At 41.7% G+C, this 130,808-nt stretch overlaps 2 protein-coding genes across 3 annotated transcripts in view; both read right to left on the bottom strand.

The window, feature by feature from the left end:
• Positions 1–41,221: 41,221 nt before the first annotated feature.
• On the bottom strand, positions 41,222–98,887 carry LOC115915495 (neuronal acetylcholine receptor subunit alpha-7-like). The gene is made up of 10 exons (XM_030968952.1): positions 98,758–98,887; positions 82,660–82,799; positions 69,330–69,374; positions 67,565–67,674; positions 65,138–65,217; positions 63,767–63,934; positions 61,900–62,094; positions 60,519–60,605; positions 47,505–47,614; positions 41,222–42,240 (listed from the first exon to the last, which is right to left on the bottom strand). Exons 1-10 carry the CDS (start codon positions 98,834–98,836, stop codon positions 41,719–41,721), a joined length of 1,536 nt encoding a protein of 511 aa, XP_030824812.1. The 5' UTR covers positions 98,837–98,887; the 3' UTR covers positions 41,222–41,718.
• Positions 98,888–114,027: 15,140 nt separating this feature from the next.
• SLC49A3 (solute carrier family 49 member 3) overlaps positions 114,028–130,808 on the bottom strand; it is a 24,824-nt gene continuing 8,043 nt past the window's right edge. The window contains exons 2-10 of one of the 2 annotated variants that reach the window (XM_030968598.1): positions 129,349–129,507; positions 128,254–128,473; positions 122,442–122,518; positions 122,187–122,324; positions 121,511–121,627; positions 119,811–119,963; positions 118,465–118,622; positions 117,354–117,466; positions 114,028–115,940 (exon numbers count right to left, since the gene is read on the bottom strand). In XM_030968598.1, the coding sequence (XP_030824458.1) occupies positions 115,786–115,940; positions 117,354–117,466; positions 118,465–118,622; positions 119,811–119,963; positions 121,511–121,627; positions 122,187–122,324; positions 122,442–122,518; positions 128,254–128,473; positions 129,349–129,507 (1,290 nt within the window). In that variant the 3' untranslated portion in view covers positions 114,028–115,785. The remainder of the gene's footprint in view (positions 115,941–117,353; positions 117,467–118,464; positions 118,623–119,810; positions 119,964–121,510; positions 121,628–122,186; positions 122,325–122,441; positions 122,519–128,253; positions 128,474–129,348; positions 129,508–130,808) is intronic. The other variant, XM_030968599.1, reaches the window with a different exon arrangement.

The following is a 130,808-nucleotide window of genomic DNA, read 5'->3' as shown; positions in this document are numbered from 1 at the left end:
TTGTAGCCTGGTATATGGCAAAGTTTTAAAAATTATTGCCAGTATCTTTTCTAATGTGATGTTCAATCACATCCATATAGTCTGGCATTACAATTTATTTTAGACTATATTTGTAGTATATTACCACTCAGGCAACTTACTGGCAGTGATAGAAAGAAAACCTATCCACATTTAATTCACATCTTGGCTTAGCCCTGACAGTTCAACTGAACAACTCCAGAATTGTAAACTGGCTTTTATTATCAATACTTTTGTCTGCAATGCAACCATCCTTTTTCTCACAAAGTATATTCCCTCTATAATCCAAATAGCAGTTACCTATCCCTAAAAACATGTGGATATAAAATAAACAAAGATGACATTTTGAGGAACCCAAAGAACACAGATAAAAAGAAATGGCAGCGCACAACAGCTGCCTTTATGGAACTAATAAAATTATTCATTGGGTAGCTTCTCAAAATTTGGCAATTCCTCTTGCCCCATGTAATTTTTTTTTCTTTTGTCAACCCTGATGGCAAAATATTAAATTGTAGCAGTGAAGAAAAACTACCTGTTTATTTGCTTTTCCTTTTTTTACATATTACATTTTTTTGTTTTCCTTTCAAAGTTTTACCTCTTTGGACTTTCCTGAAAGTCTAATGTCTTTTTGAAGTGTGATTTGTTTGTAATTGGTAAATCATAGAAGACAGTTAAGATACCTGGGGTAGTAAAATCTCTTGCCTTGATTCATTTAGACCTCAAACAAGACAATATAAAAAATACTGAAGAGGTTTGGTTGTCTTGAGACTATCTATGATTTAGAGTGATGGTTAAAAATTACTTGCCTGATTTAAATACTTTCCTGCTCTTTGAGACTCCATACAAAATGCCATGAAAATATTTCTTTCCTTCCTATCTGTCCTTAACTCACTCTTTCTTTATTACCAACCCCGTTTTCATGTTTAGTGGATTTTGTGGGGTGGGGTTTTTTGGTGGTTTTTTTTCAGTTGGTTGGTTGGGGGCTTTTTGTTTGGTTGTTTTTTTTTTTTTTTTGGGGGATTGTTTGTTTGTTTGAAGGTTGTTTTTTTTTTGAGGGTGTTTGATTAGTTGGTTTTTTACTGACTCAACAGGGTTTTCACTGATGTTTCACAGCATAAGGATGCAACTAAAACTATTATCTAGATGTCTGCAGCATGACTAGATCTGTAGGATGGTGTTCCTTTGATCTAACACTATATCCTATTGCATAATGAAAACCTCAGAGGTTACACAAAATTAAACAACAAAACAACAATGAAGCTTGTGTTCCTTGTTTCAAGTGAACAGTTTTGAGACAAAAAATGTGAGTATTTGCCAGGTAAAGAGAAGTGAGCCAGCAGAAATCTCATGAGGGGTTAATAAGACCAAATTCAGGGTGCTGCGTCAGTGTTAGGGCATCAGCACAGGCTGGGGATGAACAGACAGAGAGCAGCCTAGTGAGAAGGACTTGGGTATCCTGGTGGGTGAGAGGCTGGACATGACCCAGCCATGGGCACTCCCAGCCCAGAGAGCCAAACGTGTTCTGGGCTTCATCCAAAGCAGTGTGGGCAGCAGGGGAGGGAGGGGATTCTGCCCCTCTGCTCTGCTCTGACGAAGGATGGATCATCTCTTCTGTGAGGAAAGGCTAAGAAAATAGAGATTGTTCAGCCTTGAGAAGAGAATGCATCAGGGTGACCTAGTTGCAGCATCCAGATCCCCCTGGATGGCGTCCTGTCCTCCAGGAGTGTCAACCGCACCACTCAGCTTGGTGTCATCTGCAGATTCATTGAGGGTGCACTCAATCCCTTCATCTCTGTCACTAATAAAGACATTAAGTAACATTGGTCCCAATATGGGCCCCTGGGGTACACCAATTATTACTGATGTCCATTGAGACTCTAAGCCATTAACCAACCACCCTCTGGATGCAATTATCCGACTGTTTTTCAGTCTGCTCATCAAATCCATCTCTCTGCAGTTTAGAGAGAGGAATGGTGTGGGGGACTGTGTCAAAGGTTTGGCAGAAGTTCAGATAAGTAGCAGATGGTCCACTGGTGGAGTCACTCCATCAGAGAAGACCACTGTAGGCTGATTAGGAAGGACTTGCCCTCAGTGAAGCCATGCTGGCTGTCACAAATCACACCCCGGTCCTCCATGTGCCTTTACATTTAGCAGGAAAATTAATTTTCAGCACTTACTATGAAATGACTGGAAATAACTGTATTAATAAAAGAGTGTTCTGTCCAGCTGTGGTCTCAGACTGTCAAAAAGCAAGTTTCCCATTGTGAATAGTCTGAACTACATATAACACTGTAATAACTGCAGCTCATGAGGTCTAAATACTTAAGAGGACCTGCTAAAAATTCTGAAAATAAAATGATAAGTGGAAGTTTGATCTGTTTATCACAGAAGTAGCTGATCTGTTTTTCAGCAGAGCAAGATGCTAATGCTTGGGAGCTGTTAATAGTAATGTGTTTGTAGCTGCAATGGCAAGGATTTGACAGTGCAACTTCTCCAGCAGCAATTTTGTCTGAAAAGATCCCAGCTTCCTGTCAGCTCTTTCTTATTGTAATATATGCTATTTCTTCCTTAGTACCTGTTTGTGGAACTGCAGAGTGAGGTCATTCAGCCCTTTCTAACAAAAGCAATAAAAAAACCCCCATTAAAATATACTTTTTTTTTAAGCCTGCTTTCAAAGAGACAGTTTGCATCTTAATTGTAATGGCTGAAATGAATTTATTCCCCCTTCAGCAAGATTTCTTGGATAGACAAGTGAGGTCCCATGGTAGTTCAAGAGTTAGCAGATATACATGTACGATACCAATAACAGGGAGCACTAATTATTCTCCCTGCCTCTTTGCAGGTCCCAGTGGAGGGTAAATTACACACAACATTTTGATCATTCAGCTCCAAGGAACAAAGGGGAAAAGAATCAGTCACTGACACCATTTGTTTTACACAAAACTCCAGCCCTGAATGAATTTTTTAAAACAATGAATTTCATCAAAACAATTGTGCTTAAAAGCAATTTAAGCCAGATAATTTTCATTAAAAAGAGCAGATCACTTAACTCTTTATCAGAAGAGGTTTCAGAGGCAACCACCTTTCCCAGTGATGCTTCTGCTCTTCTCTGACAAGCAAAGGTTTTATTGTGTTTTGTTTAACTTCTGGGAGCGGAAACTTAGGACTTTTTAGGAATTCCTTTCTACCTAGTCCCCGAAGATATCTCATTGTAGAGGTAGGAAAAATTCATTTGGCATGCAAGTAAGCCAGGATATGTTTATGAGATAAGAGGTGACAATAACTGAAATATTCCGCCTGCATTGTGAGAATGATTTGACAGAAAATGAGGCATGAAACATAATTTAATTGTAATTAGAATAAGTTGATTGCCTATTGTAACCTATATTGAAAGATGAAAGGGTGGAACTTTTAATGAGCTGAAAAACTAAACTGACACTGAAGATAATCTGTGGTAACCTGAAACTGAAGGAGACAGTTGTAATTTACTGAGAATGTCTCCCATACTGAGTGCTGGGACCAGGAGCTCCAGCAGCTGGACAGACAGTCACAGGTTGGCTTGACTTGGGATTGCAGTTTAACCACAGATGCTGCATAGCTTTGTATCCCTGGCTTGGATACACAATACAGAGCACATCCTTCTCAGGAGCTCTGCTTTGTCTAAAACAAAAATCAATGTAGGAGGCTACCTGTCCATATTACTACCTTCATGAGAAGTGGTTATCTATGGAGATTATTTGTATAAAAAGCAGTTGTTTTTTTCAGCTTCTCAGGTCTTCTCTACAATCAGAAGGGTTTCACTGACCATCCTTCTATTCAAGTATTTCCAAATCTCTTCTTATTTGTGGCCTAAAGTCCCTTTTATGGACATCTGAAAGTTTTCATGCCTTTGTTTTTTTGGCTTCTATCAGGACCTTTTCATGCTGAAGGTGATCCATGAACCATACCCACGTACTATGAAAGATGCTATGGGTCTTTCTGACTCCATGACTTAGGGACATAAAATGGAAACTGTGAAGAATGCATTTGGAATTTTTGTGGATTTGAAGGAGTGGTCATGGATTTTTTTGGTCCTTTTTAGTAGTTTGCAATGCTTTTCAAATTTTTTTTAATCTATCTTCCATAGGTTTTATTATGTGAGTATTTATGCCATTAATACCAATTTTTGTGGTCACTCTGTCAGTTTTCAGTGTTGCAAGTGGTAATCAAATGTATGTACAGTCTTACTTGTAGATTGCAATACAGATGTTCTTGAAAGATATAAATATTCTTCATTTTGTGGAATCCTGTAATATATTTGAAAAGGAAGGATTAGATAGGCAACTATCAGACCTAAAGCAAGAGAAGTAGAAATACCAGATTGAAATATACAGACAACATTTTGCATAGAAATCAAGATACTTGTTTTGAAAGAAGGAAAAGAGAGATTTTAGTCAGTACCTTTTATTAATCTTTTATTTCTTTCATTTGAACAGAGAAGGATATCACATTTGCTCTATAACTGAAAAAACTGCTGTGTAGCATTTCTGATTAATACAGTGGTGTGTCAGGTCGTGATAGAATATTGATAGCCTGCTTTTAGTGAAAGTCAGTGGGTAAATAAGTATTTCAGAAAGGTGACCTAAGTTCATAGTCAAAACTGAATTATTTTCTAGCATCATCAGAGGAATGATTACTAATCAGTTGGAAAGGCTGAAGCTTAATGTTGCAGCCAATTTAACTTACTTTACCTTGTAGAAATATTGTTCTTAGTTGAAGGAGAAAGAGAAATAAGAAGGTCCAAATATATATCTTTTCACATGGCAATACAAAAGGAGAAAAAGAGAAAAAAAGACAAAGGGATGTCCTTAAAATCAAATACATTTTTATATATCTCTGAGTACTTTTGTATATAAATGTAGGCAAATACTTTGTAAGAAGGTGCAGACAAAATAAGCTAACCTTTAAGTGAGCAATAACATCATCATCTTCGTCCTTAATGTTGTACTATAGTCAGTGTTTTACTTTTCTGATTATTCTTTTTCAGGGCCTAATATTTCAAGAGTACCAAGCAGGCCTCATACCTAAACCACTTGAAATTCTTCAAAAATACTGGCTACTGTCAATAGCTTAACCAAATGAAAAGTTCAGGGACTTTTGAGCTCTTCTTAATGGCCCTTTGGGAACAAACTACTCATTGTGTAACACTCATTGTGTAACAAACAAGACCAGAGAAACTGTCTAAAAAAGTAGGAGGAAAACCCCCCAAAAACTGCTTTTCATAGAGAACAGTTCTCAGTTTGTGAGGTAATGGGAAACAAGGAACTCAAGATAATTATCTCTGCCTAATAACCCCAAAGGGTAAATCTGTTAATCTAAGACATATTTCCTGGTTCTCTGAACATAAAATGCTTTATTATAAAAAAATACATATGATGGGGAAAAATGAGAAAACGGCAGAACTTAAGACTGTGATTCTGGAAAATGTCTTGGTGGAAAGACATTAATTTTAAGACAAAATAGCAGTGCTGTTTGATTTTAATTACTGATGGCAACCCCCACAGACAAGACTACAGTGAGAGAAAAAGATAACAAAGATTCTTGATACCTTCTAAGGACAAAGATGCAGAGGAAGAGAAACTGCAGAAACCAGATCTATGAAAGCCTAAAAAGAAAAGCTTTGGAGGAAGCAGTAAGTGTACTGTCATATGGTAGAGATAATTCATGCTATATATATGTATAAAATACTGTAAAATCTAAGGTATGTCTCTGACCACCCTGGCTGGGAGCAGAGTCTTGTGTTTATTCAGTTAGTTCTCGGACAACATTAAGATAATATCAAGCCTGTTAACATATGAAGGAAACCTTCCTGGGCCATGATTGCTAGCTTCCTTGGAATGCCTAAGCCACTCACGAGGACCTGCACCTGGGAAGATTGCATCTACCATACTCAAGCACGGGCGCCAGGCTGCTACATGCAAATACAGGCTCTTCCGAAGTGCTCAGACATCCTTCTGGACACCTGGACTTACCTTTGTCTAACTCTGCACATGTATGGCCCCAGTTCTACATGTGATGAGACACAAAGGAACATTCGGTCATCTCTGCCCCAGGCAGAATAAACTGTATATAAGCTAGCGGTGTGAAGCAGTCGGGGTGAACCACCGGGGAGACGCTGACGCTTTGTCTGATCCAGGTTCACCCAGTACCGAAACCCAGGGTTGACGTTGCCCGAGGCTGTGGTGGTGTTTTTTCTGAAATTCTATTTTTGTTAATGATCTAATAAATCATTGTTAAATTTTATCATAAATTTGGCTAGTGATTTGATAATTTATAACATGGCATATCTGGAGAGAAACAGTACACAGTGGCACCCCTTTCCTGTTGTTGGACAGGCTACAGAGAATTCACACTTTCCTGCCTACCCAGCAGGTGGCATCCAGAAGACACAAATCACACCAAAATTCTAGTTTCTTCCTGTAAACCATAGCTAAGAAACTTCTTCTTGGATGTTTTTTCTTCACCTTCTTCCCTGGAGAGAGATGAAAACAATTTTGTGACCAGAACTTTTGATTGCCTAATGCGTGACCTCTCCCCATATCACAGCACTCAGTAAAAAGAAATAAATCCTCTTTGAACTAAGATTGACATTGTATAAATGAGCATCCTAATCTAGTAACTTGAACAGGTAGTACTATAGCAGAAAAGTGATTCCTCCCAAAGTGCTGTTGGGGTCAAACATGTAGAGTATTGCCCAGAGACTTCAAAACCATAATTGTATAGGATACAAGAATACTTTGTTATGGCTACCCAGGATGGTTTGCCTTTACTATCCAAGTAGTCTTCAGAAGAATAGTTTCTGCACTTTTTGAAACACAAAAAAGAGTTTTGGGTCAACCATGCTAAAATGTTTGATGAGGTAATTTCCATATCTGAGTGCCATAATCCCCTATTTATTCCATTAAATCTATTTTACTCAGATAATTAAAATCTACTGGAAAGCAGTTTCTATCATGAAGTTTACTCTCTGAAATCCATTGTATGTGAAGATTTCACAGGCCATTTATGCTGAACTCTAGTCCATAAGACACTTCTTAATTTTTAACTCTGAAAATTGTTGCTTGTTGCTGTTTCTATGCCATTGCTATAATTGATTGTCAATGCTGTGTATTTCTAATTTTTTTAATGGAATTGTGACTGCTTTTTAATATTATAGTTAATGCTGTGTATTTCTATTTTTTAATGGAATTGTGAAAATTTTTTAATTTTATAGTTAATGCCATGTCATTTTTAGCACAATGGGCATATTTATTGTTTACATGTGAAGGGTGCTGGTTGCCAGGCTGTTCTGTAGTTGAGGTCCTTTGGTAAGAGGGGCCAGCTAAGAGAGGAAGAGCTCAGAGGCAGCCAAGAAACATGGCAGTTTGCAGAGCAGGCAGCACAGAATAGGGCTCGGCAGCTTGGCTTAGAAAGGCATGCGTGTCCTCAGCAGCGGTGTCACTGCGCCACAGAGCAGCCCTCAACAGCCCTGTGGCCCTTGAGCTGTTATCCTGTCAGAGCTCTGGGGGGTGGATGCTGCCTTCCAGGAGAGCCTCAGGCCTCTTGCTGGGAATGGAGCAGTGGGCAAAGGCTCCCTATGCTGCAGGAAGTGTGCCTGTGCAGAGAAATGGTGCTGCCAACTGAAGAAGCTGTGGGAAAAGGTCCGCAGACTGTGCAGCAGCAGAGATGATGGAGAAAAGATTAATCATATCTTTTCCAAGGTTCTGTCTTCAAGAACTTGAACTTAAAAGTGTACTGAAGGCAGCACAGGTAGAGTGTGGTATGAGAGAGGGACACTGCCATTGTGGCAAGTGTTGGAAGTTTGTACATTCGGGCATTAGGAGAATGGCTTCTGCTCTGTCTGTAGAATTGCTAATAAGGAGTGGATGCAGTGCTTTTTTAGCTGTCAAGGGTTGACAGCTCTGTCAAATGAAGCCTCTACTTGGACTGAGCTTGAGCCCTGAAACAGCACCAGGTTGAAGCAGCAGGTTATGGAAGTGTAAGACTCTCCACAGTGATCCCTTTATGACACTTAAGAGGTGAATAAACAGAAAAATATCTGTTTTAGTTTTATTGAGGTAAAGTGAGACTTTCTGAAGTCTTGAATTGAAGAAAAGGAAAACAAGGATCACAAGTTTCAGGGCAACCAAGAGAAATACAAATCTTCCCTAATGATGAAGTGCATCTGTGGAAAATCAGAGCTTGAAGATCAAAGGATTCAAATCACTGTGGGCACCAATTCTGCCAAAAAAAAGTACAAAAATCTGGGCCATTGAAGACAAAACTCTCAGAAAGATTCTCATGGAAACACTCTGAACAATGAAGAAATCATTGACCTACTGCAGCAATCAAATGCAGGAGACATGCTTGCAGTTCCTGGGCAAAAAATCAGAATAAATTATTGATGTGATGATTTTTGGTTTTGTGTTTCTCCAGGATGGGATTATTTCTACAGAGGAAGTGTTGCTCTCTGTACCACATCAAGGACTTGCTGGAGTGGATGGAGTTCTGCCCTGGGATGGATGAGGAGCCAAGTGAGAGGTCATGGATCTGGATTGAAGGCAGGGCAGGGACAAGGTGACATTATAGCAGGGCCTCACTACAGGCTGCCTGACCAGGAACATTGAGCAGATGAGTCCCTCTGTAGACAGACAGGAGCAGCCTCATGTTCACAAGCTAGGTCCACAGAGGGGAGTTGAACTGCCCTGAGTGCAATTCAAGGGAGAAAACAGCAGGACATAAGCAATCTGGGAGGTTTCTGGAATGCAGTGATGACAGTTTCCTTCTCCAAGTGACAGAGAAGCCAAGAGGGAAAGGTGCTATCCTGGACCTTGTTTTCACCAGAAGTAGAGGCCAGTGGGGAATGGGAAGCCCAAGGGCAGCCTGGGCTACAGTGACCATGAAATGGTAGAATTTGAGATCTTTGGGGCAGTGAGGAAGGCACATCGCAAGTTCACTACTATGGATTTCAGAGGAGCACACTTTGGCCTCCTCAGGGATTTGCTCAATTGAATACCGTGGGATAACTCCCTGAAGGATGAGAGGCCATAGAAAGCTGGTTGATATTCGAGGATCACCTTCTCCAAGCTCAGGAATGATGCACCCCAGTAAGGAGGAAGTCAGGCAAAAATATCAAGAGGCCTATGTGGATGAATGAAGAACTCCTGGACAAACTCAAACATGAAAAGGAAGTGCACAGAGGTGGAAGCAAGGACAGCAGCCTGGGAAAAATGCAAAGATCCTGTCTGAGCAGCCAGGGATAAGGTTAGGAAAGCTAAAGTCCTGATTGAATTAAAACTTGCCAAGGACATCAAGGGCAACAAGAAAATTTACTGTAGGTACATTGGTGATTAAAAGAAGACTAGGGACAATATGGGCCCTCTCTGGAAGGGAGCAGGAGACCTGCTTACCAGAAACATGGGGAAGACTGAAGCACTCCATGAATTTTTTGACTCAGTCTCCCCTCTAAGTGTTTCAGCTACACTGCCCAAATTGCAGAAGTCACAGAAAGTAAAGGGACTGGAAAAACACCTGCTATAGGAGAAGATCAGTTCTGAGACCATCTAAGAAACCTGAAGGTGCACAAGTCCATGGCACTTGGTGGGATTCACCCATGGATCCTGAAGGAACTGGCAAAGGAAGTGACTAAGACACTGTCCAGCATATTTGAGAAGTTGTGGCAGTTTGGTGATGTCCCCATTGCCTGGAAAAGGGAAAATACAACCCACATTTTAAAAAGGGTATGTAGGGATGGAATGGGGAACTACAGGCCAGTAAGTCTCACCTGTGTTTCTGGACCCATCACAGCTCAGATGCTCCTGGAAAATATGGAAATGCACAAGAAAAACAGTTAGGTAATTGTTGATGACCAATCAGCAATGTGCCTTCACCAAGTAGATAATGCCTGATGAATTGGTGGCCTTCTCCACTGGGGTGACAGGATGAAGGGAAATGGCTTTAAACTGAGACAGAGTAGGTTTAGATTAGATACCAGGGAGAAATTCTTTAATGTAAGGGTGGTGAGTCACTGGCAGAGGTTGCCCAAAGGAGCTGTGGATACCTGGAAGCTGCCCTCCCAAGGCCAGGTTGGATGTAGCTTTGATGGGCCTGACGTAGCAGAAGGTATTCCTGGCTGTGGCAGGGGGTTGGATCTAGGTGATCTTTAAGGTCCCTTCCAACCCAGGCCATTCTATGATTCTTTAAATAGGGGAGCCTTAAGGAATTGGGTACGTTTCCCTTTCTCAGAGAACAACTTCTATTTGCACATATTCCTTATAGATTTCTACTTAAAAAACATTCCTCAACTTCTATGGTGTGGCATAATTTAATTGACATTTTGAGTAGGCTGTCCGTCTGTAGCTGAAAACAGCTTTGATATCTCCACCCTGCCCAGAAAGCAGAGCTGAGAAGTTACTTTGTTGAAGTAAAGGTTGTCAACTGATTACTTTTAAAACCTTCAGAGCATGTTACATAATTTTTTCTTCTTCAGAATTTTTGATCAGGAAGTCAGTTTACGCGATCTGCTGGCACAGTGCCTGTAGAATAAATATTAGTTACTACCTTTTCTTGGTATTAACTTCTGCAGCTCTAAAGCCACCAAATGCTGCAGAGTCCTCTGGGTTTTAAGTTTACTTCAGTATTTTAGAAGTGTACAGTACCCAATATAGAAATAATCCTTTGTCCTGAGTTTCTGCCTTTGGTGAACAGAAGAGAGAGAAATTTAAGTGGACTCAGGTCTCCTTCAGCATGATTTAACATTTACATACCAAATGTGCTTTGACAAACTCTCCCTGTAACCACTTCAGCCTTGGGAGATGAAAGTTTCCTCCAGCGTTCCCTTCCTAGTTACAGAGAACATGCAAAAATATTGCGGGGAAATGTATTTCTTTTACATTACTACAAGACTGAAGGAGGCAGAAGAAATGTTACAGAAAAAAGAGCACCACTCATGAGAAATACTCAGTTGTCACCACACTGTCATGCATTTTGCAGTGGCAACTCTACCAGAGACAGATCCTGTGTATCAGTTTTTCTTTGAAGTGTTTTTAGTAGATTTGTTTAGAATATCTTTTAAGAAAATAGCATTTTGCATTACCCATGTTTTAAATACTCCAAGATAGCATCTTATTTAATTGCACTAAAATTTCCACACTTAGAAACTAGAATATATGTAGAAAAAGAAAAGTTTAAAATATTTCCTAGAAGATGGGATTAGCGTGGACTTTATGAATTTACCCTAAAATGTAGGCCAGAATTCTTTATTCCATACCTCCGGTAAGCATTCATTCTATTTGCATGTACATTATGAGAAACTAATGAGGTCATTGAAGTTGTAAAAATGCTCATGCTTTACTTCCAGTGCATATTCTATATTAAGTCTTAGTTTAAGTGACAAATAAAATTTCTTTCTCTTTCAAAGCATATATAAATATATGCATGCATACATATATGTAAGCTTCTTTTTAAGGTTAAGATGCTTAAATAAATCTTATGAAATGCTCTTGGACCTAGAGTGCTCATCCCCTTCTGTTCCAAAGTTGGGTTTGAGATGCCTAGATCTCTATAAGCATTTGCTTAAGCTGCCATTAGCAAACTCCACTGACAGAAATTCTGCAAGTTCCTCTTACCATCTTTTGCCATGACTGATTACTATTCATCATCTTTCGAAATCAGGTCATTTTTACTGTGAGGTAGATGAATTTAAGCTACGTATCAAGCAACATTGGACTAAGTCAACATTCTTCAAGGTCACATAAGAACTCTTTAAAGGGACCAGGTTCTTCTATTCTTGTTTTCCCTAATATTTCACTTTTTCCCTCTCTGGTTTGTTACCATCAAAACAAAAATAAGAATATGCTGCCTTGCAGGTGTCCCCATTTTAAAACAAACTAATTTTCTTGTCATCTTGCCTCCCTAGTGCTCCTGTTTGCCATCTAATACACTGCTATTTCTAGAGAAAAAATAAGGGAGTCACTAGTGAGAACTGAGAGTCTATGACATCTTTAGTTTAAACTGTGATCTAGTACATGAAATCAAGAGTAATGCTTTCAGATAATCTAATGAATTACTCCAGGATTTGGCTGTAATTAAGTTACTGAGCTCATCTAAAGCTAATCTGTTCTTCTTTCAACTATTTAGTAAAACTGTTAAGGCTTTTGAAGGGAATGATAATCTGGAGAGTCTCTTCCTAATACATTTTAGTCAAACTCTCCACACAATATGCACCCATGTTATTGAGGTATTTCTGAGCTTCTGACCAAGTCCTGTCTAGCTTTGGGCTGTGTCTTGAAACCCTACAGCAAAGAGGAGGATTTAGAGATGTGGAATGGAATTCTGCCTCCAGGGGCCTTCTGACTTGGGTTTGGTACCTTGCTACAGGCTTGGGTTAAGGACACCCATCAAAGATTAGACATCTGAGGTTTACAGTGGTATTTATAGACAAAGGAGAAAGATAGTTTTCAAGAGTTTAGACTTAAAAAAATTTATATGTAGGATCACAAATAATATTTTTCCAAGATAAAGTATCCTCTAAACCATGCATGATTTTAAGTTACTCGCCATTTGCATGCCTGAGTCCAGAAAAGTATACTCAATATTTCAACATACAAGTGGAACTTAAGAACATATTTCTAGGCATGCTTAAATGCAGCTTCTCCTTCAGTTGAAAAGCTGTCTTAAGGAATGTGTTCAAATCACTTTTAGAAATACAACATTATTCATAATTCTGTTTGTTTTATAGGCTTGTATTTTTCCCTAGTGAAAGTGATACACTTCCTAAACTTTTATTTGTAATTCTCTTTATTCGATTTTCACTGAGTATTCTCTCTACTCAAGAGCAATGCCTTGTTAAACTGGATTTGCCATGGCTTGAAGACACTGTGTGATTTATGTGGCATGACTGATATGAAGTGCACAGAAAGAAATTCAAAAGGATGGGATTGGTAGTCCTATCTTCATTAAATTAGGTAACAAAAGAAACTGGATATATTTGAAAGATACTTCTGTGGTTTTCAACCCATTGTTTTAAAAGTATATTTTTCATGGTGACAGTGTCTCATGTCATTGGATGTATTTTTGAACAATTTCAAAGACAACAGCTCAGCTCTGTCTGTAAGTAGCTTTCTATAGCCCATTTCTCTGTTTCCTACGCCTTCAAAAAAGGATCTTGCCACACACCTCAATTGGGCAGTTCAAAATTCCTCTTCCACCTCCACAGAAACAATGCAAAAGAGTTCATGGAGTACTTCTCCCCTCTTCCCACACTTACCTGTTCCTTGTCCCAAACCCAGACCATGTCAGTGTTTGTGCCCTTGTTTGATGACGCAGGCTGTACTAACCTCTACACATACAAAACATTCTCTCTAGCAGTAAGACGGGCATGGCTGTCAGTCTGAAAATGATCTATTTGTTACCACAGATTCACTGAAGTTAGACGAGATGCAAGAGATTACCTAGCTCAATCCTCCCGCCCAGAGAAGACCCAAAGAATTATTTACTGATTTTTATGCAGTATGTGTCTTCTATTCTGTTTTAATCCTTGTAGTGTGTTCCCAGTGAATGTAATAAAATGTGTGTTCACTTTGAAGTTCCAAGGGCTTTTATCTTAGAAGCATAAAAAATCTGTTTCTTTTATCTGTATCATATTTATGACCTAGATATGAGATTATTGATACAGTATGGACTAGACAATCATGGCATAGGAAATGGTAGTTCCATATGTAAATTTCTTTGGAATTCATGTTCATCCAGAATGGGGAAATGATGATTAGGAACCTTTTCCTATGGAGCAACAGGAGGAAGAAAGAAATAAGAAAGTGACAAAAACTTCCTGAGACTCAAGACTGATCAGGTTTTAGAAATTAATTGTGGTAAAGTTCTTTATAGCAGAAAAGTTATGGTTCCTTTTGAATTCTACCTGTCCCAAACTCCAGTACTTCTCTGAGAAAGGAAAAATGAAATATGAGTCCTGAGAGAGTGAGGGCATGGCTCTCTACGAGCCAGTTCAAGCTGGGTTTAAGGTAAATCCAGACTAGCTTGTAGATTTGTAGCTGTTATGGAGGAACATAGATCTGAAAGGTAGTTTCTGTCTGTTCTTCCTGCTTTTTAGAGGCTTTTTACAGCCGTACAGTGCCATTTACAGTCTCTATTTGCGAATGCAGTGGGAACAGTGGCTTCAGTAAGACTACTTGGAGAGACTGCTCTTTTGTAGTTCCTCCCTGTGACACGGAGCAGGTCCAGCTTCTAGAAGCAGACCTCAATTTCTTGAAGCATTGACAGTTCCAGGTAATATTATTTGAATTAGTAGGTTGAAGAGAGCTCTTTCTTTTGCTTGTGGATATACTGAGGCAGTTGTTTCTAGACATGAGAAATTTTTAAATTAGTATCCCAAATGACTGGGTTTTTTTAATTCTTAATCATTTTTCTCTTTGTATAATGATGAAAAAATAGGATACATATGATTTTGGTGGGTATTGTTGAAGAAGCAACGGATTTGCTGCTAAGATACAGTTTGTTTTGCTAATATTTTCTGCATTTATGTAGAGCTGTATCATTATTTCCTCTGATCACCTCTGCACTTGCAGAGTTTCGAATAGCGCACCTTGGAAAACAATTCACAGAGAATCTTCAGACTGGATTTCGACCTCTGCATAAAGACAAATCTTTCTCAGCTGCATTGGTGATTGTCTTGAGCACATGTCCTGACCCAATTGAAGCTTCTGAGCAATTTCACAAAAAAGCAGGGATTTTTAGAAACGCATTGATTACACTGTTTGCATATGCTGTCAGGCTGATTTTTACAAATGTCAATATATATATTGACATTTGTAAAATGATATATATTTCTATACACTTCATGTATATTATGTAGTTCTTCACCTTTATAAGAACAGCAGCAGGTGTTTTGTGTCTAAAGTAATATGGAACAACTAAATGCCTAATAATGCCTTGATTTCTGGTTTTTAAGCCACTACCGCCAAAATGATGTGCTCACAGATTTGGTGGCGTTTAGCTCTTCAGAAAATTAAGTCATTTTCATTTTAGGTCTGAAAATTAGACAGAAAACCCTGATTTCAACAGTTAAGCTCCAGAGTTTTCAAAATGCAAATCCCAAAGCTTCAGTTATTTCAAAAGTGACCAGATACATAATTGTACTTACTATGAACACTCTTGCTTAAAGCTTTTGCTTTATTGCAGGGTGGAGTAAATTTTGCTGGGATAAAGCCAAGGCTCTGTTGCAGAAAAACATCCTCCTATTGCATGTAGGATGCAATAAAACAAATGGAATACTTCTGGTAAACTGCTAAGTCAGCTTTACATGGGAGTTTGCTCTATAAGAGCTTGTAAAATGTTTAACCCAGCCAAGTATGTAATTTTCATTAGAGCACATTTTCACAAAGTTAATGTCAGATCAGAATTGTACTCTTGTAATTCTCACTTACAGTTTAGGATAAATGGAAATATGCTCTATGATTTAAAAGTTGCTATTTGCTGTACTGTTATGCAAAATGTAACCTACACTATAGTGGCCTTCAGGACACTCCCATTTTTTATGGCTTTTTGAGGTGTACCACATTACTTACATGTGGTTCTTTTATGAAAGAATGAATGACAATCCACTGGAAAACTGTACACTTACCCAGTTTTAAAGCCTGAGAGATGAATTTAGAAAGGTCTATCTAACCTATGGCAAGCCATCATTTTTTGCTGCATCTATTCTTCAACCACCACCATATGCTCATTTTTACAGCTCTCACAATTTCACTTTGCTTAGATATCCATAGTCTCTGATTTCTTTGTTATTAATTTCATTGGTCTTGCACTTTTTTTTTAATAGGTAGCAGTGATTCTGAAAGGGATGTCAGTAGTCAAGCCATGGCAATACAATTATATGCAAAAAAATTGTTTTTGCTATGATATGGTTGCAGAAACAACACATAATTACTGCCTTTGCAATTTTCAATAATTATTTTCTGCCTTCAGTTTTAATTCTTAACTGTTATCTCCCATAAGTTTTCTGTGGGTTTTGTGCTTTTGTTCATTCTTCTGAACCTCCAACCAATTCCAAACTCCCCAATTCCAAGAAGAGTTCCTAAATGCAATTAGAAAATTGTTTATTTTGTCCCCCAAATCACACATATAGGAATTAGCAAATATTACTCATTTTAATTAGCTTTGTGACACCATGTTATTTAAAACTTGGGTTAGTGCACTAAGCCAAAGTTAACAAGAGAACAAGCTGTTCACATGTACTGGTTTTGGTTGGGATACAGTTAATTTTTGTCACAGTAACAAGTATGGGCTGTGTTTTGGGTTTGTGTTGGAAACAGTGCTGATAACAGAGATGTTTTCACTGCTGCTGAGCAGCCTTTACACAGAGCCAAGGCCTTTTTTGTCTCTTACACCATCCCACTGTACGTGAGCTGGGGGTACACGAGGAATTGTGAGGGGACACAGCCAGGAGAGCTGATCCCAGTTAACCAAAGGGATGTCCCAAAACACACGGCCTCATGCTCAGCCAGTCACAGCTGGGGGAGAGCAGGGGAGGACATTTGGCATGATGGTGTTTGTCTATCCAAGTCACCATTTCTTGTGATGGGGCCCTGCTGTCCTGGAGATGGCTGGACACCTGCCTGCCCATGGGAAGTGATGAATGAATTCCTTGCTTTTCTTTCTTGTGTGTGTAGCTTTTGTTAGCCCCATTAGACTGTCTTTACCTCAACCCACAAGTTTTCCAGCTTTTACCCCTCTGATTCTCTGTCCTAAACCCACCAAGGGGACAGTGACTGAGTGGCTGTGTGTGGTGCTTAGTTAACAGCTGGGGTTAAGTTGCAACAACTACTTGTTTTTCAGGAATTTCTGTTCATGAGAACTTCCATTTCCATTTAAGCTCTCTTCTTTGTAAAACGTGTCCTGTCCCTGTGCTGCCAAATACTGCCAATGAAATGTGCTCAGAAAATACAAAGCAAAATAAAAACCATTTCCTTATAGAATCTCTCAGATAAAATATTTCTGTTGTTTTCTAAAAAATATATTTGTGGATGTTGGTTTTACACACTGATGTATTTGTCTTTAGTTATCTTCCTTTATGTTTTAAGACACACCTTATTTATGACTACGTGAAATGGGATGAGCTGTCATCACTGGAGGTACTTAAGAATATCAAGTTCCGACAAGTCACGACATATTGCAATTTTAGTCCTCGTGTATAGTGGTGGTACATGTAGATACAAGTACTAAGCAAGTACCTATATCAAGTCTCAGGAATGGAAATGTAGGTTCTGAGGAAACACAGAATAAACTCCAATCTTCCCTTGCTTTTTAAAAACATGTGATGTGTTTGACTCAAAATTCCAGAGAGGCAGTTGCAAAAAAAAGATCATAAATAGATCTTTCCCAGTGATAGCAGAAGCCAGAAGGGGAAATCTCTAGTTAAATAAATTAGCAAATAACAGAATGATTATGACAGAAAGCATAAATTGAAATTTGCATTTTCAGTTGTGGTGGATGAACTTTAAGTAATTCCCAACCAAAACCTCTCTATTCTGTCTTAAATTGTAGTATTGGTGGAAGTGATGTGGATACAACACCTGATATATTTGAGAGTTACAAGTAACAAGAGCAGAGTAGCATTGACCTCAAAAATGTAGACCCTTGCAAGGGTGAAAAAAGTGTACTACTCACTCAAGTGTGAATAGACCAGTTCAAATTGCCTTCGTATCTGCAGTTCAGTTTGTGGCAAATGTGACTGCAATTTTTAAAAAGGATTCAAGATACATTCTTGGAAGCTGCACAACAGTCTTTGTTGAGACTGAGAAAATTTGAAAAACTATGAATCATAGAATCATAGAATTTACTACTCTTTCTATGATTCATTCTATGAGTCAATTTATTCTCAGAAATGTCATTACCCATTTTTCCTAAAACAAGTACTCTTGGGAAGCATCACAGAGCAAGGGAATTCCATTATGTAAAGTGAAGTCAGGCCCCATGGATCAGTTGCAGGTCTTTGAAAGAATTAAAGATGCAAACCAGTTGTAATGCTGGTAAAACTCTTGGCATTCAAAGTACTCAGCAAAGTCTCCAATGAATGAGTAGTAAACCACTGAATAAGAAGGAGTGTCTGTACTTGTTTAAACACAAAAACCAAAACCAGAGGATATAGCACTCATAATGGTGCAAGCAATTAGTAAAAACCCATGAACCTCCTTGCTAAGATCACTTGTGTTCATTACAACTGTAACTGCCTGTTAAGAGGGGATGATCAATGAAGTGGCATTATTGAAGATATACAGAGAAGTAAAAGCAAAAGCAAACTGAAGAGCTACTGAAGAATCTCACGCAGTAAAATGAATAATAAAGTGGCAGATGTATAGATAAACTTTAAATAATGCATGTGGGAAAAGAATCCTAATTCTTCCTACAAGGCAATCTGAGCAGTTCTATGAAAACCTAACAGCAGCAGTCAGGAAAGGGCAAAAAAGTGGAAGGAAAGTAATAGAGAGGAGCACAATTCTGTACTACACCTCTGTAAAAATCATGTTGGTCCCACTGAGTCCTGTGTGCTATTCCGGTCATCCCCTGTCAAAAGCTGCATAAATAATAATAAAAAAAATATTAGAAAAGAGCAATTAGAGCAATAAGCATCATCAATCATCACAGCTGTAAAACTTTGGGGTTTAAAAAAAATTTTAAGGTTTTTTAATGAGGAACAATTAAATAGAATAGAAACCTTCATCCTGGAAAAGAAGTGAATGAGAAAGAAATAACAGAGCTTTATATTGAGGAGATCAAAAGAGTGTAGAAGAGAAATAGCAGTGTACTTTCAAAGAGGAGGATGGGCATCAAATTACTTCATTAGTTAGCAAATCCTACTATATGAAATCTAAAAAGAAAGAAAGCACCCCTAGACTAGGAAAGCATGGGCACCCCACAAATCAAGGGTACCTAGAAGAGGTTCTGAGAAATGAATATTCTATGATATCTCTGATTTTACATTCTCTCTTCATACTTCCTGAACTTGCTTACCTTTGCAACCCTCATCTCTTTAATCAAGCTGCTGGCTCTCCTGCCTGGCCATTCTCTCTGCCCGTTAGGAAAGGGAACTGCTGCTTGAAAATGGGATATTATAATAGCTAAACAGGGCCATTAAATTGTAATAGGATGTACTCAGTCAACTTTCAGCTAATTTATAGCATGGTTATGCCCATCTCTGCAAGACCATTTATTTTACATCTTTTTCTGCTCTAAATCTCTTCTTTCCTACATTCAAATGTAGCAAAATTTTGATGCCACTTTTTATATAATCAGTGTGTTTATCTGACTAAAGCTAAAACCTATTGCAGATAAATCTATTTCATTCAGAAAATGGAAATCCAGTTTCCATGTTGCTAGAGTCCATCTGTTAACTTCACAGCACCATACAAAAATGGAAAGAAAATTTATAGTTACTGTTTTTTCTTTTAATTCATATAGCTAATGAACCTGCAAAAGGACTTCATGCAGACAGATGGCCAGCATTCACAGAAATGACAGCTACATTTTTTAAAAAAATATATCTTTTGCAAATGCAGAGAAAAATATTTTTTTGCATTTGTGGGGCTTTTCTTTTTTTTTTTTTTTTCCTGGTGCTGTTAGCCAGGTATGTCTGAAGGTACTGAAGCACATAGGAAGAGATAGTTATTAAAACAATTATTTTGTGTTATGTATTTAGGATTTTTTCTTTAAGGAGAGTTTCACAATTGTAGTAGTATTTTCTGCAGATTTTATATAGTGGCTATCTCAAAAGAAAGCAGTGCAGTATTTATTTCTCTACTGTGAAGCATCTCATCAATCATATTAGTTGTGATTCTGCAGAAAAGTCTGCACAAGGTTACTACTTAAAACTAGCTTATAAAATTACAAGACACAGGAAGAAAACACAAAAAGAAAAAGTAATCTCTGTGTTTCAAAGCAGTTAAATTAATAAACTACATGTGTGAAGTATAAGATCATAGACTGGGAGTGGACACATGGATATATATGCCTCCATTTTTAGTCTCTTTTCATCCTGATTTTTGGAAGTGTTTTTAAATAAAAATACTATTAATGTTCCTTTACTGATTTTGCAGTAAGCCAATATTTATCCCATTTTCCACTACAGCCAACAGTAGTTTACTTGGTACCAATGTTATAAATTTTATTTAGCTTCATCTCAAAGTGGCAGGAATTTCTTTTTTATCAGTTGTCATAGATACAACTTCGTATTTCTTCGGTCATGCAATGAAACCTTGCCAAGCTATGTGTTCTAAGACTACATATGCATATTAAAGAGCCATTGGTTTCAGCTTAAATCCTGTTTTCACAACATTTCCCATTATTTATCTCACTGCATTAAAGATTTCAAAAGCTGAGAGCAAAAATCTGTTTCCTTTTTATATTTTAAAAATATTTTCTCCAGAAAATTACTGCTGTAACTTAAAAAGAAAAAGAAAACGCTTGCATGACCATTTTCATTCATTCCACTTAGGAACAAATATGAAAGAATCTGTGTAAAAAAAACATACATCTGTAAAAAAAATCCCTTTACAGATCTATATTTTTAATACAGGTATATGGATATGTACATATATATTTTTTATACAGGTGTATATATTTTATTTTACAAAGGTGATTAGAAGCTGGGGAAAAAATATTAAAAATTATGCAAACTAGTTTTAGAGTCTAAACCAGGAGATCAGCATTCAAGTAGAGATTAGAATTCAAAGGGCTGTTTAAGCAATTTTTCCAGAGTTGAATTGACAGCTTCAGCTTTTCCAAGAGCTAATGCAGTGGCAATTCAGAGGAATTTTCCTGAGCACTAGTGCTTTCAGCCATAGCATCAGAGAGGTGGTCAGATACACCTCTTTGAGCCCTAGGGGACAAGGTGTGGTCCATGCTCTGGTCACGGCGCGTTTCTAGAACTGCACAAAAAAAACCCACTCCACACAACAACTGCATTTTGCTTTAAACACATAAGGAGAGGAAAACATGTGCGTCTCTTGTTTGGAACATCTGTGGTGAATTTGATGAGGGTGATACTTTCCTGAAGCCATTGTTGTCGGGCAGGCAGGGGCCGTGGGCTGCCCTGCCTGGGATAACAAGCAGAGCAGTTGTACTGCGGCTGTCTGCTCCTGGCGCTTGTCAGGGAAGAACAGCTCTGCAGAAGGCAGCTTATGTAACGTGGCCCAGAGCTGACACCACCAACTGGCTGCCAGATGAAGCTGTAAAGCATTTGCCGAAGCCAAAGATGTTTTTCTTGTTAAGACAGCTTGTCATGGCAAACTAAAGGTAGGGTGAATGCTGGTTATTGACAGGCAGAAGTATTTTGCTTAATTGTGGCATAAAGCTAATAGGTCTATTCTCTGAGCTGTCTCTAGTATCCCTTACAAAAGCAAGGAGAAGGAGGTGAAGGAGGAAAAACACATACAGTGTAGACACAGCATATTCCATCTGTTTAACATGTTTATTCCATCTGTTTTAGATACTTTTCCTGATTTATTGTGACCTTAGTGAGGTGCGCTTTTCGTTCCGTTGACTGGGGAGGGTTCAAGATAGCAGGCTGACAGAAAGGCACTGTTCTTTCTGAAGGCTAAAATTAGGTGGGCTGAACTCCACATATTCTCTAAAACTGAAGCACCCAGTGAAACAGAGGATATAGTAACTGAAGTCCAGGATCTGTGATCATATTGTGATCTCAGACTCAGATTAATGATTCAAAACTGGTGCCTTTGAAATATTCTTAATATAACTCAGAGGTTTTGATTTTTAAAACCTCTTTTTCTTTTTTTCTCAGAAAGATGATGAACTTTCTAACTTAAAGACTCCACATATAGTCCTATACATAGAATAGTTAAATATTCTTACATGCTGCCTGTCAAGTCATAGGTAATCTTCTTGAAGTCTCCTATCCAAAAATAAGTATATAAAAAGCCCCTAAATTTCTCATATTAACAAAGACCATTTACCTTTTCCAAGATGAAAAGCAAATTTCCAGTTTTTATCTTCTAACACAAAATGCAATGTCATTTCCTCACAGTAAGGAGCTTTCATAACTCGCTATTTTCAGTCACAGTCAGTCTTTGGCTTATGCAACTGCTTCACTGCTGTCCGCTTTGAACTCTACCATTATCTTGTCTGCTGAGTGCGTTAGCCATTACCCAGCTGATTATCTCTTTCTTGCTTTCACAGAAAGAGCATCCACAGAGAGAACCTTCATGCCTTTGCAGAGCAGAGAGCAGCTGTATGCTCTCACCCTCTGCAGCAGGAGCAATCCACAATTGCTTGACTTCATACCTTCATGACATTTGCAAAGAAATACTGTCTGCTTATTTTTGTGCCTGAAGTTTTCCCTTCAAGGCTGACCAGGCATCCGTTCAATGTATTGAGGGAATCAGTGGACAGATTTAGACAATTTATTTCTGGTACCACAGGTTACTGAACAGGGCATTCACAACACTGCAGTGTCTTCTGCAAGGTTATTACAGTTTTTCACTCTTACAAATACCTCTCTTATATTCTGCTCTAGAACTGGTGATGTATTACCCATTAGTCTTTATACCTGGTACTAAATTCAGGCTGCTTAAGACGCATCATTACTGCCCCAACTTCCACTGGAGTCATAGCTTCCACCTATGATAGCAATGGTAAAAGAACCAAGGTAACTGTGTGTAATATGACAGAGAAAAATGGCTGCAAAGATGAGGCAGAGCCTCTATACAAATGTCTCCTTTCTGTTGAAGTATGAAAGTGCTTTCTTTGCCCAATACTATATATTTGATATAGTCACCTTCTCCATGCATTAGAAGATACAAATCAAAAACTGGGCATACTGTTCTGAACTCTTTTGCAAAGCTTAAGTCAAAGACCCTTATGTATTTGTTGAAATAAGTGTTTTCAAGCATCCCTCCTAAGCAAAATCCATTTTGATCTGCAGCATGCAGCCCACTATGAGTTTCAAAAGATTAGTTCTTTGGCATAAGAAAGTAAATGCTTGTTTAGGTTACAGAATTTGTTTGGACTACAATCATGTAATCACAGAAAGGTTTGGATTAGAATGGTCCTTAAAGATCATCTGTTTCCAACACTCCTCACCATGGGAAGGGACACCTTTCACAGCACCAGGTTACTCAGAATTTTATCCAACTTGGTCTTAAACACTTCCAGTAATGGGCCACCTACTGCTTCTCTGGATCTTCCCCAGTGCCTCACACCCTCACAGTAAATATTTCTACCATCTTTCTGCCATATAACTGACCCTCTTTCCATTCAAAGCCATTCCCCCTAATCCTGCCACTATGTGCCCTTGGAAAAAGTCCTTGTACAGATCTCTAGTAGCCCCCTCCAGGCACTGGAATGTGCCCTAAGGTCCTCTGGAGTCTTCTCTTTTCCAAACTGAACAATCCCAACTCTCTCAGCCTGTCTCTGTAGAAAAGGTGCTCCAGCCCTCTGATGTGCTTTGTGGACCTCCAATGGACTTGCTCCAACAGGTCCATGTCCTTCCTCAGGGATCTCAGGATAGCTGGACACAGCTCTCCAGGCAGGATCACACACAAACAGAGAGGAGGATTAGTCTCCCTCCCGCTGCTGGCCACCTCCTTGCACGCAGCCCAGGATGCAGCTGGCTTTCTGTGGTGCAAGTCACATCACCAGGTCATGTCAAGCTCCTTGTCCAACAGCACTCCCGAGTACTTCTCCTCAGGATTTCTTTCTATTCATTCCCCACTGACCCTGATTTTGTGCTTGGGATTGCCCCAGCCAAGCTGTAGGATCTGCACTTCACTAAACTCTATGAGCTTTGCACAGACCCACCGGCCTAGAGTGTCAAGGTCTCTCTGTGTGACATCCCTTCCCTCCAGTGTGTTGACTGGCCCCCACAGCTCAGTTTCAGTGGCAAGCTTGCCCTTGATCCCACCATCTGTGGGGCAAAAAAGGTGTTGAACGGTGCCAGCCCCAGCACTGAACCCTGAGCATACCACTGGCCACTGCTTGGACACTGAGCCATTGACCACAACCCTTTGAGCGTGACTTCCAGCCAATTCCAATTCCTCATCCACCTAGTTCTCCATCTGGCAAATACACATCTCTCCAGTTTAGAGACAAGGATGTTGTGTGGGACAGTGGCAAATACCTCGCACAAGTCCAGATAAGCTCATTCACTTTCATCCACCAATTTTGTAACACTGACATAAGCAGCCCTCACATTGCCTTTGAAACTGTTTTACTATATTAGAGAGAACATATACATTAATATTTAATTAGTCTAATGATTCTTGTGCAGAATTAATCATCTCTATTCAAATATTTTTTCTTTGTTGCCTTTTATTTTCTTCCTTCCTCTTATGAAATATGAAAATGCAACTGTATTGCTTTGGTATTATGTAGCCTTGACTCCTAAATTATTCTAGAGAAAAAAGATTTTTTTTCTAGCTTTTACCCAAGGATTTCATAGAAATGTGTCATTCATGAGAATATCAACTCTGATAATCTGGTGTTCCATAAATTGCCAGACCCTTAAAAATGGGAAAACTATCAATGACAGGGAAAAGAAGTGTGGAAACGTAAAACCACAAGGTAACTCAGAATTAGATTCTCAGATACAGATGTATCAGCCCTTGAAGACAAACTCTGCAAAACAGCTCCATGTTCCACACAGACCATATAAGGATTTCTTTTTTATTCTTCTTCTAGCAGTTTTCTTGAAACAAAAATTAATTCTATTACATTTAAAACACACAGCATTTCTTTAGCCTTCTCATATTCACTTTATTAACCTTTACTTCTTGTTTACTGTATCACAAGTGTTTGCCCTTTGAGATAAAAGTCAGAGCACATAATAATACCTGACATAATTTTTCTTGTTCCCTTGAGAATGTTTCCACTTTTCATTTGACAAGCCAAATGAAAATGCATTTTGTGTCTCTCAGAGAGTCTCTTTGTGTGCCCATGTGTAATCAAACAGTACTGATACCAATTTAGTTTTAGAAGGTTTGCCTGTCTAGGAAGTTTCATTTATCTCTTACCAAGAAACTAGTATTTCCATATAGAATTAGAAACCATTTCAATCCTTATATGAAATTAAGACAAAAATAGTTCATGCATATAGATGATCCCACTAAAGATCATAATTTGAAGTTGCAAATGAAGAAATTAAAAATAAATGTTTGTTTTGCACATGCATCAATTCTGTTTATATAGGAAATTGTGCACATATACAAATAGATGACCCAAATTAGCTGTTTGTTCACATGGGTGATGAGGCAAATAAAGGCCATAAAGCATAAATATGCAGCTGCAACCATGACCATATTCAAATCAGGTATACAGTTGCTTATGTATTTTGTCCAATAGTCAACATTTACATCATTTTTACTGCTTGACACACATCCTTTATAGTACTACCAGTATTGCTTTATACTTTGACGACCGAAAAGAACTGATTCTGATATGAGGGCACTTCCACTTTTGTGTATATGACAATAAAAAAACCTCTTAGATCAATCAGAATACTCAGAATATTTAGAAATATAAAATAATATTTCTTTGTGCATTTTTATGTTCAGCAGAAATCTCTCAATACTGCATCTAAAACTGCCTCAGTCTTTATAAAGCCTTGAAGATACTTTTTTGCTGGCACATTGAAACATGACAAATATACAGAGTCATGTACATATATTCCGAGGAAAGGAGGAAAATATTTCAGTTATCTGACAATCTGAGTAGAATAATTTATTCAGACTCAGGTATTATATTTGTACTCCATGAATGTGAATAGTTGAGTGTTTTTCTACCTGTTTTATCTGATACAGAGAAGCAAATAATCTTTATCCAAAATCAAGCTCACTCAATGCATCCAAGCAATATGCTAAAATTCAGTCATAGTCTTCACAGGTGTTTATATAGAAAACTGCTATTTTCTATGGTGAATTATTGCTGATGTCCCTCATTTCCAATATGCAAAGCTTTCTGATCAGCAGGCAGAGTTGCAGGGAGGCATTCTTGGCCTAGACATGGCGTTAGCAATATTCTATCTAGCAGCAGATCTGGCACTAGCAACGTTCTGTCATGAATCTTTCTTGTAGATTATTTAAGCATTACTTTATTAGCATTATCTGTAAGTACATAAACTGACCTCATGGTTTTATTTAATTCCTTCTTCACGTCAGAGAGCAGAAGAGTAACAAATAAACACTCTCCCTTTCAGTGACCACCTTCCGATGATTCATTTGGCCCACTTTAGCTGTGTGATTTAATTTTTAATGCTCAAGCTTGAAACAGATGTTGGGATTTCTAAGTCTTTTTTAGTTATCTGTGTGTTGTCTGCAGAACAGTTGGGGGATGCGTGTGACAGAGTGTCAACTTTCAGATTGTCCTCCATAGTCAAGACAGAGTATTCCAGAATAATATCTGGGTTTTTTAATGGGAGCAAACTCCTCAGTTTCAGGGTTCAACTTGAGGATATCAAAAACTGATACTGATCTGTCACACCTATGTAAAAGTTTGCCATCTGTGTCTTCCCACTGATATTTTCTTATGGTGAATTACATATATCTTCAGATACTTCGAGGAAAATGCTTGGTTTATTTTGATAACATATGTATAGGCTGATTTCTAATTTTACCTATTTAATTAACAAGAAAATACTTTATATGGATGTCATAAATAAATGGATGTTTCTGCAATGAGAGTGTACTTTGCTCAGTGCGTGGCAATTGCTGAGACTTTAAAGAATACATTGAAACCTTCTTTTGAGTTTAGATGCAGGATTCCTTAAAATGCCCAGAAATGCCAACCTAATGTTTCAAGTTTGTGGATTTTTCTTAAATACATTTCTAAAATAGTTTTGTTAAATGAATTCTACTTTGTAGATTAAAGGGAGAATTTGATTTAATGATCACAGTTTGTTAAGCAGAAATAATGAGAAATGGCTGTACTACTTGTTAGATCTGACTTTTCTTGCATAACAGAGGATTCTTGGATGTTCTCTTCAGCCCCTTTCCTATCAACTCAGGTTTTAATAAATAACTTCTTAATATTTATACACTTTATGTTCTACGCTAGCATATATATTTTCCGTGGCTTTGTGTAAATCAATCACTTTTTGTGGGATAGTGGTTTTATACTTTCTGATTTCACAAAGGAGCACTTTGAAGGAATATTAAAAAGCTATTCATATTCAAGTTCTCAATATTATATTTTTTAAATCCTGTTCATTTTTCCTACGGGTACCCGAGTAATCCTCTAAAATCTTCTTAAGCAGGACATTTATAGCAACTGAATCAAAGTAATATTATATGCTTAGAAACACAGAGGATAAGAATTCTGAGCCCTTAAATACAAACTAATGGGTGCATAAACAAGAAGGAAAAAAATTCTAGTTTATGCTTAAGGTTTTTGGGTAGAATTGCAGACATTTTGTATAATTCTTAATTGTACTACAGAACCCCTGGGTAAGTAATTTCATCTCTTTTTGTCTTTGTTTCTGCTCATCACAAGAGTTGATAAGATATGCTTTCTTCCAATACTTGTATTTAATAATGACCACCCTTGACTGTAGAAACACTGTTATGTTCGCCTTGTATCATTCTGAGTAACCTGAACTGTAAATCATAATTCTGCCATTTATCTGTCAGTTTCTACAGGATTTCTAATTATTTAAATTCCTATTCTAAATTCATTAGGCAACAAAACACATACCAGTCCTTTTGGGAAGATGGTATCAACTTCAGGTTTTAGGAGCAGTTTTTGAACCAAATCAATGTATGGGTCTCATAGCTCTCTATTTGGGGGGAAAAAAGCTCCAGTATGTGTCCATAAATTAAAATTAGTTATGCCAACTAGGCTTCTGTAGCAATAAGGTGAATTACTAGCAAAATAAAGGAGAACCCTTCCCATAGAAAATAGGAAAGATAAATAACACAATATTTAATAAACTTTGTTCCTATGGGCTTTCAGCAAGGATTTTATAACATCTAGAACTAAGATAATGAAGTACAATCATTAAAATTTTAACTCATTTCCTCATATTTGAGGTCTCATTTAGTAATATATGTAAGGAGTTTAATGGTCAAATTAGAAACATACTGAGAAGAATAAGCTTCTTCATGCAGAAATCAGTGAAAATTGTCTTTAGAATGATCAGCTTCAAGTATTAATAAACACTTTAATCTGATTGTAAGCATCTCTTTTGAATCTAAATATTATTCATAGTCTGCAATTCAATGGACTAGAATGGTGCAGAATTTAAAAAAATGCAGTATATTTCTGGGTATGAAATTTAGGAAGTGCATTTTTCCTGTGTAGGTATTCTTCTCCTAAATAGCTGAGAAAGTTGGTGCATAACTAGGAAGTTGGTGCAGAATACCAATACTAAGTAAGTTCTGGAGTAATGTAAATAGGATAATAATCCCAAATATTCCATGGAAATATGTCCTCTGAACAAAGAAAAAAAGAAGAAAAGAAAAGTTCTCTAAAGGATACCTATTTTTTTCTTCTTTCTCTTCCCTCTACAGCATAAAGACATAAATACTCTAATTGTAATAATTCTTGAGTTGCAGCCATGAACAAAAGCACAGAGATCAGGAAAAAACAGAGATGAGATTGTTCAAGCACGTGCTAGAACCATGTTGTCCAAACTTCCTGGTATGACAGGTTCACTTTCATCCTTATTGGTGCTGCTGCTCTATATTGTGAATATTGTTGACTGAAAAAAATGAAAATGGGTTTTCTCTTCAATAAACTTACTCCTAACAAAAGTGCACTTATGGTGATCCTGATCTTACTCACCGAAATAGTACCTATACTTATAGCATAAAGGTTGAATCTTCTAATACTCAAATTTTTTTTTGAACTTTGAACGTTAAAAGGAGAAAATATTTTAATCATAAATCATGGTTAATCAATGGAAGTTGTTATATAAAACATCATTGAGTATGAATTCTCATTTGTGCTTTGAACATCTTCACAACGATTTTTTGACTAGTGAATATAAAGCATGTATTATTAAGCAAAACACTTTTTTTTCTTTTAAGCTAAAGTGTTCTTTTGCTAAGTATAGACAGGTGCTACACAGGATAAATATTGGGAGTTGTAACTCAAGTGCTTAAAGAAATAAGACCCCAAACAGTAAACAATGTTTAGACTGATGCTAAAAAACATTCTGCAGGGACAAATTGCAGAGTTAGCAGCCTCTTGCCAGGTGGCCCACACTGGCCAGTGCTGCAAACCACTGTATCTGAAGAGATGTCAGAGCAGGTGGGTGGGATAAACCATTTAAATAATTAGATTAAACTGTGTTGGCTCCTGCTGCCTTGCTGCCCTCGCAGGTGCAGCACAGAACACTTTGTCACCAACACATCACAACTCAGAAAAGCAGCAGGATAGAATCCCAGGTTGTGGTAATTTCAGCTGGTGAAGCACCTACTTTTAGGATTTCCTCAGTTTCCCTAATCAGAAAAAAAACCTCTCGCACTTCAGAAAATGTTTCTTAGAAAAATGAAGTGCATGAAGATTGAGTTCAACCTGGGTTCAGCTCCTCCTCTAGCTGATCTCTTCCCATTTCTTCAGTTTTCTAGAAGCTACTCTTTGATGGGCCCACCAACTGTATGGGAACAGGGAAAGGGGACCAGACTCCTGGGGTCAGAGCAAGCAATGGATATTTTGTGGTAAAATACTGAAAATCCCAGGGATGGATTCAGACAAGCCAGTGGAACTATTCTCACCAAGTTCACTGAGACTGGATGGCGACAAAGAGCAGCCCTCTTCAATACATCAGTGTAAATCAAGGCAGGCAAATCTTTTCACTGGCCCCTCTTATGGGTGATCATATGTGAGATTTATGCAATTTAGGTGACGTGAGTGTTAAAATTTTCTATCAGAAAATAAAATGTGATAAGATGTAAGAAATGTGAAATATAAGATGTTCACTAGAAACATAGTATTCTCCCTAATGGAACAAAAGTTGCATATTGTTGCTATGATACCTCATCAGGAAAATTAATTTCAGCAGTTGAGATGATTTTTCTAATCACTTAAGACGTCCAAATCCTTTTAGAAATACTGCTTTATGTTTCCAAATAGGCATTGCAGTAATATTGTGCACTTGATACATAAGCAAGGCCAATACACTCACTCTCGTGTCATGTTTTTCTCAAAAATGCTTGCCCCTGTTTGCCTATAGGAATACTATTATTGGTAAGATCATAATTCTGAGGGCATTAAATTTGTTTCTGTTTTGTAGTATGTTTGAAAGGCTGTTATCTAAACATTGTTTTTTGCTTAAAACATGATGTGACTAATATTTTGTAAAACACATTATGACTAATAATTCTTAGACTGCACTCTTCCCAGCTACCCTTAATCACACAGTTAATAATTTTCATTAAATCTTTATGTTAGAAATGTTTACTACATTGTAATGAAAATCTTAATTGCCCTGAAGTGTATTATGTTTCTTTTCTTTAAGAGATGCCTCTGAATATTTAGGACATCTGTTATTATGCTCTGAAATAGCTGAAAAGCAAAATGGAAAGTGGAAGTTACATTTGTATAACCCTGCTATTTACGCAAATCTTTCTGTTGCTTATAATTTGAAATCATTGTCTTAGCAACTTATATGTCCATCATACACCAAGAGTTCTTTCACCCAGTCCACATAACAAGTGCAGGAAGAGTTCAGTCTACTGCTTTCATGCTACACAAATCCTTTAGCTTGTACTTTGCAGTGAATCACCAAATGTTCCAAGTTAATTTTAGAAAGGTGAGCTTGCATGGGGTCCATAAGTTGTTGCTGAAAATGCAAGATGAGTGTTTCCATACAAAACTATGAATGAGTCCCAGCATATTTTATGGAGGTCAAAGCACTTGCACCATTAGTTTATGTCTGTGGAAAGCAAAGGTTCTGAAGATGACTCAAAGCAATGACAATATGCATTAAGATGCTGAGGTGTGAATGTAGACAGCTAACTCAAAGCTCTCAATCACCCTTCAGATGACCTTGATAAAGGAAAGCAGGAATCCACATTTCACTAAAAATATGATTATGCTCTGGTATCTAGACCTCCTCAATCTCAAACCTACTTTAGCAAACCTGCTTGCAAGCAACAAAACCATCGGTATTTCATTACATCCATGCTACTGGTTAGAAGTGTAGAGAAGATATGCTGTTAATGTTTCTTAGAATAGAGCAGTTCAGCTCCTGCACTGCAGTCAGAAAAGCATATGTGTGCTCTGCTGCTTCTCTCTATGTTGTGGAGAGAATAATTCCCTGACATCTAACACTAGTATTCCCTGACATCTACCACTAGTATTCACTAGCCTTACTTCTGAGACTATTTCAAAAACTCAGAGAACATCTATAAACGATGACTGAATCGAAGAACAGATTTAACTTCAAATAATCACTTTTTAAACATATATAATTTCTTGCTGGATTTTCATATCAGGACACTTTAGTCTGTACTCCTGGGAACTTTTACAGATACTTGGTGATATTGGTGTTGAACTTGGTTATGAATAAACTCTGACTTAGGCAAGGGTGCTTGTCCCTCTTGATGGGCGCTGTGTTTTATGAGCGCAGTGAACCACTGCTAAATATTCAGTAGATGTGCCCTGCACTTCAAATGTTCACTGTGCAATGGATAACTACTTCTGTGCCAGGTGTTAGCCACAATTTTATATCCAGCCTCAAGGTACCACGGGGCTCTGACTGGGATTTCCTCCGGATGCAGAGGAAAATGTTAGCAGGGATTCTTATTGTAAGGATGTTTAGATGTTGCACTTCTGGGAAGGGACAGTAAAATATTTGCCTTCTGTCTGTTAAAAGTGGGGAATATCATGGCAAAACTCTGCCAGTGTTGAAGACTAAACCCTGAATGGCTGTTTCTGCCACTGGACAAACCCCCTGTTTCCTTCGTCACATTTTTCTGTTAGGGACCTCCATGACACAGACTTCAGCTGTGCCACATGGAAAACCCTGTCTCAGTGGGGAAGTACTCCACAGCCTGTCTGAGAGTAGAACTGATTGTCATCTTGCTAAGAAGAGACTACTAGCATGTGGTAGAAAATATGATCCCTGAGCTACAAAAAGCTGGAACTATTTTTGATGGTTGGTCAATGAGATAAAAGGAAAGTTCTTTAGTTGTGTACATGGAATGACAAAAGCTCCTATACTATAGTATTTTTACATCAAAATCTGTCTAAAATGACATTCTTATTGCTGTCTAACCATAAACAGTACCTCTGTTGTAATCTATTAACAGCCATGGAAGAATAGCATGGACACATGTGTGGTTTATTTTTTGCCTTATCCAGATTTGGAAGATCAGCTGGTCTTTATGTCAGATGGTCTTCATGCATCCCCAGGAACTGTGGAAAAGACACTTCTCCTTATGAACATGTCTCTTTCTCTCAGCACTGAATTCTGACAATTTCATAGGTATCTTTAGTGTTTTGCAGATGCTTGTCATTGACCCTTCCAAAAGCCCACATTTTCACTTGGCCATCTTACCCATGGTATAAATCTGACTGCTTTTTGCTATTGAACAACTCCCTCAAATATCAAACGCTGAGATTGTTATATTGTTGAATACAAAACATGGTATTTTCCTGTGGAAGCAATCATTACAAAAACACAACTGAGAATAAGGGACAAGTGATCCAATTCTGATTTTGTGACAATGCTTTTAAGTCTTGTTTTTTGAACTCAGAAGGAACTCTCAAAAAAGGTAATGCTGGGGTTTTTTTGACTGTGTCAGAAGAAATGGAGAACATCTGTGGCAGGTTTCTAAATAATCAGGTTTCTGCTCTGTCAGCCAATGCAGCATATCCTCTGAAGCCTTAGGAAGCTTTGTACAAGATTCACCTCAGGATAGCCATTCTAGATGGCACATGCTGAACCTGACCTTTCTCAGCTTTAACTAGGAGACCTGTCCAGAGATATTAAAGAAAAGGCTGGCCCAAATTTGCATTGTATTCCTTTCTCTGAAGGTAAATTGGAATTAAAATCTAAAATTCACACAGCTGACTGAAAGTCTGTAAGTCAAGTCTTTTCCTGGACATCTGGTTGCAGTCTGCTGCTATTCTTCAAGACAAAAACTTCTGGGCAGTAGAGAGAAAATGCTGAAACACAGTCCTTGTGGAATATGTGGTAGTCAGCACCTCCACAGCTTGAGCCTTCCAGGTCATTGCACTGCATCAGTCTCTGAGATAGGGTCATTCCCTTCATCTGTCTGATCTCTCTGGAGCTATTGTTTCCCGTTCCACTTTGAATATTGTGTGCTTAATGCCATTTTCCCAGGTGTGTGGTCTAGAATGTTTCTGGCAGCAGTATTCCAATTAAGGCTGAGGACATCTAACATAATTAGAGCTAAGTCACTAGGTATCCTCCTCATTACCACAAACACGACTTGCCTTTAAAAAAACTCCTGCTGAGAACCTGAATCTCTGGCAGTCTTTTCTGCTGACCTTATATCTGTTTGTGGAGAGTATGCTGGGACACTTAATCCCAGGGCATGTTCATTTTAAATTCAGCAGCAGCAGGAATTGAGTGGAGAGGTTTGCTAGAGTGGTAGTGTTCAGTGGACACATCTTCAAAGAACACCCAAGGGACTTTAACAAATAGGACATGGCAAATTTGATGTTTGGAGTTGAGCTAGTGCTTGAGATTATGTATTTAGCACAGTCCTAAACCTTCAATTTCTCCTGTTCAGAATCTTATGCATCCAATAACTACTGCAGAAGATTCTTTTTTTGTCACTTCCACTTCCTTCTGCTTATTATTGTATATCTATGCTGTGTAAGAATCACACAATTTTGCAATGGGATTTTGACATCTGGTTGCACAGAATTATATAATTGGAAACTTTCTGAACTAGCAAAAAGGTGTGCTTCAACTCTGACTTGTGAAGTCAAGGTATCTCAGCATTCAGAGTGCTGAAAAAATGCATTATTTAAATCCTCAGGTCATATGTGGAGATGTTCACATTAACCATAAACATGTTTTATATTTCAGTTCTTCTTAACACATAATATGTGGTCTTTTATTTCCTTGTTATCTGCAAAGCTGTAGAAACTTATTTCCATTTAGGAAGGCATAATCAGGTCATGGAAATTTTTGGTCCTCTTAGTTGGACACTGTACTAGAAGGACATGTCATCACCACTATGCATAATTTAATTGTGCTTCAGATGGGCTGAACTTAGCTATGAATTCCAAGTGGAGTTTAAGTGTGCAGTGTTAAAACTAGCAAATTACATTCATTAAATACTCTGAGTTTGTAGTGTCATGGTCAAAAAAGTCACCAAGACTCTCTCTGTTCCCGGCTTTTGCTTTTCCACTGGGATTTTTTACAGGGTATAAAAACCTCACTAACAATCCAAAAGTAAAACCAAATCAAAACAACAATAAAAAACAATGAAACAGTCAAACAAAAACTCCATACAACAACAACAACACCACCTCCAAACTAACCTAACAAAAATCAATACTCTAAATGGAAATACATTTGTTTGCCACAGAGTTCCAGAACATGGATGCTAGTTGCTCATATGTCAGCCTGTCTCCCTTTTGTTTCCCTTAGATAAAAGGAAAAAGGGAGGTATCACCTGCAATTTTGGATAGTCCTCACGGCCTGACAGACTCTATGGAGATGCAAAGGTTAATTATGCATCACTCTTCTATTAACTATAAAGTGCAAAAACTTGATTTTTTCTTAGCAGTAATTTTTCTTTATACAATCAAACTGACAGTGCTACCCAAATAAAAATGCACTCTTAACTACTAATCATATGCTTTCTCATAAGATCATAAAAACTAGGGGAAGTTTTTCATCAGAATTATTTCTAACTAAAATGAAATTCAGGATAATATTGGTACATCTATTTTTAGAGTTCTCTGTGACTTTGACCTTATCTCTTCCTTCATGAACTTCAATATTTTATGCTGAGTGGATTCTGGGTTCTGGTTGGTTTTCCTTGTCTGTGACATTTTAATGATTGTTTTCACTTTTTGATGTTCTTTTTAGTGTCTGTGTCCTGAGGATATTCTGAGGATATTGGTTTATGGGATGCTTTTGACTGCAAGTCCTTGGGATAATGACAGCACTGTGTGCTGGTTTTGGATGGGGTAGGGTTAGTTTTTTTCACGCTGTCAGGTATGGTGCTGTGTTTTGGATTTGTGCTGAATATGGGGTTGATGACATAGAAATATTTTTGTTATTTCTGAGCAGGGCTTAAACAGAGCCAAGACCTTTTCTGCTTTATCCTAATGCCAAGCTGGTGAGGAAGCTGAGAGTACATGGGAGGCTGGGGAGAGACCCAAGCTGACCAAAGGGACATTCCAGACCCTCTGACATCCTGCTCAGTATTTCAAGCTGTGTGCAAGAAGGAGGAAGGGGGGGACGTTTGGGATGATGGTATTTGTCCTCCCAAGTCCCTGTGAAGCCTGAGGGGGCCCTGCTGTCCTGGAGATGGCAAACACCTGCCCGCCCATTGGAAATGGTGAATGAGTTCTTCAGGATTTTTTGCTTGTGTATGTGGTTTCTGCATTCCCTATGCAACTGAATTATTCTCCACCTTTGAGTTTTCCAGCATTTACCCTTCCAGTTCTCTGCCCAGTCCATCCTGCTGGTGGGGCATTAAGCCAGAATGGCTGTGTGTGGCACTGGGTTGCTGGCTGGGGTTAAACCACAACTCACAGCCACAGAAGATTCCTCATCTGCACAAATGGATCTATTGGTCCCAGAGACTTACTTGGAACTGCAAAGGAAATGTGAAGCTGATCTGCAAGTATAACATTCAGCACTTCATAAACAGAGCAGGTACCTGCCAATGACAGATAAGGATTTCTTTGAAATTCCATTTTTCTGTTCAAAACCTTAATTTGTTTGAGCTGGAAAGTGAACATTTGAATGCATGGAAGATGAAATCTAAGCCTTTGCTGAGTGAAAAGGTTACATCAGTGTGTGCTGACGTAGGATCATTGAACCACAGAATCATAGAATTATAGAATGTTTGAGGTTGGAAGGGACCTTAAAGATCATCCAGCTCCAACCTCCCTGCACTAAACCAGGTTGCTCAGAGCACCATCCGAACTGGCCTTGAACACTTTCAGGGATAGGGCATCCACAAGTTCTCTCAGAAACCTGTTCCAGTGTCTCACCACCTTTACAGCAAAGAATTTCTTTCCAACATCTAATTTAACTCTCCTTTTGTAGTTTAAAACCCTTCCCCCTTTTTCTACCACAATCTGTCCCATTATAATGCTGTACTTCATAGATTTCAGAAATCTCTACCTGAAACACCATCAAGACTATTTCTTCTCCCCCACAATTTCAAAAAACATTATAAGGAAGCTTTTTTGCATTTTCTTATGCTTTTTATGCTTTTTTTTCTCAATGAGAAAAGTTTTTCCATTCCCTTTTTTGACATGAAATTTCTGTTTTAAAAAACTCCCAGTCCTATTTATTTGCAAAAATTGCCAAATGTACAGCTTTAACCTTGAGGGGTGCAGACAATTAGAGGATATTGAGATTTCTAACGATGCCGTCCTGTTTTTTATGTTCTATCATTGAATGTTAATAATGAAAATTTTTGGAATGCAACATCATGTGCCTGAAAGCCAAGAGTGTCACAGCTATGATCTTTAAATTTATTTTTATTAGAACTCACTGTACCGTGTCATGCATACTTCCCCTTTCTGAATATTGTATATGTTGTATAACCATGCAAATTATTTCACCAAAAATAATTTTCTATAGAGGAAATGGATACTCCTGAAGGCACAGTACCATATTCCTGTCATTGGTCTGGAATTTAGACTCTGTTTTCTCTCATAAATGGTTGCAAAAATCCAAGAGGATATAATGTCTGTATGAGTTAAGCATGTGTTCTGAAAATCAAATTGTTGAATTTTCTCTTTTTTTCAATAATATCTCTTTTTAGAGCTTTCTATCATAATGAATGAATGTTTTTTACTAGCATTCAATTATTTTTCCCCTGCATTTTAATTGTATTTGAGTTTTGGGGGTTTGTTTTGTTTTATTGGGTTTTTTTGTTCAACACATTTTTTCCTTCAGTCAGACAAGTCTGTCTGGTCTGTGTCAAACCTATGTTTTACTTGGTAAAACATAGGTCTTCATCAGTTCCTTCCATTAAATGAAAATCTACAGGGGCAGTGTGTTGACAGCCTGTGTAACAACTCAGAGGCTTCTGTTCACAAAATAAATTCTCTATGTGTTGAAGAACTAGTAAACTTTCTTTTCCAAAATTGTGTCTGTTACATGATCAAGGTATTCCCAATATTAAAATAACTGTGCCATGATTAGGACTTTGATTGCTAATAATGATCATGATTATCACCATAAAGATTCTTTTTATTCGTACTTAATCAGCTAACAATCCTGACATTTGCTTTGTCACATGAAAGGTCGGGTTTTCAAGTGGTTGCGATTACTAGATTCATTTATATGCTAGATATTAACAAGGAGTAATAAATATGCGAATAATTTCTTAGGGAAACTGAATTCTCTGTCATTGGGAGTTCAGATTAAGCACCTTTTGAAAGCACTTGAGACACAGCCACTCTTGCTCCCATATTTGGACAGGAGAAAAGTTGTGTGAATTATTTGTGTGACTAACAGACTTGACAAGGAGTCTGAGTCAGAGATTTGAAGACCATCTGAAATGGTGTCAGGAAGCAGTTGTGATGGAGCTTAGCTTTAACAGCTGCCGTATCAAACATAAACTCAAGATGCTCTTCTACTGTGGCCAGTGCAGAGCCCTTTCTATTCTCTAGATCATTCAGCAAGAAAGAAAAGGAGACAACATTCTGAGCACATGCTTTCTTACCTACATTGAAACTTGGATTTTCATATGTTGCATGTCCTTTCTCCCTTGATCTCTTTGACATCAAGAAAAGAAAAAAAAAACCTAGAAATCCTTGTTTAGCATCTAATTCCAAACTGGGTATGTAATTGTGGAAAGCCTTTCAGCCAGAAGATCACTGTTCAGCCAATCTCAACCCAGATGTAACCTCACCAAGCGTTTAACAGAGTTCTAAATTTTTGTTCCAAATTCTGCCAAGAGGAGCCTCACAAAAGGGAAGACATTTAAGCCTTCAAACCCTAAATGTTTTGCCTTTATTTACTTCTGTAGGGGTTTCACAGTATTTGGGGATTTCTCAGTATTTGACATTCTTATTGTCTAAAATCCCAGATTAGTCCTGTTCTTCATTAACTTTCTTCTGATTTATAGCATCCTCTTTTCCTAGGCACTTGGTAATTCAGAATAATGGATTTAGATAATGATCCCCTACTTCTTTATTGTCATCAATACTGAAAAGTTCATTTCAAATGAAAGAGATATGCAACCTTACTGTAATATAGAAATACTTGACATTGACTGTTGGAAGTTACACAGCTGTATTTCTCATGGTGGCAGATAAATTAGAAATCTTGCAAGACAAAAATTATCTACCGAAACCAAAGAAACCACAGACTTTCATGTGTGTATCTAGATCTGTTAACGTATGAGTCAGAAGTAAAGATTATGTTTGATTATATGAACTGTTCTTTATGTTTGATAAATAAGCAGGGGCAGATTCTCATTTTATTATGCTGAATAGCTTTAGAGCAGAAACCTATCTTGCCTTCTGAGAAATAAGGTGCTCCTCAGCAAGGTAAAGGGCACAAGGACCTTTACTATCATGTTCTGTATTACCAGGGGACAGTAAGGTCATCACTCCTTGTGTAACATTTCTGCAAGTGCTGGGATTTTGTGGGTTAGTTTCTTGTTGCCATTCAACTTTTGCAATCAATTTGGGATTTTTTCCTTCTCTTGGAATTAAATCCATCATGACATTGACTGGTGATGCCACAAAGAGCTGTGAATCAATATGTATCAATCTTCCTAAGAGTACTATAATTTTCAGGAAAATCTTAGATTGGCTCACACTTTATTCTGCAATGTTCTCTATGTACAGTAACGGTTTTTCTGTGCTATTTTACACTGGTTTTTCTACAAACTTTGTGTAACAATGTTGTTGCCTTTCAGAAGGCCAAGTGATAAGTGGATAGCAAAAGGATCTGCCTCGTATGCAATTTGAAAAAGTAATCAGCAAGTAGTTTAAGTCCAGTGTAAAGAGTTGTAAATTTCAATTTGAGTTTTAGGGCATGTCTATAAGGCACAATCTAACAGTACAAAGTCATGGCCTATAAATGGAATTTTTTTATTTGTATCAATTTTTATATATGAAAAAGAGTTATTTAAACTAATTTTTCACTGTTGTTTTCAGACAGTTTCCATCCTCATTCTGATCCTAAGGTCTATGCATCTAGTTAAAAATACTCTTATACAACAATTCATTTAATGTAAGGGAGCAATGCTTTGCATGAGGATGCTAAGTTATTTTGATTGTGTGCTTTAACATTAGTTTTTACCCTTTTTATCCTATCACTGAAAATTACTTCCAAAAATGCTTTTCAAGCAAAAATATTAGTGGTGCTTGAACAAGTGCTCCAAAGTTCATTTAGCATCCTTCACCACAAGTTGCAGAAATAATGGGATATTTAGACTTTTAACTAACAGAAAAATGAAATTAGTATTTCAGCTGCTGTCCAAGAGAAGAGCCTGGTATAACAAACCCAAACCCCCAGAATAATTCTGCTCTTCACTGAGGTTTTTCTGTTAGGAAAAACCCCCCTGAATTACATTCTGTACCTCAGCAAGGACAATTTTGTTAACAGAAGCAGCAAAATGCACAGAAGAAATAACCAGGTATCAGGAGTTTTCTCCTGCAGGCTTAGAAAGAGTTACTTTGAGCACAGTGCTCCTATGAAGAGGAAGAGATCTCTCTGAAATATGGATAGAATTTTCAGTAGGGAATTTTACCATTTTTACCACTTGGAGTTGCACCTGGAGCTGAAGTAACCAGGAAAACTGTGAGAAATATAAAACAGGTCACTGTAGTCAGAACCTTCTTAGGTTGACCTTCTCAGGTGCTTTTTTGAACACAACTCCAAGAAGTATGATAAATCCATGGTTGTGATGATCTAATCTTATTGCTGCAGAGGTTTAACATTCAAAACAGTGAAGTCTCCGTTTAAAGCCAGGTATCACCACCTAATAAAGGCCATAGTGGAAAAGCTGAGGGACTTTCCTTTAAGAAATAGTAGCATATTGCTTCAATCCATAGAACTACCAGCTTCTCCATCCATTTTAGATGAAAGTACTTCCCGTTGAGTAAAATCACGATCATATTCTTTCTCTCTAACGATGATGGTGTGAAGGATCCCATCACGCAGATAGGGGAAATGTTAATTTTTTACTAACCCTGAAAGAACAGGAAGTTGAAAGTCAGCCAGAGAAGAAAATAGATTGTTTTTTTCTTCTAGTAAACATTCAGAAAAATATTGTGTTACTCCAAAGGGGAAAGGTGTCTACAACAGATCATGTTCTTTTGTAGATCTGCTGTGATCAGTAGGGAAAATAAAATCACGCAACAAAGGTGTCACTCCCACCCACAGTACTGGGTAGAAAAAAGCTGCTATTAAGAATAGCGCCTTTTCCCCCCTATATTCCGGGAAGTGGCATAATTCAATTATGTTTTATTAACATATAGACATTATATTAGAGAATATTTAGGGACAGAAAATTTATAATAAGCATTGATACATTAAAGTTGAGCAAAATAAAATTAGTCTTTTATACACTCCTTTTAACAAAGCCTAGTGACCACATAGAAAGGAAACTGTACTAATAGAATTTTCAAAAAAATACTACTTCAGTGGTATAGACTGGATAGGAAATCTGAGCCAAATTAAATCTGTGGACCATTTCCTAGATATTATGGAGCCACAAGATTCTGTCTTAATTGAACAGAGTTAGTTAGTATTAGGCTGGCAACTGTGTTCCAAGAAAGCAGTGATATTTTAAAATAAGTAGACTTTCAAGGTGACAGAAACAGTTAAGCAAGCATTGTAAATTACATAGATGATTGTCAGCAAGGAAAAAGAATTTTCTTTCCAATGTCAAAACCAATATTTACTAATTAAAATTAAAAAAAAAAGCCAAAGTGATTTTCTGGGAAAGATACAGCCTTAACAAATTTACCAAGAAAGCATTCCAGTCATTGAGCTAGCTTGAGCTAATATGATGATGGTTTATTTTCATAAATACAATATACAGCATTATGAGACTGGAAATATGTCTTTCAAATTAGAGAAGTGCATGTCACAGTCACACCAAACAATAATTATAAAACACAGATATACTGAAAACAATAAAATGATGCAAAAAATTACTGTCTTCAATGATCATTTAAATTAACGATATCCAAAAGTTCACAAATTCAAAGTAACACATTGATACTAGTGTTAACTTGTAATAAATATATTATAGTGTTGTAATGTATTGAATTCTTGCCTATCACTTATCACAGATCATGACGTAATTACATGTGGCACTAGTCTATGAAATAAGTAACGAAGTTCAATACATTTACTATTCAGTAACTACAATCACTAACATCAGGAATAATTATGTCCTGAAATTATTTTAATCCCCTTCTGTGTATGTTAGCACATATAAGTACACTTCTCTATTTGAGTTAAATTATCTAGTAAAATTACTGGCAATATTCACTTTTTGATTATCATGCTCATCTTTGAAAACCTTATGTAAAATCCTTTGAAACAGCTTCTATAAAATTTGGAGCAGACATGAGTATTGTAAATGTGCAAATGATGGCAAAAAGGGTAAATGCAACCAGACATAATCTGTCTATGACAGCAGCTGCAAACTTCCACTCACTGCAGATCTCTTCACCCTCATCTTGTTTCCTGAACCGCATCGCTATGAACTGGACTTCCTCCAGGATCTTCACCATCACTGGAAGAGTGTCCATTAAAGCATTCTTTTGCACAAGCTCAATATCTTCTGCTAAGGGGCACGTCATCTTCCCACCTTTGCTGCCCAGGTCATTCTGCTGCGGGCAGCACGGGCTCTCCATGGCGTGGTAGCTGTAGATGGTGTTGCCATTGCTGGACTGGTGCCCGGGAAGGACATTCACTTCCATGCTGTTCACACTCAGCTGCTGCTTGGAATAGCTGTACTTGCAAGAGAGGGGCTTTATGTTTTCCCCAGGTTTTTTCATTCGTAAAAACCAAGCACACCAATTCAGCAGGATGACACGGACCTGAAAGAGAATTACCGTGGCAGAAATATAGGAGACTCTTCAGCATTTTAAAAGTTTTTGTGACTATTATAGTTAATCTGCACAGTTTCTTAGAAATACTGATGGATTTCTGTGTTCCCCAGCTATCTGCTTTCAAAATGTTTATTTGAGGGTCTAGCCCTCTACTAAGGATAGCCCTTTTTTGGATCTGTCTTGAACATAGGGATGTTCAATGCCCACTTAGCTTATAAAGAAAAAGAGATGTAAAATCCTACTTTACAAAATGGTCCTTGGAGACCCATCTTTATTAAACACTTTGAGATGTCTGCAATTGAGCAGACAGCCCAAAATTGGCTGCATGGTTTTCAAACATTTCTCAGATTGTAAGGAAAGAGATACAGTTAAATATTTTTGGGTGTCAATGTTTAGATTTTGCTGAAAAAAATCACTATATGACAGATTCTAGAACATTTCCCATCCCCATTGCTACTGTTTACATCTAAATAAAAGACCTTGGTTGGGTTTTCATTGATTTTTTGAAAGCTATTTTATATTTCTTTGAGGAGTTCAATCACATATTACAGCAGCCTTTTTTTTCAAAAGAATAAATCAATTACATTTAGCAGTTCAAAATCTAATGACAGCCACTATTAACTGCTGTCATTTTCCTATGTGCTGGTGCATCACGAGATGCTCTAACATGCACATGGCAGATTGTGCCTCATATGCTTCTTGTCAAGGTCATTAGGTGAGCTAACTCCGGAGAGTGCTTCCAGAAATTTTTTCCAATGAACTGACCTTCAGATGTTTAGTCTGACCCTGAGCCTGCTAGAATTCCTATTGGAAATTCTAGCAGGAAAAAGGTTGTGGATTCAGTAATGTCTTGTGTGAAGAGCAGCAAACTAAATTAGCAAAATCTTGTAATTATAAGATCCTCCAGGTGTTATGCATACAAAAAGGGCATTTACAATGTGCTTGAGAGGGACCCTCCATGCATACAGGCCTTTTTGATGACTTTATTATCCTGGTTGCAAGCCAAATAATCTGACATCAAGGAGGAAACAGATGTGGCCTCTGGTTTTTCCTTTGAGCCTTGACTCCCAAGGACCCCCTGTATAATCCTGCTTACTTTGGTCATGTTTGACTTGGGACCACACTTTGACTGCAAAGATGTTTTAGATGCAGGAAAAGTTGACTCCTGTGTTTGCATGGTACAGATACAGGAATGGGTAAATTACAGCTAGCACTAGGAGCTACGTCTGTAATGACAAGCATAATTTCAGAAAGGAGGAAGCCTAAGTAATCACAGATAGGAACAATCATAATAATAGCCAAAACCAATGACCAGTGAAAGGCAGTTACACAATTTTTTAATTCTGCGATGTGAGCTCTTCTATGTCACAGTTGTGTACCATTTTCTGTGAGCCACTTCACTTCTCTCCCACTAGTGAATGTTTTGTTCTTCATCATTGTCATGGTTTTAGCTGGAATAGAGTTAATTTTTTACCTAGTAGCTGGAACAGCATGGTGTTTTAGATTCAGTATGAGAATAATGTTGATGAAACACTGATGTTTTGGTTGTTGGAAAGTAGTGCTTACCCTGAATCAAGGACTTTTCAATTTCCTGTGCTCTACCAGTGAGCACGTGCATACAGTGACATGAGGAAGCGTGGCCAGGACAGCTGACCTGAACTAGCCAGAGGGATCTTCCAAAAGGATATAAAATGTGGGGAGTTGGTTGGAGGCTGTCAATTGCTTCACAAAAACAGACTGTGCATCAGTCAGCAGGTGGTGAGCAATTGTATAGTGCATCACTTGTTTCTCTTGCACTTTATTACTCTCTCTCATCATTGCAGTTATTATTTTTTATTATTGTTACTCATCATTATAAATAATATTATTCATATTATTATATTGTATTCGGTTTCAATTATTGAACTGTTCTTCTCTCAACCCACAAAGTGGTGGAGTTTTATTCTCACCATCACAAGGGAAGGGACCTGGGATGTGAGCAAGTGGCTGTCTGGTACTTAAATGCCAGCTAGATTTAAACTATGAAAGTCCTGAAAGACTGTTTTCCATTATTCATATTATTTTGCTTTAAATATTTCATTATTTTCTCCATAGTCACCACAAACAAATAGTAACCCAGAGTGTTGCAGCCTAAAAAACTAATTCTGCCTTTAATTGGACTTACTTAATTATAATGTGCTCAGACTGTTCATGGACATAAAATGGGACAACATGGAACAAAATAAAGGTCTTCATTTCTAGCAATGTGTCAACAGTGTCAGTTGCAAAGGGGAGAGAGAAGTTAATTCTCTAGGAGTGTGAAATTCCAAAACACTTAGTCAGACAAACTTTCTTATTAGAAAATGTTAATATGTCTGCCTTAACTCTGAAAGGATACATGAGGTGAAAAAGCACTTTTATATAGGAATGCTGCTTTTTCCTTCAAGACAGAGTTTTTTATTCCTTAGGGAAATTACTTTTATAACTACAGTCAAACCCATTTCCCATAGAAAAATAAATACCCAGAAGACAGTAACACAGCTTTTAATTAGCTTGGATTTCAAATGCCCTATTTCCTTGAAAACACAGACACTCAGGCATCAATCTGTTCTCATCATACCAATTAATTCAAGAGACCGCTGAAGTATACAGGTTTTTAGATTACAGCTGAGTATGAAAATATGAATGTACACTTTCACCTGCATTGTCATATATGGAATTCTATGAAGGAAGTACACAGGTACAGCTGTCTTTACAGGTCAACAACCCCTCTGTGAGCCTCTCCTATCTATAATACAGCTATACCACTAGCTTCCATCACAGCCACCAGCCTGGCCTAGCCCAGAGCAGACAGTCTCCAGTTAAAGCTCTCTTGATAACGGACATCTGCACCTAGAAGAACTGCGCATGTCCAAGTTTGAACCACATCAACAGAGAAGCCTGAAATACAACAAACTTGCTTTAAGCACAACAAAGAGCCAGAATTCTCTTGCCTTTTCCCACAAAACCCCTTCTTCCCTCAGTACTTGGTCTCTCTATATCTCTTTACCATGAAACAGTCTTGGCCGTCAGTAGAGAAAGGTCAGTTGAGCTGTAGTCCATACCTGATGTTATCCACTCCCAAATAGCTCCTCAGCTGGGCCTTCTTTAGTGTTTTTTTCCATGCTAGCTCAGCAGACATTATCAAAAGCGTTCATCAGCCAGCAGCTCTCATTTCTCAACTGAGTAGCCAACAAATGCCCTGACTGAACACCTTGGATTTAAATTCCTGTCTTGGAAAAAGCTGGTTTGCAAGTCATCAAAGATTAATAGAAAGGAAGACACAATTCTAACCAATGGAATAAGGAAAGTGAACACCTACAGAGAGGATAAACACTAACAGGCACTTTCCTCCCTCTTCTATTGCAAAGTGCAAGCACAGACCCCTTGAGAGACAGGCAGGAAAAAAAACCGCTCAACTGTAAATGGTTTTGAAAGCAGCTGTGTTTAGGAAATGCATCCATTCAAATCTTCTGGGTCTGCAGAAGCTCCCACACGTCCCAAATTGTCCAATGCCTCCCTGACTGACCTCCAACTGACTCCAGCAGACAAATCCATTTAAGCAGGAGGTGAGAACAATCCTGTAACAGTATTCAATTAATCAGGGTTAGAGTTTGCAATAAGCTGATGCCTGGCCTTGGCATGAAGAGAACATTGTGGGAAGTAAGTAAATGGTAAGGGCAGCAGCTGGTACTGGAAATGCAGAAAAATGTAATGCAAAAATTCTTCTTCTTTCTTAAGTTACTTCTTCACTTCAGATTTTTTTTTACTGAGCAAAAGTCATTCAAGGTGTCTGTAAGAAACACCTGACATAGGTGGACAGGCAAAATTGAAAAAAAAAAAACCAAAAAAAACCCCCAAAACAACAACAAAAAGAATAGAGATTAATACGAATTCTAACAATTGAGCCTTGGCCATGGCTTGTAGAGTAAAAGTGCCTACTTTTATGGGTCAGCCTCTTCCCTACACACCTGGCACTCACTCTTTTCCTCCTGAGATCCCTCAGCCCTGTCAACTTGTCTGGTCTACACCTTTTACAGTCTATCATCTGCACTTCCCAGTTATGCTTTCCACAGTTTTTGCTTCCTGATGGCATGTTGTGTAATGTGTATGCCAGTTCAGCTGTCAGGCCACTGAACAAGGTTTCTCCTGAAGGAGAATTTGCCATGCATTGTGTTTCCAGACAAGAAAACATGAGACTGGTAGAGAGCAAGAGCTGACTTGCAGGGCCTGTGAGGAGGACTGACATGAGCCATTGTGTCTGGGCTCCTCAAAAAGCAATAAAATGGGTTCTGTTACACTGCTGCAGACTCTGTCCATGAAGATATCTGAAAAATGTTTTCCATATTTGTGCCCTTTTGCCTACAAGCAAGTTCATCCAGAATTCACATTCTCTGCTGCCTTGAAAGTAAGAGGTTTTTTTAATCATACAGCACTTTGGGAAATAATTGGGAAATATCAGGATAATTGGGTAGCATGAAAAGCGCGGTGAACAAGATATCAGAGGATGTTGTACAACCAGTTTCCTACAAACAGGGTGGTAGTTGATAGTTGACTGTGACAATCTGCTTCTGCTTTTGTCCATTTTCATTCTCTGAACACAAGCATACCTTGCCTATTTTAAAATCTTTTAAATAGATAGAACATAATTTTCTTTTAACTTGAAAGAATATAATTTTCTTTTAACTTGAAAATCTAAAGGAAACATTCCATTTGAATGCCAGCTGGCATTGGTGCCAGACTCTCTGGGCTGACAAAATCTGCTGCTGCAGAGAAAAGAGGGCTCACATGCTAATGCACTGGGAATAGATCAGATGGCAGCAGACTAACTGCCCAGTAGAGACTAGTGTTTGTTTAGCACATTCTGTCAGTACTGCTGTCTGCTGGATAAGAAATTAAAGGTCTGCACTTGCAAAGTGGGTGGTGAATGAGATAACTTTGTAATGACTCAGTCACTCCATCATAAGGTTGAAAACAAAGGCCAAATAGGAGGAACTATTTTTAATGAAGAATAGGAAAAACTGGTTTTAGTGGAAAAGCATATTTAGTATGCTTGCTGTTTCCCTTCAATTGCAAACAAAAGCATCAACGATGCTGTTTGTAACTGACTCTCCAAATTAATGGAAAACCACTTCTGCCTCCCACCTATAACAAGTTAACAAGTTTACTGTAGCTTTTAGACAATTTTCTTTTCAGTAGTAACCTCCTGAATGTTTCTCACCAAAGCTGCTTACCCATTTGGGCATCTTTCCTGCTTGGGGGTCATGATGGTGAAACTGCAGAACCAGCACTGTTACCACCACAGACAGACCAACGATGACCATGATGCTAGCGAAATACTGAGCTGCAAGCAAAAGGAGGACTTGGTTACAGGGAGCGGAAATACAAGGAGTGCATAATATTCCTTGGCCATGCCTCAAGATCTACATTTGAGAAGCACTGCATCACATCTGAACACCCTCTTTGGTTTGCTGCACTGAAGCATTTGAGGTGTGTATCTGCTCAGCTCCCTTCTCTCCTGTGAGAGAAGGCCCAGAATGGAAGGTGAAAACTGTTTGGGTTTTGTCCCTGAAGAGGAGTGTAGGGCCTCACAGTAAGAACACCTTTGTGCCTGCTGCCAGGACAGTAAGAAGCTGAGCTGACAACACCCACTGAACACCAGCACTCCCAGTCCTAAGCCTTCCATGGTAACCGCAGAGGTGCTGGAGGGAGATGCTGTCCTTTTGGTGCCTCTGCATCCCTTCAAAAAGTGTCCCCAGTTCCCCACTTTTACCCCATCACTGCTCCCAGGTGGTTAGGCATATTTCTCATTACTCTTCCTAGCACTCATGACCACTACTTCCAGTTTCTATGAAAGTACACTAAAACCTCCTTGAATGCTAAATTTTAATCTGCTGTGCAGGAAAGAAACCAAAATCTTGAAAGCCAGAACTGAGGCTTGAAGTCACATCTCCTAAGTGACAGTACAGCTTCCTCATGCCAGAAGTGAGGTTGATGCACCGGAGTGTAAAGCAGAATTGCCCACAGGGGTAATGACATTTGAAGGCTTCAGTGGCAAAATACCAGGGAACATTACTGTTGGCACACATAATGGTGCAATGTGGGAGAGCACATCACACTGCCCCAGACTGCAGCCTCTTGCAACCCCCAGCCCTCCCTCCTGCAGCTTGAAGGAAAAGTAAAAAAATCAATCAAAGCTCCAAAGCAAGTTTTGTTCTGCCTGTGTTTCTTAATACCAAATCCTGCTGCTTTGGGAGCAAAAAGCTTGTCTACAATAATGAGGTTCTAAGGCCTTCCTGAAAACAAGGCTGCAATTGCTTCAAGAGATATGGCTTTTCATGACAAAATGAATTATGTATCTAGATTAGAAGAATAGTCCCAAGGGTGAGATGAATTTAAAGGTCTCTATTGCACTTATTCATAGAGAGGAGAGTCAACAAGTAGGCAGAAGCAGAGCAAACCAGGTTTCACGAAAGTTGTTACATGCCCATGTTACAGAAACACAGCAGTGTTGACATTGTTGGTTTAATTACTGCCATGAGTGAGTAAATAACTTCCTTAAACTCAACACATTTTGATGCCACCAGACTTCGAAGGCCTGAAATAGTCCATTTAAAATGGCTTTAGTTAAGATTTTTCACATATCCTTGGAAAATTAGTCACCTGTTTAAACTTGTAAACAACCTGATAATATCTGACTCAAGATCCTAGCCAATGATTAACAAAGGAATCGATGCTCCCAGGTTTTTTTGTGCTGTAAACCCAGGAACAGATGTCAGGAAACTGCTGTATAGAACAGCTGTTAAATAGAAAACAGTTCTCTCCAGAATAGACTGGGAACCAGAAGAGAGCCAGGGACCCATGAAGAAAGATATTTTATAGTTTTGCCTGGTGGTAGGCAAGGAAGAGGTTGGAGATGTGTCATCTGCATTTTGAGGGGGGGAACGCGGTGCTCCCATTCAAGGCACACTGAAGTCTTCAGTTGGAAAGTAAGGATGGAGGACATAGGGCATAGTACTTGAGCCCTATGCATTAGTGTGAGGCAGTCAAATGTGTACAAGATATCTCTGAAATCTGGCAGGTAGATCTATGCCCACCAGGTAGGTGCAGGTGCTGTATTCAGAGAGAAAGTCGCAAAGTCCTGGAAATGCCCAGCACTGCTCTAAGGCTGGATTCTGCCAATCCTAAAGAGACAACAGTGAAAGAGGAGGAAAAATATAGCAATGACTGCCACAGCTGCTGCTCTTTCACATGTCTAGCTGGAGCTATGATGAAGGCTGTTGGCTCCTTTCGTGTGACAGGAGAAGGTAGAACTAATAGCCATTATCACAAAGGAATTGCTAGATCACATGCCCATGCATCCCCTTGATTGAAAATCTGGCTGCCCTTACAATCTAGAACCAGGCAGGGATGGCCAAGACCCTGGGTCTAGATTCAGTGACCACTCTACTGTAAGGGAAGGGAAGGAAAGCCCTCAGAACTCAGTGGGTATGCCCACAAGGCAAAAAAAAAAAAAAAAGGGTATGGCTCTGAAATGATATCCTTACTTACTCAGCATTTTCTGATTTTTCTTCCAGGGTTTAATCCTACATCCTCTCTTTCCTGGCAGCAGAAAAACATAGTCTTACTGCAGCAGGAGAACTGATAAGGAAGACTCCTGTGCTGTCCTCCATGCACTTCCTTAAAAGCATGGCCTAATCTTCCAGTCTGCTCATTTCTGTTCCTGACAGTCTTTTGCCCTTGCACCAGCAAGGTAAAACCCATCACTTGGTGACAGCTACAAGGGCTGCTGTCCCTGTTCACCTGTGAGAAGCCAATTCAGTTTTGTTATGCCTCAACAATGGTTGTCAGAGGCACACAGGGCAGGGGTTGCACATATGCCACATCCAGGAGGCAGCTAGGAGAAAGCCTTGTCTCTGGGGAGGCTTTGCCTGGCCACCAGTTCATGTCCCATATGGGACAGGCATGAGCAGGGGAACTCTGAAGACACTGTACCCCAGAGACACTCTCCAGTCAGATGGCAAAAGGTCTCTGCTGATGGACTGCTCGGGGACATCAGACTGGGCCAATGGTCTCCTGTCAGCAGGCAGACTTTGGGAGGAGCTGGGGGCATAAAAAGTAACAGCATTATAAGCCTTGGGGCTCTTTAGGGCCTGTTCTGTCTTTTGCCTTTTGTCTTTTTGGGAGCTTCTTGAGTCTTATCCTTTTGCCCTGGCCCCAGCTGACCTTTGGGCTCTCCTGCCCTCGCTGGCTCTTGCTCACCCTCATGTCTGCCCTGCCTCCCTGTGTCCCTGAGCAGTGCCCTGCCTGCTTTGTCTCTGTGTCCCTGCCTGAGCCACCTGCGTCCAGCCCTGCCCGCCACTGTGATCCTCGCCGCGAACCTGTGCAGGGTCCTGGCCCTCCTGCCCGATCCCCCTCTCCTCGTGTCCAGCCACTGCGAGATCGGTCCACAGGCAGGCAGTGTGCACAGCCTCAGGACAGTGAGGGCACTCCCCAACCTCTGGAGGTAGCACCCTCTTTTTCCCTCTGTCTCCTCTCTCTCTCCCTCTCTCCCATTTTTCTTCCTCTTGCTCTATCTTCTCTAGCTCTCTTTAGTAGAGTAAATCCTTTTTATTTTGTCTTTTCATTACCAATAAATGGTTCTCAGATATAACATTTGCCTCATTTGGCTTAATTTCATTCCTGACCATCCATTATTAAAAGAACTCCTTGCAGTTCCCCACAGGGAAACGCGACATCACCTCTGGCACCCTCTGTGATTATGACTATGACTCAGCCCTCTCCAGCAACCCTGTGAGCAGAGAAGCCTTTCTGCTTAAAGGATTAAGCTACAATGCTCATGGATAACACTGCCCTTGGAGCCACAGGACTTCAATCTTCACTCATTCTACCCTAGCCCCACTCTGCCCTGAATGAGCAAACTCTATTTCTGGGTCTCCACTGATGTTGCTGAGCACAGAAATAGGATGTTGTCCTGTGAGGTGGGGCATGGGGGAGACAAGTAATGAGCTTTGGTCTCCCAAGCAACAGCCTTGGCCTAGCCACCAGACCTTTCTGCCAGTATTTTAGGAACCATCCTAAATCCTTTTTATTCATTTAGGGCTTTGAAGCTGTTGCCCCCACGAAGTCCTATGCCCACGTGTCTGTTGGCGGAGGCAAAGGCAAATCTGATTTTACAAAGAAGCTAACCCCCTTCTACTTAAACTGCAGGAGGAAAATGCTTAATTCCCACTAAACATCCCTCTGTCTACTTGTAACTCCTAGTTACTAGATTAGCTTGGAATCTTTAACAATTCCCTTTACTGTGGGAAGTGTCAGGAACAGCAACCCCAGATCAGGGTGCATGTGAAACACCAAGGATCTGGTTGCTGATAATTCACCTGCTCTGAGGCAGAGCTTGGAAGTGTCTGCTCTGGGTAGCTGCCACAAGCCAGAAAAATGCACCAGACAACCTGTGTTAGGAGACTCTCAACACTCCTCAGGGATACTGAGGTCTGTACCAGTCACTTCTAAATGCTCTTCATAGGTTTTAAAACCAGTAGGATGCTTTCTTCAGCAGAGGTGAGTGAACAGAACAGCTGGTTTGGATGCTTGATTGATCTTCAAGAAGTATGAAATATTTGCTCTTGTACAATTTATATTCTTCCTTTTCTCTGCCAGAGGCATTATGTAGCAATTTGGACAGCAGTTTTAATATCTAGGAGCTGTCATCATCTGTCCCAGGACAATCAGAAGATTATCAGGTGCTGTTATAATAACAAAATGGATCTAATAAAACCACAGATAGTCAGAAGATCTTCTAAAAAGTCAGTGAGAACAGCTATTTGTTCTTTGCAGGCATACTCTGATGTCACCTACATCAAAAATATAGCAATGATTTGCAATTCATAATTTGAAGAGCATTCAGAACCATTTGTTGATGTTTTGTGTCATTATCTGATGTTAGAGAAGCACCTTAGCATTATTTTAGAGATGTTTTGGAAGACATACTGTTAAAGTGGAACTTGACTAACTTCAAGGACTGATTAGGGTAAACAAAACAGAATCCCTAGGATGAATGTTTTGCCTTGATTTTGTCATGGAACAGTGATATCATATCATATATTATATCGTATCGTATCATATCATATCATATCATATCATATCATATCATATCATATCATATCATATCATATCATATCATATCATATATCTTATCAATCATATAATATCATGCCAGCAGTTATCATCTGACCCAGATTTGCTAACATACTCAATCACAAGAAAGAGAGTGTATCTGCACTGTGACCAGTCACAGTCTTCTTGTTCCTGTGAAATACCAGGGGAAGGAGGAAAGTGTTGTGCTCAAATATTCACATTGATCAAGTTTTGTGTTGGATGCCTTCCACTGGTGTTCCTGTTTCTATTCTATTTTTTCAGTAAAACATCAGGTTTTGCGTGTGAAATGAATAACTGGGTTAGAGCCACTCTAAGTCTGGTAATTTCAGTCATTCAGGGCTTTGTGCTTCTTGCAAGCTCAGAATGAGATATTCACTGCTCCTACTTCTGGAAATGGCCCAGGTGAGACAACTAAAGCCTGTGCAGGTTAATGAAAATCTCCAATACTGGCAGAGCAGCTTCCAACCATCCTTCTTCTTTTCTCCTGTGGTAGGGATGAGGCCTGGTGCTTGGCAGATACTGTCTAAAAACAGTAATGGCAGAGTTACTGAGAGACCAAGAAACCAAAGACAGATGAGAAAGCCTCTTTATCACTTACTGTTGTACAAAGACAGCAAAGAAATACATAAGTGGACATACGATTAGGGTACTTGTGTTTTGAAACTCTTCTCCTTCCACTTGCTTTTGAAGAATAGACATGGGAGTTTGAAAAGTAAAACTGTTCTCTAATTTCATTTGACTGCATTTTTCTGTAAAGAAAAAACATCCAAGACTCTTGGCTTTGGAAAAGCATCACTGATCATGGAGAATGAAACTGTAAGAGCTGCCATGAATGAGAATTTCTGTTTCATGAAAGAGATTGAGTAGGGGCCTGATTCTGACCAGGTACCAGGCAGGACCATGAAAGGATAGGGGGAAAAAGCACTCCAAAAACTCAAATAGGGACAGAATAAAGTGAGATGGCATCAGCTGAGAACATACTGTAAGATGACAAAAACTATAGTACAGATTAATCTAATTTTCTCTCTAGTGAGAACAACTAATGCCTTATGTTCCTAACTTAAAACAATCTGTAACTCCTGAAGGTGACAAAGCACCACTTTGCTTCCCTGTCCTAGTAATTTCCAGTCTCATTTGCTCTACAACTAAATTCAAGAAATCACCCCAAGCATCTGCTGCAAAGGTACTTAACTACAGTGCAAAGTGTTCATGCTTACTGAAATTGTGTAGGCATGGTAAGGAACAGCAAGGATGGTACACAGCTGGAAAATGTCATTATAATGGAGCCCTAAGTAGCAAGTAAATTATGATTTTTAAAAAAGCAGAGGAGCTTAGCAAAATAAGACAGAGAAATTCGATTTTGCTAACTGAAAATGGAGATAACTTTATTTTTATTGTGCATTATTTGATACATCCAGCCAAAATGTCAGGCATCACATGAATGTTAATCATAGGAAGTGCCAGTTCCTCATATTTATGAACCTTTCAAACACTGTCTACATACCAGCTTCCTGGTGCTCCCCACTTTCTGCTATAAACTCATTTTAAAGAAAAATACAGTGGTGTTATTTTGCAAAGAGCTGGTAGAAAATAAGGATTTGCAGCACTTGGAAATTTTTTTGGCATGGAAGATAATCAGAAATTATTAACTACTTCTACTGTGCAAGGGGAAGCCTCAAATTGCAAGGTCTAAAAAGTGTTTACCAAAGAAACAAATCATCTGACTGGCCTGATACATCTGAATATCTCATTTCAAGACTTGGCTTTTGGGCAGAAGCATGCTTTATCTGCTTTGACAAAGTACTTTGAAAATGATACTTCCTCAGAGCATGGGCTAGGATGGACAGAGAGCTGCTAAGTCAGAGCTTATTGCAGCTTTAGTCAAAAGCTGAAAGAGTCCAGCCGTGGGTGCTGCTGGCTGCTTTTCTGTGTGACTCTACCTTCTGTGCTGCCTGGGGCCTGAACTCAAAGCCTGCAGAGCTTCAGCTCAATACAAGTGCAAAGAGCTCTGTGAAGTTTTCAAAGCAGGCATTTTGGGTTTGTCTCTGTATGGTGTCACCCTGTCCTCACAGTGGTGGGACTACAGCACGGGAAAACAGAGGTGAATTGCCGGAAGAGGGGGGAAGTGCAGACAGTGCCATGTGGCCCCAAAAGTTTTGCCCCTCTGGAGGTGATATTGCAGGCAGGGGAAAAGAATAGTCAGGAAGGTGTATTGGCTAGGCTCCTCACTGGCTTGGCCTAAATTTTCCAGAGCAATGGCTTTTGGCCACGTCTGACTTAACGTGGGCTGTGGCTTGATCAGTCTTTCTGAAAAACTGGCTGATTTTGGTAGGAATTAAGTATTACATTAGGAGATTAATTCTTTTAAGTCTATGAGCCCAAACTAGCAACTTATCATGAAGCATTATTGAAGAGTTCCCTACAACAGTGCATGATAAATTTGATTCTGGTCACTGCTTTATTTGGTACCACTGGATATGGGACCACATGACCACCAACTGTGTAATCTTAAGGAGGCTCCAGCCAAAGGATAGCAATTAAATGTAAGAGTTGTAGTTAGGAATCTGTATTGACTTCGAGGAATTTGTTCCTTAGTGACTTCTTAATGCATGATTTCCTAAGCTTAATTATAAGGTTGCTTTTGGATAGAAAACACTGTTTTATGAAACAGATCAGGGATATGAAGACTTTAAAGGAATTCAGCCATATATCTATTGCCTAAGGAAAGAAATCATCCTTTCCTGAGAAATGGCCATATAACCATTACCAAAACCCGATCCTTGTCCACTGTTGTTTACCTAGAATAATTGAATCATTTAGGTTTGAAAATACCTCTAATATAATTGGTTTCAACCATTCATTTAACATGGATCACAATATCTTTATTTTTAAAAAATGGTCCTTACAGTGTAGAGCTAAATACCTCCAATGTAGTTTTCAGATGAATTACCTAGTCCTTTGATTTCAAGAGGCAGAGCCTGATCTTGTACAAAGGCTCTAATTAAAATAACAGTACTTGTAAATAGCAGTATTTGTTCAATTTTGATCTAGTTGCTGAACCAGGAAATCAACACAGTCAGACATGGTTACGTCTTCCTATGTAATGCACTGGATAAGTGCAATAATAAGGACTGGAAGGTGCATGAAATCCACACAAAATTACTGGCATTTATAGTGCAGAACAAATCTGCATAATTACATAGGTTTTTAAAAAGAGAAAAAACCAATTGTCTTATACCTGAGCTGTATCACACAGGCTTTATGATTTTACCCAACGATTAGCACAGTCAGACCAATAATTTAGTTGTGTAGTACATCTGGAGTTCTCTGCATTTCTGTATATACTTTCCTCAAGTAATGAACTCCAGTTTCCTACTGGAGTTATATGGACTCTTGGTAAAAGAACTTTAAAGAGAAAAATTAAAAGTAAGTAAAATCATGGCTGCAGCAAGACACACTTCCCGCAAGGCATGATTAAGCTACAGTAGAAAGGGTAAGTTTAGGACACAGTCGCTGCTGTATAGCCATGGTCTGAAAGGCTTTTAGGAGCTACACTCTAGAGGTTTTAAGTGCCAGGAGGGACTTCCAGTACCCTGTAGAGAAAGAATCTTTGTTCATTAAGTTGACATACGCTGGATTCTAGCCAAACTGTTGTGTTTGTAGATATCATGGGCCTTCGACCCTTTTTTACTTAAATGGTTGAGCTAATTGCTGAGCTATGGGTGACTAATGTTTTAAACAGAATCAGAGACATCATTCCCTGGTTCAGCCTTCTCCTTTCATTGGCATCTCTGTGGAAGGGCAGGATTCAAGTTTTGAAATATTGTGGTGCCTTTCTTTGCATAGATGTGTGCTGTTGAAAACTGGGCTTTGAAAATAAATATTTTCCCCAAAAGGGACGGTGTGCTAGAGAAGGATGGGAGCCAGCATGCTGCTGGGCAAGGAGGTACTGATGTAAATGCAAATGCCAAGAAAGCTGAGTGAGAGCAGGGGGGCAGCCTGTCCAACTGGAACATATGAAAGCTCTACCCTGCAGCAGGAGCAGCAGGGTTCTGGTGCTCTAAGGTGCTGAGCAGCCAGCTACTGATTCCTAGGTCAAGTCTTGTCACTTGCTCTTTACAGAAAAAGAAGTTGACCTGTTTTAACATATATTAACATGATAGTTGGTAGGCTGCTGAGAAATAGGAATCTCTCATCTGGGGAAGTTGGATGTGTGGAGTAAGAGAGTCTCTGCTTTGGGTAGCTTTATAAACAGACAGAGAATCCAGAACACATACCAAGGAAGGGGTGACCCACTTTGCAAAGGTACAAAAATGCAGCTGTCTTGTCCCACTTGCATCCTTCTGATTATTTAATCTGATAGGTGCTTTGTTTGTTATGAATATAATTTGAAGTTCCCCTCAAATAAGAGGAACTAACTTATGATTTCCACATTACTCTGTAAATACATTCCAGATCACAAAAGCTCGTACTTTTCTTGGTGTCATATTAGACCAGTTCTCCTTTGCTACCTCAATAAAGACACTCCAACAGCAGCTGTGATATTTTTCCATATTATTAGAGTTCAGTAGTTAAAGCTGAGGTCAGAAGAAGAAAGCACGCATGCTAGGCATTAGTGGCTTTGAAATAGCAAAGGTTGTGAGGGTGCAGGCAGATCCAGAGAGGTATGGATGCATGCTTGTTTCTAAAAACTCAGGCCCTAAAAATATAGTGCAGATTTTTAAAGCATGTGGAGTCACGTTTTCAAAGTATCTCTGCACCCTGATGCATGAAGACCAATAACAGTGACTCTTCAGCATATCAGCATGGGATCTTTCTACTTCAGGATCAAATTATCTGCATCCTTCACAAATCACATGCTTTAGAAGACTTATTTATTCCTGAAACCTGCTGCTAACCATGCTGATTCTTCAAAACTGGAATGAGCTTTCCAATATGCTTCTTTTCATCGTATTAATTCTGAGGATTTAACTGAACTAGAGATCACACTGAAAAACTGAAAAACTATGATCATGACCTGGCATATTCTATTCAGCAGCTAAAATATTCTCTGTGAGATCACCTGTAAGACCACTGCGAGGAAAGGATGCTATGTCACTTTGTTAGAGTAAGGATAAGGTTTTCAGAATTCAAGATCATGTAAAAGTGCACAGTCCAGCTTTGAGCACTTACTGAAAAAGAGCTGTTTGGGTGCAGAAGCCAAATGGATAAGCAGTCTCCCTGCAAATTTGGAGTGGAGCAAGAAGGTAAGGGCAGGATTTTAAACTAGAAATACTGTGGAAGGGAGGTAACAACCCAAATGTAAATGCAGAAGTAGCAGACAAGGGTGGAAAAAAATAGTATTGGGTAGTCAGAGCAAGAAAGACCTCAAGAATTGTGAAACCAGGTGGAAGATCTCACCTCCAGAGTGAGAAAATGCATTAAGTCTGGGGAATACGCAGGATCAACTGAAATTCTGAACATAGTTGTAAAAAAATAATGTTACTGGAAATCTGAGATGTTGAGGGACATTTCTCACTACCAGAAGCTCTTCAGGAAAAGAAGTTATATGAAGGAGCCATTTGGGTGTGAGGGCCTTCTGTCTGGATGGATGAGAGCTCCTGGAGAACTTGTGGATCAGCTTCAGTGAAGAGGCCAAAAGGAGTGATTCTGTGGTGACAGTTCATAATAGACCATCCAAACACAGTGGACATGGGGACTCCTTAAAACAGCTCAGGGAAACCTCTGTCTCACAAACCCTCATTGCCACCAGGGGCTTGATCTATCCTGATGACTACTGAAAAGGCAGCACATATATAATGTACAACCAGGGGTGGTGCACATTGTGCTTCACTAGCAATGAAGAACTGTTTGGGAACATAATAATCAGTGGCAACCTAGGCTGGAGTTATTGTAAAATAGTGAAGCTCAGGACCATTAATTGAGTGAGGACTAAGAACAGCAAAGCATAGACCCTGGACTTCAGGTGAAGAGACTTGTCATTTTGGGGGGAACTAGTAGCTGGGATCCCAACAGGGGATGCTCTGAAAGATAAAGCAGCACAGGAAAACTGCAAGAGTTTAAAGCACAGTGCCTCCAAATGCAAGAAATAGGTATACACACCAGTAGATGAGTGCAGCTAAACTGTGAACTCATGGTAGGGCTTCAGCGTAGAAGAGATGGCATTGTGGGAAGCAGAGACAGGCTACAAAATGAAAATTTGGAAGCATTATCTGGTCATTATGGTTGGTGTCAGAAATGTTAAAACTCATTAATTGAAGCTGGTGTGGGAATCAAAGGCAACAGGAAGAGTTTCTATCACCACACAAGCACTATTCAAACAGTTAAACAAGGCAAACATGGACTTGCTGCTGAAAAGAGGGGATGATTTAGTGACAGTGAACAGTGATAAGGTCAAGTCAGTGTGTTTGCCTTGGTTTGCACCATCAAGGTCTCTGACATCTCTGTGTTTAGAGATGGTTCAAGGATGAGTAACACAACCAGCAATAGGTAAGGAAGGACTCATGGATTGATTGTGAGATCTGAACCTGCCCAAATCCATGGGATCATCAAGAATCCTAATGGGATCATTGCAAGACCAAGGATATGGAGAAAGACAGATGTTGCATCCACCTCTCAAAAGGACAATCCAGAGAACAAGAGCTTTGTCATTCTGACTCTGTCCCTGGGTAAATCAGGCAGCAAGTCCTCGGGGAACATTTCTGGACAGTTGAGGAAGGGGGTGGGGACGGGAACAGCCATCCAAAGTTTAATAAGAATAAATCATGTCTGACCAACATGGTTGTCTTCAATAACAAATTAAAATATTTGCAGAATGAGAGAGTAGTAGATATCATTTACAGCAACTTTAGGAATTCTCTGATAAGCAGAAATTGTCTGTCATTGCAACATCAAAGTCTGTAAAAATACATGATTATTCATAGCTTTTCTCGGTACAAATCCTACCTTCTGTGATAGAAGACTGTATTAGTAGAAACTGTTCAGGTTAAAGCTAGTGGACTGGCCATAGGCTAGTGTGCCCCTTTACAAATTCTAAATGAGATTTGTTATGTATTAAACACAGCAAAGTTATGTCAACAGTGGTTCAAGATGGCTTGTGTCTCCTCCCTGCACACCAGTTTCTCTTAGAACTGTGTCTGTCTCCATTGTGTCCTAGGTATATGCTCAGAAAGAGGTTTCATTAGTTTTTTGGATGCTCCTGTATGACTCAAAGCCAAGAGTCCTGCTGACTTTCACTGAGATGAGTAAGGTTTTTGGAGGCTTTCAGAAACTCTTGCCTATGGGTGCCATTGTCCCTACTGTTGCATGCTTATATCCTTCCTCAGAGTCAGGCCTAGTCTTAAAGCCTTGAAGAGAGATCATGAAGCTGTCTGAGTAAATGCTTTTTTTGTCCTAGTTATTATATAACTTTTTTGAGGCTTCCATTATACAAATGTGAGGTGCATCTTCCATCAGCACCTAGATACATTTTTGACTATTTTGTTCATTTCTGCTGTCTAGAACATGTACTTTAGTCATGGTTTGTACTCACAGGTCTTTTAGGTAGTGTTCATTTGTTACTTTGTAAAATAGGACAGGTGTATTTTGTTTACCCTGCAATAAGGCCCCATGAGACCAAGGTAAAGGGGCAGTCCTACAAAAACAGAGGCTGTAACAATGTCTGTCTGGCCACAATCCCAAAATTATGATCTGCCTCATAGTTTTCAGTACACAATAAAAATGCTTCAATGACATACTTGAATTATGACTGTTGCATCCTGAATTGTTCTTCAGATTGAGGAAAGAGGGAAGGCAGGAAGGATTTGTGTAATTGCAGGGAGGTGGTGTGATGCAGAAGAAGAAAAATTAATTTTCTGCAGTGTAGATTCTATGTCCTCTCAATCCTTGCAGTTAACTGCTTATCTATTATTTCCAGTGCCTTTCTGTAACCTCATGTAGGTCCTCTTCATACATGCACATGGTGAAATCCAGCTTGACATTCCTGACATTGCTGAATGCAAAACTGGAGTAACAAAGAGTCAGACCTCAAATTGGCTTTGAACAGCTCTTGAGAGGCATCACAGTGCACAAAGCAGTGAAAATCAACTTACCTATTAGTGGGACAGAGTCAGAAGTTGCAGGCATGATCTCAGCCACGAGCAGCATGAATACAGTCAGGGAAAGAAGGACAGTGATACCTGGAGGGAGGGAACATATTTGGGAAGAATGAGGTAAATGAACTCTGCAGCTGTTCCTCTGATGTCTTTGCTGTTAAATATAGCATTGTCCTGATATACAGCTAAGGCAAACCCATGACTTAATGTCAATGAAGATTAGAACTTCCACAAAGTGAGAGTGTTTTTAGACTCAACTCTATCTGCTCTCTTTTCACTTTCTCTAATATACACAAAACTTTGCTTCTCTAAAAGTAATGGAGAAATCTTTTTTGCTGAGTGAAATGAAGCTTGCAAAACTGGTGAACTACAGTGCTTTTCCGAAACATTGCACAAAGCCCAAATGGTTGTTAAGAGCTAGGAGAGACTTGCACAGACAGCAGCCTAGGTTTTGCTATTACATATTATATAACATCCCTCAAAGACATGCAGTCTGTTTTAAAATAAGCTCTTTATTCTATGTGGAAAGGCTGTTGCTAAACTTAACCATCCTGATACTGAGAAATCAAAAGGTCAATGCATGAACATTAGCTCCTATTTTTATGTCAACATTGTACTTCAGCTCAAATAACTCTTTTCCTTATACCCATCCTTTATTTCATAGACAGCAATTGTACTCCTGATAGCCTGTGTTTTATTTCTTGTAAGGCAGGCTGCTCAGATACCTTTTTTTTAACCAAAAAAAGCCCCACTGAGGACACTTCATATGATTTAGAAGTTTCTGTCCTGAGACAGAATCATGCACAATTAACTCTTAAGATCTCAGCTGGCCCAGTCTGCTGTATTTACAGCTCTTGCCTATCTCCTCTTGGAAGGAGACTCTTCCCATTTTTATCAACACACACAACAATAAATCTCATTTAGCCCTTCCCATGGCTGTGTTCACGGGGGACACATGACTAGGTGTTTTGGGAGCTAATTTTTAAGGTGAAAATCCAGTGCCCAGCTGCTGCTGTTCACAGCTGTTCCACTCTTTGCTTCCTAGTATGTTTCATCTAAAAAAGAGAGTCAAGAGTCAATGAGCTGTGAAATGCATTGAGATGTACTAAAATACATAACAACAGGCATGACAGAATATTATCACTGCCGCCTGTGCCAGCAACAAGTTCAGCTTCCTCCCAGGCCACAAGATATTATATGTAGCACAGGATGTGTGAATGCCATACAGAAAGCTGTTACCCTTGCTCCTGTAACCAAAAAAGTACTTCTATTGCTCTTCTAGTGAAATCTTTCTTCATTGAGCAACATAGGGCCATGAGGTATTTATTTTCCTATTTTATAGGACGCTTATAAAACAAATGAATATTTTAGCACTTACCTAAAGAAATCTTCTCCCCAGAATCAGCTGGCAAAAGGAATACAAGCAGTGCTAAGCCAGATATGAGAACACAGGGAATTAGTAAGTTCAAGCCATAGTAGAGGGTGCGTCGACGCATGGTGATGGTGTATGTCACATCTGGGTACGGTTCTTTGCAGCATTCATAGTACATCTCATTCCTCTTCCCTGGGACACCTACAGACAGGATGATCAGAGCACTGGGGAGAGATGCAGGACTCCCTGTAATCTCCTTGGACTGGACCAAGAAGTGATGGTTTATGAGCCAATGAGTGTCACCTCTGCTATTCTTGGTCCACCTTCTGTGTTTTCTAGGGTTTGCTTTCATGCCTTCTGAGTTATTCAAGTCTAGCTTAGCTAATAAAGCTCATCTGAGCCAGAACAAAACAGTCCTGAGCATCACAACCTCAACAATGTGCATTCTGCCTTCCTACATCCTGTGAATGGTAACATACTGTTGATGTGATATTCACTAGCATGTGCAGCAGATTTTCTGGGTGACAAGGCCACTGCTTCTTACTTTTCTATCATCCTCTATACATTTTTGCTCTTTTTTTGGTCAGGAAAAAACAGACAGGCTTACTTTTCAAAAAGGATGCCAAGTTAAGCTCAAAGTCTGTTATATCTGAAGGTTAAGAGGCATAGCTGTTCAATACAGCTGTACCACAGGGTTGCCCATGGTGATCCTGCTGCAGCAGATTGCCTGACATACTCCATGATGGGGACTGCAAGAGCACTGGAAATGTCAGGAGAGATGGAAGAAGTCAGCACCTTGTGTCTTTCATGCCAAAATCGCTCACTTCTCTTTTGTTTCTGTGGACATGACAGATGATATGACAATGTGTGCATTTTGGCAGAGGCTTAGCAAAGTTTTTTTAAAGGATATAGCTATGGCTTGCCTGAGGTGCTATTTAATGCTTTTGCTGTATGAGCTAAATAAGTCCCTGTTTTGTTCTCCCCGGTCAGGGTTGAAGGCAGATAAACCACAAACTCTTAATCAGATATGCAAAGTTATTGGACAAAAATACCCACTGTAAAGGAGAACTGGAAGGGAGAATTGCTCTAAAATAGCTGGACTTTAGGAGCATTTTACTGTGGAGTCTTCTGGCTTCTCACAAAACTGAATATAATTTCTCAGATGCCCTGCATGGTAAAAATACTGCATGCAGTTGTAGGGCACTTATTTCCTTGTCTGTATATCCAAACCAGAAGATAAATGTATTTTTCATAACCTCTCCTTGCAGTTGTCTAAGTTCCATCAATTTCTGTAACATTGCTTGTGACTTACAGCTACATAAATGAGTTCAAAATAACTTACTAGTTCTCTGAATAACTAGTTCTGGACATAAATTCTTTTGAAAATACAGATACCTTCCAAAGCATAGAAGAGAGACATACTAATCTGTGCATGTTATGAACTGGGAGACATTTTGATGCTTTTCTGGGTGAGAAAGATCCTTTTATGTAAAAGTGTTGCTGAAATACTTTTTACACCAATCATTTTTGCTGATGTATTCGAGTAAATGTGACAGTAGTACTCCATGCACCTACAAGAAACACATCCAAGTTTAGTACTGACAAACTGCTCAGATGTGTCAGGACTAGTAGCTTTCATTTATGTACTCAGTGGCAGGCAATTGCTTCAGAACACAGTGTTTTCAGACACAGTTCAATGAACATTGCTGAAATGCTGTCTCTGATATGTGATTTTTTTCCTATTTCTTTGCTTCTTCTTAGATCTATATTTTTAATATCTGCGTTCCATGTCCAACTGATTGATAATTTCTATATATTTGAGGTTTGCCTTTGAAAATTAGACTATTGAAAATTTGTAGGTTGGCCAATTTACCCACTAAATCCCATTCTCCATTTGAGATGTAATTGGAAATATCAGCCTCGAGCATCTGCAGGTCAATCAACCAGCCACTGTGAGTCCAGGAGCCAAACTTCAAATCACACTTCTGCACATCAAAGGGGAACCAGCGGACATCAATGTAACATGTGCTCTTCAAAATGCCTGTAGATAGAAATCAGTCATGATCAAGCATGTGCAGGGTGCATTTCATCTTACCCTTATCTGCCTCTGATTGTGACAAGTTTCCTCTTCAAAAAATCTGTGTGATACAGTCATGGGGTAACCAAACAAGTATTGCAGGTGGAAGATGCTGCCATGAGTGGAATAACTTCCCTTCCTCCACCAGTGAAGATCTCTCTCACTGCATCCTTGAGGTAGGTTGCCTGGGACACTGTGGCCATCCAGGAGCAGCCCAGCCTGTTTCCCAGTGCCAGCTGGCCCTAGCAGATTGCAGGCAGTGTTGCTTGGTCTGACAGGAGCAAAGAGTACACCCCAGGGACTAACTGTGCTGTGACCAGCTCTTTGAAAGGAGTTCCTGGACAGGCCATGCTGCAGACCCACAGCCCTTTGAAAATACACTGTTGTCCTAAACCTTGCTCGGTGCTGGCCTTTATCATCTGTGTGGTAACCAAGCCTTGAATTTAACTCTGGATGTGTCTAGTTCATGTTCTGGGATGTTTTAAGGGGTCTGATGGGTAGGAAACAACAGGGAAGCAGCCATCAGGGAATGATTGCTGATCCCCACTGGGCCTTGTGGATCTGCCTGGGGACAGTGCTATGCTATGACACAAAGTTTAGGAATTTTTTGTCCACCACAGTGAGCAACTGTGGGATAGCCTCTGTGTTTGCTGGCGACTCCCTGGTGTGGCAGGGAATCAGCAACACAGATTAAAAGAGACTGAGACTTGGGCCCCACTGGCTGAGACCAATTCCAGCTTGTCTTTTTACCTGGATTTTAGCCTCAGCCTGGCAAGAAAGGCTTCAATGCTCAGCGAGGGCTGCTCTTGGGGTCACCTCTGCTCACACTTCACACAACAGAGACCTAGCTGGAGTGCACAGGAAACATGATGACATAGTGCACACCTTACTTTGGATGACACCTTAGGGGGGCCTCTGGATGTTTTGAGCAAACTGCTCAGAGGAATATTTTACTGCTTCATAAAGTGTAAATGCCACTGATAATGGACTTAAATTTTCATAGTGGGTCTGTCCCATTATTAGACAGTCTAGTAATGTTTGCAAGGTTGCAAACATTAGGTTGCAAAATTTCCACAGAGGCCTTTTAAACACCCTTGGTTTCATTCCTGAAGGAAAGCTGCTTGAAATTACTTCAGTAAAAGTAAACAAATACTCTCTGTGCCCTACCTGGAGGAATATATTGGCAGGATCCAGAGTAGTTCACCAGCACATTTGTGTGAAATGTTGCATCAAATCTTTCATCTGCGCTGTAACACAGTATAAACAAAACGGAACAAAATAAAGAAAAAGCAAGCTCATGTGCAAGTAAAGATGTAACTGTCAACATAAAAAGAATCTTTTGGCTGAATTAAGTTCCTACATCTGGGTGAAGTATCCCTTGATAAATATCTCGGTTCCTCGTAGTTACTGTCAGCCTGCACCTGCGCAGGCTGCTTGCATGCTGCAATATCCTCAAAGAAGTGAGAGGCAGAGTGTTGCACGTCTCAGAAAAAAGGCAGAAGGAAAAGAAGCAAAAGTGCCACATTAGCTGTATCCAAAAACTGGACAGTTGGGACAATGAGGCTTTTCTAGGGCACTTGTCAAAATGAGCCAGCTCACCACATAAATCACCTTATCTGTTATCTCACCCAGATATCTGTAGTAACAGATACATTGTAACAGCAATGGCGGCCCAACATAACAACTCAGCAGTCTCCTCAGATGTAGAGCAGACAAGAGTTTGCTTCTAGCATTGGCGGAAACCACTGGAGAGAAGTTATTTTAGGAGCTTGAAGGAGGAGATTCGTTGAAACTCCAACAGCAGGAGGGACCAAGAATAGAGAATTTTTTTACTATCCCAAAATTCTGAGATAATTAAAGGGGTAATGAGCCAGACAAGGACACAATTCTTCAAAGAAGCAGGTCTGGGGGCTTGTTCCAGAGGGTCTCTTAGAAAGAGATTAGCCACAGAGGGATCCCCTGGCTTGTAGAGCCTTGCCTGTAGTGGCTATGTGCAGGTCTGTGTTGCATGACTACACCATCCTGCACACCCTGTCTTTCAACCAGATTTTAAAAATTCAGAGCCTCCATTACTCTTCTGATCTGCTTTTTATTCATGTCTTGAGTCTTCAGTCCCCAATACAAAACAAAGGGGATGACACTGAAAAGCCTAAGTCCAGAACAAGTGATATTTATCAAGGACATAAAAGAAAACAAAAAGGGGTTTTTATACATTTTTGTACATTTTATACATTTTTGTACATTTTATAAGCACAAGGGAACAAGGAAAAGAGGAAAGGAAGGGAAAAAACAACAGGATGCAGAGAGCTGCAGTATCCTGCACCCTGTGTGCCTCAGTCTTTGCAACCCATTCTCACACAGTGGCAGGAGTCCATGGCAGAACAGGGATGAACAGGTTAAGGAAATGTAGATAAGAGAGATTCTACTCAGCTGAGCTGATGAAATTTACTCTTGAGAACTGAAAGGACTGGCCGAAATACCCTCTGAAGCATTAACAATTATCTGTGAGAGCTTGTGGAGAAGAGGGAAGGGCATGGTGAATTAGGGGAGATCAAAGAGAATTCTGACTTCTTTTAAAGGTGAAATTATAGATATCAGCCTAACTTCAAAGAAAATGGGGTGAAACATCTGGCACAGATTTGTGAAGGGCCAACTGCATCAAATCAATCTATTTTTCTTACTAAGAGCAGGCTGGTATCTATCTGAATTTCAGCATGTTCTTATAAACTACAGAATATGGACCAAGCTGTATGCCTCATTTTTAGACACTGAAAAGGAATAAAGAGACAGTAAGAGGCAAAGCTGAGGTAAACAAAAGCACTTAAACAATCTGGGTGTCTCCAGGCCTCCTTTGGATATCTTGTAGTGAGGATTTGGAATGGAATATAGATCACGGTGAACTCTGGAAAGCAGCAAAATGAAATTTAATCTGAGTAATTAGAAAGTATTACCCTGAAAACTGTCAGAGAAAGACATAAGAGGGAAAATCTAGTAAGACAGCAGAGCTGAACAACAACATCTGGGGTTTGCAATAGATAAAAAAATAAGTCCAGAATTAAGATATTATTAGAGAAAACCCCAAATCCCCTTCTCCTGGAAAGCATTAAGGAAACAGCTGTCTAGAGAGTTTCCACTTCATTCAACACTGCAGCAATGCTGTCTAGAGAGCTAGATTCATCTCTGTAGAAGGAAAAACAGATTAGTGAATGTTCAGAGTAGAAGAATGATGGAGAGGTTTATAAAATATGTGATAATGGAAGTGAGATGAAAATCCATTTGTTTATTTCAATCAGAAACACTATGACACATATAGGACAGTAGCTCTCCTGCAGATACAGTAATTTTGAAGAGACTGTAATAGTTTCCTCTCTGTGTTCACTGAGAAAAAGTTAAAGAAGACATCTGTGGAACTACAGAAAGGAAGATCAGATGGGCTACTAGAAAAATCTGTTAGCTGATGCTTGTTTGTTTTTGTTACTCTTTAAGGGTAAGGCCAAATCCATAGAGTGCAAAAGGCCCATAGTATCAGTGAAGCATAGCTGATTTTCTGCACTTACTTCTAGTCTCCTACCAGACATTTCACATCTTGCTTACCTGTTATACAGAAGAATGTCTGGTACCCAAATCTGGTCAGCAGGAAATCGCAAGTTCTGCACTCCTGGGTATTCAGATTGATCCCAAGACAAGTAAACATCAACCCAGGACTGTTGACAAACACATACATCAGATTATATGGGCTTTTAAAAGTCTTCTAAGTTCTTTGTAATATTATGGGAATAGAATAGATTTTGCCAATAGCAATAGCCTCAGTATGATAATAGTTTAATGCTCAGTTTTAATTATTAAGAAAGGCTGACATATATAGAGGAAATAACAGTGTGACTACTGAAGACAGTGCTTAGCTCTTCATCTTGTGGCCAGGTATCCCAAACCTTTGCTGGAGGGCTGGCAGAACCATTGGCAGTAGGCACCTCAATGAGGTCTGCTGGTTCTGAAGCAAAGTGGTTAGTGGTAGGTGGACCATGGTCTGAGTCTCCCCATTGGGTGGAAATAATTTAATCTATAACAAAGGTTGGGTGGCTCTTTTACTAACCACCTTGCTATGAGAGGTAGGCAAGTGAACTTTACATGCCAAGGGGCTGTTTCTGATCCCATCTCCTCTACCTCAACACAGTTAATTTGAGAAAGGTGCAAGAACAGCTTTTGGGAAGAACCTTCTGACTTACAACGAAGCTCAGTGAGAGGTTTGCAAGGGAAACCTTAATCGGTGGAACACCTCTGTGGAACATCTAAACCTCTAAAACATCTCTGCAAAGGACAGGACACCTACAGGCTCTGACCTAACAATCCTGTAGTCATATAGGTTTGTCTCAGTTAGTTTTTGCAATATGAAAATGCTCATTTCTGCTGCAAATTCCAGCAGGTAGCTGAGGAAGAAACAGCCTGCTGAGCGGAACATATTAATATGAGATAGTGTTTGGCTATGAAAATCAAAGTGGATTTAGTTTAATCATTCAAGTCTCCCAATGGATTTTCCTTTAAGAACTGCTTCCTTCCTGACCACAAGCCCTTAAGGAGATCTGTTTATGCAGCATAAGAAAACACTGTATCCCTCACCATAGGCAGCCAGGCAGACCTGATGGGAAATTCCGTCCTGAAAAGGAGGTCCCTTTTCTTAGTGAAGGTCAGTTTTGCTTATTCTGTATGAGCATGCAGGTGAATCCTCAGCTGGAGCAGGTTGCAGAAGAGGGAGGAGGAATGTTTATGTAAGAGGTTTGTAAAGCATGAAGGAAGGCAATATCCCAGAGAGCTGCCTGGGTGCTGCCAGCAGCAAAGCAGCATTGGGCCCACTCTGGTCCCTGGACTACCCACCATCCCCTATGAGCAGTATGCATGTGACCACTTCTGTGTTCGGGGACAGATGCCCTGGCTCCCAGTCTCAGGCAGAAGTGGAAATTTCCCAGAAGTGGTAAGTGCAGGTACCTGTTTTACTGGGTGTTTGGCATGCTCATGAGTCCCCATCACTGGTTATGGAGAGGCCTTGAGCCCCTTGAAGATACTCTTCTTAGCTATGATGGGACTCTTAACTCTGGACTCTTTGTTACTAGATCACTACATCCACTGGCAAAACAATGCAGTTGATTTCCATGCCCAAAAGGTCAACAGTCTGTCCAAAGGATTAGTGTAGTCTCTAGAATTTAATTTTCAATTCTAAAAGGAGCACTAGGGAAATTTTAAAGGACTCAAAATGCCTGTATTGCATTATACATAATCTGTAAGATAGCAGTCTTGCTTTTCTGCTAAGAAATCACATTCATTAGTTTTCAGTTAAAGTTTCTTTACTGGCAGAGGTACTCACCATCTGCAGCCAAGCATTGGTGATCAACACCTGATTCTTCTCATCCTTTGAACAAAAGAGGGAAGGAAAGACAAGAGAAAAAGGGATGAAACAGCTTGATTAGAGATGGAAGATTTTCTGTGTCTTTTAGAGAATCCACACTTTTGGGGTACATAAACCAAACTCCATGGAGTAGATTGTGAGCTCACTGGAACACCACTATTTGGCCCAGACAATAGTGGTTCTTTTTCTTATCCTTTAAACCTACAGATTCCCTGTGTTTATCATAACTGATCAACAATAGAAAGGAAAGTAATAGATGATTTCTCTTCTTTTTCTGGGGATGAACTTCTTATCAAGTTTTACCTTCTAGCTACTTGCTCAAAACAAGATGTTTTTCAGTACCACACTGCATGTCATAGTTGGAGAGATTTTATGTTGTGTTTGCTGCCACTGTAAAGCAATGGTGAAATAAGCCAGAAGTGCTGTTCTTTTCAAGTGTCATTGCTATGTAAGTTAGCGCTGGCTAAAGGAAACAAAGGGCTGGCCTTAGGCAGAAGCTATCATTTGGCTGAAAGGACAAAAACTCTGCATGAGAGGGAGCTCACACAACACCTGCACAGAGCAGGAGTCTGCAGGTTCATTCCTGCATGCAGGAGCCATGGGGAAGAATCTCTTATAACAGAAACAAAGATTTTCTCACCACCCAGTTGGTGCCCAAGTTCTGCGGAGAGTCACAAGGTGCGCGGTTTTCTGCAGTAACTCTGCAGGTCCAGGACCCTGCACCGTGGGGCTGGAGAAACAGGGCTGCAGAGTCACTGTGGTGCAGATACACAGGTTCCCAAACACCACAGCTGCCATGCCCTGCCCTTCCCGAAAGCTGAAGCTGTGCTGCTCAGGGAGCCTGGTTCACTGCATGCCCAGCTGTCCCTGTGTGTGTCCATGCCGTAGGAAGCTTACGTGGTTGTCTGCAGTGTCTCAGGTGGGAGACATTGCAATTGCAAGCTGCTTGGCAGGTATTTAAACCATACAGAGTGCTCCCTGGACAAGCATGCCCTCTCTGGTCATGTCCTTACTGCAGTTCTTACTCTCTAACAAGGTAGAAAAACCTAAACTGCATTATTCACTTTGGAAAAATACCAGTCTGCCCACCTCAACCTACATTCATTCTGCCTTTCCTCCTTCCTCCCCTCCTGAGCCACCCTCACAGTACATATGCAAAGAAACTTTCCCAGAAGTGTCAGGGAAGGGCTGCTCAAAATCAAACTGCAACATCTCACTGCAGCCCTAGGTGTGTCTGGTCATCTGTGAGTCCTCTGGTGTTACTTCTTCTGTGTCCCATGCAGGAACTGCAGATCCCTAGGCTATAGCATGAAGGAGAACTGCCCAGAGAAGTCTCCTAATTACTGATTCCCCAGCATAGCAGGCACTGGACCAGTGGTACTGCTGAATTCTTAGCATGGACCTTGTCTGTAGCATCATCTTCTCTTTTCACATTTGGGTTGTTGGAGCTCCAGAAATACAACAACCTAGAAAGGGAGACATCATTAACTATTACAGAAGCACTCCAGCAAGGAGTCCAGCTGTAACATCAACTTCTGGAGGATTCCTGATTTGGCACTGTAGCCAGAGTTAGGCCCTGCAGCTAGGCTCCTTTTTACCAGGAAAGGTAAATTTCATACAGGAAACAGGTCTTTGCCATAGTGATCGACATAAAACTGTCTTTCACAGTACCTCTTCTTGAGTCCCCTTGAGACCTGACTACACTGCTTCTGCTGCTGTGAGATGCCACAAAAAAATCAGATGTGATTTTATATTGTTACACTGATCATACATTTCCCTTTCTCCTCTTTGCTGCTCCAGCAAATGTACTCCCCTCTATGTGCAAACTACAACCCACCTCCAGAGGCCTGGTCCTTCTGCACCCCCTTTTGTTCCCTTGGTTGCTGTGGTTGAAGCAATTGTAAGAAAATCTGCAGAAAAATAAGAGGAGGACTGGGCTTGTTGAGACAAGTTTTTTAGATGCTGGAAGATTCAAACACCATCTTGAAAAATAAAATTCTAAAGTGAAGAATAACCCCAGAGCTGGTAATTGATAGAGTCATCAGAGCTATCTGTGTCCACTGACCTGGGAAATGAAAGCAACTCAGAAACACAGAGGTTGTGTCTCAGGGATCCTCAGAGGCTAACTGCCAGCCCATCTGATTGATGCATTCCTGGCCACCAATGACTCCTGAGGTGTCCTGTAGGGCTGGCAAGCATGATGGTCATCTGAATTGCACATCAAGTACTAACAATATTTTGTGCTCTTAGACAAAGAATGCTTTATACTTGTATGCTGCACACGTTCTCCTAAGACTTTCTGTGTACTGTTAAAAGAGCTTGAACAACATGATTAAAAATCTGGTCAGCAACAATCAGGCAATGCCACCACTGTACAAAACTAAAGATTTTTCCCACCTACACTGAAACCTACAGGGAAGGGGAAGAAGGGACATTCCTCATTTTGTCATCTATCTATGTAAACCACACAGGAATGCATTAAAGTTCAACGTACATCTGTGAGGCTGGGGGTTTCCATCATGTGCAGATGCCTTCCATCAGAAGCCTTTCATATGTGGCTTGATTTACAAGGAAGCTAATTTTTTTCTGGCACAGTAAGTTTATACTCGACAGCTTGCAAAGGAAGATGTCTTGGGCTGACTTCTGTATTTCACAAAACAGTTTGTTGTCCTTACCTGTTTATCTGTGTGTCAGATACTAATGACCTGGCTAATCAGCTTTGAATCCAAACAATTCTTCAGACAGGTATTCCATGTAGCATTACATTTACTGTCTTGGGTTTGCTTTGCCTGCTTTTTCACAGGGCTACTGTGCTTAGATATGTTTTGTAGTCAACGGAAAACTTACAGTTTTGAGTTGTCAAATGCTTATCTAGAGAGCAATGATGGTCTTCCTTGTCTAGTGTTTAGGTAGCAGTAAAACCACAAGGTCTAACTAGGGCTTTGGGCTTCTTACGTTTCTCTTAGCTTGGGTGAAACAAGAAAGTCATGTCAGGATGTTTTCTTGGCCATTCAGAGATTATTCCCATCCTTGCCTTCAGGCTGTTGAGCTCTTAAATGGCATCTGACATTTTGGCAAAACACAGAAAATGCTTACATATGTAGCGCTGGTCAACAGATACACCCTGATGGGTCCCTCTCATTGCATGACAGAACAGAACATTTTTCAAACAAGGATCTGAGTTTTCCAGAAGTGCCTGGTTTGCAGAAGCAGCAAAGCTGACTTCACACTGGGTAGGCATTTGTCCAAGTGTAGCTCTCCTGCTAAGTCCTTTCTAGAGGATGACCCTGAAGAACCAAGGAAAAAGTGCCTGCTGCGGCTGCCAAGGAGAGGAGGGCCACGGGAACCTTGAGTCTGAGTTCACCCCCTATTAGAGTGAGAGGCATTTTAGAGCTAAGGTGTTTACGGAGCCTTCCATCTTTGTGGTCGCTTTGCATTCTGTAAGGAAATACTTTGGCCTTTGCAGCAGGCTGATTGTCTTGCCTTTCCAGAGCTGCAGAAGAATTGCAGCTCCCGCCATCTTCATCATGACCTATGTGCTGTATGCATCCCTAAAATACCTTAGCACAGAAAGGACTGTATCTTTCTGTTACACAGACACGCACAAACAAATAACTTGGAGAAAGTCTGTCTCAGGAGATCACTGGTCACTTAGCTTTGCACAAATTAAAAGGTAATTATTGAGCTTGGGAAGTGCTGGAGGCAGTTCCCTCATTCTGTGTCACTGATTTATGCAGAGGGGTTTAAAGGTTAGTTGGGAAGATGCCTTTCCTCCCAGGAGAAAACTTGAATAATCTCTCACAGTGCTTTTTCTGTTCAAGATTCCTGTCTTAGAGCACTGTCAGCCTTTAGAATTACCTTCCCTCTGCATTGGGCCAGCTCTCAGTTCCCATCTTTTTGGGCAGCAAAGCATTGAAAGCAGTCCTGCAAAGATTCTGGGTGAGGTTGAAAAGGATCAGCTCCCAGAGGTGCCGTTCCATCATTCCTCTGGCAGTTCTCCTGGTTTGCAAATGTTCAGCTCAGACAAATAATTTTGCTTCTAGTATTTAAAAATGCTAGAAAAGCTGTGGTCACAAGTGAGTGCAACACTTGTTCTCTAAATCCTTCCTGTATTTATCTGGGTCATTTTCTCCCCTTTCTATCTCTAGCATTACTCCAGTTAATCCTCTGCCCTGGATATCTGCTTATTCCTACAGCCACCTTTGACCCATGTAAAATGACAGTTTGGTTTGTTCTGGTGCACATGCTGTGACATGTGAATGTTTTAGTTTGGTTTTCTTTTCCCTGCCCTAAATTCAAAGCTTACAATGTATGTACATCTGCCTACATTGTGCACCACTGCCTGTCAACAGATGCTCCCTTGCCAGGTCAACACCTAAATAAAATACAACTGCCCTTAGCCACATAACTACTTGGGTCATATCACCTGGACAAAAAAACCCAAATCCCTTCCTGGTTCAGTAGTCACATCATATGATTACATGTCATCTATGCAGCAAGGCATTTGTTACCATGTGATCAGCAGGAGTCATTAATTCTTGCCCTCTCACAGAGCCACAGAAGTGGGAGTTGAATCAGCCACTGAATTATTTCAAGACAATGATCAGAAAAGTCCCTAACTGAACAGGTAACTCTCAATGGTCGTGTGTGACTACTTAGGTACTACTTCAGGTAATTAAAAATTTTTTCCTACTGTTTTTGTACCTGAATATCTGAAGATAAGAAGTGAAACAGTCAAGTGACATGAAAACATTGACATGGAGACGTGGAAAGTTTTGTTAGCAGAGACACTGATCTTTGAGTGGGATCTTATTCAAAATATCCAAAGGAATTGATCAAGCTTTCAAATGCTTGTATGCTCAATCTACAACTGTACAGGCACTCCTTTCCATTGCTGAACCACCAATCTGCCCACAATTTTCAGGTGATTATCTAAAACTCAAATGCATTGAATGGTTGAAGGCTCACAGAGCCAGTAATTTTGAGGAGTGCCTAGGTTGCCCTGGCAACATTCAAGTAAGTATCGCTGGACAGCCATTTCAGGGCTCTCATTAAGAAGCTGAAATGACCCTTGTCATGGTAACATCAACTAGGTAGGGATAACTTAAGTACTTCATCTCAATCTCTTTAAAAAAAAAAGCACCCTCAGGAGGAAGATGGAAACCAGACAGGAGGGCCCAGAGTTAAGGTGAAAGACTAGGGAGAAATACAAAAATACAAAGAAATAACAAAAGAACAAACACCTGGCGGATATTTTGTTGCCCATCAAGATAAAGATACATCTGGGCAAGTGCTCATAGCTGGATATCTTTGCTGCTCAGAATTTCCTCCTATGAATGGCTGGAAGTGATGTCAAATAAGTGTTTTTTCATCTTGAATCACACTCCCATCTAATGCCACTGGCTTCTCCTTGAGGTCCTGCCTTTATTGGTCCCCTCCTGTCTTGTAGAGGAATGTGCTCTTTCACTGTCAACAAGAAGTGTAATCTGCCTTTGGTCCTTCCACTGTGTAACAGCTACTATAAAGGCAGTGCAGTAGGCTGTGTAGGCTGTGTGGTCCCACTGTCTTTAACCACCCGCATTCTTATCCCCCCAGTTTGGGGGAGTACCATTGCATCTCTATCTGCTGCTTTCAGCAGAATCTATTCACTTGCTTTTGAGACAGGAACTTTACATATTGGAGGTTTTGGCCCCTGTCAGATTATACTCCTCCTCTTACAAGCCCCTGAGCCAGGAGCAATCACTTGTGGTGACACTGGAGAGTTTAAGAGAACCCTGTACTTGGAGAAGCACAGCATTGAAAGAGGGACTGTGCCACAGAAGCCTGGAAACACACGGATGCCAGCCATATTCCTTAGGTTGTGTAATGGATGGTAATCAAAAGTCCTCAAGAGGTATTCCTTGTGAAAGCCTTGACTCCCTGTACGTCAGAGACCAACCAGACATGGATGTTAAATGCAAAAACCTGGATACAAAAGCCACTGCAGCAAGTACTAAACCCACACACTCCCCAAAGCTGAGAGTAGAAGTAAGAAATAAGGGAAGAAATGCCAGTTTCTGTTGCCAGTCAGGGCCTCAAAGTAGGCAGCCCTCTCATTCACTGGCACAACTGGTGAGTCTCCCAAGCCTAGTTGATTTGTGTCTTACTTTCCTCACCCCTCAGCATCTTCCAACACTCCAATTTCCATTGTGGTGAAAGAAGGCAGTCTTGTTCTTGCTCTGCACATGCGAAATGACTTCCAATCACTGCCTGGGGCTGTGAGCACTTGACTTAGGAACTAATTTTATTTTTCTAGGCTGTGGCTTTGCACTAGACTCTGAAGATCAGGGAACTGATCTCGTTCAGTCGTGTGAATTGTGACACAATGTAGCCTCACTGGTCTTGAGACTGTTTGACTTCAAGTTCCTCCACAAAGAGCTGCAAATTGCAGGACTCCCTGCTCCAGAGCTCTCTGACATCCCGGGAAAAGTGAAGCCACCAGCTTTGTCCCTCTATTTCAAAGAGAATTCTCATGGAAGCCCCAGAAGCTGGGTGAGAGGGCCTCACATGGCCTTCCAGCACAGTGCTTCTCTCTAACTGCTTGGATAAACTGACATACAGGCTTAGTTCCTGGGAGAAAGGGTGTTATGTCATGATACAAAAGCCGTCAGTCCACCATTAAAATCCCAAAACATCCACACATAGCATGTAGGTGGTTTTTATATTCTCCAGGGTGGATACTTCCTCCTGAAATAGCCTCCATGTATTTTGTACACAGTTGGCAGGTGCTTCAAACAAACAGTATTAGACACAAATCTTTATTCTAGGATATTAATTATTAATCACCCTTTTCAGCATTTGAAATCACTAGGAAAACAGCAGAAGAATGGTTGAGAAAACCAACCCTGACTACTTCTCCAAGACTCACATTCAGTCTATCTGCAAGGTTCCCTTTGTTTTTTCTTTCTATATTTCCATGTTGGTGTGACAGCACAGCAAAAAATAAGGGAATGTAGGTATGTTCCAAAACTCAAGTGAGCTCTTAAAGCCTGTGATTAGGGATAGAAAATGGGAGGAAAGATTTTTACTCAATAGCAGAACTCATTGTCTCTTAGGAGTTACCCTCAGAGAAACTAAGAAATACTAGGTTCAAGGCCACCCCAACAGCTTTGGCTTAACTGTTTTACTGCAAATCTTTGATGCCTCAGATTAGTTACCCAAAATTAAGGAATATACATGAGTTCAAGATCTAAATTCCTACATCTACAAACAACAGAGTACAGTCTTTTCACCGGTCAGACAGAAAATTGTTTAATTATCATTAAATGCCCAAGCTGGATGACCAAAACCAAAAATCTCAGAAGCAAATCAGCCTTTCTTTTATTAGAGCCACTGCCACTATGTACAGCTTCGGGAACCATGCTGAAAGAAAAAAACCATGGCATTTCTTCTCACCAAGTGAACTGCCTCCATTCTGAGCCAAGTGGGGCAGAAGTCATACAAAATAAAAAAGTTCAGGTAATTAAAACTCCATCATAATGTTTCATGCAGGCATGTGCAAGTAGTATTAGTCAGGAAGCCATGCTACCCACAGTGCTTAACTTCATTGTGCTAGCAAATTCAGATGTTGTATATTTAACTGGTTTAGTGAGACTGGCATTTTGATAATGTCTGGCACATAGGGGACAGCCAAAATAATAATTCATGGCTCAATTAGCCTTGAATTTCCCAATTTTCAATATCCTCCCATGCTAATGGAGAGGAATTTTATTTTTTCTTCCTGGAGCTGAAAATTGGTCACACTAAGTGAGTTCTGTGACCAAGAGAGAGATTTTGGGATTTAACTCTAATGAATCTGTTGGTCTAGAATCCTTTCTGTAATTTTTCTGTCTGGAATTTTAATGCTCTTGGTCACAAATTGATTTTCAGCTTTTGTGATGGTGTCCAGTCTGTTTTTCTTCTCAGTTGCACCATTTTGCATCAGCCTTGCTATTCTGGTCTCATTGAATTGTCTCTTGCAAGATGAGAGTGACAAAAACTTTCCAGAAAGATATGTGGTTTGGTAGAGTAGGTCTTTCAAGGAGATACAGAGTAAACATTGCTCACAAAAGCCATGCAGGAAGCCCAAAATAAATACAAAGGCATTATTAGGAAAGAAAAAAAAGATACTTTAATCTAGAAGGGCTGAAAGAGTCAGTTGAATGGTCAAGCTTACATAGTTGAAGACATCTATCTGTAAAAGATTTGTACAGGATGTACTATAGGGATTATAGTTTAATCTAGTAAATACTGATACTATATTGGGAATAACAAATGAATAGGTGCTTATGTGCACTGCATATTTTTATTTGTTTCCTTGAATTGCTTGTATGTTGGTCTGGGTTTACTACATAACACCCAGCATAGATTTTTGTATGTGTGAGAATGCTAGAATGAAAGGTGGGAGGGAATGACGTAGATGCTGTAAGATCAGTTTAACAAGGAAGAAGCGAATTAGAGCTAGAAAATAAACCTTGAACCTTCTGGCCTTTCAATAACCTGCAGAACCAGCCCTAGAAATCTTATGAAACAAAATAATTTAAAAACAAGGATATTAGCTGCTAAAGGCATTCAGATCTGATAGAAATTTTGTAAAAAACCCAACAGTAGGAGAGCTGTGTCAGACAGGATGTACCCCAGGGCCAGGCCTAGCATCCCCTCCTGCGTTCTCACCTTTAACTTCTGGCACAGTATACTGACAGGCAGCCTCTAGTTCTGGCAACTCTCACTCACATAGAGAACTCCTCAGCAAAAAGGTCTGAGCTCCTGAGGACTGAGTTCAACAGTCCTATTATTTGATGAGCAGGTCACCTGACAAATGAGCAGGCTGGTGAAGGCAGCTTCAATGTCAACAGATGCCTGCATTTAAAAGTTGGTCTCCTACCAAACTCTTTCTAAAAACACCCCACAAACCAACCCAAAATAACAAAAAACTCCAAATCCTTCAGGGTTGTATTCTTTGATTTAGAGGAAATCAGTGGAAGCCTAAGTTTGAATCCAACATTTTGATAAGGTCTGGGTACAGAAGGCAAAAATATCTATGCTGCTAAGCTAGTATGCTGCTTATAGTGATAGCGACTGCACCTGAGCACTTGGTGAAGTATGTGAGGATCTTTTGTCTTCTCTGAACAGCAAGGCTCAGATCCAGTTTTCAGGAAAAAAAATCTTACGTGAATCTTTGTTTTTATTGTTCTACTAAACTTCTACATTACCTTGTCTTGCTGCTTTCCAAAAATGTGGAGAGCTTTGACACACCACAGCAACAACCTCTGTAGTTTATAAGTGAGTTTGTTTGCAACCTTGTGATATCCCAACCATGAGGTTTGAGATAATCCTGCAGTCCCTAGGATGTACAATCATTTTACACACTGTGCAATTGAATCCAAACAAAAATTTTTCCAGACACAGTATTTGTTTTGAGCTTACAACCCAAAATACATGTACGTTTCAGCTTCTGGAAGTGCATAATGACTCATGGATTGCTCGGGAATTTTTTCAGCACTTTTGTGGTTTCCCACTGGTTACTTGCAATTCCTTTTTTTGTCATTATGACCTCTGACAGTGGCAGATGGAAGGCTGAACATGGAGGAGAAAAGTGCTACAGAACTCCACCATATGCAGGGACATCAACAGGTTTTTTTTTTTAATAACTTAAGAGTGTAACCACATATACACCCCTTCAGATAAGGTCTCCTGCAGATGCCAACATGAGAAATGAAAACAATCATTCATGATGACAAATAGTTTTCACCTAGCAGCTTCCTTTCACATTGTGCCAAAAGAAAATGCTTGCATTTCCTCTGCTGCAGAAAATGCCATGCCTCATTTCTTTACTATTCTACCCTCACCAACTGACTGGGCTCTCAAACAAAATAAGACGACAATTTTTGGTCCAAGTACTCTTGGATGTCTACCCTTGCTTGGGTTGGCAGAGCTTGGCAGTGTCTGACAGTGCTTTGTGAGAGAGATCACCAGAGAGATCATCATCAATGCCCTCCTGATGCACAGGGAGTGTCTGGACATCAGGCTCCAAACAAAAGTGACCCTCAGAAATGGCATACACAAGACAGCTCAGCATGAAGCTGTCCTTTCACAGAGAGGACAAGGCAAACTGAACTGAACCCTGCTGTTAAACAGGGGCTGTAACTGTCTCTCTTTCTGCTCATTTGTTTCCTGAATGTAATGGGCCTGTCATGGCTGTAGTTACGAATTAATATAATTTTGGGAAAAAGTCCGAACCCCAAAGTCTTCATTTGCATTTGTCTACCCTAACTGTGACAAGTAGATAACATGTTCTTCTCAGCTTTGAGTATGATGGTTAGCTTTGAATCCTAAAACCCATACATATCCTGTGTAGGCAAATACATGCACAAATAAGCCGAAAACATAATCCAAAGCAGTCATGCTTTGATATTTTCTTTGACACGTTTTAAGAGGAGGTGAGATTTTAAGTAGTTACTTGTACTACTGCTTGGAAAACCACAGAGATCTCAGAGGAGTCTTTTCTCTCTGTGTAGCAGTGTGCAACCAGATTGTCACCAATGCTGTTCTCAGCAGTCTGTCAGCAGAAGTTGAATCTAGGATTCATTAGATTTTAATACAGTATGTGTAGGAAACAGACTTATGGAGGCATATGATGAAACATGTCCCAGATAGAAGTGCTTTAGATGTGGTGCCTGGTCTTGGCATGGGTAAGGCACAAGGTTCTTTGAGTATCAGTGGTAGACTCCTTCTTGTTTCCATGCAACAACGAAACAGATTTGTTTTCATCTTCTTCACATTGTTTTCTTCTGCAGGGAAACCAGAACAGGGTCCACTGTCTCATGCCCATTGCAGTGACTGCTTGCAAAGTTTCTGAGTGAGTCCAGCAATGCTGTAGTATGTCTTGGCACATGACACTTCCCTGAGCATGAAGGGCTTTTTTCACAGGGAGTATGATGTAAAAAGTGCCTCCATGCTGGGGCCCTGCCTAGCACCCTGCTCTTTTACAGCAGTGGACCACACCAGACACACAAGTCCTCAAAAAGAGCAGCTTTTCCCTTTGTTAATGCACACACCATTGCCAAGACTGTGATGCTGTCTTTCCTCTTCCCCAAGTGAAGAGCTATTCCCCATATGCTTTGTCTTCCACCAGGCAGAGCAGCTGAGAAGGCAGAGTCTACTCACCCCAGACTCCCATCTGATTGAACAGAGATGGCCATTTTGGTTTGCCTCATGGTGTCTTAGCTGATAGAGGTTACCTCTTTCTTGTAGCTTGACTGCTTCTCTTTACATCATTGTGGCTATAATGAGCCTCCTTTTAAACAGACATTTACTTCAGCAGCTGGAGCAGACAGATACTGCCATCTGTCCAGCCAGCAGTGGAGGATGAAGGGTTTACAAGTACAGTGCTTGTTGCTGGCATATTTCTGCATTGATTCCTGATTTAAGGACCCAGGGGATCAGTATTTTGTGCACTTTCAGGCTGGTTGGTTTAGCCACTTGTTGATGCCACAATGACATTTTCAGTATAGGGATTCAACTGCCAAGTGACTTTTTGTCCTGCACTGAGGAGACAGGCACCCTTCCACATCATCCAAGGTAAAAATTTCAGGTAAGTCTGGGTGTTTTTTAAAACACTTTGGGTGCAGTTTGCAAGACCACAAGCCTGGAACAGGTTCTGATTAAAACAGATTAACATCTAGCATCTGTACTGGGTACAAAGATGTAGGGGAAAAAAGCTTCATTTCTGAAAGGTATGAACATCTAGCATATCTATTTCCTATTGTGGACAACCAAAAGGGAACACTGGAACTACGTTTCTTATAAAAGACATTGACCTAATGTAGAGAAAGTACTTTTAAAAAATACCAATTTCCTGAAAGGTTGGGTTTCATATATGAATGTGAAACACAGTTGAAAATTGTTTTATGTAACTCCTCCTGACTTTGAAAATGTACAGTTACAGCCCTATGGCCCTTTAGTATCCGCAACCTTCAAATAAGTTTGAAAGAAAATGCCAAAATGAAATAAAGAAGGACTGAAGGAAGATCTTTGGAGCTGAGACACCTCTGCTAAACCTAGAATTGCTTGCTGAAATTTACTTGAAATTAGCTGCAGGAAATCTTTGCTCTTTCATTCACGTAGAGGCCTTTGGTTGACAGTACAGATTTCCTCTCTCTTCCAGTTCAATGCAGTTGGTAACATTTCAAAACAGAAAGATGCATACCCTATCTGAGTGGCTCCTGCCTGCCTCCAGGAATACCACAGCTGACTGGACTTGCCACTTGCATGTTGTGATGCCGGGGGGCTACACCATCAGGGTCCTGCTTGCCTCTCCAAGGAGAGCACCTGGCATACTACACATTTTCAGAAAGATTGTGAGAGCTTTAAAAAGCTTAAATATTTGAGGCTTCTGTTAAATTGCTTTGTGACTGCACAAATATTTCCACATCTCTCTCTCTATTCCTCATTCCCTCCATAACAGTGACAGTGTATCAGAAACCAGCTCCAAATACTGTTTATGGAAAAGGCAGGATGAAGATAAGAGCACTAGTGTGTTCACCTGTTTGCTCTGCTGACAGGGTGAAGATGGTCAAAATTGCTTGTTTTTCTCACGTAGATGAAAGAAATTCTGTCTATATATATAATGGTTTATCATACAGAATCCTCTTCGTGATGAAAAAAAGGATTTGGATAATTATGTTACAATTTTCCGTGGGTCAAATCTCCAATTCTGTAAAAGCATGTTGCAGTCAAGACAATTAGAAGGCTGTGCCTCCAGGTTTTACTTTTATGTATTTCTAAGCTCATCTCAGGGCAGACTCATTCAGCGCATTGCACAGTAAAAATATGATGGGAGAAGAGGCCAATGCCATTATAATATCTAATGAAAAAGTGTAAGTGCAGTGATGGTAGCTTTGAATGCGCACATGGTCTTGAGTTATTGCATCCCACACAGCTCTGAGAAGAATGTATCATTAATAATTTGTAGTAACACATGGCTTCTAATTGATTGAATTATTTTTTCTGTTTAAAACAAATGGAAAAAAAATACATAATTCATTTCCTTGAAGCTCATGTTGTGTCAGAACTAGCTGTGCTTTTAGGACGATATTCACTCTAAAGTGTCAAAGCATGTACTCCAGCATTTTGGGAGGATGCTTAGCAAAAGACAGACTGCTTTCATCTCTGATAGCCTGATAAAGAGGAAAAATATGTCTCCTAGATGAGCGATCAGATTTGTTATGCTGAATGGGTGCCATAGAGAAGAAAACAGCAAGTAACTTACCACATCAATTATCTGCAGCAAGGAAAGCTGGAGCTCAACTACGAGCGGTTGGGAATCATTCACTACGGGTCGTTCCAGACGATTGTAGTTCCGCAGCAGTTCTCTGTACAAGCGTCTCTGGCTTTCCCCCTGCTGAGAGACTACAGGAAAAGAAAGAAGGTGTTTGTCATTCACACTGTCACACAGCCACCATTGTTTGTCTGTTTTGTTAAAAACTCCCTCTTATTAGGTTTGTAATTAGAAAGCAGTTCCTAAAGATATCACCCAAACTCTGCACATGGATGTGACACAGCTTTTCTGCATATGTGAATGATGAACTCTCAAAAAAATTAACTACTAACACTCTAACTCATTAGTAACATTCAGAAACTACTGAACAGAATTTGGGGCTCTGGCTGAATATTCCCATTCCTTGGAGTCCCTCCTGCTGATGGACAGTAGGGTTGAGGCTCCAAAACTACCAAGCAGCTTCCTGGTAGGCAAGCAAATGAATTCATTTATTTGCTTGTTCTTATTTCCTAGACACTGGCTACTGTGAGCCAGCACTGGTATTACTTAGCCATATTGTGTTTATACCAAGTATGGGTAACAGGTACCCTTATTACTTGGAGCTGATGTATCAGGCTTTTTTCTAGGCTCAAGAAACAGTAACAACTGTTCTTCCTATCCTCTTCAGTTTTTCCAGGTTTTGGGTTACTTTCCTTGACTTTTTTCCATCTGATGGCAGCACACTTTGTTAACACGTACTGAGGTGGTGGTATGAAGGCTAGAGTATTTAACAGCTATTATAGAGATACTGAATTTCTGGTATTACACGCTTAAGTCAGTTTGCACTGAGAACAGACTCCACACAAAACTGTCATGCAAGCAGCTGAGCATGTTGAAGATTAGCAGAACTTCAGTCTATGCTTAATTTCCAAGATGACCTAGTTCCCACCTTTGGGGTGGATGTGGAGAGCATCCATCTAACCTGCTCTGCCAGGTTTCCTTGCCATGACAACAATGGATGGTAAAGGTTTGGGTGTCTTCCCTCAGCAAAGCAAGAAATTTGCTGGGATACACTGCTCAGAACCCTAGTTTCCCCAAAACTGTGTTGATCTTGGTGCTGTGGCTATTGACAGCCTGAGCCCTACTTAAGAGCTGCACCTAAGAGAGGGAAGGTCATGGACTGCAGGTTCCCTGAGGTCAATCAGTCCTGTCAACATGAGTGTGTATTCTCTGAACTGTATAAATTCAATCCCTGGCAGAGAATCTGCACTCTAAATCATTATGACTTTGGACTGAAGCAATTTTTATCCACTGCAGTTCCCACTATGTATATGATGGTTTTTACTTCTTGATCAGAGCTCTGCACATTGAGACCAAAACTTCTCTCAGAGAGGTTGTGATGAATATTTTCTTGACAGTACAAACAAACTATAACAACCCGTTCTGCCTTCCCAGCCTCTTACTACGCTTAGCAAACCCTTCAAGCCTGAGACAAGCTGCCCTAAAACAAAGCAGCCATGCCTTTTAAAACTAATAATAAATTCAGTTTATAAACAATCCATAGGTCTGTTTAACCTGTGTTGTTTTCATTTTTGCTGATACTCAAGGGAGATTGTGACTTTCTAGCATGGCAGTGCCTAGTAAACAAGAGAGTATTATGGTTCAATTTAGTAAATTACACCATCACATCAATTTCATGGGTCCTTTCTCCTCTTGTGTAACATTCTACGTGATCACAGACACCCAGAGGAGCAAATGCTGTAAGCAAGCCTTCAATGGCCCTTGTTGATACCTTAGTATTGGTTGCTGTGCTTTCACCAATGGCAAAGACGAGCTCTGACCACAGTATCTCTCCTTCAGCATCTTAAGTAATCTTCCCTGCTTACTTAAGCAGAGATTTAAGTCCTCTGTTATGGCCTTAGTATTTTCCAGTGCCTCAGCAGGACTAGACTCCATCATAAATCTCTTGTGTGTGAGGGAAACCCGTGAAAATCCCACATGTTGTCCTATGGAAAGATGCTCTGAGTTTGGAGCAGATTTGCTGTCCTTTCACTCATCTACCCACCCATGCTGCTGTGCTTTAGGGAAGAAATGACTTCCTGAACTAGCGCTCTCATCTTGAGTACTTACATAATACTTGTCCTCAACCTTTCTTTTACACTGGCTCCCTCAGCTTTTAAAAGGGGAAAAGCACCCTCCACCAGTCTCTGCACCCAACCGGGCTGCTAGACAGCCCTGGTACTACCATTGTCGGGGTAAATTGAAGAGCCCCCCAGGGGAGGGGGGGCTTGCAGAAATCTAAGCATAACCCTTTGCTCTAGGCTTTGGAAAGCTATCTTTGCACTTTGTGCTGCATCCATGCTGAAGTCAAGCCTCTTTCCCTGTTAAACTTTGTGAGGTGAAGTAGCCAAGAACCTAGTTTTCCATCCTTTCTTCAACTATCCTCTCTGTAATGTAATCCTGATACTTTGCAATCTCTTGTATTCAAAACTGTTAACATAGTCATAGATGATCTATTCTTAGTCTGCCGAGTTGGCATTGGTGACCATGTATTTTTGTGCTGCATGGTTTTTCTTACAAAATTACATATATTCAGAAGCGATGGAGCCCTGGGGTGTCCTGGCCAAGTGCCACAGCAGCTGTTGGCACCACAAAGAACTGGCTAGCCTAATCACATTGCCATCTCTCTGCTACAGCTGCTTTGGAGAAGGGAACTGAGGTGGAAGTCTAGTCTGACTTACATGTTCACAGACTTTTTCTTTAAATTGTAATTTTCAAATACTTAATGTTTCATACTCCAGAGAGATTTCTGCGTTTTTTCTCCTATGCTTGTGCTAATGCATTTTGACACTACAACTCTGTGTGCTAAATGGAGTGCTTGCTGGTGATGGGGAAGCCTGAACCTCCCAGGACAAGTGGTAGAATAAGCTTTACCACTGACTACCCCTCAGTCACACTAAGTTTAACCAAAAACAGTGGCACTGATTCATCTTTTAAACTATTGTCAATATGTCAGTATTTAAGGTTGCCAAGTCAGTCTCCCGAAACCAGTGCCAGACTTGCTTGTCTATGTTACTGGTAACTAAAAGTAACTGACAAAGGGCATGTTTTCTAAGGAAAGGATCTGAGAGTTTTTATGACCCACTGCCTCTGATACTGTCTCCCTCATCTATGAAGAATCTTTGAAGCAGTAGGAAAACATACAAACTCATTAAAATTTGAGAGAAGAGCAGTGTAGGATGTTTACCTCAAGCTTAGCAAGACTTCCGACACCATCTCTGAAAAATTCTCACGCACATTTGTCTATGCCTTGCAGGATAGATAAGTGAACAGTGGGCAGAAAAGTGGCTGAACTGTCAGGCTCAGAGGATTGTAGTCAGCAACAAAAAGTTCAGCTGAAGGCCAGCAGTGGTGGAGTACTCCAGGGATGGATACTGAGAACAATGATATTTAACAGTGTTATTAATGATGGGACAGAGTGCACCCTTAGCAAGCTGGGTTTTTTTTCAGATGGTGCAAAACTGGGAGGAGTGGCTGATGCATCACAAGGTTTTCTACCACTCAGAAGGACCTTAAAGTACTGGAGAAATGACTGACAGGAACCCCATGAAATTCAATGAAAAAAGTATAAAGTTGTCTTGCACCTGAGGAGTAATCCCAGGTACCAGAAAAGGCTGGGGGCTTGCTGGCTGGTGAGCAGGATAGCACAAAAGCCCCGAGGAACCTTATGGGTACCAAGCTGACTATAAGCCAGCAATGCACCCTTGTACAAAAGTCACCAGCATCCTGAGCTGCAACAGGAAGAACCACACAAGTAGATCAATAGAAATAACTCTTCCTCTCTACTCAGCACTGGTGATACAGACCTGGAATGCTGGATCCACTGCTGGGGCTTATAAGTAGAAAGGAAACATGGATTTCCTTGTTCAAGGAAAGATCAGGGGCTGGATTGTTCATCAAGATTTACTGTTTAATAATCTGAAAATGTTCCCTAAACTGCTCCTGGAGTTTGCAGACAACTGGGAAGCACAAAGCAAACAATCCTTGGATTGGCTGTGAAGAGGTCTATGGAAAGCAGTTTTTTGTGCACTACGTTAAACTTTTAAACACCTCTCTGGAAATTCCTTCTATGCTTCTGCATATGCAAAGAAGTCTGCAAGAAGCCCACTGATTGAATGATTTATATAACTATAAACTGCTACCAATCTTTTGAGCATAGATGCTATAGTTGTATTTCATATTTCTTTCCAGGATGTAATTGCTGAGAATTGCACATCCAGGGAACCTGCAGTTAGGTCCAGCCAGACTATACATATGGCATCCCCAGGAAGGACAGATGTTCTCTCCTTTCCAGGAGCTGTGCTGTCATGCCTAGTCTTGGCTGGTTGATTTTCCTGCTCTGCTTTGCATGCCAAGGTCCCCAAGCTATAAGGCAAGAGTCCAGCCCTTCCAGTTCCCCAGGTTTGTTCACAAAGCAGTCAGCTTCTTAACTGAGAATGCTGGTCTGAAACACATTCTGGCTGGTTGTGCACAGTAAAGAATAAATAATGAAATATTGACAAGATGATAGGAAGTAGAACATGGATTTCCACTAGTTTTTCAACAATGACACCTGTATTATCAACCATTCTACATCTGTTTCATAGTGTTCCCTGGTTTTGTTTTCATAATCTCTCAGCTTTTGGAGAGCGGGAGCTTCTAGCCGTTTTCTAGCTGTTGCTCATTTCTTTAGGCAGACACTTTAGTCCGAATATACAAGTTATTGCTTTATTCATACAAGATTATTGGTACCTAACATGATGGCTTTCAGACAAAATATCATAGTCTTTCCATATCACTTTATATTAACATATATGCATGCCTCTGAATTATAAAATATCTCTTTGTTTTCTTCTTCTGTTTTCAAAGACAGTTCCTAGAATCACTTTCATTTATAATACTTTTGAAGAACATGGTAAGTTACAATCAATAGTATGTTTCTGATCAATCACATTGTTTTTTTATATATTTTGCCCCCCAATACTTCATGAAAGGTCTCAAAATGGAGTGATACTGTAGTTGTGACATTTATTGACTCCCCTTGTACCTTCTGCAAGTATTTCACCACATCTCTGTCACTTTTTTTTCTCTGTACTTCTACTTTGACATGTATCTTTTGTTTTGGTTTATTTGTTTGTTATTTGTTTTTTTTTTTTTTATTTGTTTCATAAAAGAAAATGAGTAAAGTTAAGGCATTTATAAAAAACAAACACAACAGTGCCATTATACTGTGACGTATTGTTTAGTTGTGTAATGATTGTACTTAATTTTCTTATAGCTGGAATATTTACAGAGGAAAAATCCATTAAAAACTATGGTTATCAGAGCTAAATCCTAGAACTTAAAACTGTTTTCCTAAAACCTTCCTGCCACAGCTCCTCCTATTATTTATTTTCATTTTAGTTTAGCTCCTTCTATTATTTATTTTCATTTTTAGCTACTGTACTTTTGCAGGGATTTTTAGCTATCGCTTTCAGAATCCAAACAGAATGATCACAGGAAACATACGCGCGCACACGCACTACATGCAATCATGAATTATGGGGGAAGCAACACAAAAAGTATCAGGAAAAAAGCAGGTTGTTTCACAGACCATTTCATTCGCATAAAGAACTGAAATGGCAAGAGCATTTACAAAATGAGGCATGTTCTAATGATTTGGTAGCTATAAAAAACGACTTAATTTTGAATATTTTGCAGATTTTTGAGAATGTAAAGCATGTCATTGCCATATGTCACTTAATCCCCAGAGACACAGATGTGTCCCATCTGCTTTTGTTCTTATGTGCAGCATTGTTACTTTTATCTGTGGCTGCAAATGCACTATTTCTTTCAATGCCCTTTGATTTAAAATGCATGCCATCATGCCTTCAGGGAAGTGGATTCACATAAGAAACAATGGAATCACATCAGCTACCTCTACCCTGTGTGTGTCTGTGTGTGTGTGTTTATGCGCTGTGTATTTGAATATTTCTCTCATTTAAAACCTCTTTTTAATCTACTTCCCTTCTGGGTAATCTTTGACTCTAATCTTTGTCTCTCGCTATGCAGATTGTTTCTGCATCTTACACACAAAATTCATCAGCTATCCAGAGGAATGTGAGAAATTACTTATTTCCTAAGCAAGAAGGGCCTAATATTCCTGATACAGGTAATTTCTGTTCTTTCGTAGCAGATAAAGAGTTCCCAGCAGTGATGGGTATCAAAAAGGTGTGCAGGAAAAGGTTCTTTCTTAAAGACTCTAGGCCCATGACAACATGCTAAAACTATATCATGAAAGGATAAGCTTATATTTTTGGTCCTATTGGCTTGGTTGCAGGTGTTTAAAAGGCTAAGCAATGTGTGTAAGGTAGAGAGACACACTTTGAGGTATTAACAGTGGGATGCTTCTCAGTCATAGTTATCAATGTTATTTAAACTGCCTCATTACTCCAGGTCAGAAATCTAAGTAGCTACAGCCAGTAAAGGTAAAAAATGTACTTTTAGTGTAATGCTAGTTTGCATTAGCTCTATGCAATACAAGAGTCATTGCTACAATACTAGAGGCACAGGGAGCATAGGAGGAGGAATCTGGAGCAGTGATGAAGAGAGGGACACCCCTTGCTACACATTACAGAGTGCTATGGCTATCTGGAACCAACTCTTGCCAGCTGTCCTGGGATTTGTGGAGATGAGTAGTAATGGAAGGCAAAGAAAAGAAACAAAACTGATAAAGTAAGATAAAAGCAAGACACCACTGATATGGCCATCAGTATACTGGACTGGGCTTCTGTACTCCCTGATCCCATTGGCTTGCAGAGCATCTTGTCACATCCCTTCATCTCTACATGTTTCAGCACCCAAACCAGTTAACCCAGGGAAAGCCCTTCTTGGGAAAGCACTATGACCTTCATCCTCTAAGTGCCATCAATGTGGAAGCTATGGCATTATAGACAGCATTATCAGATAGCTCTGAAAAGGGTCAAGTCAGTGTGCACCTCCCCATTAAAAGTCCACTGTACACATGTGGAGAGCTCAGATCCGAGAAAGTCATAAGTTGACTGACAGGTGTAATAATGATTTCTGTGGAAACAGATAGGCAAGTCTGATTAGGCTGAGAAAAACAATAGGTAGAAAGAGTTCTTTTTCCTAAACCCAGTGCAGATAATAGCAGAGAGGGAGCCTGCAATCATGTCGTGGTTTAACCCCACACTGCAACTGAGTACCATGCAGTTGCTCACTTACAGTCTCCTCCAAGAGGATGAAGAATTAGAAAAAAAATTACAATAACATTAATGAAACATATTAATAATAAACCATAACGAAACATAATTAATAATATTAACAATATTAATAATATTAACGATGATGATGATGATGATGATGAAAAGGGAAACCACAAAAAAAGAGACAGAAATAAAGCCCAAAGAAGAAAAATTATGCACAACACAAGTGCTTTCCACCCACTGATCTGTGCCCAGCCCGCCCCTGCCTGAGCAGCAATCAGGTTTTTCTAGTCAGTGTACCTTAGTTTATATACTGAGATATACTAACTTCCCACAAAGAGAAACATAATCATTTTGTCCCAAGATGTGAAGAGAGCAAAGATTCCAAGAGCTATTCCTTAGTCACAAGGACGTCCTTAACAGGAAAAAAAGCTTGTTGCCTTTTTTATGGTTCAAAGATGAGGGAGAGATCTTGCTCTAAACCATTGCCTCAGTGTGTTATTGGTGAAGCAGTGGTAATATGGTTAAACTCCTCTGGGCAATGTAGAGGATAGGCTGGAGTGGAAATGATACAGACAGTAATACTATGAAAAGGAACTGCCCAGTGTGCTCAGAGATGTTGCAGTGCTTCTTTCCATTTTTCCTTCTGCAGTGCTCATCAGCTGGTTATGATTAAAGAGACAGCTAGTTTCCCAAAGTAGAACTTCTGCCTTGCTAGCCTGCCACCTGTACTTGCACAGCAAAGCTAAGCAGCAAAGTCATTGAGGATGCAATAGGCAAGGCTAGACATGGCTTCTCCTGCCTTTTTCCCTCATCATTCAAGTTGCAGCTGTTGTCCATGAACAAAGTAAGAGCTCCACTGGCTGCAAGGCACAGGCAAGACACAAATGTCCTTAGTGAACATGGATCTGAGAATGCAAAGAAAGTTCCAAGTTTGTCTTTACAATACCAGAAGTCAAATGATGGATAATGAAAAACACAACGTAAGAGCCCTCTGAAAGGGATGGGGGTTAGTCAGATGAAAATTTTGACTGCACGTTGAATGACTCCTAATTTGTTTAGTGCTTAGTATGTGAACTGGGAAATATGGAGAGACATCTTCTAAATGTTTCCTAAATCTGAAACAGTTTCACACTTAGGGAGCAGAAATTTCATAGCACACCTATAGATAAGACTCAGCCCTGTTTTAGGCAGCACCAATGAGTTTTCACTAAGTCAGGTCAAACATGCTGCCTGTGTATGTGAGATATTGTGCTGCCAATCAGATGGTGACAGTTTGGAGGCCTTGGCAGCAGAAGTGGCTGCTATCAAGGGATTTTTTCTAAGGGAAAGAAGCCTGAGGCTTTGGTGGTTGAAGTCTTCAAAGACAAAGGGAACTGTAAATAAGGGTGTGAAAATTCTTTGTAAGGAGTCTGAATTTATTTCACATTGAAGAGAAAAGCTGCTTCTAATACCTCTTGATGAAGTAAATGACTGGCTCTGAGGAAATGGACTTGTTACCAATCAAACAAGGTTTGTGGAGATCTGACCTAAGACACTTGAAACTGTTATGTACTATGCTTTGGCCGACTCAGTCCAGATTTACTTATGTGCATACAAAATGGCTTAAAAGCTTACATCTAATATGTTGTTTGGTTTTTTCCCCCAGACTTTAAAGGTATCAAGATCTCAGTGACAGCTGAGTGCTGGTTAGCCTTGATCTGTTTTCAGAACACCAGATGCTATTGTCTTTTCCTTGGGTACATGGCTCAGGTCCTGGTTTTGTTAGTGGTTATATGAAATATTGGTTTCTCCCTGCTGCACCCTGACAGCCAAACCTGCACTGGCTGAGTCACTCATCCTGGCTAAGAGCAGAAATGAATCACAGTGAAATTGAGGTACTTCTAGAGAATGAGAATCTGGGGGGTGTGATTTTGTCCTGTCTTTACTCTGTTGCTTTTAAGCTTTGGTAACTTCAGTCTACTGCTCCTGAATTATGCTGGTGCAGACAAAACAAAATTAAAACAAAACTGGTGCCCTGTGCATCCAGAGGGAGCAGGATTGTCATCCTGTAATACAGCAGCAATGCCACAGATGGGGGATGCTTGGTCTCTGAGTGAGACCAGAATGAGGCTGAAAGCTAGAAAGTGATCCTGTACTGTCCGGGCTGCCCTTTTGTATTCCCCAGAAAAGAATTCCTGAGACTGCTAGATCATTTTGACCCAAAGGAGAAGTAATTTGTCCACTTGACAGAGACCTCCTCTGGAGAAGGATGTCTCTTCTCCTCACCCACAGACCGATTTCCATAGATCTACCTTCTCTTTACCCTGCTGCCTCCTCTTTCATATGATCTGGCAACACATAAGTAGATCTGATGGTGCCAGGAGTGCTGAAGTGCTTGAGCTGAGATACCAATCCAATAAATTTAAATTATAATTGGTGACCCTAATATCTTCAGAAATTACATTAGAAGTCTCAGACCTTGAACAAAATGCTGCTGTAGAGAGTATGCTACAAGATAGCTGTTTGGTTATAAAAGAAAGGCAAAGTTTTTGCTTGGAGCTCCTGCAGCTGCCCCGTTGCCATTTATGGATTGCGTGTGAAGCCTGAACACGAACAGGTTTAATTCAAAGTTGCTGCCCATTTGCCACTTGAAACAGTGGGAACTGCAAACTATCTGGCAACTTTTTATTTAAGTTTTGATCTCTTCTTCCCATTGTTATAATTGCTTCCCATTGTTATAAAAGCTGGATTTCGGTTTGCTGACTACCTTTCTAAAATGACACAATATTAAAGGGAAAGCACTCCATCAATTGCTTTATCACTCCTGCAGGATCATCAAAAAAACCCACAAGATGGCTAAGAATTATGTAAAGTATTATCTGCATGATTATATTACTTTCTACTTTTGGTTTTTCCCAAATGCACTGACTCAGATGTGATAAGAACATTAAGAAGCATCATTCTTTACAGCCAGCCTGCACTCAGTGAGACCCACTGCATGACACACAGTAAGTTCTGTGTCATGAAGCCTCCATAGGGCAGCACTGATCCCTCGGAGTGAGTGAAATGGAGGCCACAAACAACAGGCTGTAACCCAGCAGATGGATTAGAGTTAAAGAGATATGCTTTTGATCTGCTTGGAGATGAGAAAACAAGGGAGAGTTCTTTTGGCTGCCTTCAGCTTTCATGAGGAAGGGCTCCATAATGAAGAAGCCAGGCATTCCTGGGAGGTGCACAGGGACAGGACCGGTAAGATAAAGGTGCATAATGGGGCATTCCCACAGTACTAAGAGAGCCTTTTTTTTCTCAAGGGTGCTCTGCATAAGGAACATCACTGTCTTTGGAGATTTTTGCTGGCTGACTCCTCAGATAACAACACAATAGAGAAGAAGGGTGGGACTGAACAACCTCTGGAGGTCCCTTCCAGCCAAATTATTCTACCATTATATGAACCTGTATAGATCAGACCCTCCCTCACCTCAGCTGCCAGAGACACACCTTTACCAATTTACAACATAATTTTCTCCCTTTGTATGGCGAAGATATAAGTCACCAGTGACGTTTTTCCAGAGCTGAGCTTCAAGGAACACAGTGTACTGTCTTAGTCCAGTCTGCAAACTGACTTCAGCCTCTTGGAGCTCTTAGTGAGAAATGAGACCTCCTCAAGCCTGCCTGTTTCTTCTAAGTAATTTTTCTGATCAAATCTATGTTGCATTAAGAATAGAAATGAGGACTGTGGTTTTCTTTTCAACCTTGTGGAATGCAAAAGTGTTGAAAATACCCATTTCTGAATGGTGATAAGGTTTGCAGGCATCTGTTTCAGCGCCCCATTAAGCACAGATTTTCTAATTGAGCAAAGCCAATTGATAGCAAGGCAAGACGGAGACACCTGCACCTCACTGTTTACATACATAAGTACTCATGTTGACTACAGGTTCCTTTCCATTGCAATTTACTGACTTAATTGCAAGCCCTGAGTGGGCAGATTCTTACTTCCATCTGGTTCTGGTCTCAGCCTTCTCATCAGCTGTTTTGCTCAATGCAGAAAGTATTTGATAAGCAAAACTCTTTCTTTAAGCCATATTTTCTCAGGACTGTGCTCTAAAACAGCAATAAGCCCCTGTCTGCCTTTCTCATTTCCTGGGTTGATACTGATTGCCAGTGCTAGTCCTACCTGTCTCAGTCAGATTTGATCTCTTTCTTAATTAGTTTGTGTAGGATCTCTAGGCAGTAGACATCTTCAAACAACCACGTCAGGACTGATGCAAAGGGTTTTCATCTACTTTAATCACACTCTAGAGCTGAAGAGACCACATCTCCCTCCTTACTTGTCACGTGCAAATGAAATTGTATGTGCTACCACCATAACTAACTCAAGTTCTTTTCCACATGCCTTAGGAAAATAAACCAGAGAGAAAGAAAAGTTCTGAAGCTGCCTTTAAGCGATAAAACCTCTGCCTGGAATGAGCACTTCTGCTCTGAGACCATCAGAAAACTCTGTGAGGTGAAGCAAGGCTGAAGATACCCAAGGTGTCATCTGGCATCATCCCAAAGACCAGATGGATAATGAAATACTTTCTCATGCATTGTATCTGCTTCTGGACCCCTCCCTACATGCTAGACTGGCATACCAATAGCTGCATGTAACGACAGACACTGGTGATCAGTTGCTTTTTCTGGACCTGCCCACTTTTTCCAGTGATATTTGAGAAGAATTAACACAAGATTTAGCTCAGATCCCTATCAGCAAATGCACATAGAAATACCTCCAACCTTCCTGGAGCCTGGCAACTTCTCAGAAGCTTGGGCCAGCTCCACTGTTGCAGCTGTGCCTATGATAATACGGATCAGCCTTAGAGCTGTGCCAGTGAATGCACATAGAAGATTACTGACTGAACACAAGGTCTGGTTCATTGAACTATAAAGTCAACCTCAGGAAGCAAGCATGAACAGCAAGTTACTGCAGCAGACAGTAATGCAGAGGAAATAGGGGTTTGCTTAGGACCCTGCCTGCCTGTCTCAAATGTACTGACAGATATCAATGGCACTAGTGCTCCTGATCACAGAGCATATGTGCACATGCCATGGACAAGTACATTTATTCCCTTGGCTCCATGAACATGTGATGCCTTAGCACGCTCTCAGCATTCAGAGTGATCAGCCCTGATGTCTGTGCTGTTAGATATTAAAGTAGTGGTGGGGATCTGACAGCAATTTGCTACGTCTGCAAGTTGCATGTATGGCATCTTCTTATGCCATCAATAGGGAAGAAAACAGCTACCAGTACAAGCTAAGGCCTAGCTCATGTATATTCTATTTTAAATGTGCATTAGCTGCATTGTTATCTTTGAAACTGTATCATTCAGTGTATTAACATAGAGAATATGGAGAGTTGAGGTGAACACAACCTTCAGACCTCTAATTAAGGTATGAAAGATTCTAAATTATTTAACTTTCACACCTGGTTCTACTCTGATAACTGTTATGAGATGTAAAAATACAGCTACTTCACCAACCACCTAAATTACCAATGATATTACACTGTACTCCTAGAAGGCACAGGAATCCTTTTATCTGTTCAACTGTGTCTCTTTGGAGCAAATAAGTTTGATTAAAACACATCATTGCAGTTCTATCAGACCTAAACAGCTGAGGCCTGAAGTTTAGACTCCATATATAGGTATTTATGTAACATTATTTGTTCTTCCTACTACACAGATCTCTCAACTCATGTCACCTCAGTCTAATTAGCTCACATTAGAGAAATTGTAGCTTGGCAGTGGAATCTGGCCTTCTGAGGCTATCTTGCCAATGCTTCTGCTGTTGCAGAAACAGCACCTGCTTGCATGGAAGTGAACCAAGAAATTTGTGAGGATTTGATCCAAGAGATCATCAGTTCTGTTCTGATGTGATCACTAGACCCCATCGAAATAAGCAAAGGTGTGAAAAAGCACGGAATTGGGTGTAGCATTGCAATTCAAATCTCTATTGTGAGTGAGCCAAAGAAAAGCTGCTTGCACCAGCTGGCTACACCAAGTCAGGCTGAATTACTTCATCATTTACATATTTGAGCTGGTTAGCTCACTTGCAGCATCCCCTGCCATAGGATTTGTCCCATACAGCTGAGCACATATATTCCCACCAGACTGCAGAGAAAGGTTGTTGTCCTCAGCTTGCCTTTGCCTTTGCTGGACTTTTCAAAGCCACTTGCCCAGATATGACCCAGATGGCAGTCTGTACAGAACAAAGAAACTGAGAGCTCTGACTCTGCTCTGTGTGGCATGTGGGCACTGTAATGGTCTCACTCGAGAAATAAAAAAGGACATAAAGGCATAGTAATTAGAATACATGGTTTGACTGGAGACTAGCCAAGTGTGCGTTTAACCTCCCTGGCTGTTCAAACCCTCTAGGTGACTGTGCCCTGAGCTGAAGGTAACTCCTCAGAGAGGCTATGCATCTTTGTGGTCACTGTGACATGTTACTCAGAATGTACTTGCAGGGTTGTCGGCACCCTATCTCTCAGATTGCATCACACTCAAAAAAGGGAGCAGGAATGGGACTGATCCCTTCATTGCAATCAATCCCTAGACCAGGTTTTTCAAGTTTCTCCACCCAGGGTTGTTAGATAGCTGCTGAGACTCACTGGGTCCTTCTACATTCTGGGTGCTCCTTCTAGGAATGCCCCTAGCCTGGAAGGGATGTCTGACCCTGAGAGTATTCACCTGGGATATAGGAAGGTTGAAAACCAGTTTCCTGATTTTTCCTTAGACCCATGTCTCAAAAAAAAGCATCATCAGCCCTTTGAGAAGGAGGGCTGCAATGACCCAGCTTAAATGACATGACTACTGGGGCTTCTAGCATTATTGCAAGTAAAGTCAGGTTGAAGCAGACAGTTGAGGAAAGAACTGGGAAAAAACCTGAGTTCTTCATGTGTTGTTTGTGTTTGATTTTTATCTAGTTCTTGTGACAACTTTCCTGTCAAACAGCCCTACAGGAGTTCTCAGTACTTGATAAATTGCTATGAACAATGTTGAAAAAACTCAGTGCTATGTGAGAGTGATGTTAGCTGTGATTTGAATTTGGTGTGACTTCCTTGTGGGTGAACTAAGGGACCCAGGGAGAAGTTCATCTGGATTTACTGTTAAAAAATAAAAAACTCTGCTACTGATAACATGCTAATATCATCTTGACTTTTTCTCTTCTGCCCCAGCTGCTCAATTCCCAGGTCTTTCTGGGGTTTTTTCCCCCTTTTTTTTTCTTTTGTTTTCTTTTTCTTTTAATTTAAAAAAATCTGTAACGCATAAGTCAGTTACAGACCAACATTACCAGAAAATAATGTTATTCTGCTTTAGCATTTTTCTGTAAAAGTGCACACTTGTGAGCTGTTGGTAAGAGCACCTAACAAAAAATTCTCTGAATTATTTATAAAAGCAGTTTGTCTTCATGTGCTGTTTAGAGAAACTAGGCATCCTCTGATGAGTTAGTGATTACTCATTATTTAAAAGTCAGGATTTACATGACACACAACTTTTCAAAATGGGAATGTCCATAAAATTAGTTCTCTCATAACTAGATGCTATAACCCGCCTGTTAATTCAGCTCCTACAGTAGCACAGAAATGTCTTGAAGATAGCAAGGTTCTTAATTCAGCAAGGTGGGGAAACATTTTTCTGCAGTACCATTACTACATTAGGCAGATGAAATGTGGATCTCTAATAATGAAATGCCCAGATGTTTTACAGCTTCAAATGAATTAATGAGGAATTATCTATGTGGCATGAATAGTCCAGTGCAACATCCCATATATGCAAGTTTCCAGTGCCCTTATACTTCTGAAATAGATGGACAACTTTCTCTGCTTTAAAAAGACAATCCTGCTTTATACATAAATTGTGAGAAACAAAACATGGTCCTTCACACCTAGAACACTTAGTTTTAGAATTTTTGATTGCTGCCGGCATTTATGTTTCAGCTGAAAGGGACCCACAAAAGCACATTTTGTGTAGAATACTGAATATCTTTCACGACTATGGCTATTTCAACATTCTCACTTAAAAACACTTTATTGTCAGCCTTGCTATCCTGAATGTTTTGAAATAATCACACAGCTCCTATTTTTTTTAGCACCATGCTGAAACTTCTGAAGACAGCTTAGTCAGAGCTGACACCTTAGACTACAGAAGCCCATTATTCTTATTAGATATTTCCAGCTATATATGCATCTCTGTCTTAACTATTTTTATTAAGCATACTAAGAGTATGTTTAATAAAAACAAACCAGAACTAGTAAATTTATGTATTTATACAGATTTAATCTTTCTACATGATGCACAGAGAATAAACAGTTATGAATTTTCTTCTGCTTGTATTTCTCTGTAGAATACCATTGCACTCACACACCTACAGGGTTCTCAAATCATTCTGCCCAACCTGAAGTTATAATTTCCTGTTGTCAAAAAACCATGGTAAGGTTACATTTTTCAGGAAAGCAAGAACATATTTCTTTTGAAACACAACCATTTCAATTAATTTATGGAAGTTAAAATTACTCACCTTTAATTAAAAAAAGGAAAAACCACAAAACCAAACACACACACTTCTTCCTTCTCTAAAAAAATGTAAGATCCCAGCACTGTAAGATCTACAGACTTACCCAAACTGATTACAAAAGTCAGTTAAACCAGCATGGGACTCTAATGAAGTTCAAAATACAATCAGATACAAGACCTACTGAAAATAAAATTTGGAGCTGGATGCAACTAGCATTTAGAAGACTAAAAAAAAAAAAAAAACAAACCCAAACAACAAATCAAAGCAAGAGCAACAAAAAACCCAAACCACAACCAAAAAAAATGAAAGCCTGGACAAACACAGATAAGCTTACCTTTAAAGAGTGAGAAGAACAAGGATGACCAGAGATACAGTGCAGAACAAACAAATGCCAAGCACTTTTCTGTGAGCATTGTCAAAATAAGCTGGCTCTCCTTCCTGAGCAGAGGGTGAAAGTCGATGAAGTCCTGAAGAGAGCCTGCAATGACTGATGGATTTGGCAATTACGGTAATAAGGCATCAAACCAGCTTCCCACCAGGGTAGAAAAGTGCATTTGCTCATGTGCTACTCCAGTCCCCAGGAGCCAAGTCAGCTCAGTGCTTGGTCAGTAAATCCAAACACAAAGGAACAGGTTACATTCCCTTGGACTCACATTGCACGACACACTGAGCCTTTCCCTGGTCAGGAGCAAATGCAAGTGATCCTCGCACACAGCTGTCTGTGTACTGCAAGAAGGGGGAGTGTGCTGCCTCGGAGACGCTTTCCACATCTCCACATATTGTACCTAACTCGAGACAGCACAGCTGCAGTGTTTCCAGTGCTTGCACTCGAGTGCCTCTAGAGTTGTTTCCCAGCGAAATGAATTAGTGTGTGTCCCCCTCTGCTCCCTCCCAGCTGCCAGGGCAACTTGCAGCAAGCACCTGTGGCACACACCTGCCTTTTCTCCCAGCAGAGGTGGCAGGGGAGATTCAATAGTGCAAAACTTTGAAAATATGAAAATAGCCAATTTCCTGTCCATTTTTGGCGCACCCCTTCCTGTAATCACATCCACCAGATGTAGGGAGCTGCTCTGAGTGCCCTCTTCCCCAGCTGTCTATTGTGGGATTTCGCACACACCCTGGCTCCCCTTCCTCTCCACAATTTTATCCACTAGCAAAAGAAAGGTAAGGTGAGGCAAAGTCTTGAATGAATTATAGTCATCATTTGGGCCTTTCTTTTCTCATTTTCCTGTTCTGAACTCTCACCCACTTCTCTTTCACTGCAAGCAGAGACAGCACCTCGTACTTCCCTTTGTTGACTTTCTTGGGGCTCCAGCCTTGACAGGGTACAACCCTGGACAGACTCAGAGAGCAGCAGCAAGTCGTGACTCCGGGCAGGAGGAGGGATTTGGGCACTGCCGTAGTGAGGCTGCAGCGGGCAGTGCAAGCTGGCATGAGAGCAGAGCCCCGGGATGTGGGGCACAGGGTGTGCTGAGGAGGAGAACTTCGAGGTTGAGTGGTGGGGCACAGGCTGACTGTGGAGTCGTCCTGGCTGGAAACATCCACCCTGGGATCAGCTGAGAAATGCAAACTTATAATGCTCAGGAAACACGTGAGAAATCGGTGGTCAAAGAACCAGGAAAGGGGAGGAAAACATTACAAGTGGGGAGAGCAACACCACCAGAGTTAGTTAGTAACATTCAAACATCTTCTGCAGTTTTCATGCCTTTAATTTTCTTTTAATAAATGTTAAATAGATTTGGAAGGCTGAGACCACAAGGGGCTGGTGTATACCCCAGCTGCAGCCTGGACTGATTTAGCTGTATCCTCATGCCCTCTCAACCCTGTCACTGGATGGTGGGCTGTCTTCCAGGGGATTTGGGAGGGGTCCTCAGAGCTACTGGCCCTCCCTTTGCTGGCTTGCTGGGATGCCCCAGGTGAGCTTTCACTGACCACGTGGAACACCAGGAACAACCAGGCACAGCCTCCTCTGGGTTCCCTCAGTCTCCTTTTGCTCCCCATGGGTAGGAATGGGTACAGAATGGGAATTGTTGCTGGGACCCCATGAAGGCTGGCCTGGGAGACCCCCTTGGGTGGCATCAGGGCCAGGGACCATAGAGGGGCTGTCCTCCCACTCTCCAGCTGCACTGCTGACCTCCAGGCCCATTTGATGTTGGGCCTCCGCACTGAGCCTGTCTGTGATGGTGTCAATAAGCTTGTGGGCAAAGCTCCTTGTGTGCCTGTGCAGGGAAGCCCATAGGAGCTGGAACAAAGCCTCATTTGGGCCAAAGTAGTGCAGGCTGGATGGGACAACGCACTGCACTGTTGCTGCTTCCTACTATCCTCAAAGAGCTGTCCCTGCTCCCGATGCAACTATGACAGCAGGCAGTGGCCACATGGCTGATGGCAGGACTATTGCAGTGCTGTGGGAACCAGGGGCAGCAGGAGTCCTACTCTCAGGTCTGATAGGGCTGCAGAGCAATGGAGATTGGGAGCAGCTAAGTGCTTAGGAGATCAGTGAGTTTGATACATGATCACAGCTCCCTGCAGGGGAGATCACTTGAGCAGAGCCCATTGCAGAGTGTGGGAAATGGATTTGTAAAGTTCTCAGGGCCTGACAGAAAGCCTACACAGTACGCATACACATGCAAACTTTGAGACAAGAAATGCTGACTTAGAAATGCCATGGAATAGAACAGATATTGTTGAGAGAGAAATGGAGATAGAAAAAAGTTTCAAAGGATGTCCTTGCAAATAAGACTAGATACTTTGGAGAAACAGAACTATGAAAGATGCATTGTAGTAGGACCCATGAAGTAGTTCTAGATTATTGGCTTTAAGGCATCTACAGCATGCTGTGGCAAAAAGCTGATAGTCCAAGCAATGCATATAGCGTATTGTAATTAGGAAATAGTCAGCTTCTGATTGTGATGGTATGAATTATAACATCTGTATTGTCATACCCTTTTCATAAGACTAAAAATGGAATTAAAGCTTTTAAAACACTTCTCAGTTGTTGCATCTCTGGGTCAGGAAAAAGGTATTGTCCAACAGCAGAGATGCCTGTTCTTGTAGACAACTGTGCTGACTGCAGGGCAGCTGTACCTAAACTTCTCCTTTTTCTCTTTTTCTACTTCCCTCACATCCCCACAGTAGAACAACATGGAGCATAGTTTTGTCCATGATTTTTGGGTTAGATTTGGGTTTCATCTTTTTTCTTTTTTTTTTTTTCTAGATTTCACTTTTCATCAGTGAGTACAACCTCACACACATTGCAGTTCTGGTCGCTGTACTCACCTTCAGCCACTGTAAGTGGCTGTCCTCTCATTGATGGCCAGAGTGTGGGCACTGGGAGCTGCTGGGTACCTGGGACCTCCTCCTCTCAGGTGGAACATGTCCCATGGTGCCCTGTGGGCTGGAATGACATGCTCCTCAAAGCTGTCATCCTCCCACACCGAGTACAGGATGGAGGTCACCCTCCTCTTGCAGAGGGGGCATTCAGGCTTGCTCCCTGCCCACTGCAGAACGCACACTTAGCAGAAGCAGAGAGGCAGCGCATAACTGGCCTGCTCCCAGCTGTCCAGGCAGATGGGACAGCAGTTGTCCAGCTCCACGGCCATGCTTGCCATGCACAGTGGGGTCTGAAGACAGCTGGGGATGACAAATCACTGCCTCTCAGTGACACTGCAGCAGCAATTGTTGTGCTATGAAAGTGAGGCCACAATTGTTGTCTGGCTCAAGGATGTATGGAAGTAATACCCACATCACCCAGGAAGGAAACCTTCCCTGCTCCCCAGATGGAGTTTTCCCCTCCTAGATAATTTCTGCTGCTGCAAGAGTGACTCCTCAGTGCCCCAGCTGCCTCAACTGAGAGCTCCATTTTGCAAATTATGCACAGGGGCACAGGCTGAAAGTCATTGATCTCATGAGGATGGAAAATCCATCTATATTAAACCCACCTATATGGCTCTCTGCAAGTAGGAGACTTGGTGCTGCAATATCCCACTTTGAGCATGCAAATGCAGACAGGCAGAATCCAGGGGCTTTGCAGTCTAGCTCCTTCTCTGCCCTCCTCAGCTCTTAATCACATTTCAAAATTAGGCTACAAGTGAATTCTTCTAAATGCTTGGGTTGCTTTGTTCCACAGACAGCCATTTAACCATGTCATCTGGCAAAAGCGAGCATGTCTGACAACCAAATATACACTGTGGAGTCTATAAAACATAACCTATTGCACTACTGAGCTGCAACCAGGTTCTTGGGATCGCTGCTCACATAGGTTTCATCATCAGTGCAGGGGCCTGAATGTGTGCTTCTTTCACAGGCTGTGGTTAAGGAAGGATACAATGAGGACAAAATTATTGTGCAAGTCTGTTATGCTCCTCCTCTCCCATGTCCACCTGAACTGTGCTGCCACTGCAAAAGGCTTTCCCAGAGAAGATAAAACCAGCCCTTCTGGCTGAGATCCTATAGTAAGGATGTACACCTGCCCCTCAGCTCTGGATGTTTTCATTGCTCAGCCCTCATCTCCTACAGAATCAGATGATATGAATATAGAAACCAGGATTTTTCACCAAAGAGCTTAAAGGCAGACATTTTCTCTCACTGCCATTTCCCTGTGAAGCCTGGGATGGACTGCTGCAGACTGGGGCTTATAGACAAGGTCCATGTCAAAGCTCTACCTAGGGGTTCAGACTGTGTTCTGACCTTGTGAAGTTATGTGACTTGTTCTTCTTCTTCTTGAGGTTTTGTCTCCTCTAGGTCACATTGGTATCAAACTCAGCAATTTTGGAGCTGGGCATCCTTCCTCTGCAGATGGGGTTGTCTGCAGGTGAGACAGCTCTTCTCCTACCACCTTTCACCATGCTTGCTCCTGAGTTTGCCCAGTCAGCCCTTCCACCACTGACTTCACCTCCGAGCCAAACTCAGTACCTCATGCTGTGAGCGAACAGAGATAAAGGACAACTGGCCACAGTCACACCTTAACACCTGAGCAAGAAGAAGGGAGGATGAAGAAAGCCCTTATAATGCAGGAAGTACTGGAAAGTGCTTTACCCCAGGAGTGGTTTGGATGAGTTATGAGTGATTTGGGGATGTCTGATAAAGGTGTCAAGTGCTGAAGCGGATACAGTGCATTGTTCAAAAGCCACATCACCAGGGTTTCACCATGCATGTCAAGCTGCAGAGACCACTCAGGGGGTTCAGCTCCACTCCAAGGAAGGCAGATGACACCAGGTGACACATACACAGGCCAAGTGACCTTGCTGGTGAGGCTGGGGATGCTGGAGGATAGGAAAGTACTGCAGGATGTGAATATACCTGGTTAGTTAAGCAGGGAGCTGGGCTGGGGTCATTCCAATTCTGCTGGGTGCTAGGATGAGGAAGCCAAGGAAGTGAGTTATGGAGGGGTCCACTCCTTTCGCTGTTGCAAAGGGAGGCAGATGGTGGCAGGAGGGTCTGCATAACTAGGGATCTCATGGCTTCCCACTCTTGCAGGCAGCAGATTGGTGAGCAGAGGTGACAATGGAGCTGCCACCTGAACTCTGCATGCTCCAATGGCACATGGAAAGAGCTGCACAACAAAAGCAAGGTGCAAGGAGCTCCAGCCCTGTCAGGTAGGCCTGCAGTAGCCCCTCATGCCCAAAGGCTCATGCTCTGATTCTTCAGCCCACGTTCTGTCCTTTCCCCACACAAGACAAAGAGAAGCATAGAGGTGCAGGGCACTGCACCAGAGCTCAGCCTAGAGGGTGATTCCACCTCCTTGGCTGCTGGGGTCTGCACCACTGGGCATGGTGGATGCTCAGCTGGTGAGGGAGCAATGCCAGCCCCTGGCCCTGCTGACAGAGACTTAGCCAAGGGGGGGGCTGTGCTCCTGGAGTCACTGCAGGCTTGAGGCCTGTGGATCTTCCTATCTGTCCTATTTCCCATCTCTACATTTCTTTCCCCAAATCAGCATCCACCTCCCTCTTTCTTGCTGTGCTTCCTTCCTGCTCCCCATCCCTTTTCTTCTTTGTTTCTGCCCCACTTCCCAGTTTTTCCACTCTGCACCTCTCTTTCCCAATTTCTCTTCCTCCTACTGCCAGGCCCTCGGGCTTGTTTCTGTATCCTTTTTGTGTATTTTCTCAGCCCTTCGCTTCCCTATCCCCAGACTTCTTTCTTTATCACTGTCTCCTTTTGCTCTCTCCCCCTTCTTCTCCTCCTCCTTTCATTGTTCCTATTTCATTCTCCCTATCCCCACTTTTTGTCTCACCATCCCTCTTCCTCTCCCAGTCTCTCCCTTCCGTTCTCGTACACACCCGCACTCCTCTCTCCCTACCCTTTTCCCTCTCTCCCTCTCACCGCGGGGCAGCGTGCCCCCACCGTCCCTGCCTCTCTCCGTGCCCGGCACACGGGCGCTGTCCCCTCGGAGCCTGCGGCGCTGCGGGCACAGTGGGGCTATGTGCGCGGCCTGAAAAGCCGTGCCCCACAGCCGCGCCCGGCCCTGCGCGCTGCCCGCTCCGGCGGGGCCTCCGCCTCCCCGCGCTGTTCCCGGCACGGCCGCGCCACTCCGCTGCCCCTCCGCGGCGGCCGCCGGCACCCCCTGAGGGTGGGCACGGCCTGAGGCAGCGTGGGGAGCCGGCGCTGCTGCGGCGGGAGCGCGCTGAGGGCTGAGGGACGGCGGCGGGATGTCCTCTGCTGGCTGGAGCCGGGCAGCGGCAAAGACGGGCCCGGAGCGTGTCCCTGCAGCGTTGAGCCAGCCCATCGCCACACGTGCGCTGAGTTTAAAAAGGCTCCCCACACTAACTCGGGGCTTTTGGTTATGGCTGGGCACACGCAAACCCACTCTAGTGCCCCCAGGAAAGCCCGAACCAGCCCCACAGCCTCGAACCCCAAGAGCTCTCCTTGAGGCCCCCAAGAGTCAGCCTCACATAATAACAGAAACACAAAATGTTCTGAGTTGGAAGGAACCCACAAGGATCATCCAGACGAGCTCCTGGCCCTGCACAGTGGTATCCCAGAGAATCACACCATGTGCCTGAGAGTGGTGTCCAAATTCTTCTTGAATTCTGTCAGGCTTGGTGCTGTGACTACTTCCGTGGGGAGCTTGTTCCAGTGCCCAAACACCCTCTCGGTGAAGAACCGTTTCTTGATATCCCAAACATCCCATGACACAAGTTCACCCTGTTCCCTCAGGTCCTGTCACTCCAGTGAAATCAGGGAAAATCAGTGCCTGCCCTCCACCTTCTCTCATGAGGAAGCTGAACAATGGGATGAGGTTTTCCCTCAGTCTCCTCCAAGCTGAATAGATCACGTGCCTCAGGCACTCCTCATATGGCCCCTCCTCAAGGCTCTTCAATCATCTTTGTAGCCTTCCTTTGGATGCAATAGCTTCAGGACCCCAAATCCCTGCCTGACTAAACCCAAGGATGCCTGAGTTGTCCTAGGGTCCCCAAACATCCCAAACCCTGCTCTAGTCTCCTCCCTCTGAGTCTTGCTCAGCAGTTTCCCCCCACCCTACCTAAATGTCCCCAAACACCCCCATCCCCACGCCAGCAGCTCAAAACCCTCTTAAGTCTGGCTCCAGGGTACCTCCACTTATCCTCACAGCCTACCTGAGTATCTCTGGTATTCTCCAATCCTGTCAGAGTACACTCCCAAAACTGCTTTTCAAGGCGTCCAAATATGTCTGAATGGTCCTCTGAATGGGACCTGGAGAATATCATCTAGGTGTCATGAATACCTGCAAACCCTACCCAAGTACCCTCAAAACCCCCCAAACCTGCCTCACAGCCCCCAAAGTTCCCAACCCCTGCTTCTGAACCACTGAAACTCCTTCTTCAAAGACCCATAAACCGTAATTTCCTATAAACACCCCATAAACCTTTTTTTTTGTAGTCCACAAAACATCCATATGTCCCTTCCAGGAGCAACCAAACAAACCAAAGCTTGTCTATGGCCCCCAAAAGTTCCTATACCCTGTGTCCAGGGCTGCAACAACTAAACATCCTGAAACATTTTCTTTGAGCCAGGAATACATCTGAAATCACATCCAGCTGCCCCCAAAGACTCATCTAAAATGTCCACAAACAACCAAAACCCTAAACCCTCTGAAGATTTTCTCAGACTTCTCCAGGGCCATGCTAAAGGTTCCACAGATGTCTCACCAAACCCCAGATATGCTGTGATGTGCCATAGCTCCTGCTGCCTCCACAAGATTCCGTACCCTGCCCAATTCTACTCAAAGCACCCAAAATTTGGGTTCTTTTCTACAAGGGGGATTGTCTGAAAGGACTGCTTTAACCATGGAGGTATGCTGCTTTCCTGCAAAATAGACTCACAATGGCCATAAAGTTTTACAACTACCTGGTGGGTTCTTTGCAACTTTTCTGTAAGCAGGGTGCTAGCTTCACACCAAAGGATTTTGCACAATCCCTCGTTCCTCCGGGACAACTCCTCTGCCTCCCTACTCACTACAGTTTTATTCACCAGCCAAGAAAAGGAAAGGTCAACAAAGGCTTGAATTAATAAATTCATCATTTAGGCCTTTCTTTTCTCATTTTCCTGTTCTGAACACTCACCCACTTCTCTTTCACTGCAAGCAGAGACAGCACTTTGTACTTCCCCTTCTTGAATTTCTTGGGGCTCCTGCCTTGACAGGGTACAACCCTGGACTGACTCAGAGAGCAGCAGCAAGTCGTCATTGTGACTCCAGGCAGGAGGAAGGATTTGGGCAGGAGGAGGGATTTGGGCACTGCCGTAGTGAGGCTGCAGCAGACAGCACAAGCTGGTAGGAGAGCAGAGCCCTGGGATGTGGGGCACAGGGTGAGGAGGAGAACTTGTGAGGTTGAGTGGTGGGGCACAGGCTTACTGTGGAGTCGCCCTGGCTAGAAACATCTGCCCTGGGATCAACTGCAGGAATGCAAACCTGGAGCAGAGTCCATTATTTTTGTGTTAGATTTGTTTGTGATTTTTGTGGGTTTTGTTTGTTTGTTTTGTTGAGGTTTTTTGTTGTTGTTGTTGTTTTTTGTTTGTCTGGTTGGTTGGTTAGTTTTGTTCTGTTTTTCAAATTTCTCTTTAAATGAAGGCACTTGCCAGTAAGTACAACTTCACACATATTGCAGTTCCATTTGCTGTACTCACCTTCAGCCACTGGAGGTGGCTGTCTTCCCACTGATGGCCAGGGTGTGGCAGGGCTGTGCAGATGGGGGAAGAGCTGGGTACCTGGGACCTCCTCCTCTCAGATGGAATATGTCTCATGGTGCCCTGTGGGCTGGAATGACATGCTCCTCAAAGCTGTCACCCCCTCCACACCGAGTACAGGATGGAGGTCACCCTCCTCTTGCAGAGGGGGCACTCAGGCTTGCTTCCAGCCCACTGCAGAAGGCACACTTAGCAGAGCAGCCAGGCAGTGCATAGCTGGCCTGCTCCCAGCTGTCCAGGCAGATGGGGCCAAGCACTGAGAGCAATACCACTAACCAGCAACAGCTTTGCATGTCATTCCTTTCTGGCTGTGGCAGCAATGCTGTTGGCTTAATAAAAGCCTTTGGGACGTTCTGTCTTGCCCACAGGCAACTACAAAAAGATCTTGAAATTACTAGGGAGTGTCAAAGTGATAGACTTAGGCAAGGGATGCTTATGCTTCAACTATTTGATTTTTGGATGCGTAACTTTCTCAGTTCTATGTTCTTTTCTTTCTCCTCCAAGTGGAGGAGCATTAATATCGGGAGCCTTATCCCCAGGGGAACAAAGCCAGGCTCAGCTCAGACCGTGGCCGCAGGGCTGCCTGCCAGCAAGCGTGGATAGTTATCAGCTCTTATAATGATTACAGCTTAGGATTTCAGCTTGTTAGCTAAGGCAGTTGTCAGCCCAGGGCTAGAGGCATCAGCAGTCAAGAGAGAGGAGAACGGTGACAGCAGCGTTCCGCGAAGATTGAAGAGGTATGTGAAGGGGTCCCGGTCAGCACTTGTTCAAAGGAGTGGGCTAAAATATGCCCCTTTTATAGGATTTAGAAGGATTCCGTTTGAACCAATGATAAGTGTTAAAGCCCTAACCTATAGGGTTACAGGGATATGCTCTAGGGCGGGGGGTCAAGAAGTCAGGAAGTAAAAATGCTGTCTCATTCTCTCATTCAAATTCTCCATGGAGCTTTGCTCATGTCCATAGGGACCGCTACAGAGGAGGAGCACTTATTTGGGGGGAGGCCAGGCCATGAATTCCCTAAGCTGCATTATCACCCCCCATTCTTTCCACATCTGGAGGATCAACAGGATTGTGCTGTGCATGCACAATCTGTGTTCCTGGTACAAACAGTAAGCACCAAGTCAGAGCAGATAGGAATTGCTGTCTTCCCTCACTGTGGGCAAGAAGGCTCCATGGGAGTGAAGACTGCTGGACAAAGAAGGGAAGAGAAAAAGCAGTGTACATACAAGGGCTACCCATCCATATGGAGGGGCTGCTGCTTTAGCCACAGGAGCTTTGACCATTGTGACAGCATGGAGGGAACCTGGGGAAGTGTTGGTGACTGTCAGCAGAGGAACAGCTTCAGATGACTCCCCAGCTCCTTTGTAGGTTTGCTGGAGGGACTAGTCAGGAAGCTGAGGACACCTTCAAGATACTTGTAAGCTCCTGAATCCATGCACAGTTAGCCCCTCAGAGATGAAGATGTCTTTGGGAAGCAGAGCCCCTCTGCCCAACTGAAGACTCTGCCCTGTTGCAGGGTGGACAGCCCACTCATCCCAGGTGACACTGGTAGAATGAAGCCTGCTTTTGTCAATACCCTAGCTGACCTAAGCAGCCTGAGTGCTTTTGTCTTGTCCATGCTGACTCCAAGCACTACCTATCAGTGCTTCCTCAGCCCTTCCATGTCTCCCCTTTGCATACTGCATGCTTCCAGAAACAGCAGCCCCTGAGTGGGACCTCCCCTCTTCCACTCACAACTTGCTTGGCAAGGAAAAAGTGGGTTAAGATGAGGTTGCATGATAGGTACAGCAGCATCTCTTATAGCTTCTTTTCCTCTGTGTTTCCTCAGTGCCAGACAAGGCTCAATGAAGGCTGTCAGGTTTCTCAAACTTTTCTGAGAATCTGTCCTGCAGGAGCCTGCAAAGGGAAGTGGTACAGAGACCTGTGGAGGAAGGCTTGGAGTCAACAAAGCAACCCAAACCATGACTGATATCTGAATATATGTGTATTTAACTATCAGCTGGGGAATTGCAGATCTATTCTGTAACAACACAGTTCTTGCTAATGATTCATTCTTGCATGCTGTTCATCATATCTTCATTTCCCACCCTGTGAGTATCTAGCTCAGTGCTCAGTAAGCTATGAGTACCATGTACCAGAAGCCACCTTCTTAGGATTGCTGCTTGTGGTCCTGAGTGGCTTCTAGTCATGGAGGGAATGGCGCTAAGTCACAAAAGCACTTTGAGGAGAGAGGTTAATGCAAGCTTGTCTTACGACTTCTGATTTTCCTCCATCCTGCCTAACTTTTCTGCTCTTTCCCAAAATGGGGTAGAGGTCTCCCCTGTTCCTCACACTGTTTATATTGGTTTGCTTTTGCTACTGTGTATTTAGAATGTTTCTTATTTCCAATGTCTTGTGCTCACTTTCTAGCAACATTTAGCTACGTGAAAACCTTTATTCTGAACCTGAATCCTACTTTGCCCCTTCACTGATTACATGGTTCACATACTTAACCACAAAATGTGTCTGGCTGTGCCATCAGAGTATTAAAAAGTTCTTGAACACTGCTTGCAGAACAGTAGTTGAGTATAGTTACACATGTATTTAAGAAAATATGATATTTCTTATGTCTTGATCAGTGTATTTATAATTCATGGGTAACTAAAACTTTTGCTTTGGTTACACAACTCCCTAACTGTGTTACAGATTTCTAAAAGTCAAGACGTTATGGAGGGTGTGAGACAGGAGGACTCTTGCAGAATGCAACTGGACCCAAAAGTGCCCAACCCCGACCTACCTAAAGATATTCTGTGAAGTTTCATACCTGATGGTGGGGAACATGCAACTAGAGATCCTCCACAGAACATGTGGCCTGTTTGAACTGCTTGACATCATTTGGAAACTGTAAATAGTGATCCTGAAAGTCTGGGTCCCATGGTGCTTGAATTACTAAAGGGGATTTGAGGTACATACTGCCCACTTGGTTTCTTCATCTCAATAGGAACTTACAGCTGTGCTGCTGGCAGGACATTTTCAGTCCAGCCTCCTTCTCACATCAGGACCATCCCCAGCAATATGTCTGTCACCATGCCTTTGCCAATGCCAAAACAGGTGTTACTTGACAGTGACTGAGACAGCCTAGCTACAGTACCTATACAGTATACCTATAGAATAATTTCTTATTGTCCTTGTTGTCCCTGGCCAGATTTATGTCTACGAGGACTTGTCGTGGTTTGACACTGGCCAACTGCCAGGCACCCATGAAAGCCACTCACTCACCCTCCTCTGCTACAGCTGGGCAGAGGAGAGAAAAATTTAACGTAGGGTTCATGAGCTGAGATAAGGACCAGGAGAAAATACTCCAAGGGCAAAATAAGCTCAGCTTAGAGATACAAAGTGAGTTTATTACTAACAAAATCAGGGATTCCTGGCATCTATGTAGGCCTCCTGGCATTTTTTGCCTGAGTTCCTCCTTGCTGGGGTGTATTGCTGCCGAGCTTAAAGAAGGTGATCCTTAATATCAACCAGCTTTCCTGGGCTGCTTTTCCCTCCAGGACTTTATCCTTAAACACCCCTGAAGAAGCCAAGATCTGTTGTCCAGGGTAGTGAGCTTGCTGTGCACCTTTGTCCCTGCCCTGAAGATCTCAAATTCCACCATTTCATGGTCACTGCAGCCAAGACTGCTCCTGGGCTTTACATTCCCTGCCAGCCTCTCCTTCTTGGTGAGAACAAGGTCCTGCCTAACACATCTCCTTCTTCTCTATCACTCAAAGAAGGAAATTGTCATTGTGTTCCAGGAACCTCTCAGATTGCTTATGTCCTGCTTGAATTCTCTTGAATTCTGTATTCTCCCTTGAACTGCTCTCAGGGTGATTCAAGTCCCCTCTGTGGACCTGGCTTGTGAACATGAGGCTGCTCCTGTCTGTCTACAGAGGGACTCATCTGCTCAATGTTCCTGGTCAGGCAGCCTGTAGTGAGGCCCTGCTATAATGTCACCGGTCCTTGCCCTGCCTTTAATCCAGATCCATGAGCTCTCAATTGCCTCCTCATCTATCCCAGGCAGAACTCCATCCACTTCAGCATGTTCTTGGCACAGAGAGCAACACTCTTTCCTCGTCTCTCCTGCCTGTTTTCAAAAGAGTCTGTAACCTCTCATTCCAATGCTTCATAGGAGTGTTGGCTCGTAGGAGCCACCCCACCATATCTTTGTGGCACCTCTTAGCCCATCTCTAACTCCTCTTGTTCATCCCCTGTGATGTCTGTGGCATAAGTTCAGTCCCTGATGAAGCAGACTTACTGGCTGGCGTGTCAGGAATCCCTTCATGACTTTTCATGTATTCTGCTCCTGACCTGCTCCAAGCTCTGGGCATCTCTTGCTGACTTCCCATCAGACTGGAAGGACTAAGAGGGACTGAGGTTCCCATCTCCTGACACCTTGAATTCAAGGCCCTCTTCACCAGCCTGGCAAGCCTATGGCTGAAGATGCTCTTCCCCTTCCCTGACAGACAGACCCCATGAGCCCTCAGTACACCCAGTTTCCCAAGGTGAGTTATGTGCTCCAAGAAGACGAAACCTGGACTGAGGTACCAGCCTGTAACCATTTGTTGATTTATCTGCCTCACTGGCCCTTTCAAACACCTTCCCTTTGAGGGGGGAATTAATGAAACAGCAGTGTGTAATAGTCAGTGGACTGTACAAGGCTCAGCAGCCAATCAGTGACATCCCTGCTATGACTCCCCAGTAAGTAGCACCTCTCCAGAGACTGTGTCAGGTCTCTCAGTACCTCTGAACCTCTCAGAAGTCACCTACTGCTACCACCCCTTGCCTTTTCTTAGTTGTGCTGGCTGTGATGTAGGACCAGATGGGGCTGCCTTACTGGTTGTTATACAGGGAGCAGATGGGGCTGCCTTACTCAGCCCTGGTGCTTCTCCTAATCTGGCAGGTCTTTCCTCTTCAGTCCACAGGGAAACAAAGGGGTTATGCAAGGCGAGGGCACTTCAGGCTTCAGGGAAGTCTCTTCCCCCTGTGGTCCTTGCAAGCTTCCATTCTTCTGCATTATTAGCCCTCCCCTTCCAAATGTGCTAGTGAGGGAGTTCTTCTGGCTGTTAGGTCATCAGCTTATGGGGCTACTGCAGGATGAGCTTGGGACCAGCTATCTAACACCTTCTCAGTCTCCCTGATGTTATGCACCCTTCTTGCTGCCTTCTGTAGCTCAGCCACATGCTGCTGGAGGTGCACCACCTGAGCATGTGTTCTGCACACAGGTCTGCTGCCTGTCCCTGCCCCAGGAGAAACATGTCTCTTTCTGCAATCTGAGATCTGTCCTATCTATCCTGGTGGTGTCTGCTGTCCCCACCCAGACAGAACTGCTGTGGGGAGAGGCTGCACTGCAGACCTCAGACTGCAGCCACAGCAAGACTGTGTAACCTTGCCTGTTTCAGAGGGCTTCTCTCTGATCCACTGCTGTAATGGGACCAGTTACATGACTGTCCCATCTCCTCTCCTTTCACTTCACAAAAACAGAAGGGCTCTAGTGAGACTCAACTACAGCCAGCACCTCCTTTGCAGGAGGATTTCTGCAGATTTCTAGTGACACCTACAGACCTAATTGTAGAGGTCTCTGCTGGGGTCATGGAAGGACACTCCTTTGGCAGGGAAAGGACACGGGTCCCTAGCATACCTGGCCCATGCCTTAACATCAAAATCTCTCAGTTCTGCTAAGATTTCAGCTTCATATTTTTCATAGGTTTTCCAAGGAAAGGCACATCTATAAGTGAGCTATGAGACAAATGAGTTATACAGTCTTGAAAAAGAGAGTACACAACAGAAAGTCTCCTTCAGCTGTGGCGATAATTACAGACTAGCATGGACACTCGAGCCTCTTTTGTTCTAAACACAAAATATGAAGTTAGCTGAGCCCGCAGGAACAGCTAATGCTGCAAAGCAGGTACCTGTGTGAGCTGTCTGGCCTCACTGCTTGGCAGTGCCATCACACCTTTATGGCACACTGTCAGGGTATGACAAACCATAGAGTGAGGGAGCAACTACTCATCAGGAATCCAAAAAGAGCCTTACACACCTCTATGTCTCATGCATTAGTAGACAGAAAAGCCTCCCCTTTTTGTCATCTCTTTTATGTGCTTGGCTAAAGATAATAGTGTCTCAGCTGGTGCAAGGCAGACTCTCTCACCAGGGCAACAGCAGGTTTTGGAGACAGTTGCTAGCAGTATGTCCTTACTGCTTTAACCCGTCCTTCAAAACAGAGCTAACCATAGTTTATCCTACAGCTAATTTCACATGGTCATTTTAAGAATCTGAGATTAATCTGAGATTATACTTCACACATTGTCAGTGTAAGCACATCTAGCAAATACAGGGGCCTTTGCTTTGTGCTACACAGCAGATCCGACACACCCTTGCATCTATAAAATACTTTTTAAAAGATAATACAGTGAGAAGACGTTAATCCTTTCTTAAACCACCCTTTATTAAAAAAACCATAAACATTTGTAAATATATAAAATTATAAAGTATCAAGTGCTTCTTGCTTCCCAGTACAGTGGAATTCAGAAGTGGCAGGTAAATTTGGCATTAATCTGTTTGGTGTGTTAGTCACAGGGCGGCAGAACTGACCAGTAGTTTTGCAAAAGACAGCTATCTCATTCCTCTGACCAGTTTAAACAATCTTGTTTCACTTTGGTTTCAGACTTCTTTCCTCCTCCTTTTGACAAACATCAGTGCTTACTATTGAGAGCATAGCTGGAGCTGTAGGAACAAGCAGGCTCCTTAGAAGGATGCAAACATGTGTTTTACAAAGGGAGAGCCTTCCAGTTGCTAATGGGGAAGAGAATTCAGGCGCTGATAGAGCTCCTTCGTACAGTGTTCCTCAGGCACAGTGTGTTCTTGGCATTGGGATTGTCTTCTAGCTGGACTGGATGAACTTAGTCACAGGTTCAATTTGCATCAAGGTCCTTTAATCAGCAAGTACTCAGATTCCCTTGAATCTGAGCATGAAGCATCACAAAATCCCAACTATTTTTTTTTTTTTTTTACCACGTAAGTGTTATAAAGTAAAAATTTCTCAGGTAGTACACCTAGACCTGAACCCAAAGCAGGACATTACACTGCCGTGGAAGTACTGTAAAATGAAAAATCCAGTTGTACCCATTGTAATTGTCAGTGTAACTGAACTCCAAATGGGATCTTTTGTGTCACTTCCCATCTGATCTAACACTAAAGAACAGATGTCAGTTGCAGAGAGAACAGGTGTTTTTTGATGTTGGTTCTTACGTGGTCTCCTCCCCAAAGCCCCTGTCACCTGCAGAAACTTATGACATGTCCCTGCACTAATGTCACCATTGCCAGTTCTTCTGCCAGCTTCCACCATGCCAGGCACTACAGTGTCATTCCCCAAGGAGTGATGCTCTATAGGAGAGGATCACATTAGTCTAATACTAAACCAGCAAGTTGATCTTCTTGTGGAAAACGTAAACCACTGAAATTGCAAGAGAAGTGAAGAAAGAGAATCCCAAGTAAAACAAGCTAATCCTGAATGTCTCAGCATTTATCAGGGAAGCAGAGGGGTGAGAAATGCTGCTGTATTTAACTTCTGCTGCTTCCTGATATTTTCTTTTATAGGCAGCACTACGGGCAAGGCTTTTCTTTTCCTGTAGAAGACAAAGTGACTTATTATAACAGACTTCCATTACAGATCACATACTTACATATCCCCGCTGGAATGGAAGGATGGTCTAGCTTCTACTGCCCTTTAGCTAAAAGGCACAATTAGTTCCAACATGAGTGGAAGAGTTGTTACACTGTACCACAGTCCTTAAACAGAAGTTTTCCACTGGGTTTGTGGTAGGCACAGCTTCCACCTTTCTGAAACCTTCACCCTTGGTCCACATACAAGAAAATTTAAAAATGGCTGAAATACAATGCTACCCTCCACTGTGGCATTTCTTTAGGTTGAATCAAGTCAGCTAAAAATTTTAGTTGCGAGCATAGTTGTCCATTGCCACTTTGACCTTTCTGGCAGGACAGCCTTTCTTAACAGCCCAGATCCCCAAATAAACACAAGACTGAGAGATGCACAGCAAAGGTGCTATTTGCTCTAGTCCTTGCTTATTGTGCAACATGACACAGATATCCCAGTGTACCAGCTCAGGATTGGTCCATGCACACTAGTCTGAGTCCTGGTCCTTAGCATCCCCTTTTGGCCTGTTTAGGATTCAGGAACACGTGCTGTTGCTGCATCTTCTGCCTTGACCAAATCAGCACTGATTGTCTCAGCGTGGAGCCGCTTGTAGTCAGTGTGGAAGAAGATGACGTAGAAACAAGCCATACCACTGCAGAGGCCAGCCAGCACCAGTACCGGAGCTGTGAGAGAGACACACCTTTAGGCAGTGAATCCAAAACTCCCCATGGGTGTAGAAATGAACAGGCCAACTGCCCAAAATGACACATTCTGTCTGACCTCTTGCCAAAAGATACCCCTGAGGACAGGGTGCAGACCACAGTGGGACATTACCAGTTAGGAACAGACAAGTCTTGCTTTACCTACCACTGGCATAGAAAGAGTATTTACTTAAAACGTGGAAGGCTGTCCTGCATGACCCCCCAGGTTGGAGGTCTTACATCAGAGCACACACTGTACTTGTAGGAGTGTGTGTCCCTCTGTAAGTGTACACATTTGTGTCTTGGGGGTTAGTGAAAAACATTACAAAAAAGATTGAATCAAATCACTTGAGCTCCACAAAGAAACAGCTCCTCACAGATAGTGCTTCTTGTAATATCATCTGAGAGCAACGTGTAGAAAAGTACACTTAACATGAACTTTTATTAATGACAAATTTGTGTTTAAAGAATCTTTTCTGAAGGGAAAGGAAAAGTATATCTAAAAGACTGTGCAACAAAGCCTGGAAGTAGTTCTAATTTCACCAGCGTCCCAAATGAACATCTTTGTCCCCTTCTCCACAGGTTTTTTTCCCTGTATGTATCAGACCACAAAAGGAACATGAATGGGTACCTAATCCCAAGATCCAGCTCTGATCTGATTGAATGGCAAATTGCAGGCTTTCATAGGTGAAGCAGTCAAATTGCTTTTCGGGGACAGTTATTATGAAGCCTTGATCCCTTACAGCTAGCAGACCTTATTCTGGGGAGTTTCTGCTCAGCCAAGCAGGATATATTTAGTAGGTGATGGTCAGCCTTTGCCTATGGTGTCCCCGGGTGGCATGAACCAGCTGAGAGATCAAGACTAGGGTTTAGCCTGCACTGAAAACACTTATGTGCTCCTGTTGATCTCAGTTGCTGTCTCTTCTGACCAGCTAGGAAAGGAAGGGAAATCTGGAGTAAGTGAGAACAAAGCTCAAATACAGGCAGCTGTGTGTGCAGAATAAAGAGATGTAGCTTTCAGTCAAAGCATTTGTAACCTTGGCCTCTGATATGAAAACCAGCCCTGGTTATGCTACATGGACAGTGTCTTCCCCTCAGAACAGCTGCTTTCTAGTTGTATGAAACTCAAGCCTCTGCAGGGTGACTGCAAGAGAAATTTTAACCCAGAGCCAGCAGTGGCATTCATGGCACCTTAGAGTTCTTTCTATTTCAATCTTGCAGGATTGGTTTAGCAGGAGCAGCAAGGAGTGCACCATCAGATTCAGAAAGGGGGTTAGAAGATATTCTACAATAGGAATCAGACTTGCAGGGTTCCTCACACTGAGACCTGGAGAAGAGTGGGGAGTTCATGGGATGCAACCAAGTGTCCAGCATCACTTCCAAGGACATACTTACTTGTCCAGTCCAGGGCTCCATCCTGGTCAAGGGCACAGGTGGAAAATGGATCCTCAGAAACACGGACAGTGAGAGCTTGTAGAAGAATCATTAAAATCACACCCTCAATCTGGCTGTGGGGAGAAGCCAACATGCAGTTATGTTACCTGCCTGAGGTACCAGTGCTGCAGACAGGGCCACCTTCCCCAGCTGGAAGAGAATGATGTCTCTTTCTGCATCATGGTCCTTCTAGCAGAGAAAGCTACTGCTGGATTCCTCTGACCCAGGCATTTGGTTAACTGGTTCTGTCCCACAGGGTGTCCAGGTCAACTTCAGACACAGGGCCAGGGTGGCAGAATCACTATATACTCCCTCTGAAGATGAGCAGGTGTTGAACTACACCTGCTCAAAAACCTGAGGCATATTCACTGGGCAGAGACTTGGAAACACTTCTCACTCCAGGACTGAAGATATAAAAAAGGCTGTGGCTTCAGCCTGCTCCTCATTCACAGCTGGCTGGCAGCAGTCACTAAGTCCACAACCATAAGAAACAACAGCCTTCAAAGGCAGCGTCTGACACCCCTCACTGACATTTCTTGCTGCTGCACCTCCTCCTGACACAAACACATGGCATCATATCACTGGTGTCACTGCTTAGAGCTCCAGCAAGTCATTCCTGCTGAAATCCAGAGGCAGCCCTAGGCAGGTCAATTGATAACTGGAAGGACAGTCACTGTCCCTCAACAGAGCACTGGGAACTGACTCATCCCTGTACTGTTGTGGGAATGGTGCCTCTATCAGCCATGCAGCCCCCCATCTACTTCAGAGGCAGGTGGTGCTGGGCATGGTTAAATCATACTTTGTGCCAACCAAGGGAGACCTTCATCTTCCCTACTGCTTTTCTTGCACCTCTTCCACAGAGTCCTCCCTTTTTTAAAACATTTAGCTCTTCAACTCCATGGCTCAGCCAGCCAGCTCTCCTTGCCAGGGGCATGGGCACAGACACCAGAAAGACATTCAGCAGGACGGCAAGCACTGATGTGTGTATCTGCACCCACACCCCTGTGTGTGTGTGCGTGTGAGTGTCAGAACCCAAGCTCACGTTTCAATTGGATTTAATCTGCCTGCTTACCTTGCAACAAAAATCAGGCCTGTAGATGTGCCCTCTCCTACGGGGTAGGAGCACTCCACAGCCAGCTCCATGGCAATGGGGTAGATGGCAAAACCAAAGAAACCGAAGAGTGAGCTGGTGATGGCCAACATGATGGCCTGATGTCTGAACCGAGAAGTCTGCAGGCGAAACAAAACAATACCAAAGTCTCAACGTCAGCACGGTTGTGCAGAAAGTCTCTGAACTTTTAACCTGCAGAAAGTCCCAGGGGACTTTCCAGTATATTCCTTACCTTTTCCTGAAATCAATTTTTTACTTTCAGCCCTCTAAAGTCAACAGAAGGCTACAAAAGGGAGAGGTGTCTGTTGAACTGAAGTAAGGAGATGATCAGCAGAATTATCTGAAAAGCACCAGTATGGTTGTACTACAGTAACTTCACTGGTCACTAACTTACCAGTAGTATGTTCAACAACTCTCTAGGGCCAAGTGAAACACACACCTTTGTCCCAAAGCAACATAACATTTTGGAAATTATGTTTGCATCAGATTACTTGTGAGAATTCTGGGTTGCTGCAGCTCAATGATAGGGAAAATCAGTCAGACACACATTTGTAACACTAGGATTTTAACATCAAAAGACCCAAACAAAAATGCAAACAAAAAAAACACCTGAAATATTTATAAAACCTGGAGATTAGTTTAGTGCCTAGAACAGCCTGTCCCTAACTCTGGAGGGAAGAGCATGACCTTGTTCAGCCAACGCTACTAAAGACAACGTACTTTGCAGCCATGCTGCTGGTACCTCCTTCCTTCACCATGTAATAAATTCCCACAGAGGAACACAAGGTGTCTGTCCTGGGATGGCAGCAAACCTGGCCCAGCTAAACCGGTTAAGTCTCTCTTGTCTCTCTCAAGGAACTACTTCAGAACTAGAATATAACTAGGTCCTTCCCACTAATGTTACAACTCTAACACTCAGCACTGTTAAAGGCAGGAGTTGGAAAAACATGACATTCATGTTCAATTTTGTGATATAAATACTTAGCAATTCCCTTTCTTTTTTTGTTTAAAAGAATGGTCTCAGGAGTCAGTAAGCAAACATGGTGATCCAGTATGGAGACGTAAAATTATGCCTTTTTATCTTTATCCCAATTCAGTCTGTCTCAGGGTCCACAGTGACTGTCAAATCCTCAGTAAAGAGTTTTTCTTTAAAACAAGAAATTCCTAGCCCAAAGAGATAATTCCAAAGCATAACACAGAGCTTAATAAACATTATGACATCAAATGAGCTTGATTTAAGTTGATGATGAATCAGATAGCAACAGAAATAAGCCCATGGGAATGGCACAATGCAAGGGAGAACTTACCACTGTGAACATGATGCTGGCAAGTGCACTCAGACAGAAACTGATCTTGGTGGACTCTATGAACTTCCTTGTCCGGTCGACATACATGCCTAGCAGGAAAGCACCCAACAAACCACAGACTGTGAACAGTGCACCATTCAGACCAGCAAAATCCTGGAGGGCAGAAGAACAAATAATGAGAAACTAGAGCAGTTAGGAAAGATATTTTAATGATACTGACCCATCTGTCAGCTACCAGTGGTTCACTTACTGAAGCAGGAAAAGCTTCCTTGCCCATTGCAGTAGCTGCGGCCATCAGAGGGCTATGAGTAGCAAATGACAGAGTCCAGGTGCTTTTACAAGTGTGTAGGGGCAGCATGATGACAGCACTCCCAAAGGATGACAAGTCTCTACACCTGCCAAGGGGCTGGATGTAGAGCCATAGCAGGTCCCTGGCATTAAATATTCCAGCCTGGAGCCACTGGGCTCTTCCAGGGGCAGTCAGGTGCTTTGTCCATACTGGTGACAACAGGCCCAACTGCCTTGGTACCTGCTGATGTCTATAATTACCCTCCTGGCCCTTTTCTAACCAGGGACCTGCACTGGCACACCCAAAGCGTGTTACAGGAGACACTAGCTGAGTCAAAGTCTAACTAGAGAGGCAGTGAGCAGTAGCTAGGATAGGGTACATGCTCTGTTGCCTCCAGTGATTGCCCTTTGCTTGTAGCACTTCTTGAGCTCCATAAGAACTCAAACGCAGACAGCAATCCTGAAAGCAGAGAAGCTTTTAACAAACTTGGAAAAACATTTTTGGGACCCTGAGTGGCACTGGAAGGAAAGGGTATATGGAATAGCTTCTCTGGGCTAAAGGGCCAGGACAAGCCAGTCACACAGAGACAAGTTCAGGATGCACAGAAAGCAAGGCTGCAAAGTTTAAGAGGTTTCCAGTTAAAATCCAATGGAGTGTGCAAAATGTGACCTAGCTATAGAGCCCTGAGCCAGATATCAGATCTGGGAGCTGAAGAGGGGTGGACAGAAACCAGACATGTTAATGTGCATATGTAACAGCTGGAGAGGTGTTTTAAGAGGACCCCCATGGCAATACATATACCAGGACTGAAGGGCAGCCTGCTGAGAGGAAACGCCTGAAATGGGGGGGCCTCCTAATAAGCAGGAGGGGGAGAGCAGCAGGAACCAGCTGTGCACATACTGTGCTGAACCGTAAAAGCAGCACCTGCTGATGTCATGAGAAGGATGAAGAAACAGCTGTTACAGTACCACTGACCTCCTCTACTGCCCTGGCTTCATATAAATCTGTCCAAAGAGGAAAAGGTGCTTGCATCAGCTAGTCTTCGGCTTCACTCTAGGGCCTGCCTGAGCCCCATTCTACTCTGGAGTAGGTGACAGAAGGCTGCATAAGCAGTGCTCTGGAGTGGCTTAGAAAAATCACAATATTCTTTTTTCCTGAAAAAAATTTTGTTTGCAAATGGGAGCCTGGCCATGGGCAGTAATGAAAATGCAGGTCATCTATTATCCTAAGAGTCTGACTGTGTTCTGGATTAATCTGCTGCTTAATCTATATTAGAAAACATGAGCAAATAAGAATGAGACTGCAGCATATTCAATTGTTTTCATTTTGCTCTGAGTCCTTTATGAGGGAATATCATTCTGATTGTATCATAGACAATATGGACAGTGGGGAGAAAAGAAAGAAGACTCACATTTGAATATCCCTTCTCACAAAGGATCTGTTCCAGCAGAGCTGAAAAGCAGGTGAACATCCCAATTCCTCCTCCAAAACACACTGCCAGGATGATGTATGGCTTGTTTCTCAGGAGCTAAAAAAAAGAAATTAATGTAAATAAGTGGAGGAGGAAAAAGGCCTGTCTGTGACAGCAGACTTGAGGGTCAGTGGCTCTGACTCCTCAGTTGAAATTGCTGACAAGGTAACCCCATGATCATTGACAAAGGTGTGGCTTTGTCCTGGCAATTCAGCCAGAGGACAAGTTACAATGCGAGCCATGTTAGGGAGGAAGGAACTCTTCAGTACTCAAATTCTTCTTCTGCTTTGCCATGTGCTATCCTAACTGTTACCACAACTGTTCAGAAGATTCAGGTTGTATGCTCCTCTTGGATAAGCCCAAGTCTGCCTGTTCGAGCTATCTGAATGGCTGCCAGCCCACAGCTGAATGATCAGACAGCGTCTCTTGCAGCTTTGCTGTGAGCAGCTTCCACTCCCTGAGGAAGGAAGGAATACTGATCTCCTTCAAGAGGCTTCCATGGCAGGTTTGGAGGAGTGGCAGAGTCTGTTTTGTAGGCAGATTGTTCAGCATATCCCTGCCTTGCAGGGCTGAATCCCTCACTCCAGCATGGCAGTCCCTAGGCTGCAACACTTACCATTTTGAGCCCTGTGAAGAATGGCTGTGAGTTGGAGTTGGTGGCACTGGCTGATGGAGGCGTTGGCGGGACCTTCTCGTGAATCCCCAGAGTTGCTAGAGCACAGGCTGTTACTGCTGGGACAGCATAAATACCCAGCTATGCAACAGAAGGACAAGACAAATTACTAGTCTTTCCAGCTCCACCACCTCCAAACAAATAAATCAGCTGGACCCAAATCAGCCCAGCTGACTGATTAAAGCAGTTCTCATTTACCATCAATGGAATGTGCTTTCCTTCAGGAACTAGTGCAGGGGACAACAAGTTTGCTATAAGAATGCCCAAGGGATTGGCTGGAAGGAAATAGAAGAGAAACATTTTTTTCATGCAAGCAGTCAGAATCATGTATGCACCCCTAGTGCCTGCCAGCATCACAGCTGCAGTGTGCAGCACTGGAATGAACAAGGACAAAACAAGGCATATATAGGGAGAACCAGGAGGGGAACATTTGGAGAAGCTGACTGTGTGGTCTTACTCTTGCCACATCTGTTGTCTCACTCCCATGAAATCCACTCTATAAAACCATCTCCCTTCAACTCCTAACTCCTGTAAACTGTTTTTCAGCTACGGACTATGATGTCCTCACTCTCACAAGGCTGCCTCAGTAAATGTCAAGTTGAAAGGACAAAATTAAAATAGGCGAATCCACGTCATCTGTCCTGGTGTCACATAGCACAAGTTACAGAGGTGTTTCTTTCTGTATTCCCCTATACCATTAGGCATGTATACATTGTGCAGAGGATTCCTCTGCTCAAGGGTGAACAGCCACAGCTCTCTTAGCCTCTGCTGCCATGACAGATGCTCCTTTCCCTTAATTGTCTTAGTGGCTTCTTAACTGTACTTACACTAATACGTCCATATTCTTCTTATATATAGGAATCTACAACCAGACACAGTTCTTCAGACGTGGACAGGCAACCTCCCTCAAGCTGCTGGCAATGCTCTTTAGGAGGGTCACCAGGATGCTGTTACTTTTCTTTGTCAAAAGGCCATGAACAAAAAAGTCACACTAGGTTCATTCCTGAGACCTTTCAAGCCTTTAGATTTCCTTTGCAAAGGTCAGGCAGGTATAAAACATGATCTCTGCTACTTATCTAGTACAAAAATTACATGGCAGCAGAGAATCTTGCAGATTTTGTACAGAAGGAGGCAGTTGCATTATTATGGGGCTGGAGCTGAGCATTGTGTGAAGCAGCACTCCTGGGACTCAGGTTGGAACATCCAAAATTGTAGGCAACAATTTTTCAGTGTTAAGGCAACATTCTGCAAATAGTCAAACAAGTAAAGCTGCTTTTCTATGAGCGTGCAGGGATGGGGTTAAGAAAGCCAAAGCCAGCCTGGTGAAGGGCAATGAGAAAGGTACCCTTAAGCACTTTTGCAGCAAAAGGAAAGAGAAATGCAGGCCTGTTGCTGGATGAGGCAGGCGACTCAGTGATAAAGGACACAGAAAACATAAATGTATTCAATGCCTTCTTCACCTCTTCTGTGATTGGTAAGACTGACCTTCAGGCCTGGGATCAGAGGTAAAGTCTGAAGCAATAAAGATTTACACTCAATGGAGAAACAGTAGGTTGGAGAACATTAAGTAAGCCAGACACACAAATCCATGGGACTGACAAGACACATCAGTGCTGAAGTAACAGATTGTTTCCATTGCAAGGCCATTTTTTATTACCTTTAAAAGCAATTCCAAGAGGCTCCTGAGGACTGGAAGAGGGCAAATGTCACTCCCATCTTCAAGAAGAACAAGGAAAAGAATCCAGGGAACTTCAGGCTTTTCAGTTTTACTTTGTTCCCTGGGAAGGTCATGGAATAATCAATCCTTGCCACCATTTCCAGGCACATGAGGGATGAAAAGGTGAAAAGGAAAAATGCTTAACTAACCTGGTAGCTTTAATACAGTGAAATGACTGCTGGATAGATGAGGAAAGAGCAATTGACACTGTCTCCATAACAACCTTGCAGACAAGCTGAGGAAGTACTGCCTAGACAAGGGAGCAGTGAGAGGAACTGAAATCCAGCCGAATGGCTGGGCCCAGAGGACTGTCATCATTGACACCAAGACCAGCTGGAGGCCTGTCATCAGTGATGCACCACAGGGGTTGATACTGGGGCCATACAGTTTACCTGGATGATAGGACAGAGTGCACCCACAGCTAGTTTGCAGATGATGTGACAATGGGAGGAGTGACTTGCAGAAGAGATGGCTGTACTACCACTCAGAGGCACTGCAATAGACTGGGGAAATAGGCAGAAGGGAACCCTGTGAAGTTTGACTAAAGGAAATACAATATGCTGCACCTCAGGGAGAATAATAACTCATTCACCAGTACCCCTTCAGACTCACCAACTGGAAAGCAACTCTGCAAAGAAGGACCAGAGGAGGAGTGGGCAGGGAGTCCTGGTACACACCAACTGACCATAAGCCAGCAACACAGCCTTCTGATAAAGAAAGCCACCACAATCCTGGGCTCAGCATTAGGCAGTGTTGTCAGTGGGAGCTGGTCTTTACCCTCTACTCAGCACTAGCAAATCCACATCTGGAGAACTGTGAGCAGTTCTCAGGTTCCCAGTGTGAGAGAGATATGAATTTACTGGTCCAGAAAAGAGAAAAGATGATTAGAGGACTGCAGCTTCTGTCATGTGAGGAGCCACTAAAAGAGGTGGGGCCAATCAGCCTGGAGAAGCTGCTGGAAAGCAGTTTTGCAGAGACGGACATGGAGTCCTGGTGGATTGCAAGTTGACTATAAGCTAGCAATGAATCCTTGCAGAAAGGTGTCCAACAGCATGCTGGGCTGCATCAGGAAGAGCAGGTGGAAGATCATGATCCTCCTCCTCTGCTAAGCCCAGGTGAGAAGCATACAAAGTGCCAAGTCCAATGCTGGGTTCCTTGATACAAGGTACTAAGTTAGTGGAGCAAGTCCAGTCAAGGGCCAAAGACATGATTAAAGGTCTGGAACATCTCTCATACCTAAGGAAGCTGCGATAGCCAGAGAAAAGAACATTGATCAGCAATTATAAAGATGGAACCAGACTTTTCTCAGTGGCGTACAAAGCGTAACACAGGAAGCTCTACCTGAATATAAACTTTACTGTGATAGCTGTTCAGCACTGAAACAAGATGCTCAGATAAGCTCCTATGCCTCCATCCATGGAGATAATCAAAACTTGACTCAACATAAACCTGGGCAACCTGGTCTTGACAACAGTAGTTGAGCAGGGGGGTGGACAAGATGATCCCAAGAGGTGACTTCCACCCCTGTCTGTTCTATAATGATGCTGAGGCATCACAAATAATCCTATAGCACACAACTGTAGCATTTCTACTCTGTGCTTGGGAAAGTACTAGCTTATGATGCTGGTGAAATATTACCTGCTTCTAAGTACATGGAAACAATTAAACAGAGTTTAAGGAGATGGATTACATCTTCTCTGTTGGGGTAAAATGCAACAGGGCATTGTAGGGGACTGTCTGTAAACTAGTCAGCTGTTTCCATGAGCTATCAACACGCTGAAGCAGCTCCAGAAAGTGTAGATGAGGGTTGGAAAGGTATAGGTGAGCATTGGGCTAAATTTGAAAGGACTGAGACCACTTGAGTAATTACATGGTTTCAGTTGCCTTCTTTTCGTGGGAAGAGCTATTGCATGGCCTAGATTATGAATGGAAAGGAGGCCACTGAGTTAATCAACTACACATTATGATCAAGGGGTCCTGGTGGACTAGCTTGCAGTACCCTGCAGTGGGGCTGTGTGTTTTGTGGTCAGTGATCCTGATGCACTGGAACTCTTCAGGGTAAAGAAAGTGATATACCAACAGACTTCAGTAAATGAAGACTCCTATGAATGAAGGAGAGGTCACTTCAGTGCACTCAGACAACTCTCTCTCCTTCTGACACAGGAGAATTTCTTGTGATCTTCACAGGGGATGAGTTCTTGGCCCTGCACTGCTCCTCTCTGAGTGAGTCTCTACAAGTGATGGGCAAAACAAACACTTGAGCTGAGTCATTAATCACTATGACAGCTGAGTCATAGTAATTTCAGCTGCTCAGCAGGATCCTGGGTGCAAGGTTCATATTCATCACAAAAGCCCACAGAAGTCTATCCATAGGCATTAACAGCAGGAGGTTGTAGAGCCAGTTTTTGTATGCAGCACTGATACTGACAGTACTGGAATTCTGAGTGCTGCTCAGCATTAATTACACGGGAAGTGGGCACTGATAAATTGGAGCAAGATGATACAAAAAGCTCACATCAGCAACAGGAAGAATGGAGACAAGTGCGAAGAAGCAAAGGGAAATTTGGCTGTAAAGTGCCTGGGTGGGAGCCATTCAATCCTTCAAGTCAAAGTAGAGAAAAGCCATTCAAGTTTTTCAAGACAAAGTAGAGAAGAGCTGATAACTACCTGACAGACAAGTGCAACAAGACTGAATACACAGGGCATAAAGAGCATTGAGATGATGACATTTGCCATGAGTTAATTAAGCACTGGTTAAAAGACTGGGGTTGCGGCAGATCCTCCTTCCAGACAGTATTTAAATTTTCTTGAAATTAAATCCTGATATTGTACAGCAGACATTATGGATGTAACCTGGCATTATTAATGGAAGCCTTCCATAGAGCAACATGCAGGTGCTGCAGCAGACAACAATCACCATCCAGCTTGCACTCTGAAATCCCAACATGCCAGACACTGAACAGCTTCAGATCTTGGGATTCCACTGTTCCTTGCTCTTCAAGTTTGTTCTTTGTCATAGTTAGATTCATTTGGACTGAGGATGCTGTGTGAATAAAATGCTCTTTAGGTTCTCTGGCTACTCTCTCATTTAAAAGAGCCCTTTGTTTGCGGGCTGCAGTCCTGCAGGGCAGTGAAGCATTGAGTGCCCAGTGGTCCTTGGTAATGCCACACTAACAACAGAGCTCCTTCTCCAGCAGCAAAGGTGAAGGTCTGTCTCAGCACTGGAAAACCAGGTGAGTCATCATATCCACCCTATTCTAGGAAAAACAGTGCAAAACCATAAATCCATTCCTGCTAAACAACAGTGCTCATGCTCTAGTCCAGTAGCAGCATTAGAAAAGCTGCATAGGGGTGCTCTTCATTCCCCATGCCTAACCCTTCCTTACAGCTTCAAGGCAATGGGGAGGGAAGGCAGCTGCTGGCTGTTTTGAGGGAAGGACAGATGGGGCTGCCACACACATAGAGGTACTATGAGACTTCACAGCTGGAGCCAGCGAACCAGCCCAGTTTCTGGAGCACCTCTCAAGTCCTTGGAGAAAAGAGGAAGAGATTTCTTTGGCTGCTGGATAAAGTGTCACATGAAGAGAGGAAACAGGTCTATCAAGTGCAGTATCCTGTCTCTATCTGTGACCAAAGGAGCCAAGAGAGGAATGTGATTAGAGCAAGCTTATATGCTTATCCAGTTTCCCAGATTCCTGGCACTTAGCAAAGCAACTGTGCTTTCTGCATGGATAGTCCTGCCCATTGGGGGCATTTAGCATCCCCAACATGTTTGTGTAGACAGACAAGTATATTTTGTTTGTGTGTGCATACATACCAATTAGGAATACATGCTCAGCCTTCCTACTGGATGAACTGGTGGGCAAAATTGCCACAGCAGCCTCACCTCCCCTCTATCCAGTTACAGAACTTGGCAACTGTGATCACTGGCACTACAATGCAATTTAAGACACCTTCCTAAGAAACTGCAAAATTAAGGCCACTAAAGACTTAGTAACATTAAGGGCTGTCATCACCCTATGTGACATTTAGGCATAGATGACAACCTGGTCCTGGAGGAGAGGAAGAAGGTTAGGAGTCTGGGTGGTGAGCACTGCACCTGGATGTGGCTTATATCCACTTCTTGTTTGTCTGTGTTGTTGCACATGACTAGAAGACTTTTGGGTGAAGCTGTATCTGCAAGGGCAAATGGCTGAAGTACAAAGGACTTCCTCTGCCTGCTGCCTCTGAAAGGCAAACAAATTGCTAGCAAGTTCTGTGAGGCAGCAATGTTACTTTGCAGCTATCACTTACACATTGATGCAATCATATTTGCTGTTGCTCTCTGGTGGTCTGGGAACCATAGTGCTGCCAGCTTTGTTGGTGAAAAGATGATAAGAGGCTGTGCTAATGCAGAGAAGCACTGTCCAACAAACAGGTACCAATAACTCTGGGAACCCAAGCTCAGGAACTTCAGAACGCTGAACATCCGGGTGATGCTACCAACCATGTTCAGCCATGCACTCAGGACCACCTGCAGTGAGCAGAAACAAACAGCGTTTGCGTGCTGAAGCCTGAAGGGCAGAACTTAATACAATGGATTAGCATGAGCAAGGTCTCAAGCACACTACGGGAGACACTGGGTGTTAGTAATCACTGCTTGCAGACCATCCCCACCCCTCTGGGCCACTGCAAGATGCTCCTGATCCTACCCGCCTCCTTAGGGAGTGTCTTGGGGTGACAGGGAGCAAGGTGGCTGTCTCAGCCCCATATAAGAACCACATTGATGAGAAATCTGAAGTTCACTAATTACACCTTGCTACCAAGTTTGCGCCATCACCTGTATTTTGCTGTGACAATCCAAATATAATGGCAATGAATCATCCAGCTTATGGATCCTGCAAATGTTCTTCTATTCTATTAGCATGCTAGTATTCCACTGCTGCATTCCACAACACAATTCTGGGATTGTGTACAGATCACAAGCTGGTTTAGCAGAGGCCAAGCTCTAATCTGACAGGGGTCTCTTGCTTGCACTCTGTCCTGCTATTCCTTAAACTGGCCCAGACAACAAAATTGTGGTGCTAAGACTTTTCCATAGCAAATCTGACCCAATTACAGAAAGCTCTTCACAGAGTCAGCTCACAGTATCTGTCCCTGTCAGTTGGCTAAGACAATGAAAGCTAAAGATGGAAAAGGCAAGCATGCCACTTTATTCTGACTTTTTCCACTGCTCTCTCCACCATTGCCACAGAGGTGATGTTACTGAACTAGGATAGAGCTTTCAACATGCTAATTCTCTGCAGCATTTGGGAAGACTCCTATTCAAAGCATGTACATTACTGATTTCTGCTTCTACAGCTACCTCTAGGTGAAACTTCCTCAGGGAAGCAGAACACTTCAACTCACAGCACAGCGGAGCCCCACGCTGTCAAGGACCCATGTTGCCACCAGACCAAAAGGGATTGAGACGAGGAGGTACACCACTGAGAGCCAGTTGACTGTCTCCAGGGAAATGTGGAAGTAAGCAGCTGTCTTATCGGCCACAGGAGCAAACGTCAGCCAGAGCTGCCGAACAAAGAGCAAAAATCAGTAAGCACGAACATCCCCAACAGAACAGTAATTCAGCATTCCCTCAAACTGAGTTGTGTGGAGGCTCGCTGTCTCAGTCTCTCCTTGAAACTGTGATGTTAAGGCTGGTAATAAAATTTCAAACCTCCAGTGTCTGCAGTTACTTGACCCAGAGCGCCCCTTACATTTCACTGTTTCATCCCCAGTCCCCTAGTCCTAATGCTGGAGGCTGGCAAAAGTAGAAGTCAGTACCTTCCTGTCCCCATGTTGAACAGGTTGGCTCTGACGCACTTACTTACCTGATGGAAAGCACATGGACTCATTTTGTGTTAGCATAAACAAATAGAATCTACCACCCCCTCTCTGCAGCTAAGGTCCCTTAAACTTGGACTGGTATTTTCAGTTCCATTTTAACACCTGGATGTGGCCTTTTAAGAACAACTTTACTATGTGTCAGCCAAAAGATGCATTATTCCCTCCCTTCCTAGACACACTCAACAGATATAAAATTACCTAGAGATTGCATTATTTAATGTAATAGAACACATAACAGGGAGGTACACACAAAAGAGGTACTTCAACAACGATCCACATTTTTCTTCCAGCGCCATATCTGAACACAGCTCCCTAAACTTTGTTGTAGACACTGATTTAATTGTTCCTGTCTGCTTCTGGTTTCTTATGAGAATGACAAGAACTGCTTGATCCTAAAATCAGGTTCTGAGATCACATCCATGAGAAAGAAAATGAGGTGCTGCAAGTTGAGGATGTTTCTGTAGATTCTTTGCCAAGATGCATCCTAGTGCTTTTCAAAAAGACTGGTCTAACCTTGTCAAATGGCCTAACCATTCAATGATGTCGATTACAGGCTGCCTCACTGTTAGAAGATGATCTTGCTGCTGCTGAATACTCAAGATTATAAAGTTTGCAGAAATGTGAGCAAAAACTTCAGTTATAGCTTTCTACAAAAGAACTACACTCACAGTCACTTTCCAGGTACTCCCTTTTGTCATCACAAGCTTCCTCTTCACAGCCTGCATCCAGCACCCAGCATCAGATGTGGTGTTTATGTTTAACTGAAAAAGGCTTGGATAATCTCAGAGGAAGGTGTGCTCCTACAAACTGTTTCTTGTTATTTCCAGGGTTCCTGGGTTTATTTTCTTACATGATAGGGACCATAAAAACTGTCACATTATACAGGAGCAGAGGAGAGATGGGCTTTTCTTCTCCCTAGAGTCACTGTGCGACAATAGCCACATGCAAATGATTCTTTAGCTAGGCTTTTCACCTAGCAGGGA

Source organism: Camarhynchus parvulus, chromosome Z, assembly GCF_901933205.1.
Source record: "Camarhynchus parvulus chromosome Z, STF_HiC, whole genome shotgun sequence".
Taxonomy (NCBI): domain Eukaryota; kingdom Metazoa; phylum Chordata; class Aves; order Passeriformes; family Thraupidae; genus Camarhynchus; species Camarhynchus parvulus.
Note: the sequence above shows the minus strand (reverse complement) of the source record. Positions and strands in the feature narration are given on the sequence as shown.

Coding starts and splice junctions, on each gene's coding strand:
- LOC115915495 (XM_030968952.1), bottom strand. CDS start 98,836: ATGCTCACAGAAAAGTGCTTGGCATTTGTTTGTTCTGCACTGTATCTC. Junction 67,675..69,329: donor CCAATGCTTGGCTGCAGATG/GTGAGTACCTCT, acceptor GTTTGTCAACAG/TCCTGGGTTGATGTTTACTT. Junction 60,606..61,899: donor TGGGGAGAAGATTTCTTTAG/GTAAGTGCTAAA, acceptor CCCTCCCTCCAG/GTATCACTGTCCTTCTTTCC.